Raw genomic sequence first — 144179 nt, 5'->3', positions numbered from 1 at the left:
TTGCCAAGGGTAACAAAATAGATGGTGCACTATACAAGCACCATCTCAGTACAATGTGTCAGGATCTGTAGCGTTGTCGTGTTTCCTGTTTTATTTTGAAGTCCTTGTCTCTCGTGTCCTCTGTTTCTCTTCACTTCCTGTCCCTGTGATTGTCTGCCCTGTCCCTGATTGTTTCCTCCTGTGTCCAATCACCTGAACCAGCCCTCTGTATTTAAGTCCTGTTTGTGTCATTCCCCTTTGTCGGTTTGTCTTGTCTAGATTGTGGAAGATCTTGTGTGTGAGACTGTTTTTGTATCCTGTTTTTGTATCCTGTTGAGCAATAAAGTTGCTTTTCCATCGTTGACGGTGTTTGGGTCCTGTGTCCTGTAGCTGTGCACATAACAGAACGAACCGACCAAAGATGGACCCAGCCTACAACCCCTTCGAAGGGACCCGCTTGGCTTATGGGGGCCCACGTAGCCTCCAGAAGGGGAACTACAACCCCCATAGGGTCTCGGCACCAAACCCCTTCGAAGGGACCCGCTTGGCCTATGGGGGCCCTCGTAGCCTCCAGAAGGGGAACTACAACCCCCATAGGGTCTCGGCACCAGACCCCTTCAACGGGACCTGTTTGGCTTATGGGGGGGGCCTCGTAGCCCCAGGGGCAGAGGTCACCCAGGCCCAGCCCCGGAGTGGGGGGCGCAAACCTCCGGACCGTGTCGGTGGAGGGTTCCGGCTGCCGCCTCTGTGCCGCAGACTACTCCGGTTCCCGCAGTCGCCTCCGTGCTGCAGCCCTCGCCCGTTCCTGTTGCCGCCTCTGTGTTCCGGCCAACCCCAACTTCCTGTGAGCAAGGGCCGGACTTCCTGCCGACGCTGCGCCGCAGTCCACGCCGCAGTTTCGTGTCCTGTTGGCGCCCCGGCCGACCCCAGCTCCTCGTGTCCCGTCGGCGCCCCGGCCAACCCCAGCTCCTCGTGTCCCGTCGGCGCCCCGGCCGACTCCAGCTCCCAGTGTCCTGTCGGCGCCCCGGCCGACTCCAGCTCCCAGTGTCCTGTCGGCGCCCCGGCCGACTCCAGCTCCCAGTGTCCTGTCGGCGCCCCGGACGACTCCAGCTCCCCGTGTCCCGTCGGCGCCTCGGCCGATCCCAGCTCCTCGTGTCCTGTCGGCGCCCCGGCCGACCCCAGCTCCTCGTGTCCTGTCGGCACCCCGGCCGACCCCAGCTCCTTGTTGCGCAATAAAGTTGCTTTTCCATTGTTGACGGCGTTTGGGTCCTGTAGCTGTGCACATAACGCAATGGAGGTGAACTGTGTTTTGTGCGGCTCACAGCAATGGACATGACCAAAGCATGACCCCTTTTTTGTGTTAGCCAGTTTATTGGATACAGCAGGGTTTCATAAAGGAACAGGCTGAACTTGATTGTCATTTAAAGCCACTTATATCTGATGAGCTTCTTGGATAGCTTCCAGTTTCTTCTGTGACTGTTACATTCTTTGGCAACTCCGCAGGCTTTTGACAGCTGTACATGTAAGTCAGAAACAGTCCTGTAATGGCCTCTCCCTCTCTCTGTGTCCCCTATTCCAGGCAGCCTTCAGGTTCCTGACTAACCCTTCTGACCTTTTTCGTCAGTTTCCAACGCATTTAGACAGACATATCCTGCACCGTGCTATAAGATGATGAACAGCGTGCAAGATGCCCAAACTGTCGGTGGACTCAGACAGATCAAGCACACTTAGGATTTATTGAGAATGTGTCGGGTTCCTGACAGGGCCATGACGCCCAAATTGAAGTAACACATTTTTCTATTTCATGCCTATACGTGCCCCTGTCTACTCTTTCCTCCCACTTGTGACCTGGAAACTCAGCGCTCCACCTTGTTTAATGCATGTCGAGGAGAGAGAAAGCTTGCCTGAGGAGTTAGGAGCGAGGATATCAAATCAAAGGGTGGGACCGGAATTCTTGTGTTCATTAGTTATTAAGATAATGAAACTTTCTTCCCTGTGTGTCGGGCCTCCCACGTTTCACATTGGTATCATTACTTACGTTTGTATCGTCGAGTGTGGGATACACCTAGTTCCAACTACTGTAATTGTGACATGATGCTTGCAAGTGCAAACAGCTGCTTGCTATTATTCTATCAACAAGAAAAATGCTCTTGCATTCACTGTTACTTTGCTGTCGGCTATCGGGATGTAGGGGCACAATCAGTTGTCAATTTCCTATTTTGTAATCCCCTAATGAGATTAAAAAAAGTATAGTCCTCTGGCAAAAGTTGCAATTGAAGCTGTACAATAAAGAGGGCTTAAAATGATCCCTTGTTAACAGGCAAAAAAAAGCTTGGGCATAATACTGCAATCCATTACTGTTGTCGCTCTCATCGCAACTTTAAGATGTTTTTCCATCATAAATAATGTTGACATGAGAGAACTTTTTGGATTTGGAAGATAAGATCTTAGAGCAGTTTTAACCAAACTTCTTTTTTTTTTGGGAGGGATCCACTCTTTTTAAGTGCTGGCCTCATCTATAAATCGTGCGTGAATTAAAGTTATTTCCACATCACCTTTTATTATTCCAGAACGGGTAAACTGTGTCTCAGTGGGTCGTCCTTCAACCCCAGGATCGGTGCGGTTCCGGTGGGAGAAATGATGGTCAGGTGGCCCCTTGCATGGTTGCCCCCTGTCTTCAGCATATGAACAGGTGTGAATGGGGGGATGTTAACATACAAGTACAGACCATTTATCATTCAGGGGCATGGTAGTTACGGTATGTATTTAGTTTCATGTTTTTCTTTCTATCTTCCTTTGGTCTCCCCGTTTTATTCTTTTGCGACTCTCCCTTCTATTTCTTCTATCCAAAATGCTGCAGGCTTTGGCGTGGTGTTGGTGGAAACGTTTATTCTATTTCTTGCTTTTTGACTGTTTTTAAAGTTTTAATGAATGTTCTTAATTGTTTTTGAATCTTGTTTTCTTTTCCATTATGTTTTGATGCTTTTAATGGTTTTATGTGAAGCACTTTGAATTGCCTTGTTGTTGAAATGTGCTATACAAATAAACTTGCCTTGTGTTAACACTAGTTTGAATCCTTTGTTGTGGTGGCTGGGACTAAGGAAACTTTCTTAAACTTGCAAATGTAATGGACCGAATACTCTCTGGTCGAGCTTTTAGCTAAAAAAAAAAATCAAAAACACTGAATCTCTCAACATGTTTTGGTCATTCACTACCGGGTGTCATCTGATGATCCATCATCACCCGTAAACGCTTATCCTGTTAACGGTTCCTGGACAGGTTGCCAGACTATCGCAGGGATACCCTTCATGCTCACATTTACACCTACGGGCAGTTTAGAATCATCTATTGACTTAAGCTGCATGTCTTTGGATTGAGGGAGGGAGCTGGAGAACCCAGAGAGAACCCACTCTGCCATGGGGGGGAACACTCCGCCATGGAGTTTGCATGGGCACCTACACACCTCCAAAGAAGAAAGGACTGTTGGCCAACTGCTGGGCGCACTGCTCAATCTCTGAAGCAGCAGGCGGTTAAACCACCTAATGGCGATAAGCATCGATCTTCCCGACTCCGTTGTGGACCAGTATGATAAACCGTATGGGCCAGCTGTCATAAGGCCCGTCTCCTCTCAGGTGGCAGACATCGCATCGAGGCCTCTGTGGAGTCACGGAGGAGGCTGTGGCCATGCAGGAAGTCTTGTTCCCCATCAAAGTAAAGAGAACAGGTGGACTTTCTAAATAAGTGCTGGTGGATTTAGAGCTTGCAGAAAGATGTTCGAAGTGTTCATGGGTTATACTCTCAAGCCAGCAAACTTTGCACACTAAAATGTGTTGGTGATAATCATCATCAGTTTTAATCAAATACTCATAATGTAGCACTGAGAAGGGCGTCTGTCCTGCAGTTACGCTGTCACTGCAGTCCGTGACATGCTGATGTGGAATGTGATCTGTACAGTTCAAATGTTATGATGACTGTCTTCAAAAGAGGCATTATTATGCGTGTGTTAATGTTCTAATAAATCCTGTCTCTCTCTCTCACTCACTCACTCTCTCTCTCTCTCTCTCTCTCCATCTCTCCATCTCCCCCTCTCTGTCTGTGGCTTCTCCTCCTCCTGGCTCCAAGCCACACACCTGCAAAACATCAATTTGTCATCCATGCAGTGCATCATCATATATATATCGGTGTCCCAAGTTCATATATCTAATCTTCTCTCAGTTGTTCTTGCACATTCTTGTATTTTTCCCCATAAAGAAGCCGATAACGAACAAAAACATTTTTCCAATGGCCTCAATGTTGTTCACCTCATACACTCGACTTCATGCATCACTGAGCATCACACATTTTTTAAACCTGTATGGTGTAGAAAGCAATTAAAAAACACTTGACATCATGCATATTGCAACAACTTTCATTATTTCTATATTTATTGACTAGCTGGCTGACTTGCTCGCTTACTGACTTACTTACCAGGGACAGTGCACAATACAATGAGAGTATGAAACCGCAGTGCCAGAGATGAGGTTTGGTTTACTTGAAGCCGTCTCTTTAGTTTTTAGTTTAAGGGTGAGGTAATTAGTGCTCTCTCCTAACTCAATAGGAACACTGTTCCATTAGTGGGTGGTTCTGACAGTTTCCCCAGACGTGCTACGTCTGTATTGTACCACACAGTCTCCTCTGGCGTTTGGCTGTGTCACCCTGCCGCTTCTCGAGTTCCGCATCATGGACTGATTCAGTGCAAGAGGTGCTAGGCCATGTAGAAACTTAAAGACGAGGCAAGCATCGGTAAAAATGTTTAAACAACTAACAAAAAGGAAAAGATTGTCATTTTAAACTATATGGCAATGGTGATTGGCAGACGATGAGCAGACGATGTGCAGACACTGTCCGAGCGTTCGGAAGCAGAACCGAAACGTAAGCTGGAAACAATGAAGCCGGTTACTTGTGAAATATCATGTGTTGCCCTCTTTTATGCTTTGCCAGAACTCACACTTGCTACAGGCGCTAAATCATATTTAGACATTATTGTGATGTTCTGGACCTTTGATGAGGAAATTCTCTCTAACTGGACCTCGTTGAACAAATGAATTGAATACCCCTGCATATTGGGTTAAGGGACTGTGTACATCCACTACCACAAGCACAATCATCATAGTAGATTACCTGACATTCTACTTTTGTGAGAAAGCGAAGACAAAGATTGCGTACTGTAATGGTGAGGAGCACAGTATGGAAATAAAAGCAGACCTCCATCAGCAGTAGTGGGGGGGGGGGAGCATATGATTAAATATCTCGCGATCACTCACTATGACAAAAACTCTGACAGAGTGAGTCAATGAGAAACGGGAGACATCCGGCAGATAGATTAATTAAGGGGCAGGTGGAAGATCAGAAGAAGCAATGTCTTCCACTGTCATTCCTTTGTGCAAAACCATTTTGAGAATTAAATTCCTCTGATGCTCTCAGGGGGATCCATGCCAGATGATAAATAAATCAGGGAAACAATCTCACGCCTGAAATTGCACACATGCATGAAACTGGGATGAGACGTAACCTCCTCCTCAGAACTGTGAGGAGGAGGAAAGAAACATCCAAGGTCACTCTCCATCTGAAGGGGCCAGAGATGGTTTTCCGGAGTAAACGAAATCGGCAAAATAGCCGAGCTCCCATTGCCATTGGTTCTCAGACATATCGGAGCCACAGAGAGAGCAGATACATTACTGACGGTCTTCGCAGACGTCAGAGACAAAAGCAGAGCTGGTTTGACTGACAGAAATGTGCGCGGGACCTGATCCAGGGATTGGAAGGGGGTTTTAATTAAACACACAAAATCTGGGCTAAATCCCACAAACGTGATTAAGAGCGTGATAGGCCTCTTAATCATGTTCTTAATCAAGTTGACAGCTCTTTAATGAATTTAGACAGTGACCATTCACTACAACCCTCATGACAGGATGACATAGCAAATGCATCATTTTGAACCGTGCTGAAAGCCAAATACCTGTCAACAAGGACACGCCCTGGGATCCAGGCTCTTTTCCACATACTAACGCTAAAAAACTGTCCATTTGGCTGCTCTGGAACACGGACAATAGTACGCACAACATCCTGAGAGAGGCACTCCTTATTCAGGGGGAAAACCCACAGATGATGACTTATGACCGGGTAATTCCTGATCACTATCAAGGGAGAGAGTGTCTCCGCGCCACAGGGGTTCAAATGGGCAGCCCGGAGACCTTGACGGGCCCAGGCATCTTGATGATATCAAGATTAACGGCGACAGATGCCCTTCCAGCACGACGGACGGTCGGGAAAGTGTAACCTGGGCTGCGGCCAATGCGCAAGCGTGTCCACTTCCACTGGAGGATTGTGCCACACACTTAGGGAGAACCAGAAAATGCAAACCTATCTAACTTTGCCTCGTTGAATCTTTACCAAACCTGCGTGAGCTGAAAAAAAAGGTGCGGTGCGAAACAATGAAGGACTTTCCCACAACAGTGAGCAGTCACAGCGGGCTGACGTGGAGAGACACTCCTGTGAACACTGAGATGCGTGGCGTAACCGGCCTGCCGACAACACAGACGGATGAACCATCTCTACAGCCATTTCATGTGAAGTGAGGCCCAGCGGAATCACCACCTGGCCCCGCTTACAGAATAAAAGTGACAACATTTTGTGGTGTGAATCGGGCTTCCGCTGTGAGGGTCGCACTCCGTGCCGTTTAGAAGGACAGGGCCCACAAGTATGACCTGGAGGCGTGTCTACACTAAAAAAGTATGTCCATGCATGCTGTAAAAATAGCATTGGTGGTTTGAGGCAGCCGGTCCACACGGTGTGAGGGATGTGCTGCGGCTGAGTCGTAGGATTCAGGGACAGGCTTTATTTATTTCAGGAGCCTTTAATTCGCTCTTTAGTGGAAATCTGTCAACAAGAACATTACTTTTCACACACAATCCTCATCAATGCTTTCTGCTTTGCTTGCTCGGCGAGTCCTGAGGAGGGTTGTACTAGGAGTCCATCTGGCGTTTTTACAACCTTTCATGAGGAACATTTAGCCTCAACAACTTGCCCTTAATATGTTAAGATAACCTTTAGCATTCCACACATTTTTCAATGGACCATGACGGGAGGATGAATGCACTGATCACTTGCACACCGTGCATTTACTTTTGTTTGCTGACCTCTTGCTCACCTTCCCATGTGGGAAAGCACTCTGCACATCTCAAATGTCAAGAATAATAACTACATTTACATCGAGAGAACAAAAAACACCCATTTAACATGTTGCCTGTGGCTTTGTAGTGCCAGAACAGTCATTTGTCCAAACATAGAGTCTCAGTAGTCTGGTCTGGTCTCATCAGCATCAAACCTAACTTCACAAATATAGCCTCAAGCTAGGTTCAAGCCCTTTTCACAACAGAAGGAAGCAGCTCAAATGCCAAAGTCAAAGCTGCAGGTTTTGGGCTTTACAAAGCTGAGAACGATCACTTCAGCTGGTGTCTCTTAAGGAGGAGTGAAACCCATCACACACTTGTTTCATCATCACAATTTATGCAGTCTTTCAGTAATTGATTTCTCAAAGTCAATCATGTTTCTTGGCATTTTGAAGTTTTAAAAGCTGAATTTAGACAAAAAAACGATTTGGCCGAATGGAGTCATATTTCTTGGGAATCACAACATTTCCAGCACATTTGACAGAGCTGGGCCTAGTTGACCCTTCCTAAACCCCGCTCTTCGCTGCTCCTCCAACCCGCCAGGTCTACCTGTCGAACTAACTCTGTCACAAACTGCACTCCCTGAAGACAGAAGGGATATCATATGTCTGAAGGACACATCTAGGATATCAAACTGAGTTAGTAGCGAAAATAGAGATAGAAGCTAAAGCTATGCATCACAGTGTTGAAGTGAACAAACCCCACACCTGGTAATCGAGACAGAAGACCATGAAATGAAGGAGCAACACTGTTCCTGTAAAGCCGGGCCGGTCTTTATGTTGCAATCATTAAAAAGCAAAAGCAGCATGTGTTTTCATTCAGCATACCGTCAGTAGTTAACGCAGCATACAAATGCTAACGCTATTAAATGATGTGCCAACGCACACTGCCGACGTTAGTGCCACAGGTTTTTACATAGCATCTCCTTCAAACCTCTCTGGGTAACAAGTACCACTATTACACAACATTTAACCAGGACAAGCTCCAAATCATCTAAACCAGCCTGACAGTGGAGAAAATCTGGCTCCCCTCACTTCACCAGCCAGAGGATTGTGTCGGTCTTTACAACAGCTGGGTCAGATTTCCGAGTCAAACTTAATTGAAAAGCTGTGTGAATAGTGCAAAGAGCCGCAGTCTTTTGTAAGGTCCTCACCTTACAGGTTGTGCATGGTTCAAAGCCACAAAAAAAAAAGAATAAGAAAAGGAATGTTTTACGAACTTTGGTTGTAATCTTTAGTGTATTCTAAATGGTATTAACTCATGCCAGCAGCAGGGAATTTTTCCACTTTCACAACACAGACATTCTCCACTCAACATAGCAGTCACTTCCCTGAGAGTAACCTCTGTGAGAATTTGCTTTGAAAATAATCCAGCAAAAAAAACCTGATAATAACCTGAACAAATTGGAGAGTGAAAGGGACAGCATTGAATTCACCTTCCCTGCACTGTTTTGGAAAGAGCAGCTGGTTATTTTCCCATGGACCACAATGATTCTTTTTGTGTCACAGGATATACCAAATGAAATTCGCTGACAACCATGTCAAATAATTGAGGCAATAAAAAAAACATTCCTGCAAATAAATATTTGAATAAAACAAACTTGGAAACCAAGGGGTCTCTGTAACTATCCTCTGAACAAGGTACTGTAGCAGTCCCAGTCTGCGCTTCTCATTGGTCTGATTAACCTCTAATTTAATTAGAAAGTGCTCAGTTACACATTAACTCCAACCAGTGATTCGTTGGCCACCGAGTTGCACTGCCATGTTTCTACTGTAAGCCCAGTGTGGACAACCCAAACACTAGCTCTAGAGAGAGCCGTTCATGTTTTAACATTACCCGAAGGTTACTTTAGTTCTCCTACATGCTTGGAAAGGGAGGAGTGAGCAGAGAGGTATTCTGTTGATTGCAATCTGCGACCTCACCCCCTGAAGCCACTAAATCCTACAAACTGGCTCTTTAAGGTTACTTTAAAGTCAACATTTTAGAGGTGGAAACATCATTTAGTTTAATTTGGTTTCAACGATTCAAAGTCACTGGCTTTGTAGTCTAACTCTTTGTTTTCTGAGCTTAGCGGTCATATCAGCATTCAAAGGCACCTCTGTAGATCCTGTCTTCAGTTCAATATTATGCTCAGTCTGTTTGTGGTTCAAGCTATAACAAATACTCGCACTGTTCACTGTTTCTGTTTGCATTTCGTTGTGGCCAGATGTCAGATAATTATCTTATTTGTGCAATAGTTATGAAAGTGATTTGCGGGCATGGTTGCTTAACGCTCATTTGAGGCGAGTTTGCGCAATATAGGGATTTGAATGCACCAGTAAGCCCAGTTCTTTATTTAGTTAACTTGTGGGTTTAACTGTTTTCATGCAGATTATGAACAGGTTTCTAGTTGCGCTGTCTTGTTATTTCATTTTTTAATTGCTGTGCTAGCTCCTCATTGGTGGAACGAGCTCCCCATTGACATCAGGACAGCAGAAAGTCTCTACATCTTACCGATAGCACTTTATTGTTTAGCACTTTAGTAGCACTTAAATGGCACGTACGGATAGTACTCTGTAGTTTAACGTTATTGAAGAAATTGTACTTGCTTGATTCATGTTGTTCTGAGTTTGGACTCATGGTTTAATGCACTTATTGTAAGTCGCTTTGGATAAAAGCATCAGCTAAATGACATGTAATGTAATGTAATGTAATATTAGGCCAGCAAAAGCTATTGTAAATCGCAACATGTGGCCAATTGGAGTTGTATATATTGGGAAGCTCCTAATAACCAGTTATTGGGCCAAGTTTCATGTTTCATGTTAGCTCGTTTAGAGCAGGTGGGAATTTGAGCCGCTGCAGCAGACAACAAATCAAAAAACGACACAAACTCAATGTTTCTAAAGCCGTGTCAACTTCAGAACTCAACACCTGTGGTATGACGCTTCATCATCAGGAGGTTTCAAGTGTTGGGGCAGGAATTCAGCCAACTCCTGGGATTGAGGGCAGGATTATAACACCTCCTTTCCCGTAGGGCAAAAGGTCAAATGCTGTAGCTGTCAAAGAGGTCAATTTGGACACAGTTGCAGTCGTGAGATTTCCTCATGTTGTGGTGTTACTTGCTCTAGAACCATAATCTAAACAATGTGGACAGCCTCCCAACAAAATAAACAGCACATTTTTTGACAGTACTAGGTAGCTTCCAGTTCATGGTTTGTGTTTAGTAAAACAAAATAAAAAACCTTGAGACCTTTACACACCGGGGGTTTTTGTGTGCTCTTAATTTGCACATCAACAGTTGCTTTTTTCATTAAAACTTTTTCACAAAATATTATTATTACTATATATTTATTTTCGCACCACAAATAAAAAGGCATCAACCAATCATGTTGTTTGGAACCTGTTGAGTTGCTCTTATATTCATAAAACAACAGAGTCTGAAACCAAGATACAAACTTAGTTAGACTCCTTTCAACTTTGACAAAAGCAGAGCGTACCAGGTCTTACCTTTCACAATAAAAGCTCTAGTCACATGAGAAAGAGAAGAATTTCCCCACTTTGCGATCAATAAAGTGTACATTATTACATTGTTTATTATTATTATTACCACAGAAGACTGTTGATTAGCATGATCAATTATATCATCCTATATACAACATCTTATTATACACCTTTATTGTACATATACATACTGTACGAAAATATAATTTAGAGCCTATATATATTGAAACACATTTCATATTCACAAGACTTAGATACAGCTTAATAAAAGTCCCCTTTCCTCCAATAAATGTCACGGAAAAAAAGGAGTAATTCACTGAAATGCTGAAATAACTAATGGAACAACCTAATAAAAAATTATATAATGGACGTTTCAGTGACTGCGACAAGTTGTGAATTTGTAAAGAATGTAATATTTTAACATCATGCATTGAGGTGGTGGACAATGATGGCAGCAGCTCTTGAAGTGGCCTCCACACACATGGATACGTGTGAGCTCTATTAAAGTCTTTTATGGTTGACACAAGCGTGCTATATGAACAATTCCTCAGCTGTGACAGAATAATGAAAAACATTGTCCACACCTGCCGAGCAGACACAGGCGGTAAGAGAGCTTTCTGTTTTTGTGCAAGCAGCTTATACATCCGTTTGTCTGATGAGCAGGCACTGAGTAAAAATGGGATGCCTCATGTAACAGACAAGTCATGTCCATTTTCTAGGTCTTGAGCATGTCACTTATATGTCCATTTCAGGTCCACTGCGTAGAGATGCTGTCCTCTTGTTTATTTTAGGCACTGCTCGGGCTGGTCTCTTCTGCCTGCTGGATAAAAAACACAGACACTTGAAGAGGTCCAATTAGGCATTGTTCAAAGACCAAGTTAAACCAAAGGCTTTTCCTCCAATACGTCTATTCACACATGTGGAGTTAGCCACTTCTGCCACATTTCAATTTGTAGCAAATTTTGAAAGTGCTTATAATTAGTTTAACTAATGGTTGGTGGTTTTGCGCATGCAAATGAAAGGATAGGCTCAGTTCTTTTCAGGTCCCTCTTTAATACTCCAGTGCCCATTATAGACTGAGAGAGTAATTGGCTGAGGACTGCTGCCCCCATCTAATTCATTGGAGTTGGATTAGTCGGAGAAATGGTTCCAGTGGCCGGCAACTAATAGACTTGGAAAAACTTGGAACCTATCCTATTAATGGAGGATTAACATTGTTTCTATGGTTACCAGAAGCTAAATATGTATCATTTACGCCCGGGCCCACATTGCCTGCGTGATAAAATAAATAAATATATAGTATCTAGCACACCGCGGCAGTTCAGTGAGGTAGCCATCGTACACTGCTCACACATACAGTGTGACACCTGCATGCCAATTCGATATGTGTTTTCAACACTGGTGTAGTGGCCATTTGTCCAATAAATCAAAAACAAACATAAATCAAATTGCCACTGACGCACCATGGGTTTGTGGTTTACGCAGCCAAAAGAAAGCATTGTCCATTCAGGAATCTGTTTTTCTGATCATTTTTTTAATTAAACAAAGCAAACAAACAAAAGAACAAAGGAACTCCTAACGCTGCCTCTCCTGCGCAGGTAAAAAAACATAGGCCTACCCAGGTGCATGCTGGTCCTGTACCTGCCTACTCCTACATATAACCACAGGTGCCCACAGTGTTACCCAATTAACGAACAAATGAACAACCAAAAGACTAAATATATCTAGACAACAACAATAAAGAATTAAACTAAACTAAAAACTATCACAAGAAAAAAACTATTCTAGTATATCAAAACATCTAACCTAAATAAGCAAACAACCTGAATGAATAAACAATACTACTTGTCAAATAAATACTATTATCAAATAAATAGCTCCAACAACTGGTATTAAACGTATTATGCGAATTGGTTGAGGACAAATGTTGTCCTTTGGTAGAGTTACCTGTCCATGCAGAAGCTGCTGCAGCGAGAGTCAGTCTGCCGCGTGCACACACAGCGCTGGGCCACCTCCCCACTCCTCCGGTGCTCAGTGGAGCGTCTCACACGCAGGGAACCCTGGTAACTGGACATGCCATACGGTACAGTGTGCCTGCAAAAGGACACAGACGCATGCGGTGAGCGGAGTGACCAGTCAGATAGGAAGCCCTGTACATTAGACTGACGACGGACAGAAGACTTATAATGTTTAACAATGCGTCAGTGAGAAATAAATGGAACTCTATCGCGATTTGAGAGGCTTAGGTGGCCAGCAGTATAATACTGGATTGCATTATACTGACAGGTGTTTCTAATATTTTGTCCTCCACTATTGGACACAGGATGGGGACACAATATAGTAAACACCTTTCAAAGTAATGCAGTCCAGAACACCAACAGACTGTAATGTCTAATATGTATCTTACTTAAACCACTCTGAAAATAGTAACTACAATTAAGTTTTGCAATTAGGATTTATCTCACGTCTGTTGGATTGTGTAGATTGTAACCTACTCAACTGAAGTCAGTGTGTTTTGAATTCAATAAGTATGTTTTAAAGTAATCACAAGGAAAAGGAAAATAACTTTAACTCCTAAATCATTCTGCCAGTAAAGTTATGTTTTTGTAAAGATTCTCTTTCAAGCCCCTTTCCTTCTTGACAATAAATAAACTATAACACCGACTAACCAGCTGATTTAAACAAAAAGTATTGTGTATGAGCACTCATGGGGTACAGTATATTAGAGTATTGCTTGGTATGTAAATTATGAAAGCCTAAGTAAATAGTACATACTGCTGTACTAAAGATCTCAGGAAATACTTCAGGTCATGTCCACCATTGTGACCAGTCAAATCTGAAGAAATTTACAGAAGCATGAAAAAGAAATGTCATTGCATATGGAGGGAGAGCTGTCAATATTATCACTTTTGCGCTATATTCAGTATCCCTCTTTCTCGTTATCTCATGCTTTCTCGATGCTTCTCACCATTTTTGTAGCGTATCAAATAAAAGTAACTAACATGCTGGCATACATCTGACTTAGTGGTATTCTGCTTATATAATTGTTATGTATGGTTCTGTTAGATTGTTGCCATACTGCCCTGTTAGTACAGATATGTGAAGGAGAGTAAATATGTTTTACTACAGTGAAAATGTAGTTTTTGAAAGGGTAAACACCACCAAATATGGATTAAAGCTGAATATGTTGTTAAATAATGATAAAATCATGTTGTGGATTTTGGAATCGATTATATCTATTGTTGGTTTTTCCAACAACTTTTGGGTAAAGGAGATAATTGCAGAGACGAGGACACTGAGTCGCGTCACTCGCTGTGTGGTTTGAGAGCGAGGTGAAGAGAAGATGGGCGGCGGTGAACTAATGCAACTGTTTGGCAATTGTTTAGTTTAAAATGTTATGAAAAAGGCGAGCCATACAATGTGAATAAAGGGATTTGTAAGAAGTGCAATATGAAAGTACGGACTAAAGATAGATGGACCCAAATCTTATCTCATCTTAAAACTCCAATGATCCAACAGAATACTAAAGTCTGCCACAAACCCCACCCACAGAGAGAAGCCAGACAAAAAATATTTTCAAGCACAAGAAAAGTGTTTGCATGCATAACGATGGCAGGAAAAGTAGGTCAAAGCTGGACCTGTGGGTCAGTCTGTAAACTATTATGAAAGCTTACAGTGGACAGTCTGGGTAATAGTGTTACCGTTCCCTTTGTTTTTCTCTTCCAAATCATTTGGAGTATCTTGACAACCAGCTATTGGATTGTCTGAACTGCTTTTCCTCTGTGTCTTTTCCCCCATTGGACTTGTGGAGTCTGCCACGTTTCCAAATCTCAGCACTTAGCTTGGTGAGCCCAGGAAGGAATGATGGACTGAAATGGGCTTTGATGCTCTCGCTGCATTCATGTGAGGAACTAATCCAACTGACACTGCCCTCAACTTGTTATTTTCTCTCCACGTGGCTGTAAATTATGATGAAGAACCAGCTAGCCAAAATGGAGAACGAAAATTACATAAAAATCAAACAACATCAAAGTAAAGTAAAACCACATGGCACCCACCGCCTGCTAACTTTGAAGGACAGCAGTGGTTCTCTTGAACAACTTGACCGTGATGGTGTTGGAGGAACTCCAGGCGAACCCAGAACACCACGTCAGTGGCGACGGCAGAAATCACAGTGAGGATGGGCGCAGAGAAAATCAGGTCAATGGACTTGTACTTTTGTAGCGCCTTCCTAGTCTTCTGCTTTGACGCAACATCATTCACCCATTCATACACTGATGGCAGGGGCTACCGTGCAAGGTGCCACCTGCACATCAGGGCTAACTAACACATTCACACACGGCTGGCTCAGCCCACCGAAGCAATTTGGGGTTTAGTGTCTTTCCTGGATCCGGGGATCGAAGCGGCAACCTTCTGATTCAAGGACCACCCGCTCTCTCTCTGAGCCAAAGTGGCCCAACTAGCTGGGTCTAGCTCATCCAAGACCAACGCATATGACAAACTTATATGTTGACCAAAAAATGGCACTACGACTATATATTATTGCACCACAACCTCACAACAAGTCTCACAACCTGTTGAAAAACGGCTTGGGTTTGCTATTAGTTTTTTGCACTGGTTGCTCACTCAGCAGAAGAGATGCAGAAGATTGTAGACGCGTTCGCCACTTCATCGATACAGTTTGGCCTAAAGATCAACATCAAAAAGACAGAAGTGCTGTTCCAGTCGAACTCTGAAACATCCAGGCAGGAAGATATTATGGTTGATGGCCCCACTCTGTACAAGAATTCACGTACCTCGGCAGCACAATAGTAGGAGATGGCCGAATAGAAACTGAGATACAAAAGAGGATGTCAAAGGCTAGCATGTCCTTTGGTCGGCTTCGCGAAAGACTCTGGAACAACCATCATGTGTCCGCAAGAGTAAAAGGGAAAATCTACAGAGCGATCATAATTTCCACCCTGCTGTACGGGGCTGAGACATGGACAGTGTACAGGAGCCAAGAGAAGAAGCTACACGCTTTTATGATGAGACATTTGAGGTCAATTTTGAAAATCAAATGGCAGGACAAGGTGACTAACACGGAGATTCTCAAGAGGACAGGACTCCCTTCTATGGAAGACCTCGTCATCAGAAAGAATCTCCGCTGGACAGGACACCTTCTGAGAATGCCAACCGATCGCATGCCGGAGCAGATTCTCTTCTCGCAGCTACCATCTGGCAAGAGACATCGTGGCCGCCGTCGGCTCCGCTATAAAGACACGATCAAGAGAAACCTTAAGAAAAGGGAAATTGATACCAACTCGTGGACATCTCTGGCGCTTCAGAGAGGTGCATGGTGAGTGGCTGTAAAGTAGTACATAAATTGAAAACAGTCTTTGTTGCTTCGCGACCGACAGTAAGGAGAGTCCCAAATCAAAAGCAGCTCGCGGAATGTGAGCTACTGGTCTTGTTTGTGAGGCACCAGGGTGTTTCCGTTAAACAAAGGGTTGTGCTATCTGGTGATTTTGGTTGGCTTCGACAATAAACACAGAGGAGTAAATGACAAACACGTTAGATGCCACAGGCTTACACATTATCACCAAAGTTATATACCTGGTTTCAACGTTTTAACACCTGCAGTCTTGTTGACATCAAACAACAGAAATGTAATAACCTTCTCTAACGCCTCACACTTGTTAAGAACACTGTCAACTTAATTGTAATACCCTAATATCTATAATTACTGTTATATTATAAATGCAATTAATGTGAAATGCTATTTGTACTATCTCTTTAAATGCTGGGATTGCCTTCACTTATTGCTCTGAAAAGGAATAAGCACATACAGAGAAAGGATGGATCATATTATACTGCCATGTGTGCCTACAGACCAAACGTCATTGAGCAAAACAATGCAATGTGCTCTTGTACTGTCTTTTGAACACGTTGCAAAAAGTGTTCCCCTTTCAGGTTATTAAATGCAATTTCCAAAAGGATCTGGCTTTGTTTAGCCAGTCCCTATTTAAGCGTGAAAGTGTATTTCAGTATACATTGTGCACACTTACATAAACATTTCTGACCTTGTATGTGGCTTACACATATCAAACTTCTTTATTTTTGTTTACCGACCCAAATTGTTAGAATTTAACTCCACACAGTCAGCACTACTCAGCCTGGTGGTCTGGAGGAGTTTTCTCAAGAGAAAATAATCCTGCTGATGATATCAAAGTGCTCCCTTGAGACAGACAGGACCATTGTTCAATGTCCATTGATCAGTTCATGGTAATCATATGGCAAAGTGAAAATAAACTAGGAAATGAGATGTGATAAGACATTTTCTGACAATCTGTCTTTTTGTCTAGAGAACAAACCCGACACCACCAAGCTGCACCAAGAGCTGCATCAATCACATTCAATGATTTGTGATCGCCAGCTGGTAAGCTCCACATCTGAAGTCATTTCTGCATCTGACTGATGCGTCTGATCTTTACTTTTCAACTTGAGGTGGAATTCAAAGACCCGGACACACCCAACCAACATCAAAGAACTGGCAAACAACAGCCAATAGGACGTTATTTCTGCAGCTATTAACCATACCAGGTGGCAAATAACCATACACGGTGTCGGTAGTCTGTTGTCGTCATTCAAACCGGTCTACTTGGAAACCGGAAGACCTATGCGGATACACAAGCCACTCTGAGGATACGTACATGAAACAATGTATTTATATTTATTTTTTACACCTCTCTCACTCACAACCTAGCTTCTTTCCAGATAGCCATGTTGTTGAGAAAACGTTTGAGAATCGGAAAGATCAGATGAGAGGAGCCTTCTCTGCGTGCCCTCTTGTCTTTACTTGCTTTCCTCACCTCTGTTTGTCTTTTCCGGTGCCCATTCAACATGCTGAATCGGCCAAAATAGCCTCCGACAAGTGCAAGTGTGTCAACGGTGCGAGACACACAACTCGGGCGACAGACTCTCGCCAAAAGACCGACATGGGCCACGTGTCACGGCCTTAGCACTATAACCCTTAACCTCACACTGGCCTCGAAAGTATGTGAAGATAATGAAACTATCTTCTGTGAGCTTGCATAAGGTTTATGATTTGCTGAAGGAATGAGTCTTGGAAGTTTTTGGGGGGTTATAATGTTTATGGTTAACACAGACTTAAGATAACGTATCCTTCTGTGATATAAAATGCTTCAGTAAATTCACTTCATGAATTTAGGTTTAGCTTTTAGGGGTTTAAAAAAATTAGATGACTAAACGTCATCATTAAAACTCTAGTACTACTTTAGCTTAATGGTGGAGACGATACATCATGTGACCATGGCGTAGTTGTTTTAGCCTAACGTTAGCGTTTTACTTAAACGATGGCACTCACAATTCGTGAAACATGTCTTTCTCAACTAAACGGGTAAGTATCATAAACATTTGTTTCTCACAGAGTGTATTTGCTGCAATAATCCAAAATCCAATGGAACAATCTCATTGGCTTTTTGTCGAGGGAACCAGTGATGCTAACTTCCTTGTTCGCCTACAGGGATACCTACAAATAAACCTCATTCCTGCAGCACTCTATTGTGCAGATTTACCTCTCGCACTACTGAAAATAGATATAAGAGACATTAGAAACTAAATCTACATCAGTGATTGTAATACACATGATGAGACCACATGGGATAAAAGAAACCTCTTCAATTCAAGTAAATATGTAAACTAGAAGTATAGCTCAGAGGAAAGCAGAGAACGCAAACACGGGAAGATGAAACTTTACAATGAACAAAACATGGACAATTTCTTCCAAATTCACAATATTAAATAATGTCCATAAAATCTCAGAAAACTTGGAACACAATAGATATTTGTCTCAATAAAAATTATGAACTGGGGAAGTTTCAAGCTGATATCTGTTGGTTAATATGTGTACTCTATTCCCTTGTAGCGTCTTCAAAATGTATGTACTTTTACAAAACACTTCTTTAAAGGTTGTTTTCTCGAAATGAGTCAGAAATCTCCACTTCAGCAGCTCTTACATCCAAACTTTCCGGTTTCGTTCCTCTCTATTCTGAAGGTTTATACTGAGGGGTTTGTTCATTTATTCCGAAAAACATGCACGTTTTTGGCTGTTGACAGTATTTTTCGGATTTCTGGAATGATACAGAGAGATATCTAAAATTCCCTCAGTAAAAACCTACAACTCTAATATGTAATCAAAATGAAACAAGAACATTGAACCTGGTTTTATACAATGTTGAGATTTCTGTTCTGGGAATAAGCACATATTTAAAAATATGGCTCATACCAAGCCAAAACAGGAGCTATCGATCTTCTCTGAGACATTATTGTTGTTCTGAGTTGTACTCATGGTTGAATGCTCTTATTGTAAGTCGCTTTAGATAAAAGCATCAGCTGATTGAAATGTAATGTAATGTAACATTAGCAAACGAACACAAAGTGACTTCAACTGGATTCATTCCATGGTATAACTCTTGAGCAACAAAGGAAGATAAATCAACAAGATTATACCCAGTTTGACGTGCTGCTGTGAAATAAAACACGTCCGTAACACTGTACGACACAATGTCTTTGATCTCATCCAGGTACGTTTCCGTTGGTCTGATGTTAGGAAGTGTACGGGATTGAATGTGCTTCATGCACCCTAAACATGTCTGAAATGGCTTCGCTTCCGTCTCTTAAATTGTCTTCCCATTGGGAGTTCTGCAAGTGTAGCAGCAGAAAGAACAATTGCTGCACTGCTCTCTGTCACGACTCGCTCAAACTTTCAGGCATCAAATTTGTGTGCTCACCTGCTTGGCACTGCATCATCTGGCATCCCCCAATGCAGGTGAGCTCAAATAAACTTGCAGATTGTGAAGCTGTTCTCCAATTAAATTAAATTAAAAACATGACAGGAATGCAAAAATGAATTCCGAATGTTTACATTGAATCTTTATAATATATATAAATCCTGATGTATGAGGAAACAAAAACCCGGTTTCCATATGTTTCCCTGTACTGACACCAAAACAAGTAACACAAAAAAGAAACAAAAACAAAAAGTGCGGCCAAAGTATCGGATACATGAGGCACTCTTACTCTGGCGTATTGATCCAGATGATGTCCAGGTGGCAGTAATACACACACTCTTTGTCCGTGTAAGTGTAACACGTGCACCTCTTGGAACGCCTCCTGGCGCCCGGTGGGTCGCAGGTGGAGCAGGGCTTCGCTCCGCCGGCCTGGGGCTCCGCTCCGCCGGGCAGGAGCAGCTCCACCGCGGCCGCCTTCAACTCCTTCCTCGAGCTCACATCTTTGCGAAATGAGGAACCTGCCGGATCACGACAATTTGAGAAGAAATGGTATTAACAACTATTTAATCAATTTATTTCTTTATTTTAAGTATAGATTAGGAATACAAACGCGACCTTAGTGATTGTATTATAAACACTGGCTGCAGTCCTTGCTACCAGCAAAGTGCTGATCCGATTGAAGGACAGATCAAGAGTATTGGTTATCTGATAACAGTTTCAATTATGGATTTTCTCAATAGGGCTGGGCGTTATGGGAAAAATCAAATTTCACTATATTTTGTAATATCAAATACCTCGATGACGATAAGTGCTCTCACAAAATATTTTAACAATTTAGATTGTTGGTTAACAATCATCAGTAATGTGAATAATATTAAGCGTGTAAAAGCAAATAAAAGAACAGCTCGAAAATACTAAACTACAAAAAAGTATGTAATTTTACTGCATTCAGCCTTTAAAACTAGGAACTATTATGTCACATAACGACATTAATGTATCCAAAATCTAAGACTCTCCTACGATATTGATATATTACCTATATGTTGTCCAGCCCTTAATGTAGGTAATTTAAACAAGATACCAAACGGGTCGCTGTGTAATCAAAAAATAATTAAAAAGGAGAGAAGACCGTGGGCTCCTGTTACTTAACACATGCATTTGTCATTATATGTGCATGCTCTAGACTCGAGTGGTTAATCAACTATTTAAAAATTGCAACAACGAATAGACTTCAATGTTACGGTTGTGCTGATTTTATGGTTGTTTGCAATATGCAAACGGGAGCTGTGATCATAAAGTGGTTTCATAGTCTATGTGAAAATAATTTGCGTTTAATAAAAATATCAGTAAAAAGACTACAGTCTCATACTACTACTCACCGTTTGCTAAAGATGCTGTCACCACGATGAGAAACAAAACTCCCACATAAACCAATGACACATTAGCCATCACACATGAAAATGTTTTTAAAAAGTCCAAAGCTCCTCAGGAAACATCCCGCATCGTCCGCTGACAGCTGGTAGAGCTGCACTGCCGCTCCGCGTGTCTGGTGCCCACCTCAGCGCACTCCGGGTTATCATGAGCCAACAAGTCACCTGTAGTAGTCACGCTAGCTTCCTGCTACGACTTTTCAAAACAAAAGCTTTGCAGTCAAACGACAAAGAGAAGGGTTGAGACTCCTTGAAATTAGCTGTCCAGTTTTGCTTTACCGTTGACCGCTCACTTCCGGCATCACCAATAAATGCAGTATTTTTTTTAAATATTAAAAAAACATGTTCCTATTTTAAATTAAAAATGAGCACAATTGCAACATAGCTAATATATTACAGCATATGCAAGCTGAAACACAGTTGACAACCGACACAACGTTAAGAACTGCAGAGTAGACAATGGGCCTCATGCAAGAACCACTGGTACAAACAGGTGTATTTAGAATTTTACAAGTGGTCCATGTTAAATTAGTCGGCTGTTATCCAAGTCAAGTTTTTCACTAATGGAATGTACATTTCTATACGTTGAAGCAATGTTGTTCGACATAAAATCGACATAAATTACACTTCATAATTATGTTGACTTTATCCCGTTCGACTTGAACTTTAATGTAATCAAAAATGTGGCTATTGATGATATTGTATAAAACTACAGCCTCGCTCAGCAGAATGAGGACAACGGGATTGCAGCGCCACGTCCGCAAATCACTTCTCCTGTCGTAAAACCTGACCCACAGTAAAATAACGCTCCACCCCGCCCCCTGCTGGATACAAGCCAGAATGTACACCACACCCAGAGTAAAGGCACGTCTGTCAGTTATCAAACTCTTTCTCGTGTGCACTGCAAATATGTTGGCTACACATGAAACCAAATCACATCAACAACCATGTGACCCCACATTTGTGGGCGTCACATAAAAATGAGTTCCTGGTCTCAAGCTCTAGTTTCAAGTCTTCTTCAATACAGCATGATGTTCATTTAGTAAATTATGTTCCATTTAGAGCCAAATAGACCATAAAGCAGAGTATGCAAATACAACATAAAGCTATTGAGTGAACATTAGATGATGGAGTACATACTTTCTCAGAAATCTAGTTTTAGCATTGATGCCCATGAGGGAGCTTCTTATCCCGGGCAACCTTATCTTTACAAAGCCAACGACATTCTGAAAAGTAACGCCTTCCTGAAAATCATAAGAAATAATTTCTTTACCATGATGAGAGCTACTATTGAGAGTGCAAATGGTAGATATAAATAAATAAAAATATAGTAAATAATAAATAGAATAGAATAATGATAATAAAAGCAGTAATGGTATTGGCAATATTAATTGCAATGCAACTAGATGCATGTACTCATGCACTTACATTTACACATAAGTACATAAAAACGTGACGTATTTTGTTTCACATATTACAGACATAACATAACCAAGACACTGTTGATGGTGGGAAAACACTAATTTGTACTTTCTCTGTTCAAAAAGATAATCGGACTGGTTGTCACAGCCGTGGCTGTGCTCCATTTTATTTCATTTACAGTCTCTTGTGTCTCTGTCCCTCCGGTGTTTCCATTTCTCCTTTTTACCTTCTCCAAGCCACACACGTCAGCCCCGTTCTCCATTCTTCCACCAATTTGTCACCAGATTTCATTCCCTGCCATCAGCCCCTTGTCCAGGTCCACTTCTACCATAAAACTCTTGTCTTAACATTGCCAACCTGTCTGTTTTCTGCGTTTCCGTCCCAGCACACTATTTTAATTTTTAAAAAAAGACAAATTCTCTGATCTTTGGTTATTCATATTACATTGGTTGTTTACTATTGAGATTTGTTTTACATGCATGCACATACATTTTTTAGGATAAACTCCTTGAGATGAACCATCTCATTTTCAAGGTGGTCCCGAAGCACCAATATAGGCTACAGAAAATACAGAACATGAAACAAAACCACATAAGTACACTCACACATACACACTGAAGCAGAAGCATAATGCCCACCCTCTGGTCCCATTTCTAAACGGCATCAAAATCCGGCAATGTTGTACAGTGAATTTTTGAGATGTCAGACGAGGAAGAATAAATCACTATCATCGTGTTGAATATGACAATCATAAATGACAAGCAGAAAAGATTTGTAGGATATCATTAATAAAAATGGAGAACAACAATGGTCCAAGAGATGAACCTTGAGGCATGCATGGTTATATAATCTGATAGGAGACACATTGACATCTTAGTTCTCAATTGAACTACCGTCAACAGAAACAAACTGAGAGACCACAAGCACAACGTTTGTCAAGGAGAAGATAATAATCAACCATGTCAAAAGCCTTAGCAAGATCTATAAATATAGCTGCTGAAAGCATATTGTTGTCCACAAAAATGGTTATATTTTAATAGAACAGTTGTAGAGAGGTTTGCTCTTACACCAGATTGGTTAGGATATGAAACATCAAAGGTGAATCGAGTATATTGTTTTATTTATAACTAGCATATAACGTCCCCAGTTGATTACTTAAATTAAGACAATTAAAAAAATATTATTTTGTTTTCTGAAAACATATGTATAAATATGCAAATGAGGCATAACTTATTCACCAAGAACTCAGTGTTCTCTTCCAATTTGTGTGCAGGGTGTCGTCCGCACGCTCTCTCCAGCCCGTTCTCACCCGCTACTGGAGTATATATCTAGGAGATACACAAAACCACACATCCGTTGACGCTGGGTTAATTACAACACCTACCGGCACCGTTCCCAGAAGCACTCCATTACTCCACCCCCTCTGCAGCTGAGCCTAACCACACCCACCACAGGCACATTTCTAAGTAAAATGGAATTTCAAATGGAGAAATATATAAATTAAATAAATCAGACAGAGTTTGTGCCGGAACATAAGTGGCAGCTTATGGTTCTGAAAACAGAAAGCAATGCAAAAGTGCCATAAACTTGCATTCTTTGTATAATTAATGTATTCCTGCAGCTCGTGTACTCACACAAATTAAGTAAAGAGATCACATTACTCCTGTATTAGCTGCTCTGCACTGGCTCCCTGTAAAATCAAGAATCACATTTAAAATTCTTCTCCTCAAGTACAAAGCCTTGATTGGTAATGCACCATCATATCTTAAGAAGCTTGTCGTACCATATTGCCCCACTAGAGAGCTGCACTCACTAAATGCCGGGCTACTTGTTGTTCCTGGAGTCTTCACAAGTAGGATTGGAGCCAGAGCCTTCAGTTATCAAGCTCCTCTTTTATGGAACCAGCTTCCACTTTCAGTCCGGGAGGCAGACCCATGTGTCACAACATTTAAGAGTAGACTTAAGACTTTCCTCTTTAATAGTGCTAATAGTTAGGGCTGAATCAGGTTTGCCCTGGTCCAGCCCCTAAATATTCTGCTATGGGCTTATAGGCTGCTGGGGGATGTTTGAGGATACACTGAGCTCCTCTCTTCTCTTCTGTCTCTCCTTATGGACACATTTACAGCTCTTCATTGCACCTTACTAACTCTACTTCTTCCCCAGAGTTGTTGTGCCTTCTTGCCTCCATTGGACCTGGCTGTGTCTGGAGCCGGTCCTGGCTCATTGCCCCTGCTTCCTGCATCCTGCCCCTGCCCCTGGCCTCCTTCCTCATTGGTCCTGCCTCCTTCTTTGTGCCTCCTGCCCCAAGGGCCTGGCCTCATGGCTCATTGGCCCTGCCTCTTTCGCAATGCCTCCTGCCTCCGTGGCTCTGCCTCCTGCCATGGCCCTGCTGATGCCCCTCCTCTCTACCTCCTTCTGTTTACATAGGTTGTGGAAATCTGAATTGTGGTCCATGCCTACTACTCATTATTCATAATTTCTGTAATATATACTGTTACACATGACATATATTGCTTCTTCTGTCCATCTGGGGACAGGGATCCTCCTCTGTTGCTCTCCTCAAGGTTTCTTCCCTTTTTTCTCTTGAAAGGGTTTTTTCTGATCCGATGTGAGGTCCTGGGACAGGGATTTCGTTGTGATTTTGGGCTATACAAAATAAACTGAATTGAATTGAATTGAATTCCCTCAGTAAACATTATAAACATTAGTTTATGGTCTCAATATCTAGTTTCAAGTCTTCTTCAATACGGCATTATGTTCATTTAGTAAATTATGGTCCATTTTAGAGTCAAATAGACCATACAGAGGAGTATGCTCGGGGCTTGTGATTTAAAGGCTTTGTTCGGTCTGGAAGTTGTCCTTGTTTTTCGTCTTTGAACATTTACCCTTTCACAAGGGTGTTTCACTGTAACATTTTTGGCTGCCTAAAAAGGCCTCAAATTCATTCTTGGGTCCACCCTCTCTTGTCAGTTCTAGTTGCAATAAAAAGACTCAAGGCTTTAAAACAGTTGTCCACAAACCAATGGCTGAGGTCACGGTGACTACATCGTTTCAAGTCTTCTTCGATAAAGCATGATGATGTTCATTTAATAATTATGGTCAATTTTTGGCTGCCTAAAAAGGCCTAAAATTCATTCTTGGCTTCACCTTCTGTGATTGCAATAAAAAGACTCAAGGCTTTAAAACAGTTGTCCACAAGGTCACGGTGACTACATCCAGTTCTTATAGTCTCTATGAGAGGCATGCAACATGCAACATGCATCATGCAACATGCAACATGCAACGTGTTAGAGAGCAATGACTATTTTGAGTAAGTAATAATTAGACCTGCAGAGGAGATGGCATGCAGGTTGCCACAGGGAGCATGTTTAACGCTTAATATCAGACTTTTTATCGTAGCTAGTTTTAAATGTCTGAAAAGATAAACTCAAATAATATAAAGTTGATTTTTTGCTGTCATTGTTCATATTTTGTGTTCAAAACAAATAATATTAGAAAGTTTGATATTGAGCTGGAATACCAGATGGTTTGTGGCTCGAGAAGCTGGCAAGGGTCCCCAAGAAAGCGTCTTCTAAGACAGGTTTTCAGCGAATGACCTTTGTGAGTTTAGAGGAGCCTGCAGGACAGGAAGCCTATTATATTTTTGGATTTTGAAGTGTCATCTGCCGTCATGTCCCTGCCTTGGCCATGTATGGACACTGGGTGGTGGTGGAGGAATGGAACTGTACTCTTCCTGTACGTTGAAGATACAGTCTGCAGAGTTTGCCTGTTTCACCCATGGATTCATTCCAACACCGAGCTTCTGAATTTTGCCCCTCTCTGCAGATCTCCTTGCATTTCACTTTTCCTTTTGGTCATGTATTGCTGGTGGTCTGAGGGTTCTAGTCTCTGGTGTTAGCTGGAATAGTAAGTCAATAGTAAATTGTGGGGATGTCCGGAACAAGAGGTGGAAGGCTCTTCTCGTACCGTTGTGTATAGATGAGCTTGTTTAATATCTCCTTCTAGTTGTTTCCAGCATTTGCAGGAGCGTCCTGTTAAATCTCTCCACTTGACTATTACCCTCTGGGTGGTACGTTGTTGTCCTCAAGCCTGCGATGCAACAGTTCTTAGCCAACTGAGCAAACAGCTGATTTTCAAATGTGCACCCTTGGTCTATGTATGATTTGTTTATATTCTCTTCAGTTACATTTATTGTCTATCTTACCCTGGAGCCCGGACATATTTTGACAGAAAACTCACTGCCGTAATGAATCTAAGGTGCTGCGGAGGCTGGATATTAGAGGAATGTCTTTCACAGGTCACCTAGAAAAGCATGTGGATGCATGGTCTTTCATTTAGAGCCCCCGTTCCACATAGATCCACTGAGAAAATAATCTTGCTCAGGCTACATCCCCACTAAAAGATTTTTGTTTTAAGAGAAAACAATCTCCGGACACCTAGGCATTTTAACACCATTTTAGAAATGAACTTTGTCCATAATACATACGTTCTGCTATCAGGTTACTGTAGCCTGTGCCTTGCTCTGTTTCTCTCTCACACACACAAAAATGTGTTCAAAAAATAAACAGTTACAATGTTTTACACAAGTTTAAGGCATTTCCATATTCGCTTCACTTTTCACAACCTGAGGTTGCCGTCCGATTTTCTTACATTCTTTGTAAAACAATATCACACATCTAACTAGTTTTCCCTTGTTGTTGTCCTTTCTCAAACCCGTAGCATTTATTTTGGTTTGGTTTGGTTACTTTATTAGTACCCGTAGGTAGACGTGGTTTGCAGTAGAAAACAGTAGAAAACGAGGCATCCATCTCGACATACATTACAACAAACACATACAACCAGACAAACATAATAAAAGTACTCAAAGCTACAGATGTATAATTATAATAATAATAATGTGTTCACCTGCGTGATGGCTGCTGGAACAAAGCTGGTTTTATACCGCTTTGTTCTGCACCGTGGTACAAATGTGCTTTGTACATTTACAATTCCTTAATGAACTTCACAATAGTTGTGCAAAACAAAACAAGCAAGATAAAAAAGAAAGGTGCTCTGTTTTAAGTCTATCCCCATTCTTAGACAGCAAACCATGCCTTCAAATGTCCGCTCCGTAGGGCTGTCTACGCTTGTGAATATGCCGCTCGCAAATCGTTCCAATCACAGGAACCTCCTGCACATATAAGCATTATATAATGAAGAATGCAACTCCACAGCAGCTACTTGCATAGACAATGCATTTAATGTTGAATGCTGGTAGTCTAATCTGATGCTGTTTGTTTTCTTCCTGAAAAGTGTCACATGATCGTAGTGTGAGGAGTCAGGGAAGGTCACGTCGTGACTGATAAGACCCATTCAGGAAGTGATTTGTATTCATAAACAATCTGGAGTCAAACAAAGGCTCACACAGACACTCTGTGTAAAGGTATTTATCACATTGGTCTTGCTGAGGCATGAAAAACATACAAACACAATCTTCTGCAATGTTTTCATCTGGAATGTTTACAGCTGAGATACAGCTTTTCAAAATGGCTCATATTAATCATCTGGGAAATGAACACTTACATTCTTCAATGGAGAGAAAATCTGTCACCTCAAGAATACTGGCTCTATGGAAAATAGCTGTTCTTAAAGCTGCACTGATGACTATGGATTACTCTAAATGACTGTTTAATGTGTTTACAATAAGTCAGACAGGATGTTTTCATCAAGTAATCTGTAACTCCTAACTAATGATACAGAAAAACAATATTAATGCACAGGCATTCAGTACCTCTACTTGCAGTGTTACAGTGTTTATTGCATCACAATCTTTAAAAATAGCTCTTAACAATAACTTCGAATAATGGCACATTTGAACTTGTACATAAGAAGCACTACTGATGCAGGCCTAAAGGGAACTGTGTTTCAACATAGGGAATTTCATCATCTCCCCGGTGAGATGGCCATGAAACAACTGCATACCTCCGTCTCTTCCCGAACATCGTTCATGTTAAGGCAAAGGTTGTCTAGGAATGCACTGCACGCACTGATGTTAGAGTGTGGCTAGCCAGCGTGTTTTCATCGTTCAACAACAGAACGAGCCCTGAAGTCATGAATGATATCTGTTCTTGCAGGAAGTATTGTACAATGTTAGGATGCCAAATTGGCAGTTCCATGGAAGGATAGGAAGGCGCCATCCCCAAGGAGGTAATAGCCAGCCGGAGGGTACAAGGCCTGACAGAACCGAGCCTGGATAGCCCATAAACACATCTAGAAATATGCCTCTTAAATCCTGTGGCCTGCATTTGTTTGGATGGGAAAAGCTTGTATTTCACATAGTCTGCCTAACGCTGGATTTGTATATTGCATCCATCCATCCATGGCACCAGCAGCATGGACAAAAGCAGGACTCAACTCAAGAAAGTTGACTGAAGCCGTGGCAATCTCTCATGTGGCAATGGCCGTGAAAGTATAGTGGAGAGTACTTCCCCTGTGAACTCTATGTATCATCTTGTATACGGCGCTTCTTGGAATTCCAATGGAGGAACTCACCACAGAGAATGAAAAGCACATGGGCCAAGTGACACCAAGAAAAGGAACCTCCATCTCCTGGCCCCAACTGTGGTCTCTTTGGTGGAGAAATGAACTGCAGCAAGCATGCCAGAATAGTTCTTCTTCCACTAAAATCCTTCTGGAGGTAGACCTCTGGAACAACAACATGATTGGGGTTGCAGCATTTACTGCATGTACAGCCCTCTTCCTTCCTTGGAGAAAAAAAGAATAACACACAAAATGTTATTTTAATATTTTAAAGACATTCATTGTCCTTGGACATTTCATCCACTTGATTTGTAGGCCAGTCAATTTACAAGGCCACATCTACGCAATTGACTTGGCCACATCTACACAATCTAATGATTAGTATACACAAAACTAATCATTAATATAACTTACTAAAGAAGAATGGGAACCTAGACAAATATTTGAATTAATGAAAATGAAATGAATATGCAACTGTCAGGAACTGTAGTGGATCTGTAGTGTTGTGTCGTGTTTCCTGTTTTATTTTGAAGTCCTTGTCTCTCGTGTCCTCTGTTTCTCTGTACTTCCTGTCCCTGTGATTGTCTGCCCTGTCCCTGATTGTTTCCTCCTGTGTCCAATCACCTGCACCAGCCCTCTGTATTTAAGTCCTGTTCGTGTCATTCCCCTTTGTCGGTTTGTGTTGTCTCTTCGTGTTGTCTCTGTGTCGAGACCCGAACGTCAGGCGATGACGGATTACATCGAGGCATCTCTGAAGACGGGGCTCATCCGTCCGTCATCGTCATCTGCTGGAGCAGGGTTCTTTTTTGTCAAGAAGAAGGATAGGTCATTGAGGCCCTGTATAGACTATAGTCCACTCAACGACATTACAATAAAGAATCACTACCCACTTCCCTTAATGACCTCTGTTTTTGATCAGCTCCAGCAGGCCACAGTTTTTACTAAACTGGACTTGCGCAACGCATACATCTGGTCCGAATCAGAGAGGGGGACGAGTGGAAAACTGGTTTTAATACACCCGGCGGCCATTATGAGTATTTAATCATGCCTTTTGGACTCACAAACGCTCCTGCTGTATTTCAGGTCATGATTAATGATGTTCTCAGAGACTTTCTTGATCACTTTGTTTATGTTTACCTTGACGACATTTTAATTTATTCACCATATCTTGACACACACAAACACCATGTGAGCCAAGTCCTCAAACGTCTTCTCGACCATCACCTGTATGTTAAAGTCAAAGAGTGAGTTTCATGCCGACACCGTCTCCTTCATGGCCTTTATCGTAGCCCCTGGAAGAGTCCAGTTGGATCTGGCTAAAGTAAGAGCTGTGGCCGAGTGGCCTACGCCTGATAGCCGCAAAAAGGTTCAGCAATTCCTGGGGTTTGCGAACTTTTACAGGCGGTTTATCAGAGGTTTCAGCGCAATAGCTGGTCCCCTTCATGCTCTGACATCCCCCAGGTTCGGTTCAACTGGTTTCCGGAGGCAGCGTAGGCATTTCAGAACCTCAAGCGCCACTTCACCTCTGTACCCATCCTCACTCTGCCAGAACCACAGCGTCAATTCGTGGTGGAAGTTGATGCGTCAAATGAGGGTATCGGGGCCGTCTTGTCACAACGGTCTGAGGAGGATGGCAAGATGCACCCCTGTGCCTTCCTGTCCCGGCGACTAAGTTCTGCGGAGAGAAACTACGACGTTGGCAACCGGGAGTTGCTGGTGGTCAAAGTCGCCTTGGAGGAGTGGAGACACTGGCTGGAGGGGGCACAACATCCGTTCATTGTGTGGACAGACCACAAGAACCTCGAATACATCAAACAAGCTAAGACTAAATTCACGCCAGGCCAGGTGGGCATTGTTTTTTAATCGTTTCTGCTTCACTTTGTCTTACAGGCCGGGGTCCCAGAACGTCAAGCCAGATGCCTTGTCGCGCATCTACGACCCCGAGCCTGTTGCCAAGGAACCAGAACCCATCATCCCACTGAACTGTGTGGTTGGAGCGGTTTCCTGGCAGATAGAACAAAAGGTGAAGCAAGCGAATGATGGGGCGCCTCCACCTCGTGGGTGTCCAGAGAATCGTTTGTTTGTCCCGGTTGAATTGTGCCCACAGGTGATTCATTGGGCCCACACCTTGCTGCTCACCTGTCATCCGGGAGTCCGAAGAACCATGTTTGCCATCTCTCAGCGGTTCTGGTGGCCGTCCATGGAGTCGGGGGTCCGGGAGTACATCGAGGCATGTTCGGTCTATGCTCGGAACAAGACGTCCTCCGGGTCACGCATGGGATTGTTGCAACCACTGCCCATTCCCTCCAGACCGTGGTCGGACATTTCAATGGACTTCGTCACGGGGCTTCCGGTCTCAAGAGGTAACACCACGGTCTTAACCGTGGTGGATCGTTTTTCTAAAATGACACATTTCATTGCCTTGCCTAAGCTACCTTCGGCTAAAGAGACTGCACAAGTCATGATGCAAGACGTCTTCAGAATTCATGGATTTCCCAAGGACATCGTGTCGGACCGGGGGCCCCAGTTCATCTCCCGGTTCTGGAGGGAGTTCTGTCGGCTCATCGGTGCCACAGCCAGCCTGACCTCACGTTACCACCCGGAGGCCAACGGCCAGACCGAACGCCTCAATCAGCAGCTGGAGACCATTCTCCGATGCCTGGTGTCACAGAACCCGACATCGTGGAGCACCCACCTGGTCTGGGTGGAATATGCCCACAACTCACTGCCCACCTCTGCCACAGGTCTTTCACCCTTCAAGTGTGTTTATGGTTACCAGCCCCCTGTTTTGTTGTGACTGAGCAGGAAGTTTCAGTTCCCTCTGCCCATGCCATGGTTCGGCGCTGTCACCGCATCTGGGCTGCCGCCCGTCAAGTACTCCTCAGACAGGGGGACAGAGTATAAACCTGGACAAAGAGTGTGGTTATCTGCCAAGAATCTTCACCTCAAGGTTCCCTCCAAGAAGCTGGCCCCACAGTTTCTAGTGGACTGGGAGGGTTATGGCCCAGAGGAAAGACAGTGGGTCCCACGGGGCTATATAGATGACCCTTCATTGATTAAGGACTTTTATAGAGACCATCCTGAGTTGCCTGGACCGTCAGGTGTCGGTCCTTGAAGGGAGGGTTCTGTCGCACCGCTGTGAAGTTGTTGGGTTTGTTTTATTTTGTTGGGTCTTGTCTAGTCATTTCCTGTTTTATTTTGAAATAGTAACTCTTCTCTTGTTTCAGGTCACTTACCCTTGCTCATGTATGTGTGTATATATATATATATATATATATATATATATATATATATATATATATATATACATACATGAGGAGCCGTATCCTTTCCATATACCTCAAGCAAAAACTTTTTGTTAAATTCTTGTACCTCATTATAAACTCCAAATTCATACACACACACACATATATATATATATAGGTATATGGAAAGGATACGGCTCCTATATTTAAAGTTTCCGGACAACGAGTATAGTTTAATGGCATCAGGCTTTGAGGACACTTGTTAGTGTTATAAATTCACTGTCTGGCTGTATTATAAAAACACAGCCAGACTTATTCTTTAATGCAGTATAATCTCAAATTCCGCAGATCTTTTGAATTCTGGTTTCAGACTCTTTTTGGGGCAAACCCCAGCAGGAAGAAGCAGGAAATGGCCGTGACATTACGAAAATAACACAGTAATGAATAGCTCTGTCTGAGCAGCTCATATTTGCTCGACACAACATAGGCGTTGGTGTGTCCACAAGCATGCTTTCGCTTCGATTAATCCTAAAAGGCTTTAATGACATTCAGCTGACACAACTTTTTGTTCAGTGAATTATTGACCATTTCATGAGATCTGAGATGATAGCAGCGGAGAGAAAAAAAGCTGGCAACATGTATTGACATCTGTCTTCAATTAGCCTAATGCTCTCCACAGTCCTCATAATTCTCTGGACCCGTATCTGTTTTGTAAGGCAGGGTGAAGACCTGAACAATGTAAACAAATTTGAAAACTCATGGCGCTATTGATCATATCTCTGCCTTGTGTCTGAATACTGTGTACATATCATGCATTGCAGTGTGTTTTTAAATGGAGCCAACTGATGTTTCAACTAAATGTGGGAGGTAGATGGTGAATAAAAATGTGTATTAGTCTGAGACAGATAAATAAAGCTAACAAATCTTGTGTAAATAACAGGTTTATCCAACCCTGATCTTCTTCAGGGTTACAGCAGCCCCCTTAAACAAAGTCAGAGGTTTAACTGAAAATAACACACAATCAGACCAGGATTAAAAATGATGCTGAGTATGGTTTTATTTACCTCTAAATGAAGAACTTTTAACTGGTTATGAAACAGTCTCAGTGTAATCCTGATGCCTCTGTATGACCTACATAAGTAAACTAGACCATCAAAGAGAAGATTGTCTTTTTATATTTAGTTATTCGTAATGCTTCTGGCGAAATCAGATGAAATCCTGCAGGTTCAAGAGAAACACCTCGAGCTCAGACTCCAATGGGGTAATGCGGCAGAGACCAGTCCACAGCGGACAGACCCAGATTTGACCTGCAGTCAGAGGTCTGGCGAGAGGACAAGAGTTCAGCGTCCGGCAGCAATGTCTCCTCTCTGCTCCGATAGCATGCTGCTAGAGACCCACGACGTATAGCTGGGCCAGCTAGAGGGAAGGGAGGCACGGGAGAACTAAGACCAGGACTGCGTGTAGCAGACTGTCACACATCTGCTGCAGGTTTTGTAAACTCTGGTGCTTCCTTTGTTCACAGGGGGCCACCAGAATCAACACAAAAATGAAAGTTCCTCATAGTAACTTTTATAGTGCTTGAAAATTTGAGACAACATTGTTTTGTTGGTTATGATTATGTACGCAATCTTGTCCAATAATTTAAAATGAACAAGGAACCAAAAATTCATAGTTGTAACACAATGATGAATCAACTTGCATTCCCGCAGGCATTCACCTGTGAAGTCCAACACGTTTCATTACCATTAATTATTCACATATACCCATTCCCTGTTGCCGTGACTGCCCGTGCCCAATCATAGCTGCTGACTCATTCCAAAGGCCAGACAGGGGAAAAGGGTTGTGCCCCTCCAGCCAATGCCCTCTTCACCTGCATGATTTGATTGGCAGCAGAGATCTACTTAATGGGTATTTGGCCTCATGTGCACATGAGTCACACAGGTGCTGTCTGGACGAGATTACGAGGTGATACAGAGCGCAATTAATGAGTGAGTGTGTGCAGGACGACATGATTCAATGAAAGGTATGTGTGTGTAAGCATGAACGAGCGGAAAGGAAGTAGTGCAACATTTGGCAGCATTTTATATGAGGCCCATGTTGACAAGGCATTATATACATACTTATAATCACTGGCATTTGTTTTTATTTTGCATGGATGATAATGTATTATAAATCTCATAGTTGTTTACTATTGCTTATAATATGATTATAAATGGTCAGTTTGCTTTAAGTGAACTAAAGATACATGTGTTTACAATTTTGTTCACATTTTTTGGGGGGGAGTTTTTCCTGATCCGATGTGAGGTCCTGGGACAGGGATGTCGTATGTGTACAGATTGTAAAGCCCTCTGAGGCAAATTTGTAATTTGTGATATTGGGCTGTACAAAATAAACTGAATTGAATTGAATTGAATTGAATTTTTTTTAAGCAAACAATGGCCACTTAAAGTAACTTATAATCACATTGTACGATGTATTATAACAGTGATTATAATGCATTATGAAAAGATTATAATGTAGAAGACGATAATGTATTACAACTATGGGAATTATAATACACTATGATAATTGCAAAAATGTTTTGATACTTTACCATATAAGCCATTTTAATTGTTTTATCATGTGTAATGATTGTTGTAATAAAGCATTTGTAATACTTTTGAATGCATATAACTATAATTATACATGGCTATATGCAAATTATAATACGTTATAAGTATGTTTATAATGTGAAACAAGCACGCACTCACTGTTAACAGAAACAATAGCCGTGCTGTTGATTGCTAAATGGTGCCTGTTGATGTCAGGTATTTATTTGATCACTAGCTAACGGACAATGAGTACATGGCAAAACATTTGTGACATGGACGCTTATAGCTGATCAACCAAGGTAGCTTAGAACGCTTGGAGGTTGGAAGTTTTAAAATTCAACTGGGAAAATTCGGAACTGCAGTGTTTTTTTTAAGAACAGCTTCGGGAGCAGTTTTGGGGGTTAAGTGTATTGACCAAGGACACATCGGCATGGGTTAGCGGAGCTGGGGATCGAACCACCAGTCTTCTGATTGAAGGACAACCCTGTTCACCACTGAGCCAGAGTCGCCACTGTGATGTTTGTTGCCAGAGTAAGCTAATCAATGGGGTTAATAATAATGTGAACAGTAGCACTAGCTGAGTCAATCTTAGCTGTGCTAAGTTTGGAAATACCTGAAAGAGTTAGTCTAGATTTTTAAAGTGGGGTTTCACATGGACAAAGTTAAAGATACAATTAGTGATTGTGTCAATGGAGTCTCGGGTCTAGTTCCCCATCAGATAAAAGACAGCCACATGCGTACTTCGACCAAAATGGTCATGTTTGGAATGTAATACATTAGGAGAACCACTGGGGACCTTCAATGGATTTTTAAAGAAGCAAATAATAATGGACCCGACTTTTACTTATCATGATCCTCCACACTCGTCTTAATTTTGTATTGTATTTATATTTAGTTGTAACTGCAACTTGGTGGTACGATAGGACGCAGCACTGGCTTGCATTCTACCTACACTGTTCATGCAAAGTTGCCCATTTACCCTTTTAATGCCCCATTCAAAATGAAAACTAAAATAGTCATTGACAGTACACTTTTTTATTCATATTTTGACATGTTTTGCGTGTACACATGTGTTTCTCAGCTTTGCTCAACCGTTGATGTTTTAAATGTGCAGCAGCTATAAAACTCCAAATAGCAGTGTGTGTTTGTTCAGCTAAAGCTCGATGATGAGCTTCCCTTCATCGTCGCTGCTGGTGTCTTCTGTGTGGTCCTGGCAGCTTTGCACGGGCCTCACTCCACTAGTCAGACACTCGGCCGGCTGGAAGCCATTGAGCTGGCCGGACAAGAAAAAAGACTGGTACTTGTTGTCTTCATTTGGTGCTCCGTCCTTGGTGTCGTTATAATCATAAGGTTCTCGGAATGTAAAAGGCTCTGATGGAGGCGCAGCATTATTATCCAGCACATTCTTGTTCAATCCAGTCGATCCAGCAGCAGCTCTACTGACTTGAACAGAATGAGAATCAGGCGAGACACTTGGGCTTCTGTGACTGCCTATTGTCAACTTAGCATCTGTATGTCTTTGCTGAACAGGAGTGATGCTGCTCTGCGTTCTGTCCCGGTGTGGAAATGCTTGATTTTTCAGAAGGCCGGACTTACTTTGTGAGAAAGCATTTTGCGTGTCCGCTAATTGGGCCCGAGCGTTGATACGCTGAATCAAACTAGATTCACATGAGACCTGTTGGTTATGGATGCTGCTGCTTTCCCAGTGTTGTTCCGAGAAACAGAAGTTGTTCATATCCAACGGGAGCTGTGGAGAATGGAAAAGGTCAGTCTGACCGCCGCTGGCAAGTGAATTAAGATTGCTCGGAGTTCGTGGAGGGTATTCAGACATTCCTGAGTGCGTCTGAGAAAGATGCTGAAGATGATGCTTAGATAGCCAAGAATGTTTGAAGAGATCCACCTTGACCGCTGTGTCTTCTTCCTGTTAATAAGACAAGAATTTTACCATCATACCACGATAATAATACACTCAAGACGGGTCCAGAGGGTTGGCGCCTGAAGAATTGAGGACAGTACGCCCTGGTTGATAGTCCCACCAGGAACAGTGGGCACAGTCCCTTCCTGCTGGGAGAGAGGACACAGCGGCCACTAATGCTGTGTTCACATTTGGAGCGAAGCCCCGCAACATGAATCTACAAACTGACGGAAGTTGAGCTGGTCTCAAACTTAAAAAAAAAAATCCATTAGCTGGTTCTATTTAATAAAATAACTTGACACGTTAACTGTGCCGTAAATCCAGGGCCGCAACCTCCGGTCCTGAAAAGTGATGCGGATGCTAAAGTGTCCATCAGGGGGCGACTCCTGTGTTTGCAAAAAGTCAGATTGTATAGAAGTCTATGAGAGAATGACTTATCACTTGATTTATTCCCTCAGTAAACATTGTAAACATGAGTTTATGGTTTCAAACATTGGTTTCAAGTCTTCTTCAATACAGCATGATGTTCATTTAGTAAATTATGGTCCATTTAGAGTCAAATAGAACTTAAAGCAGTGTATGCTTAAGGGCAGGACTACCTTGTGATTGACATGTCACCACTACCAGAGCTCCAACACTATCCCTGAACAACTGAGTTCAAACTGTAGGGGCCTACCTAGACTGTGGTTACTAGTCAGGATTAGGACTGAATAAAGGTCCAACACGTTAAACGCCATAGGCTTAGACCTGGCTCATTCACAGGAAAGAAGAACTACTGATTTAAGGACCTAATGGTTTAAACAAGGGATATTTATGTGTTCAGGCAGAAGATTTCCACTGATTTACAGTCATCTCTTTCCAAAATGTAAGTCTATGGGGAAATGTCTTTTTGGGCTCAATGGCAGCACGTCACGGCGCTCTTCATCTCTTCATCACAACTTCACCTCTTCTATCCAGTGCTAGGGATGTAATGAACATGGCAGGGGGCCGCTAGTAAGGATTTAAACCGTCGGTCTGGCTAACAAAATGCCGTGAGTGTGTGTCTGACTATTTACATACAGCATGTACTTGAGTGTTTGCTCTTCCGTGAGTCTGTTTCTCCATGTGTGTGTTTATCTCTCCACTATTCTAGCGGCTGCCTATGTAACTGCTGTCTACAGCTGTCCACATCTTTTTTTGTTATAATGGCTTGCCAATGTTTTTTTAACTTTGGCAAAAAAAGCTCAAAGCCTCATGATTTATATCTCATTTGCCACTGCCTGTGGTTATATTTCGGTTCAGCATATTTGTTCTGTTGTGTAAGTCTTTTCTCTTTCTCAAACTGCATTCTTCTCTGTTTGAAGTCTTGAGGACCGTATATTCATTGTGCTGTAACTATATGTCTAAGAAAATGTCTTGGCTGTCTCTCTTCTCTTGAGTAAAACAACACACAAAAAAACTATTTAGTAACAAACCCATTAGGCCTTAAACCTCCTAGTCCTAATATATATGTCTGTGAGGGGATTTGTGGAAAGTCTTAGAGGAGTTAAAACAATTATTAAAACAATAAAATAGAATAAAATAGAGAGGATTGGAAAGAATCCACATGTTAAGACGTTCCTGTGCCATTTAATTTGTTTTGCATGTGTGTAGTTAGATGTGTGTATATACACATGTGAGAGGGTTGGTGTGTGTGTTACCAGTAGTTAGGATCTGAGTTGACATGTTTGTTTATGGGCTGTACATTCGTTTTTTGTGGCATTGAATGTATTCATTCGATCTCACCTCTGGCATCTCTGGTAAACATGTGTATGTGCAGGTGGACTCGGCCTGGTCCCGCCATCCTGACACCCAGTTGGCCTCAACTCCTCCGTTCTCATCCTTCCCCTCCACGTGTTGCGGGTTTGCCCTCCCGGCCTCTTGGCTCTGCTTTGGCCTCCCGTCTGTGACGTCTGGCCGCCCTGGGGTCCCTCTACATCCCAGTGTCTGGGGCTCCTTCTGGGCAACACATCCCTCCGTAATTCCTTGGGAAAGAAAAACAACAGTTGTTTTCTTTAGGGCTGCGAGTCCACCGTTTTTGTCATTTTCATTTTCATATGCATATGCCCGGCCCATCAACCACACTAAAAGAAGCAGTGCATATTTATGTGGTCATATACAATATGCCTTGGAGGGATTTTTGTCTTTATGAAAAACAAATGTGCTCTTTTTTTTTCTCAGACTCTGAGCCAGAAATCTCCACTTCAGTAGCACTTACATCCCCCAAACGTTCCAGTTGGCCATCTATATTATAGGTTTTTACAGAGAGATTTGTTCATATATCATTTATAGCCTGATTTATACAACATTATGTTCCTAAAACATGTCAATAAAATGAAACAAGAATTTAAAAAACTGGATCAGATTTATGTTTTGGACATTTATGGAAATTGGGACATATTTTATCAGAGAATGTCTCATTGTGAGGTAAGTGGCAGCTTCTGTGTTTTCTGTGCACCCACAACGACCTTTTAACTTCGTTATTCTCTATAATCTTCTTTAATGTAAAGAGGGTCCTGCAGATTGACACCGTCAAATTCGGCAGGACAACCCAGTTCTCTGAGAAAGCCTGCAGGGGGCAGTAAGGAGCAGTAATGAGCCAAATTAAAGCCACGTGCACTGACAGTTGTCCCCAGGATTTCCATCTGCAAACGGAGAGATTTTTAAGCAAGCTGTCCTTTGATATTTTTACTACAATTTAAATTCCTAATGGTGCATTTCATTCCCGGGATTTGGCACACAAAACCGGGTTAAGATGAGGCCTCCACTCTGCAAAACCACTGATCACATGCTGCCACCTTGTGGGTAAAACTGGTTCCTGGTTTGACATGTGCTCAGATTAAAGGTTATGCAAATCGAGTGCAGTCTGCACAAAAGTATTAGATCAGACCCATTATTGTTGTTTTGTCGCAGTACTGCAGAACAGTTGACTGGAACCAAAACAAGGAGGCCTCAAAAAGAGGCCTTTAAGCTGATGAGGCTGTTCACATCCACACCAGATGAACAGTATTTGTGATTCATATACATCTGAATGTGTTGAACAAAGTATTATGAAACATTTTTTTCTTTTTTTGCTAATCTTTAGAGGATTTACAATTACTTGAGGCCATGGGGAAAAAATAAGCTATGGTCCCTGGTGAGAGCCCCACCACAACCTTTTCTCTGTAAATTGTATCCTCGCACTCTCAAATAAAGAAGTACTGTAGGAATATGCACCATGTCAACACATATAAACATTCTATTCCATTCTCTGAACTGCTTATCCTAGTCAGGGTCGCGGGGCGCTGGAGCCTATCCCAGCTGACATTGGGCCAAGAGGGTTCACCCTGGACAAGTTGGCAGTCTATCGCAGTAAAAATATATAGAGACACCGGAGAACCCCGCTGACACGGGGAGAACATGCAAACTCCAGACAGAAGGCTGTCCAGACCGGGGAACCGAACCCCAGTCCCCTCTTGCTGGGAGGTGACAGTGCAGTCCTCAATATAAACATAATGAAGATATTAAAACTTGTCATAAAATATTTCTTAATTACAGTCACCGACTTAATGAAACCGTCGGTTTCTATGTCCATACTCTTGAGTATGGACACAGTCCCGAAATCTAGTGCTATATACAAAAGAGTCCTGACGTTTTCACCTAATTTGGATGTGAACATTATCAAACAACCTTTAAAGTCAGCTATTTACCTTCATAACTGAGTGTCTTATTTAATGAACAAGCACAAAGGTGCTAAAATTTGACATTCAGAGCATTTATATAGCAGGAATATTGATATCCTCAGAGTTTTGTATAGAGCAGCTTCAAATTCAATGTTCTGGCCAAATGCACGTACTGCACTATATATCATTCACATTATACACAATATGAATACGTAATACAATTAAAATAGTCACATATACCTGCAGTTGGGCTCTGAATATGTGTAGGCACAGCTGGGGTGTCTTTGGGTCTTTCTACCTGGATGTTAGAAGACACTGACATAAACTGAGCCAGTTGTTTTTCTGAAGGGGTTGAGCTGATTACATCCTGACTCCCTTCCCGTGTAGGGGCAGAATCATGTGAAGGTCTCGCCCTGTCACATCCCATGTTTACATCTTTAGATGAATCTGGAGTCTCTGATAATGCTTCCAACCGATTACTGCAGCAGATGAATGCGTTCATCTGTCTGGAAGAATTGCATTTATTTATGGGAAATGAAGACACTGACCCAGGAGGTGCATCGGCATACGCAGCACCGGAGGCCTGATCAAGCCCAACCTGCAGGGGGGGGTTGGTTTCCCCACCTTCTGACCTGCTGCTGCTGCATGCAGAGGCTTCGTCCATGGCGCTCATTGTGCCTACACTACATGGAGCTGCTTGATTTTTAAGTTTGCTTTCTTTGCTCAGTCTTTCGCTAGTATTCTGATTTACTGTGCTGGAAGAGAGAGGGGTCTCGCTGAGTTTGTGTTGGCCAGAGAGAGTTTGTGAGATCACTCCGCCTTGGTTGACCCTTGGCGAACGTTGCTCCTCCACACAATGGTTCAGAGAAAGGGTCTGCTCCTGCTCAGAAGTTTGGCTCCTTCCGGACTCTACACCTTCGATCAAAGCAGCAGTAGACTTCACATCGCCCATACAGCTCTGAGTCACAGTGACCGTGTTTACATGACTGTGTTTGTGTGGGTGTAGCAGCGAGCCTAGCGCTTCAGAGCCAGTAGATTCAACTGATACTGTAACCTGAGTGGAATCCCTGAGTTCAGTCAGGTGGAGATTTTGCTCTGCCGTCCGAAATTGTGCAGACAGCGGAGGTTTTATTCTCATTGTGTCAAGTGTGACTGAAGACTCCCTTTGGTCCAACCCCTGTTGATGTCCTGGTTGTTGATGGCTCCTTCCATCATGACTACTTTCCATTGCGACAGAGTTTTGAGCTGTGTTCCGGATCACTTCCACGTCACGCCTCTGCGAGACGACGCTACCTGCTTGCCTCTCGATCTGGGGTTCAATGAGAGCCAGCTGCTCATCAGATATGATCTGAAAGCAGATCTGGAGGTCCGCCGTGTGAACGTGGAACACGTTCTGGGCATCTGGCTGCATCTGATCAAACGGTACAATGTGACAAGGTACAACTGGGGTGGCATATGCGCTGTTTAAAGGGTCTGATGCTGGCGAGAGTTGTGTGAGTGACAGAGGGTTAGGTTGACCTTGTGCAAACGTTGTAGTGACAGCAGCAGCTGACATACTGTTTGCTGTGGTTATGGTAGGTGTAGCAGGGGCAGGGAAGTACGAAACCGTGGGTCTGGGTAACTGCAGAGGCGCTGAGCCAGCTGCAAATGGGGTGGCGTGTATTGAATTGCTCCATAATCCTGCTTGATCATTTTGCAGGCAGGTTGTGGTTATTGTGGTTGCTGAAAATTGCCTCTGCATGATTGCACAACAAGAAGTTGCGTTTGGATTCAGTTTTGCCGTTTCAGCCCGACAAAGGGTCGTGACTGTGCAAGGCGTGGGGAGCTGGTCTTGTCTGGAACTGAAAGCATTTGCTGGGGTGACAGGACCATCGCATTTCTTTTCGGAAGTTTTGACTACAAGTGAGGTTATCTCTGTGCGAGAAGATGACAGAGCAGAGGTGATAGTGTGGCCACCAGTTTCTGCCGGTTTATCCACAACATGCGGCGAAGTACTTGAATCAGGTTCAGCGGAATTCGGTAACTTGAGCTGGTACTTGGGCAGGAAGCTGGCCTTGGCAGGGGAGGGTGTGGATGTGGCTGGTGAGCAGCTGATGGATGCTGTATTTGCATTGATTATGCACGTTGGGAAGAGAGTTGCTGTGAGCTGAGTATGTTTCAGATTTTTCTGTAGGTTGATATAACCGAGATTTGTATCCTGCTGAGGCACACTGCCAGTGACAGAGGGTCGGGGATGAGTCGGTGTGTTTGGGTCGGTTTCCATCCCGAGAGTGAAAATTATTTTGTCATCAGTTTTCTGTTTTTTCCTGTCTGAGGTAACATGAGCTTCAAACAGCTGCAACGTGGAGTCAATATACTTTTCTCCATCAAGCGTTCTCCCTGCTTCTGCTCTGCTCATGCTGCCTATTTGGTTTCTCCGAAGTGGAGTCTTGAGAGAGCTGCATGATGTATGAATATGGCCAGTTTTGACATTCAAATCCACGGTAGAGACAAGGGATAGTCTGGCAGGAGTGCAGCCTGCTTGGCACGCTGTTGCACTGCTGCTTGTGAAGTTCATTGTTGTTGCTGCTGACGACCTTTTCGACAGGCCCTGAACAACCTCGTGCTCTGGGTTTGCTGGACATTTTCTGCCTTTGCTGACACCGTCATCGCCGCCCTTCTCAGCGTTGTACAGCTTCTTAAATGTCCCTCCCCCGTACATGTACCACTTGTTGAAGGCAAACTTTTGTGCTTTCTTCCTTCGGAACTTTCTGTTGCTTGGCTCTCGACAAATGTCACTACCATCCCCATCGCAGCTGAGGCTGCTGGCGCACGCCTCCTCCACAGATGTATTTGCAAAGAGACCGTCTGTTGCGTGGTTGCCGTCTACGGCTGTTTGTCGGACCAATGGCCGGTGGGCGGATGAATGCTTCATTGCAAAACCTGTTGGATTGATCTGGCCAGAGCTTCCTCTCCGGCCAAGTGTTACATAATCGCTCTGAAAGGAAGAGGTTGGGCTGCTCCTCTCTTGCTGCAGGAGGGTAACGCTGAAAGGAAGGGAGTTGCTGCGGGTTAGGGGGGCGTGCTCCATGGTGTTGGATTGCTGAGTGGGCACAGAACTGTAGAAGTTGAGGTTCCTGCTTCTTTGTAACCCAACATTTGGAGCCTTACTGATCCTCATATCAAAGTGAAAGGAGTCCTTGTACGTGTACGGCAGGGGGAGGTCAATGCTACCCTGCTTTGACAGAACTGTCTTCCGCGGCCTGACGTGCTCTAGCTGTTTGTCCTCCACAACAGCTGTATTCTCCGAAATCAGCTTAGTTATGCGTTCCTCCAGATTCTTCTGCTCCTGCTCCCTCGCAGTGCCTCTAGGTTCCTGTCCACCTTGGCCTGGTCCAGAAGTCGTTTGTGCACTGCCGGTTTCTTCAAGATGCTCCATGGTAGATTCGTTGAGGGAATCCGTACTGTGGTCAGGTAAAAGGCTGCCGCGGCTCAGGTAGTGATCACTGCTCTCACTGAAGCCCGAGTCTGTGCTCTCATGGCTCTGCGATTTCCCTCCAGATACAGAGCTCTCCCACTGCTTGGAGAGCAGAGTGGCTTCTTGCCGCTGAAGAGGAATATGTCGACTGGCAGTTGCTGTTGGTTTTTCATTTTCCATCCTCTGTTTTACTACTTCCTTCACCTTTGCTTCCATCTTCTGACCTGCAAGGGTCAACGCATTCTGCTCACTCACAAAACCTTGTGTCTTTACAGAAAAGACCTTTGCAGTGCTGGCTGGACAGGTGATCTCATTTGGAGGTGGTGTGGCTTCCTTGTCCAGGCTGCTCGAATCCTCACTGCGCTCATCCAGAGACAAACTGGAGGTACAGGTCTCTCTGGAGCCGGACATGCTGTCCAGGCTGCTCAGCTCTGATTCAGACGAGAGGCGGGCATGAGCCTGTGTACGCTTATGTTTGTAGAGGTTGCTCTGAGTCTTGAAAGAAACTCCACAAGTGATGCAGGGATAAGGCCGCTCCCCGGTGTGGCAGCGGAGATGCTTCTCCAGCACGCTGGGCTTCATGCAGTCCCGTCCGCAGTGAGGACACACGTGCTTTCCTGCAGACTTGGGTCTGACTGCAGGAATGGCAGCTGCCAGACTCAGTCCTGGCTGAGACTGCAATCCACTAGCAATATGGAATGTCAAGAAGGGGAGAGTTTCCTTGGAGTAAAGCGCCGGCATGGCCAGATGGAGTGTGGCTGGCTCCCGGACGGCCACTGGAGTCTGGAGAGGGTAAGGCTGTGCTGGTAGAGCTGGCACCGTGTGGATGTAAACAGCCGTCAGTGGGGCCTGGTAGTCCATCCTTTTCTCTGTCTGCGCTGCTACGGAGCTGATGTGCACTGAATCATTCGCCAATCCCGGCTTGCCAGTCTCCATGGTAACCCTGCTGCTGTCGTGATGTACCAATGCCAGGTCTCTAATTACCTGTAAAATAAGAACAGTTTGCATTATACCTCTGCTTTGCCTCAGATCAAACAGCGCTTAACCCAGTGGAAGAGAAAAAAAGGAGCATGAATCCAGTCTGGATGTTTTGAATGTTGATTGATAAAAGCCAGGGAGATATGACGCTAGAGCACCAAAATAAAATATATATCTGAAAAGCCTCTTCAGAGAGAAGCAATGAATCTCTAAGTGGTGTAGGAATACACAACTGAAGATATATTGCAGGCAGTGAAAATACACACACGGTTGGAACGATGTAGGAGAGAGTGAGAGCAGATGTATTCGTATCAGAGGCTTTTATCCCCCCGAATGAAATGTGTCTGCTAACATTATCGGTTGCCTCTGTCACCAAGCTGCACCAATTAAATGGCACACCCTTGATGTTCACAGTGGCATTTGGCGCTTTTGTCTCCCGTCAGGATGTCACATTTGTGCAGTAATGCAATTGGAGCGTAAAGAAGCCACCTTTGTGAAAAGAGGAAACAGCCTGTATTAGTTCAAGCTAATTTCATTTCCTGTTGCTGTGATGCTGCTCCTCCATGTATGTTCTACGTGATTTTGCAGAATTCACCCACAGAGGAGAAGTTGGCATGGAGCACATGCTTTGCTAGTTGTACAGCAGGAGCACAATATACTTTTGTGTTGCTGTGAACTGAGGAAAAGTTTGTCTCTGTTCATGTTTGAGTAAAAAACAAGGAGCTATGTGAGTTTATTTCTCTATAATTATTAACTAAGAAACTACTCTCTTACTATAATGGGCTTTCACTTCCTTTCAGATGTGTTGTCTGACTTTTTTAGTCCTGATGAGCTTTGGGTATCGGCCGATACCGAGGACCAATCAGATTCATGTGTTTAATTTAGAAGCTGTATCGCTTTACTAAAATAAAATGTAACAAATAAGTATTTATATTTAAAGTTACTCATTGTTTTTTATTATTAAAATGATAAACCGACTTGGTAAAGAAACCTTTAAAATTAACAGGAAAAACAAACCTTTTTATTGCAGCACCCAATTGGTCAAAACTTAAAGAGCAACTCAAATTCCTGTATATAATGATAATAAAAATGGGTGGCATTAAAATATAAACATGGGGAAGACAAGAGGATTTTTGAGAAGATGAAATTGGTATTATAGAACAACAGAACGTGGAACCAGAACATTCCCAGTCAAGTCAGCAGCAACAGAAAACTGTCTAAAACATGCAACAAAAGTCACTTACCTTTCCTACTATGCATTTCACTCAGCAATAATCGTCCAGCGGAGAAAACCTCCTCCACTTAACGGCCCCGTCCTCGGTGCACGTTTCAATCTGTTCTGTCATCCGGGCAAGTGTCTTCCTCCCAAATCTCTTACAGCTCTTCCACGTGAACTGTTTCTTGTTGAGGAAGCAGAACAAATGCAAATGACAGAGAAGATGCACTATGAAAATAGAGGGAGGGAGAAGAGCTGGCTGGCTGGCTGGCTGGCTGGGTGGGTGGGTGTGTAGCTGTCAAACAAAGACTTCCGGAGGACAAGTTGAAAACATAGATTACACAGAGTGATCAGGCCCCCAGCTCAGATGGAAGGATTTAAGGCAAATACAGAGTGATAGTGCAGAAGTGAAAGCAACTGCATGGAAGAGGAAGTGCAGTGACGGAGGCGAGCTTACCTTCAGCACTCACGCACTCACTGACTGACTTTACCATCAACAGTTGGAGGCTGACTTATAAAGGCCTACTTGCTCCCCCACCTACTTCCTCCCACACACTGTATTGCATACACCCACAAGGACCAGGGTGCAGCACAGCTAATGTTGATGCACTGCTCTCACTCTCTCTGAGGCAGAGAACAAATGGATGAGTTGTGAGTGGCTCGAGTGAATTTCCCACCTCCAACCACAGCCCCCCAGTACAGCATGTATATATATTCTGCAGAGGGTACACCAGTTCATACTGCACATGCTTATACAGCAGTGCGTTTCTTTTTGAAATCACAACCTTTTACTGAGCATTCTGCGCATATAAGAAATAGAAAACATATTGTATTGCTTGCTTTTCAAACTCAGGAATCTGACCAATCCTGAGGAAATGATCATGGTTATTTTTGGCAGCAGTTTTCTTCAACCTGCCAAAGATTACACTCTTTAACACAATGCATGTCAACAGACCGATCGTTGCTGGGTTTTTTTGAACAGCTCATAAAAAGACATATTTCTTTACATACACCCACTTTTTGTCCACATAGTCATGCCACCTAATGGCCAATGCAACTGCCAGTGACACATCAGTATGTGCCTCTCTGGACAACTTGAGTGGTACATTATACATTGTATGTGGCCCGTTAGATAGAATTATAATTTTGGCATAACTCCACCGTGACTGAATTGGATAATATATAAACTGCTGGTTCTCAATCTTTTCTTTTTTTTGGTGAAAGTATTAATGCTGCCCTAGTGGCCAGGACTTCCTCGATAAAGAGATTTTTAATCTCATTGGGAAATAAAAAATAAAGGTCTAATAAAATTAGTAAGTAAATTAGAATTAATTTGAAATATTGTATAGCCACCTGACAAATGTATGACTCAATATTCCCACTTTGAACTCTATTTTGGTATCCACCACCTCCTCAGAAAAATATATGACTCTTTAGCAAGATGTTAGTCGCTAACTTAAAGCTGCTCAATAACACATTCATATCTATTGCCTCCATACAGCTCTCAATATGGCAACGGCCGAGCCTGTGGCTAGCAGCTAACAGTGGTTTCCTGAGGGTGGGTACTGTTAGGTGTTGGATTTGGTAATGTAGGCTTCAGTGGATTTATCTCAGTTCATTGGTTGTATTGGATTTCTTCAGCTGCCTGCTACTGTGGCTGGAAATGATGCCAGGCTGTAAAACTATAACAATGAGCTAAAAACAAGCAAGAACCAGGAGGAATCTATTGCTGTGTCAATTGCTGCTCGTCACATAGACAGCGAGCTAGCTAGCTAGCTACTTTTCTATTTCCCATGAATGTCTGAAAGAAATAGAAATAAAGAAAGAAATGTACACTTTTATTGATCCCCGTGGAGAAATTCTTCTCTGCATTGGACCCATCCTTAGTTATTAAGGATGAAGCACCCGGGGAGCAACTGGGGGTTCAGTGTCTTGCTCAAGGACACTTCGACAGGCAACTATGGGGAAAGCGGGGATCGAACAGGGTACCTTGTGACGACCACACTCCTACATGAGCTCCCCCTTGAGCTACAGCCAATCCCATTCCACCATGCTTTCATCCTACACCGGTCACAGGAGAAAAAAAGTGCAAAGTTGTCACTAATCTGGCAATACCAATGTGCTTGATAAGAATGTGAGGTTTGAGCTTTGCAGGGAAAGTTTGCAGCGCAGGCAATACATGCGGATGAACGTGCCTGGTCTCCCCCAGAAAAAATGTTACGTCATCGAGGGAGACCAGGACGCATTAAACTGCCGGAGTCGCAGTAAAACACATTGAGCAGCTGGCTAGCTAGCTGGGAGGGGAGCGCATAGCTTCGCAGACGGTCAAGCTAACTATCAGACGGGCAGTGACTGGCTCTGATTGGTTGTTTTCAATCAAGTGTGTGGATTCTGCAGACCCTTTAATACAACATGATTGACTATAGCTGCTTTAAGTTTATTCCCTTTCCTTTGAAATGGGAATCCATGAACATATTTAAAGATACTCTGACTCTCATTAGCTCTAATGTTAGTGATGTTTTCAAAACCGGGATCTTTCATCAACGGTATGTCATCGTGTGGGATCCATTGTGCAATTATCAGATGGCATCTGCTGAAAGAAAACAAATACTTTCTTATATCATTCAGCTGCTTCGACTCTAGCTGGTCTCCAAGGCAACTGCAGGCCCGATCCAGAGCATGCTTTGTGTTGACATGGTAACAAGACACCTCCTACCACGCATGTTTTCTACCACAGCTCACAGTTCTGCAGGTTGGAAGCATAGTTTCAGGCGTGATTGTGGAGACTGAGTCAGATTAAATGTTTTTTCAATCACAGTATGTGTATAGTCTATATGGATTTGCACAGATGTCCTCTCCAAAACAGTCAGCAGGCGTTTAATGTTGTTGCTATTTTGGCCTTGTTACTCCGGTTACTAGGATACGGGGGTTGAGTCAAGTTTTACAGCTGATGGTCTGCAGTGACCAAAGAGCAAGTAAATGTGTTCTGCTACTCCCCCAGTTTCGTAAGTTGCTGAGCCTCTGAACTTTTAGTTGCAGTTATTTAGACAAGTGGATAAATTGCTTGGTGTATTTATAGTTGTTTTTGCCATGGAGTAAAATTGTCAGACATGTTGAGCTTTGCCCCCGATGATGACCCCTGTAGTCACAAACAGGAGTACATCTCATACAATGCTCAAAAAGCATCATGCAAGAACAACTAAAGAACATCTTCAGTCAACAGTTCCTTGCCCTCAACTCTCAAAATATGACTTCATTTTGTGAGGACTGTGAAGCTGCCTGCCTCAAAATACTTACACATTAAATGACAGATATATAATTTGAAAAAGCCCACCTTTCTAACAGGCCAAGCCGCCATAATCTATCTACATGTTTTACACTCCCTTTTGTTCTTCTTTTGCCAGCAAATGAAGTGATGAGCCACAGGAAGTGGCAACTGAGTGTGGGTGGGTGCTGCATTGCTGGAGGGCTATATCCACTCATATGTTCACTTGTGTCTTTGTAGCGGATGAAGAATATCAGTCTTGTGCCCCACTTTTGTCTTCAGAACCACTTCTAATAGTACCACTACTACGAACTGCCAAATACAGTGCATGTGCCTGTCAGTGTTAAACTGTAATCCATAATAACTGTCTCTGTTTTACCCTGTGACACAATCTTAGCTGATGTGTTCAGCACGTAGCTCAACAGAAGGCATCTTCAAGTAAACAACCGTCAAGCAAAGACTGCAATTATGGCAACAAAGCTGCACTCAAGCCTTAGCAGAAGCTCACAACTTCTCTTTCTTTGTCTTTGAGATGCTGTACTTGCGCCCCCTCTGCTGGGCCAAATATAAATTATGTATGTGTTAGAAATTAGGAAAAGGGAAGGAAAGCATATCGTTCTATGTCTTCCTTTTATCTGTTGTTGTTGTTGTTGTTGTTGTTGTTGTTGTTGTTGTTGTTGTTATTAGACTATAACATGTCAGAAACAGGAGGGAAATTCAAGGCACAGCTTCCAAGATGAAGAAGGTGATCTATCTACATTCTAAAACATTTCTATTTTATTGTAAACAAAGAGAACCAGACAATTAGCTGTAAACACATGATCTGTGGCTTGTTGGAAAACAAATATCGTCCTTCTTAAACTATGAATCAGTTATAAAAATAGTTTAATATAGTTTTATGTCAATCATCTAACTGTTTCAGCACTAGGCCTAGATCTAGTCTAAGTTAATTATGGCTATTGTTATTTATACCTTCTAAATGCGCCATACGATAGCCTGAACGATAGCTTAATGAAAAACATAAGGCAGTTAAATCAACATCAATCAACACATTTTATTGTTTTATCTTCATTTCCAAATAGTCATCACGTGGCCACCGTTTTCTCTCCCTAAACGATAATTGTACAGTTTAAGGCGTTACCAGTTTCACCAAAGATAAAAACAAGGAGTTTTTTATCCTTGTCCCTTTCAGTATAAAAGCATTACACCGATATGTAGCGATTCACCGTGCACTTTTAATCTGAAAATCCACTGGGGGACTCGTCCAGTACTGTGACGTAGGACGCAAATGCGTACGGCACAACGCACGTTCGGGTCCAGGAGCGCCATTGGAAGTTTGAAGAGGGTCAGATATTTTTGTGTTTCAAAACGTACTATTCAGCTCATGTGCTTAAATTGTGCCCACCTCCGCTGTTGCGCAATATGAACCTCCAGCGGGTAGGGGGATCAAATCCGCGCGCGTGCTTCTGCCGTTTCTGCTCGGTCTCGACTGTAGCATCCAAGCTAACAATATTAGCAGCACTGCTAAGCACAACTTCCATTCATTTGTTGTAGCTGTCCGAGCTAACGGTGTGTTTTGCAGACGCGTGTGGTAGATATGGTAGCTATGATGGCTACAACAAGGCATTCGATATATATCATTGAGGGGATAACGTAACAGCGGCTAACGTAATCATGAGATTAATGGTTGACATTGTGTCTTTATTGTGTCCCCATTGAAGGGGCCCCTTCCAGTCACACCATGTATCGTTCCAAGCCGACCCTGAAGGACCGACAGCACCTGTACAAGCTTATCATAAGCCAGCTGCTCCACGACGGATACACCAACATCGCCAACAGTCTCATCACTGAAGTAAAACCACAGAATGTTGTGTCGCCCTCTGAGCAGCTCATGCAGCTTGCAAAGACAGGTAGAACTTGTCTTCCACCCCTCACGTCTTACACGTCAGAGGGATACAATGGTTCTGGAGGTTCCCCGACTGCAGTTTCCAACAGTTTTTTTATTTTCTCTCTTCAGGGATGGAGAACGATGACGCGGCAGTCCAGTACGCCATCGGGCGCTCGGACACAGTGGCGCCTGGCGTGGGCATCGATATGGAGTTTGATGCCGATGTCCAGACCATGTCCCCGGAGGCGTCGGAGTACGAGACCTGCTACGTAACATCCCACAAGGGCCCGTGCCGCGTCGCCTCATACAGCCGCGATGGCCAGCTGATTGCCACTGGCTCTGCAGACGCTTCCATCAAGATCCTGGACACGGAGCGCATGCTGGCCAAGAGTGCTATGCCTATTGAGGCGAGGCAGATTTAAGATCGGTGTACACTGCACCCATTTTTTATTTTTTTGATCCAGCAGGTTTGTGTTTACTTTTTGCTTTTGTCTGTGTGTTTCCATTTCAGGTGATGATGAACGAGACGGCGCAGCAAAACATGGAGAATCACCCCGTGATTCGGACCCTGTATGACCACGTAGACGAGGTCACCTGCCTCGCCTTCCATCCCACTGAACAGATTCTAGCCTCCGGCTCAAGAGATTACACCCTCAAGCTGTTTGACTACTCAAAGCCCTCTGCAAAAAGAGCATTTAAATATATACAGGTTAGAAATGACCAAAGCTGACGTAAAGAAGGCTGGGAACGATTTCATTTCTTAATTCTATCCTGACTGCTATAATTTTTTGTAATCCAATGCTCTCACCCGTTTCCCAAAAAGGAAGCTGAAATGCTGCGCTCGATCTCCTTCCACCCGTCAGGCGACTTCCTGCTGGTGGGAACGCAGCACCCCACCCTCCGTCTCTATGACGTCAACACCTTCCAGTGCTTTGTGTCCTGCAACCCGCTGGACCAGCACACGGACACCATCAGCGGTGTTGGCTACAACCCCAGCGCCAACACCTATGTCAGCTGCAGCAAGGACGGCAGTATCAAGCTGTGGGACGGCGTCTCCAACCGCTGCGTGACCACCTTCGACAAGGCCCACGACGGAGCGGAGGTGTGCTCCGCCGTCTTCTCCAAGAATTCCAAGTACATCCTGTCCAGTGGCAAAGACTCAGTGGTCAAACTGTGGGAGATCTCCACGGGCCGGACACTGGTCAAGTACACGGGTAAGGAGGAAACGTTTTGCTACAGCCACAGGGAGACGGGTCACATGTTAGAATGCTTTATATATTTGAAGGGAAATCTCTGCACTTTTTTTTTTTTTATTCTTTATGGACGTCCAGTCGGTGTTGATGTTAAAGGTTGTTAATTAAAGCAATACATTCCTCACTTTGTCCTATATTGACTGGGAAAGCTGAGTTCACATGCTTGCGTAGGTGTGCTGGCTGTACCTACATGTATCAGGAGGCATTGCGCGCAAGCCCCTGACATCCAGCTGAAACATAGTGAAGCCGAGTTGCACCCTCGGTAATGGAACAGAAAAACACAGAGGTCCGTACCAGCGTGAAACAAGCCGGCAACAACTATTCATTATTTTTCACGTTACAACTGCAGCACATGTCGGCTTCACTCCTTTCAGCATAAAAGCACACCTCAAATAGTGCGGTGACGGTTTATCTCTTGGATCCTGCAAAAGGTCTCCGGTACGCCTGTGTCCAAGTGAGGAGTAAAACCGTTCCTGCATTGTGATGCACACATTGCAAGAACACGAGATATCCCAACAGGAGATCTCGGCTCACGGGGGAAATGTAGCACGCACTGAGCAATGTGTGCTTCAATCCACTGCACTGAACGGCCATCGAGAAAACATGGAGAATTTCTCCTTTTAACATGCTTGGGATTTGTAGAAGTCGACCTTGAGTTTATTGTGACTTAAAGTGTCATCTATTCCTTTTCATCCGATACCATTAGTATCTTATTTTTGTGATCCAATAGTTTTTTTTTTTACTCTTATACACCGTGATTTGCTAGTTTGATGTGATTCAATTTGGCTTTGTTCATGTTCCGCTCGATACTTTTTTCCAAGTATTCAAGTCTACTGCCACACCAACAAACAACACATTGTGACTGAATTTGGTGTTTTCAACAAATTGGCTCATTGTTCTCAAAAAACAAAAAGTTGTTTACAGCTTCCGTTCAGATAATGTCGAGCTGTAATCATCCTGAAGGAACATTGTTATCCCAAATGTATACGAAATACAAATCAAACCTACACTGGACCTACACGCCTGCGGTTAACACTTCATATAGCTTAGGACAACAACCGCGTGCAGTGTCTTAGTCCAACCTTGTTTACCGGCCAAGTGCTGCACATGAACGAAACACGTTACTGAAGCCAAACAAAACATGTCTGCGTGTGAGACAGAAAATCGGGAGGAGGAGAGCTTGTTAACTTTAACGAAGGTTGCATTGAATTTCATTATGATGCGTTCACACTCTATTCAATGAAAATATATATATATGAAGGTAAATTCTAACGTGATCAAGATGTGTTGAGATGATATCCTGTAAAGAGGCTTGAACAAGTACAGTCTGAAGGATTTTTTCACAGCCATATTAAATGTATATTCGTGAGGTATTTATGACCTGTTTAACACTAGCGCTAAGCAGCTTATAATACGTCTTTAAAACTACTAATGCCAAGATACAAAAGTGAAAATACAATAATTTATTTCCTATTAATTAGAATTGTGTGTTTTTATGCAATTGACCACTGTTTATGAAAATAAGAAATTTAAAAGATAACATTTGGAATTTTTGTCGTTAAATCCATTTTTCGGGAAGTTAGTGAAAAGGGTAGTTTTGTTCCATGAAAACAATATCTTGAACACATAGGACCCTATAGCAACTAGCATCGGCCCTTTTTTATTTCCCATTTAGGCCACTGTCTATTGGTTTGACTGAGTGCAACCGTTGTGTTCCCACCAACCTTAGCAGACGAACACGTTACCACATTATCAGGAACATGCTGAGTGTTGCAGCTTCAGCCGTTATTCATCTAATACACGTGAAAAGCCTGCCAATCTTCAGTGGCCGATGCCGTCATCTTCTCAAGAATCAGCAGTTATTTATTGCGGTAGCAGAGTGACGTGAATGAACACATTTCGTGTAAGAATTCAACTTGTGTTGAAATCTTGTCCGCTTTCTCAATTTCCCCCTTAATTTAATATAAGTTTGAAGAACTGTTCAAGAGTTCCTCTTCTATATGAGGCTTTTGGTGCATCACTATGGAATCCGTTCACCACAGACACACAGGAAACACTAGGGACCTTGCATGGTGGTGCTCTAAATACTGCTCTAGTGATTGATATACAAATGGTCATTTAGTTGGTTAAATATATTCATCTTGAGAGCCTTTATCAAACAAATTAACACACACTGCTTGTTTATTGTCTTTTTAAAATGTATACCTGTTACCATTATTATAGTGGCATCATGCAAAGGTGATGGGAAAACAATGCTCAGGTTTCCTCCAGAAGCCGCAGATATTTTCCCACGGTATTGTTTAGACATGGCATCTTCCTCATTGTCAATGACCTCTCTTAAAGCTGCCAGATGAGGCCACTCCGCCATTGGGTCTGTTTCAGCTCATCGCATTCTGTCCTTCTCTGCACATCTACAGTGTGTTTTAGGAAATACTCACACCCCGTCACTTTTTATGTTGCAGCCTCAGGTTGAAATCTTTTTTTATTTGTTTCTCTCTCGGCAATTTACACTTAATACCCTGAATCGCCCAGTTTACAAACAGTTTCTTAAAAAGCGGCACACTAAATGCGAATGATTTAAAAACACTATTTACATGTCTGGAGATCATACAAAATAGACCAATTATTTTTTAGATGTTTTAGAAACGGGTGTTCTCAAAAATCTACATTTGAGTAAATATTTTGCAGCCAAATCAAATGCAGGATATTCAACCTTTTGGTTTCTTTATGATACATGTAGTACTTGCCCGCTGGTGTTTCGGAGAATAATGCAGCGTATAGAGTATAAACGTCTTCTTTCAAGCGCAAGTATGAAAAAAGAAAATGTCTATTGTTCGACACTAAATCTTTACGTTATCATGCTGCGTTTCAAATATAATCTTGTAATGTGCGAAGGGTCAAATATTCTGAAATGTATTGAACTTTATTTCCATGACGTGGGCTCCGTGGTGACGTGTCCCTGTCCGTTTCAGGGGCGGGGCTGAGCGGCCGTCAGATGCATCGCACACAGGGCGTGTTCAACCACACGGAGGACTACGTGCTGCTGCCAGACGAGCGCACCATCAGCCTGTGCTGCTGGGATTCGCGCACGGCCGAGAGGAAAAACCTGCTGTCGCTTGGACACAACAACATCGTCCGCTGCATCGTGCACTCGCCCACCAACCCCGGCTTCATGACCTGCAGCGATGACTTCCGGGCCCGCTTCTGGTACCGACGCACCACCACAGACTGAGGCGCGTCCTGCCCTGGCACTGCTCCGCCTCCTCTCCCCTCTCACATTGTCTCCACTTGTCCGAGGACCAAACGGAATGACTGGACTCTTCCGTCTCCATGACCTCGGCGAACTCGCCACTTTCTGATCTGTGGTGACTCTCGTTTTTATTTAATTTGCAGTGGGACGACACTTAAAGGGTAACTTCTATATTTTTCAATTTCAAAATTTAATGTCCCTGTTGGTCACGTAGGCCGTGGTTTCACTTGTCTTATAGGCGCGACTTCTGCGTTTGGATGGGTCAGATCAGATCTCAGTTTGTCTCCACATGACCTGACTGATCGGATGTGTGTCGTGGTCAAAGGAGCGGCTGTAAAACATTGGATGAACACTTTTCGTTTCCCCCGTAATTTTGTTTAATTTTAAAAGCTTTTATTTTGAAACGGCATCATCGGGAACTGTTTTTTTAGGGCTTAGACCGCAGGTCTCAGCTTTACTACAGCCCCGGTTTTTAGACGTTTGATCAATTGCCCACATGCTGTTCACACCTCCCTGAGATCTGAAGTCAACGTGAGCGCGGTCTGGCTGATGGGAACCCAAAAGCTGCACTGAAAAGACGACCGTCACCACGGCCTTGGATACAAAAACACGGCAAAATAGGTTGCAGGTTGAAAAATACTGAAGTTACCCTTAAAGATAAGGAGTTGCGTCATCTTCAGAGCAAAGCAGCATTTCTTTCGGAGTTTTCTCTTTTTGATGATGACACTTTGAGGACGACTCCCTGGACCTGTCTCGAAAAAAGCCTGACCGTTTTTAAAACTCCGCTCTCTGCTCGGACACTCTTTTCAGGTTTCTCAGCTATATTTCTTCCTTGACAACAGAGTTGTTTGTTTTATTTCTCCCCTCCCACTTTTCTATTTTGTCTGCGGCCTTTTGTTGTAATTCAGTCATTTTTATTAAACAACTAAAAGGAACAAGCCTCTTCTGTGAAAAGTATCTTTCAGAGCTCCTAAATCACAGCTATGGTGCTATTGTGTGTGTATTTTAAGACCACAGTTGTTGCTGCATAAAGCGAGCAACCTGCAGCGAGCACGAATGAGCATGATACGTCTCTCACAGACACACACACAGTCATTGTAGATGCACATGTACTTATGGTGGTATTGGTTTCTGTAAGGGTTGATTCTTAAACCTAGAAGAAGTCCGAACTTGAAATGTTGGATCAGTTTTTTTGCTGCCTACACATTATTCATCTGAAAAACACTTTGTTGTGTTTAGTAACAAAAGGAGATGAAGTAACCCCTCTAAGCTCCAGCCTGCGCCCACAGATTTAAAAGGTCACCCTGCCCCATCATTCCTCTGCATTCCCCAACCTGGACTCTCCCAGACTGCTGTTGTCTGGACAACAAGTAAAGCCATGAAGAATTTCTGCTTCAAACAATCTCCTCACCCCACAAACACCAAAAACAATTAAGCCAGTCATATAAATAAGTCCTGCATATGGAGGTAGGTCTGAATTATTAGAAAAGAGGAAGCAAAAAGAAAACCACAGAAATTTCCTCAGTTACTGAAAAAAGTAAACTAGCGGCAGTGATGCAGTTCTGCTTTTTTAGGAAGCTGGGGGCATGAAAAAAAAAAAAACCTAAACAGTGGTTGGGGTGGGGCAGTTGTAGAGAAGGGGGGGGGGGAGGAGGAGGGGTCTCCGGCCAATGGGGCTGCAGGCACCGCAGCTCCGTCGATGACACGGACCTCGGTGACCCCGCCCATGGGTGTAAAACACCGTGGCTCTTCACTTGACAGCTTAGACAATATGCTTGAGAGGAACCGACGAGGAGCTTTCACGCACGCACGCGCGCACACACTCATGGAGTGAGACGGTCCACTGAATAAATTCACCTCTTCTCCGTGCGGGGGCCGCTGAACGCAAACCGCCTCACAAACATGGTGAGTGCTGCATCCGACAACGTCCTGGTGTTATTGTGACAACTGGTGTATTTATTTTAATAGTCACACTTTTGACTGTACACCGCGATGTTTTGTTTGTTGTGTGTGTGTGTGTGTGTTTGTGCACGCGCCTGATGTCGCTTGCCCCCAAAAGACCACCTGCTTGGATTGCAATTTAATTTGCGGTGTCAGCTACCACCTATTTCCACACACGGCCCCTCTGACCCGCTCCACGCTTTTGGGGGGGGGGGGGGGGGGGGGGGGGGGGGCTTTATGAGCCTCATTAGCACACAGGCCTTGAGAAGTGACATTATCAGCCCCAGCTGCTCAGGAGAAACTCCCTCACATAATTGGGACCTGAGCAGATGTTTCATCTCTTCACTGTTGCTCTTCACGCTCCTCAATATGTTCTTCTTCATGATCTCATGATGATTTCTGAATCATAAAATGTGTCTCAGCTCTCGGCATTCATCTTTGAAAAAGTTCCTGCACATGTTGTTGATTGTTCAAGAGAACTGGAGACTGTCTGTCTTAGTCTCCACACATTTTACAAGACTACCTTTGATTGATGGATTTAATTATTTGATGGTTAAAGTCTTTATCTATTTATAACAATGATAATTATTATTATTGTATATGTGTAGCTATTGTCATGCTGTGGGCACAAAGACAGGATAAAAAAAATAATCACACATATTTGAAGAGGGAGAGAGAGAGCACACACACACTTGAAATACCATATAAAAGACAGACATTTAAATAAATTATCCAAAGGGTAGAACAAGTGAACCAATTGGAATCTCATTATTGGGTTTGGGGTTCAAATGGGCAGAATTTCTTTTTTAAAAGCTTGGACATGATTAATGTAGTAGCAACACATAATCTCCCTAGGTCTTATCTGAGGCTCACAGTGGAGGGAAAGGATATACATCATCCTGACATGTTCTTATGCAAAGCAAATATGCAACTGAGCTCATCTTAATCATTGCTTCTTTGAAGAAAAAACAACAACAACCGACTGGTTTGGTTGATGACTAACGGTCAGTTTAAGCAAACTCATTTCCGTTCTATAGGTTGATTTCGTATTGGAATTTATTTCTGTTTTTAGTTCATTGAGAGCTATTTTGGGACGCCTCGTGCGCTGTGTCTGTCTGTTTTTATCGTCTGAGAGCAGGAGTCAGTAGACAGTCATGAGGGCTTTTGCACGCAGCAGGAGGCTGACATGGAGAAGCGGCAGCATCCTCTTCATGTCCCACTCAGGGAAGTTTAATTCTCCATCTGTCCTGTATGTTATCCAGCAACTGTCCATGTGTTTAACTGCTGAGGATTATTAATCGCAAAAGTGAGGGGCCCCCTTCGTTCATCCTGTCAAGATGTATGCCAACTCGGCTATAAGCTCAAAAGTATTAAAACAAACACAGACTTTCACCTAGGAGTCCGCTGTCTGTGTCCTGTGTGGCAACAAGTCAGCGTTAACTTACTTTACCTTACTTTTCTTAAGTAACTAACGTACCTAACCAAAGTTGTTTACGTAAATGTTACAACAAGCGAATCCAATTACCCTATTAGCCTAAACCTGAAACTACATTGTTATAGTTGTTGTTGCTTTTCGCACTATAATTAACCCTAGGCCAAGTGATGTGTTAGTGTGGGTCTAATGCCTTGTCCCCACTACTATGTTTCCATTTTAAAACGCATATTTTGTTACGTTTACAGAGTGTCCGCAGTACGCCAGAGTTTTAGAGCACCTAAAGCTAAGGAGTTTGAAAACTCCGGGGTTACGTCCTGGTCTGGACGGGCTTAAATTGAGATTTTTGTGAAACAATGACGTAGACGCCTGTGTTCCCTACTTGATTGGGTTTTAGCAGTCACGACGTGTCCTTCCCTGATTCGTCACGCCCCCATCACATGACTCCGAGCAACAGGTCTAAGCAAAGACATCTCTGGTCCCTCTTTTCACCATTGACGTTCTTCCTCTGAAGTATTTTCACACTGACAGTGTACTTGAATGGTCATGTGATGTGTGGATAGAGATCATTTTGAAAACGATGCTGAAACGCCCGTGTGGACGGAGATGGTATTAGTATTAGTGTGGATGTAGCATAAGGGAGCTGTTATCCCACGGTCAACCCCAGGGCTAAGGATACGCAGTTTGAAAAGTCTAATGTGCATTTTTTTTTTTAACATTCTGAAACATGCATTTTTATTTATTTTTTACATCCATGTCTTCTCCTTCTTTTGACCTTGGAGAAACTATAATTTGAAGAAGAACAAAAATAATCTCATTTTAAGGTCAAGGTCCACTTCCTTGCTTTTCTTGTACTTCTCATGGTCTTCATCAGCGAATGGAGTTTGCTCAGTTGTCCTCACTGTCTTTGCTGTCACTTTGCCACCATTTTCAGGTATAAAACGTTGGTCACAAATTCCACATGTTACCTTTTAAAGTGATCCTTTAGATTTTCTGCAAATCTGACCGTGTCACACACAAAGTTAAAAGCAGTGCATAGGCTCAAAAGTAGTCTTCATCAAATGTTTAATGTAGCACCGTTAAATTCACAACAGGTAAGGATACTGTCAGTGTGTCTGCAGGGAGAACAACCTGCAACACACCACAGTTTAGTCTGACCATGAGTCCAAAATCTCAACCACCCAACATGCTCCTGTTCCCTGTAAATGTGTCAATGCAACAGCTACAAATAAAGCTTCAAAGTGACCTCACAGTGAATATATCCGCTGTGACACGAAGCAGAGGACGAGACTGAGGAAGTGCGAGTATAAATAAAACCAGAGTGTGAGCAGCGAGATAAGTTCCTGCTGTGGAGCAGCGAGCCTGCTGTAATCGGCGGCTCCTCACATTGCCAAGTCCGTCAATCCACTGTTCCACCTAACTGCTCACTACAGTATTTATTTTAAGTCTGTTCGTTGTACGATTCAGTTTAACAAGAAAGGGGCTCTTGTTTCAACTCAAACATGTTGTCTGGCAGCCAGAATCCAACATTGAATTACTAAAAACTTTCAAATGGCTGCACCAGCATTCTAATCTCCTCTACTGTTAGTTGAAAGTGATTACATTTGTGTTCACAATCCCTTCTAGTGAACTCTGGGGCCTTAATTGTGATTCGGTAGTGTAATACAGTCAATGTTATACAAAATGTAATTCATTAAATTACTTGTACTAGCACAACTGGTATCTGTTCGTACGTAAAAAGATTGAAGGTCCACTTACTAGCTTTTAGACTAGCTTTCAACTACGGCTCACAGTCTTTATTTGTTCATTCGTTAAAGCGAGTGTTAAATACTTCACATTTTTTTTGCCACTAAATTGTTGAAATGGTTATCTTTCGCACATTAAATGTAGATTAACTATAGCATTAGTAGCAAAGAGGCATTAATTAATTTAACGGACTATTGCGCAGCTCACATTTCAGTTTGCGAGCGTTAGCTAACGTAGCCACTGTTAGCTATCGCTGACAAGCGAATTCCCGAGGAATGGATTGTGGCTGCTGATAGTGCCGATAGTCATTTGGGCAGAGGAATTTAGCGTTTAAGATTTAATATCTACCCGTGTGCTTCAGTTAACACCAACTCTCTGAAGGCGCTAATCATTTCGCTGTAACTGTGTGCGGCTGTCAGCTGATCTTTGTGAATGGATTGTTTTTGTCTAGTTACTGTTGTGGTGACTCTCATATTTGTAATAAGAAGATTAGCTGTCTATGTGGAATGTCCACTCAAGGCTCCTTGAAAATGTGTGGTTTATGATATTTTGACATAGTTCTCACCAGTTCCCATACAGGAAATGCCAGGGCAGCTGTAGGGAGTCAAAGTCACTGCCACGAAGCCTGAATCAGTCTCCTCTTGGGTCTGTTTGGGTTGGAGAGAGGGTTGGCCAAGGTGATTTTCCATGGAGCACATCTGAGGATCATTTAAGATGATAAAATTCATCGACCTTTGAACGAATTCCCAGCATGTCAGGAAATAATTTACGGAGATACCAAATCTCTCTCCCAGTGTTTTTTTCCTCTGTTTGTCTGTCTGTCCCAGTCCCTCCCCCCTGCCCCTGTCTCTGTATCTAAGATACTGTGGGAAAGTTTAATATCCCATATATACAGGATGACTTCCTGTCCAAAATTCATGAAAAGGGATTATCTCAACGATGTCCTCTGCCTCATCCTGAACACCCTGCACCCGTCGCTCTTAAATTTTAGGGGACCTGAAGTCGTGTGTGACAGATTTGTTCACCCCTGCCGTTGGTGTTGCACTGGGCCAGGCGTGTGTCTGAATGTATAATGGATGAGTTGCTGACCTGACGGTGCTGACCTGACCCCCGGGGTCAGGTCAGCACCTCCTTTGTGCAGTTACAAAATACCCGATTTAATACACGTCAATAGCTGCAGAATAGTTACCTAATTACAGTATATGAATGATACCGTTTGAGGACAGACAGCCTTTTAGTGAGTCACTTAAAAGCAATTTCAATAATGGCTTTAAGCTTGAGTATGAAAGTAGAAACGACAGTCATTCTTTCACAAAAAAAAAGGTGAATTCATAAGCAAAAAACCGTCATCCTGCTCACTACGCTGTGGTAATTTGACCCAAAAAAATTATGTGATGACGTTACCTTGGGTGTCTGTAAAGTTGTGATGGATATGTTTTACTGCTTTCTGTTTTTATATTTGGGACTAAACAATGAATTAATCAGTTGGAACAACAATCAGCAGATTAAACAATAATAATCCGCAGCAACGATCATATAACTAGAAAAAATTAATCATCGTGAAAACAACAATCAACTCCCACATCCAGCCTTGTATTGAAGTAACTTAATTTGGGCTGAGGTAAATTAGTGCCCGGACAGAAACTTTTAAAAGCATTTCTTGTGTTGCGTCCGATGGGCCGACGTTAATTTGTGAACAGGATGAAGCGAAGAGACACGGGAGAAGCAGAGACAGCTGTGCAGTTTAAAGTGCTGAGGGCCAGCTGTCAGAGGGCTGATCCGCACAAGCAGGCGTGTGCAGGAATCCAAAAGAGTCACAGCTGAATCTGACTTTGTTACTGTACTCGGTGATCAACATGCAGAACTCACAAACAGGGGGCACGAGTAAACACACCACTAGGACCGGGGACCAAGTGAACTGGATTCAATGGGTATACATCAGATTTGGACGAGTAACCCAAAAGCAAGTGTGACTGATAATCAGGTCACACGATAGGCTGTGGTTTAAATGCCCCACTGCAACAACAGGGGACTGAAAGTTGTAGTTGATGTCATGACGATCACGAAACCAATCCGTTGCTGCCTTCGTTTTCAGATAGTGCACACTGATGATTCCAAGGCGAAAGTGCGTGAAACTTGGCAGTGCGTCCGCCGACTGTCATTTGACCCCATGTATTTATGTATTTCACTTGCATGTCTGTGGCATGACCCAAAGGATTAGGCAGGCTGTGTGTGTGTGTGTGTGTGTGTGTGTGTGTGTGTGTGTGTGTGTGTGTGTGTGTGTGTGTGTGTGTGTGTGTGTGTGTGTGTGTGTGTGGTGTGTGTGTGTGTGTGTGTGTGTGTGTGTGTGTGTGTGTGTGTGTGTGTGTGTGGTGTGTGTGTGTGTGTGTGTGTGTTGACCATGGGGGGGTTAGTCGGCTGCGGTCAGTGTGCTCCACAGGCCTGCATCCCAACAGGTGCTGAGCGTGTTGGTCTCTGATGGTGAATGGGCTCTTTGTTGCCGATGACAGCAGACACACACACACACGCGCACACACACGCACACGCACACGCACACACACTCATCAGCTGAGGGGTGTGTTTGTTTTGCAGAGGGTTTGTCTGCACCCTTTTTCCTATAGTGTCTTGAATCTTTCTTTATGTCATTGATGTAATAACCTCTACTGTGGAACTTTGTTTTTGTTTTGAAACTTTTGTTTTATTAATTTGTGTTACATTTGTGTTAAACATACAAAAACACACATATAACATATGGCCTACCCCCTCCACATCAGAATGAATAAAAAAAAATAGATAGAATAAATTAAATAGAATAAATGCAGCAAACTCAAATAAAACAACTTTACATGCCTATTACATGGTGACAACTTCAGTGTGATCAATGCCACTGAAATATAATAGCATTGGAGTTCACAGTGTAAAAGAAAGAGAGAGAGAAAGAACAAAGAGAGAGTTAACATGAGACAATACATTCAGGAGAGACCTGATTTTACTCTAAAACATAAGTACAATTCAATCCATTTAATGTTTCTATGCTTGTACTTCACTATATTTAAAGGGCCAGTGTGAGGCCATTCTGGGGATCAATTAGCAGAAATCAAATTTAATATGACATTATATGTTTTCACCTAAAACTAAGAATCGTTGTGTTAGCCTCGAATAAGCCCTTTGTATCCACAACCAATTCCACGGCAGTTTAGGAAAGGGTGGAGTGTTTTTATTCAGTTGGTTGAAATCTGCAACTACACCACTAGATCTCACCAAATTTGACACACTGGCCCTTTAAGAGGGAAATATATTATTATTATTATATAATTTTTACTTTACTACATGTATGTTATTGTTAGTGGTTTCTTCAACAATTTCCCCCCTACTAAACTACCAAACTGTATATAAAGTAGTTCAAATGGGCTCCTCTACATCTACAACTTTAAAGATATGTTAAGCCATCAGTAGTAAGGAAATAATAACATGCATAACCAGAGGCCTTTGAGCAACATGTGTCATTTTATTTTTGATAAATGTCGTTAGTTTTGCAGAAGTTTAGTCTCCTGCAAAGTATTACAGTTCATCCTGTGGGAAACACAGATGTCTGTATAGTCGTTAGGTAGGATGTACCATCCAGTAGTCCAGAAAGCCCAGTGCAGACAAGGTATTTTATGATGTAGAAATATGACGATATGAATCATTGAACTAAAAAACGGATGACAAAGACCACTGATGCCTCCCAATGAGTAGTCACTGTTTTAGCGTGCACACATTACATTCCAGAGACCACAAGAGACAACTATCATTGTAAACTGTTGTTGGTTCAACTCATTTTGTCATGTCAGTATTTTGTGTATAGACTGTTCTTTGTAGATATCATGAGATTAATTAAACAAATGAAATTACATAAGAACATTCTGTGTTTGACAATGTTCAGCATAATACTAGATTAGCAGTGGACAGACAGAGATGCACACATTCATACACACAATTGAAAACTCCTGACAGCCTTCAAACTCCTGGCAGAGATTGAAGGCAGCCTGTACGTGCTTTTGAGACAGCATCAAAAATAAAGTTGAATGTGGTTGAAGCAGGAACTGCAGTAAATCTATCCGCTTTGGTCTATGAATAAATGTGAGTCCATTCGTACTGTATCTGTTGTCCACAGCAGCGTTATACTGTATAAAAAGCTTCTCCTTCCGCCCATTAAATTCCTTATTTGAGATGTCTTTTGTCAAAGTGCGGTATACATTTATCTTAATTCATGTGTAAGTGAAAGCAGGCTGCTACAGAATAAACACACAAAGCAAAGCGTCTATCTATTTATTGAGCTGTGGTTTCAGAGTAATTTGCTTAGCAGCAATGAGACCAGTGCTGTGACTGACAGAGTTTATTTATGAATCACTACATCTTCTCACTGACAGTCATCATTTCAATTGCATTACAAATATATCTTTATTGCAGATTGAATCCTACATCAGGCTGTCAGAAAACTGTTAGATTGCTTATAGAGATAAGTCACCTTTTTGGCATCTAACTGAAATTCAAATGTGAAAAAGTGCGACATCCTGCAACAGCACATTAATCTCAACATACAAGTTTCTCGAGGTAATTGAAAAGATGCATCGATAAGATAAGTGTGAACATCCAACATTTCTGGGTGGTTACACAGTCAGTCAAACCACAAGCATCTCAAAGCTTAATTTCATCATTAACAGCTTGTTTCTCATACTTTCAGCTTGCACAAAAGGAAACACAAAAAAAGATAACATTGACACGTTGAAACAAATAAATTAAACTGCACGAGCGTTAATATTGATAGTGAAGACAGTGTGGTTGCACTGGAGCTCTTGAAACTGGGTGGTCTGGAAAGAGAATTGTCTTTTCAAGTGGTTTCGATTGATAGGCTCCGTCACAACAGCGTGCACTAGGGTGCTTCATAAAAGTGTGCACTAGGGTCCGTCACAACAGTCTGCACTAGGCTCCGTCACAACAGCGTGCACTAGGGTGCTTCATAAAAGTGTGCACTAGGCTCCGTCACAACAGCGTGCACTAGGCTCCGTCACAACAGCGTGCACTAGGCTCCGTCACAACAGCGTGCACTAGGCTCCGTCACAACAGCGTGCACTAGGGTGCTTCATAAAAGCGTGCACTAGGCTCCGTCACAACAGTGTGCACTAGGGTCCGTTACAACAGTGTGTACTAGGCTCCGTCACAACAGTGTGCACTAGGCTCCGTCACAACAGCGTGCACTAGGCTCCGTCACAACAGCGTGCACTAGGCTCCATCACAACAGCGTGCACTAGGCTCCATCACAACAGCGTGCACTAGGCTCCGTCACAACAGCATGCACTAGGCTCCGTCACAACAGCATGCACTAGGGTGCTTCATAAAAGTGTGCACTAGGCTCCGTCACAACAGTGTGCACTAGGGTCCGTTACAACAGTGTGTACTAGGCTCCGTCACAACAGTGTGCACTAGGGTCCGTTACAACAGTGTGCACTAGGCTCTGTCACAACAGCGTGCATTAGGGTCCGTTACAACAGTGTGCACTAGGGTCCGTTACAACAGTGTGCACTAGGGTCCGTTACAACAGTGTGTACTAGGCTCTGTCACAACAGCGTGCATTAGGGTCCGTTACAACAGTGTGCACTAGGGTCCGTTACAACAGTGTGTACTAGGCTCCGTTACAACAGCATGCACTAGGCTCTGTCACAACAGCGTGCACTAGGCTCTGTTACAACAGCATGCACTAGGCTCCGTCACAACAGCATGCACTAGGCTCTGTCACAACAGCGTGCACTAGGCTCTGTTACAACAGCATGCACTAGGCTCCGTCACAACAGCATGCACTAGGCTCTGTCACAACAGCGTGCACTAGGCTCTGTTACAACAGCATGCACTAGGCTCTGTCACAACAGCGTGCACTAGGCTCTGTCACAACAGCATGCACTAGGGTGCTTTATAAAAGTGTGCACTAGGGTCCGTCACAACAGTGTGCACAAGGGTCCTTCATACAGTAAGAGCATAACTTAGGGTCCTTTACAATATTGTGCACTAGGGTCCTTCACAATATTCACTGTATTTGTATAGTGTTGAGATAGAATGCTTGCAAGCCTGCGAGAGGAAAAAGGAACTGGTATGTCATTTACCTCAATGCAGAAAGCACAAATAGGAAGTGAAAATGCAAGGAAGATGTCACATTGAAAACAAAAGCTTGGGTCTACTTAGGTGTTATTGTTTAACAATCCCTTTTAACAATAAGGGTAAGACTCACAATTAGTTGTGTTAATTATGAATTTTAAAAAAAAGAAAGAAAGAAAAATACCTTTTGCAATTGTTTTTCTTGTGAATCGGATGCATGCAAGTTGTAGCAACATTTTGCAAGAGGAAATGTTGTCATAGGCCTACAGCAGATAAATAAATGCACTACATTCAGTTTTAAGTAACAACTTTTCAATGTGTATTAATACCATGCAAACTAAAATATAGAAACTGACCAGTGAACTATGGCCCCTGGTTGTGTCTTTGTGTCAAGAATCTTACTTTTGTCATTTAAAATGTGCTACACACTATCTGCCATTTTAACTTTTTTATTAATTTTATTCTTTTTGTTCTTGATTTTAGAACAAACTTGCGAAGGCTCTGTATGACAACACCGCGGAGTGTGTGGATGAGCTGGCTTTCAGAAAAGGGGACATCGTCACGGTGATGGATCAAAGCGTGGCCGGCACCAGCGGATGGTGGATGTGTTCTCTTTATGGGCGCCATGGTCTGGCCCCTGCAAACAGACTGCAGCTTTTACCACAAACTGGAACCACTGCGGGCTCATTGCGCCATGATGTAGAAAAACCCAAATTAACTGATGCTGCAACTGATGACAACACACAAAATATCTACCAGATCCCAAGTGTACCCCGACCCTGCAGCAGCCCAGCTTATGAACACATGGATGTGATCTACAAGGTCCCGTGCACTCCTTTAACATCTTCAAAAGTGCCCGACCCTGCAGCACATAGGCACAGCACAGATGGACATGAGGGTTACAAGGTAAAAATTGGTTTTCTACAAGTACAAGTTATGTTGAACACTGGGGGCGTTTATTTTTGGTTTGAATAATTCACAAATAAATATATTTCTGCCAACTGTTAGTATATATATGAGGATTACAAATCAACATCTCAAAGGCCCCATTGTCCAAACCACGACTGCAAACTTAATTACTCATTTAAATCTTGTCAAAGGCAGCTCAGACCAAATCCACAACTGGTAAGGCCTGTATACATTATATACTGTGTATATAGTAATAAAGTAATAAAGTGTACCTTCTTTGTTGAATACAGAGCTTCAGTGTTAAAGTATTCATGACAAAAACAACAGCTTGAAAAAAATATATTGATGTGATTGTTAATCACAGAAAAAAAACACCCCCGATGTGTGAAGGCCTTAAGTCTGTCTTGTTTTCTGGGGTCAAAGTTTGTGCCTTTTTCCTTGGGAAGTTTTCACCCTCATGATTAGAGAGGTAGACTGTTGCAGAAATGCAATGCTGTGAAACCCCTGCTGGCAAAAGAGCTTACAGATGGGGACTAGGGGCCTCTCTATGGGACAGGCATGCAGCACAGGAGTCTTTATGGGCCCATAAAAGACCAACAGACACAGACTTCAGACACTTTTAAATGCAAACAGCAGCTCATGCCGCCAGGAACCCCAGAAAGACAGAAGTGTCTGTACGGGTGAATGTGCAGCAGAAGGGTGGGGAGAAATAAACCCACATGTTCACGATTTCCTTTCCTGCTCCAGGGGAGTCCTGTTCCCTTCTGCAGTAGCCACCTAATATTCAATTAGCAGCATGGTTTCTATTATAGGGGCTTCGTTAATTGGCAAAGTGCATGCATCATGGGGTTCTCTACGGCACTCCCAACAGGCTTCAGAGCGAACACTGTCCCCATAAATGTGGCGATGTAGAGGTCAATGAGGTAGATGCAGCTTTGATCAAAGCAATGCAAGTGTTACTAGTCGACCCCAATGTTACAGCCCCTCTGTCTCGCCTGCAGCCTTCCTTCTTCAGCATGGTGTCCCGTTCATCTGGGGAGGTTTATGATGTCCCGAGCCAGGCGAGACGAGCCTCCCTTTTCACTGTGAGCTCTTGGAAATACACACCAACAAAATGCATCAAACCTGTCGTGGCAGTTTAAAGATAAGCTGACGCTTTACTGCTATTATGATGTTCTATTTGCAGGTGTCAACAACTCAAAAACATGTGCCACAGTGCAGCAGTCCAGGGGACTCTTACGTAAGTTTAAAACCTTTTAGAGGGATTAACGAAGCAAGGAACCTATGATGTGCTCAATTTTAAATCGTGCAGTCTAAAGTCTTTCTGACAACTTTGTTCTTGTGCGCAGGTGTATGCAGTTCCACCGTCTTTGCCTCAAGACCCAAACTATGACATCCCTGTTCCCTCGGCCACAGAAGCCCAACAGAATATGACGGGTGGATACAACACCCTTCCCAGCCCCTGCAAGCCTGAGTGGATCTATGATGTGCCAGTGGGTCCTGAAAAGCAAAGTCCATCCCAAGGCTCCTATGACCCCTCCAAAGCCATTTGCAGTCAACTCTATGACACTTTTCCAGCACGTGCTTGGCCCATTCAAAGAGGCAGTCCAACTACATCGCTCTATGATATACCAAAACCCAACTCGCCTGACATCTCGAGTCCACCCAAAGTGCTGCCAAGGGTCCCCATTTACGACAAGCCCCCAACTCAGAGGCTTACAGAGGAGTTAGTATATGCGGTTCCACCCCAGGAGGAGCCCCTCACTCAGGTTGTCAGTGATCCCCCCAGTGATCATATACCCCTAGAGTGCAGGGGTGACTCAAGCAATCCACATGAACTTGCAAGGGTGCGTCTGCAGCGAATGAGGAACTTCCTGACCTGCGCGACACTCCGTGAACTTCCTGGAAACGGGGAGTCGCTCGTGCAGGAGGACAACGAGCGAGGTAGAACCCTGCGTCTCTCTGCAGCTGACAGTCAAAGAATCAGCACGGCCTCAAGCTCCTCCACGAGCTCCTGTGACTCTCTGGCCCTGAGCTCTTCCTCTCCCGAGCCTCTGCGAGAGGTGACACTCAGCCAGGACGAGGCCTGCCGCAGACTTCTGGAACTGCGGGACTCTGTTTGCAAGGCCGTCCCCCGTCTCATGGAGTTTGTCAGCAGTCACTGGAGGAGCAGAGGACATCTGGAGAAACACCTGAGCGAGATCAAAGAAGCAGCGGAGGGGATTGCTTGTTGTCTGACGTGCTTTCTGAGCTTCGCACTGGACGTCAAGGGCAACGCCCGTCATTTGAGCGATGCCAACCTTCAGTCGAGGCTCTTTAAACAGCTGTCCATCGTAGAAGACTCAGGTGTGATCCTACAACAAACAGTGAGTGCTCTGAACATGGCTAGGTGGCCCCTCAACACACTCTGCCAGGACTCTGGGCAGGTCCAGACCCCTGACCAACTGGACCGCTTCGTCATGGTGGCGCGAACCGTTCCAGAGGACGTCAAGCGCCTAGTGTCCATCATCAATGCCAATGGCAAGCTTCTGTTCAGAGCCCCTCAGAAAGCCCCGGAGCCTCTCAACACCATAGGTCAGCCAGAGACGAAGAAAAGTCCAGATGGAAGTGAACAAGGAGGGAACTTAGTGGAGGATGATAACGACTACGTAGAACTACAGGTATGAGCTCCTAATCTTCTGAGGCCCTGGTCGGACACAGATGTTTTTGCAATTGTTTTCAATGAGATTAAAGTGTCTTGCATGCTGCTATTGTGTTTCTGAGCGCCTCACATCTTTTCCGCTCTTGTGCGCCTCGCTTTTTTGTAGGAGTGCCCTCGAATTTGGAAAAAAATCTATTTCAAGTTTTATTTTTGGTGTTGTGACTTTTGCTGGATACGCAAAGCTGTATGACTTTACCAACCGTGGCTATGATGCCTTGTAAGCCTTGTAAGTCATTTAAACTATACAGTTCATGAATTGCGTTAAGCTAACTTTAGCACTAATTTCGATGGTTTCCTGGCAACAATAACAATTAAAAAAAGACTGAGCAAACTGCAAAACAAATCAGGTAACAAAACGGCAGTGCGGTGCACTTTGAGTTGTCCACGTGTAAAATGCTCTCTGTCTAATCAGGCCCTGAGTCATCACATATAATATAAGTTACTATGGTAACTTAATGATTCAACCATGGAAAACCCAAAGCATATTTGGTAATGTAACTTTCATGCTAATTAATTCGATTTTGACTTTGCTCAGACTAAGAATGACTTTGAAAAACAGCAGAAGGAAGTGCAGAAGGAATTAAAAGAAAACGTCACACCAGTCTCTAACAAGGCACGGGTGAGTATCTCCTATTAACAAAAGGGATATGTTCCTACCTCATGAGCATGATGTTAAAATTTCATTTAAATTGTATTCTTTTATATCGTTCTGCAATGATGCTACCCAACATGTAAGACTTTCCTCGTAGCCTGAAAAAGACAGACAACACTGTGGTCCGGAAGACATAACGTGAGGCTCTTTGTTCTATGTCTCCGCTGCTTAGGCTGATAACAAGTGTCACTCCTCCGAGTCCGGCAGCGGCACAGAGGAGCAGCGACCAGCCTCCACGTCAGAGCACTGCCGGCTTTACTTTGGCGCTCTCCAGAAGGCCATCAATGGATTTGTGGGCGGCCTACGGGACGGCCAGCCGCCAGAGAAGTTCATCTCGCAAAGTAAGCTGGTGATCATGGTGGGCCAGAGACTGGTGGACACCCTGTACAGGGAGGCCCAACGGGGAGGGTCCTCCCAGAACCTCCTGTGCAAGAGCAACCACCTGTGTGCTCTCCTGAAGCAGCTGGCCGTGGCCACCAAGAAGGCGGCGCTGCACTACCCGGACAAGCAATCTCTGCACGAGGCTCAAGAGTTTGCAAAGGAACTGGCCCAAAGAGCACAGCACTTTCGGATATCGCTTGACCTGTGAGCACGCACATTTCAAGCACGTTGATTTGTTTGTACAGCAAAAGACATCGGTTTATGCATCATTATGCCATATTCAACTATGTTCAAGCTTCACTAGCCAAAACATGCTTTATGCTGACTGTTGTTTTCATAATGAATTGAGGTACTGGTTAAAATATTTATATTGTTAGAAAGTGTTGCTGGAATGAGCAGAACAATTGAAATATGGAGTTGTATTTTGTACCAGAATTAAAGACTTCACCACAGTGAAGGTCCAAAATTAATTGCACATTTAGGATACTGTACACAAGCCAATTTTTAAATGCAATTAAAATATGTAAAGTATAACATCATTTGTTTATGATTTACACATTTTTTGTATTCTCTGAATATTATTTGATTTATGTATTATATTACTTCATTGTGTAAGAGGTATACTCTCCAGGGTAGTAGTTTGATACTACTTTTTATGAATATCTATGTACATATTCTTTTAAAGAAAAGAATGTGTTTGCATTCCCAAACAACACATGATGGATTTGTATTGATATTAAACTTAAAACTGAAAACTCCTCATATTATTTCTTGAATGTCTATCCGAACCAGACGGAAATTAACCATGAGTGCCCTCTGTAGAAATGGTATTTAGGTTTACTACTCACAGTGAGTACTGTTGAGGTCATCTGATTATGTCATCACAGTTGGTCACCAGGAAGTGAAGGTTTTTTGGAGATGCTGGTAGTTGCATTGTGGGAAATGCAGGATCTAGTATTTTTGTCTCTTTACCCATGGACTAAAGGTCAGGATATCTTCTTTGTCTCCACTGCTTTAATTTTGTCTGTTTTACAAAAGTCTGTCTCTTGGGAGTCCCTCAACTTTATGAAAGTGCATGAAAGTTCAATTTTTTATGCTCTGACCTCAAGTTTCTATGCTGACCTCAGGGTTCTCTGATCTCATGGTTCTATGCTCTGACCTCAGGATGCTTAAAGGAATGTTCATGTTGTGTTTATTTTGTGGTCCCTGTGGACAAAGAAGTATTGATACAGAGCACCAGAGTCCATTAAGGAAAACCTCTCATTTTACTGTAGCAGGGTCTGACAGTCTGCCCCTATCAGTCCTGGTTCTGGTTCTTCCGTGCCTCCCTTCCCTCCAGCAGGTTCAGCAGTACGCCCTGGGTCTCCATCAGCGTGGCGTGGGAGTTGGCTCCCAGCGGGGTCCAGGCGGAGCAGAGAGAAGCTCTGGGTGTGCTCTGCTGAAGGCCCCTGCTGAAGGAGTTGCTGGTGAACCTTCATGATGTCCTCTGATTTTGCCACCGGCCTAATCATAACGATGACAAGCATTAAGAATAATTATATAGAATTAGCCAATCTTCTTGCAGATGGTCTCATTTACTGATAAAGGTCATTTAGAGGATTATGATTACAGTGAGACTGGTTCACAACCAGTTAAAAGTTCTCATAGTAACTTTAAACATTTCTTTCTTGTTTTACCAGTGATCCTTGTAACCCTGATTATATTATGGTTGTCTTTGGGCCACGATGCGAAAATCTTATGTCTGCATGTTAGGTTCTACCGAAATCCTGAGCTCCCCGTGCTTGAAAAGATGTCCTGGGATCAGTAATTTATTTTACTCTGACCCACCATCATCTGCTCTACGGATATATGAGCAACAGGGTCAAAGTTCAAGATGCACTGTCATGAGGAAGTATTTGGTCCCAGTTGGATGCATGCTGCATGCAACTGTGTTTACTTTGTAATGGCTGCTGCACTATCTACTAAAAGTAAAAAGAAATGCAGCTTCAGTTTGCAAAAATAAAAAATAAGTCAACCCCTGACTGACAGCTCCACAAACAAGCAGTGCCTTACTATATGCTGCCCTCTAGCAGTACTGCGTGGATAGGATTTGATATGGGCATCCATTTTTTTCTGGGCTCAAGGCTATTCTGATTATATACACAGGACATTTGTACGTTACTTCATGACCGATCACATGGACATATTTTTACACCATAATCACTATATTCAGGTGTCTGCTTCTCATAACTTAAACATTTATAAAGCTATCTGTAAACAATATGAAACCAAAAAATGTCTGGACTGATACATGATAAGGTGAAATTCCAGGAAAAGATTTGGGTCAAAACAAGTGGTCCATGAAGGCTTTTAAAAAAGCGTAACACCTGTTACCTGCATAACTTACCTGCTATGAAAACAGCAGACACATGGAGTCCCTCCAACACACGCTATGTCATAGTGTGTGTAGCATTATATTTAAAATTCAAAGCTATTCTGATATTTTAATCAGAAATTAAAATGATTGCAGAATAATTTATATGTTACTTTATGTCGTCCATTTGTTTTAGCCGTGTACTTGTCCGTGTACTATGTCTGTGCTCCTTGCTACGGTGTACATTCACCAAAAACAACGTGTAATGTTTAAAAATTAAAATAAATAAACGAAAAGTTAGCTAAAGTTGTCTGCGTTGTGTTGTTGTTCGAATAACAAAAAAAACTAACAATTTTCTCTTCGTCAAAGTCATATCCATTGACAATTATTATTTTTACTAGAAAATTATTATTGTCTCTCAACTGACAAAGCAGTGCTGCGTGAATAGAGCAGGAAGCAAGCTGAAGGAAGCAGCAGTGAACTCTCTCGTTGTCCTCGTGTGCCTCTGTACGTGCCCGTACGTCATGTCGTCATGTGTTCCACTCTTTCTCCGGACAGACACCTCTGCCATGGCTACGTGAACCAACACATGGCAGCAATCAGCCATGAACAAACAACAACAACAAACCACCACAAAAATGACGGCGCTTAAATAGCATCTTTACTTAGTTTCTTTCGAAATTGTTTCAACTCCTGCAATATTCGCAGCTACAAGCCGGCTGTCAGTCACTGTCGGGGGCGGGGGGGAGAGAGCGGCACACTGACTGCAACCCCTTTCGGTTTAATTTCCTCCGATATTTCGCGTTGACGGTTTGCTCTACGGGACGCTCAGCATGGGGGTCCAGGGTCTGCAAGAGTACATTGAAAAGCACTGCCCCAGCGCTGTGGTACCGGTGGAGCTCCAGAAGCTCGCCCGCGGGAGTATTGTTGGAGGCGGCCAGCAGAGACCACCTCAGAGTCCGTTGAGGCTGCTGGTGGACGCCGAGAACTGCCTCCACCGGCTCTACGGGGGCTTCTACACCGACTGGGTGAGCGGGGGCCAGTGGAACCACATGCTGGGCTACCTGGCCGCCCTCTCCAAGGCCTGCTTCCACGGCAACATTGAGCTCCTGGTGTGCTTCAATGGCGCCCTGGAGAAAGGCCGCCTTCACGAGTGGGTCAAGCGGCAGGTGAACGAGAGGCAGACCGCCCAGCAGATCATCAGCCACGTCCAGAACAAGGGCACCCCGCCGCCCAAAGTCTGGTTCCTTCCTCCCGTGTGCATGGCCCACTGCATCCGACTGGCGCTCCTCAGGTTCCGCGTCGGCGTAAGTGATAACTCGGCCTGGCGACGCCTATTGAGCGGAGCCACTCCGGACCGCCGCTGGTGGATGTTAGCCGGCTTTCTGGTTAGCCTGCTAGCTGCATCACTGCCAACTTGACCCACGATAGAAGGGCTATGTGACTCAGTGTAAAGCGTTAGCAGTGGAAGTGAGTGGCCCGCTTTGCAACACATGGAGTGACTTTATCTCTGTGAATGCATGTGACGATGTAACGGGGTTCGAGCAACAATCAAAGGCCAGGAAACCATTGAACTGTCTCAGAGCTTCAGCTGGAGTAAGAAAAGCAAGTCTACCTGATCATCTAAGTACCTCTCCCCCTTTTGGGCTAGTTGGACAAAACAAGTTATTTTGGAAAGTCTCATTTTAGCTGTGAGAATATTGTGATGGTCATCTTTCTACTAGTAGAATGAAATGAGTAATGCGATATAAAAAATGTCAGATTAATTGAGATATATATACATACACAGACCATAAATGTTAGCTATGCAGGAACAAAAAATTCAGGAATTCATATTTTGAGTTGATTACTTCTGTAAAACAGAGCTGTTCTCACATATTTAGGCAACGACGTGTTCACATCTTTACACAGTTTGTATGTAAAGAGATCAGGGATGCTCCCGTTTGACCGTATTGGTACAGGGTCGATACTGACCTTTTTATTAAAGGTGTACTTCACCCACAGTGAGGCGGTTTGTACAACAACTACTCGTCCCTGGATTCTTGAAGGAAACTTTAAGGAATCAGAAAAGGGACAAATGCATTGATGGAATGAATTAAACGGGGCATGGGGGGGGGGGGGGGGGGTCTCACGGCTGACCAAACGCATGCATTTCCCATGAAAAACAAAAGTAGCACACCTACACAAGCCTGAGACTGTTACTGCGGAAGTGTTTTTACGTGTCATGTGTTACGTTCTATTTATGCTGTCAGTATTCATATTATGCTGTTTTAAGCTCAAGTTCGTCACATACTCTCTGTGACCTTTTACATATACAGCTTATTATTCGTCTCTCTTTCTTTTGGGTATCCAATCAACTGTGTCAGACTTATTCACTGAGAGCAGCTCAAAGCAAACTGCAACCGCTTTGTGATCCGGTTCCTGTTGCCTTCTCTCAAGTGGCTAATACACCATGTCTGTGTTAGGTTTTATTTTAAGGCTTAATAATCTTAACACTTAATTCTTGTCCTGTCCGCTCCTCAGGTTGTCCAGAGCGTGGAGGACCACCACTTAGAAGTGATAGCCATGTGCAGAGAGGGCGGCTTCCACGGCCTGGTGGCCTACGACTCGGACTACGCCCTGTGCAACATCCCATGCTACTTCAGCGCCCACGCACTCAAGCTGAGCCGCAACGGCAAGAGCCTCACCACCAGCCAGTACCTAATGCACGAGGTGGCCCGGCAGCTCGATCTCAACCCAAATCGCTTTGTCGTTTTTGCATCGCTTTTAGGTTGGTTGTGACACTGCAGGGCAGAATACAAATGGAAGTGCTAGTTTAAAATGAGACTGACTAACACCACTATTCTGTCACATGTGTTTCTAGGAAATCACATACTGTCTGATGAAGACTTGGCTGCCTTTCACTGGAGCTTACTCGGTACAGAGCATCCATTGGCATCTTTGAAGGTAAAGCTTTAAAGGGGAGTTCCTCTCCTCATCATCACGGGACTGGTTATCTGGTGTGTTACTGTAAGCTTTGTAAGTGACTGACAGTAACAGCGGGACAGTGTTTCAGTATGGCGGCAACCTCCCGGTTCTGAAAAGTGAAGCCAATGCAGAAGTGCCTTTACCTGCATTCTCTCTACTGGCTATCAGGGGGCAGCTCCTCTGATTGTTTAGACGTCTATGAGAAAATTACTCTTGATTTATTCCCTCAGTAAATATTGTAAACATGAGTTTATGGTCTCAATCTCTAGTTTCAAGTCTTCTTCAATACAGCAACATTTTCATTTAGTAAATGATGGTCCATTTAGAGTGACATAGACCAAAAAGCAGAGTATGCTTTAGGGCGGGCTTACCGTGATTGATAAGTTTGTTTGTTGTTGTTAAACACAGTGTGTTTTCACTTCATGAAAGTCGATTGTAACCTTTCTTTGGTTGTTTATTAATATCTTCCGTGGTACTTAGCTCCACCCTCTCGTGTCACTTCTGTTGCAGAAAAACTGAGTTGGCGTTTTCCAACAAGCAAGATTGCCACGGTGAAAACGCCAAACTCTCATACTCTTCCCTTAAGATGCCCTCTGACTGCATTATATAAAGGTTTATATAGATATTCAGACAATTAATATAGCATCACACAACAATTGTCTTTGTAAAGATATAGTAATGTCTACCTGAGCAGAGAATGATGTCACGCTCCCTCTGTGTGTGTGTGTGTGTGTGTGTGTGTGTGTGTGTGTGTTGTCATCTGAGCTTCTCTCTGCTTTGTTTACATCGTTGCGCCTGTTAGTGCACGTGAGTGTGCCCCACTGGCTAAAGCTAACGTCCGCCGCTCTGATCTGCATCCAAATGACAGCTGATGAAGCTGTCCCGACCCATGGCGTTGTTGCGCAGGCACCCTCCGGTTCCCCCATCAGTGTCAGCACGGTTGCCGTTGTTGGCATTGTTAATGCTCTAAGCACCCTCAGCTGCTAGCTGTGTGGAGGCAATAGATGGGCTCTACATTTCAAATTGAGCACCCTTAATAAAGTATAGGTTATAGGCGTTTTCTACGGTGGCCCATGAGAGCTCAACACACTACACGTTAGAAAAAACACATGCAAATGCAGAAGTTATTTTCACCAATTTCACAACACATAGCTGCAAATACTGAAAACCCAATCAAATACAGAATTGTGCTGCAAGAGGCTCACAAGACAATGGGAAGACTGCAAACTCAAATCTGTCAAAATATACACCAGCATGAAGAACTCATGTTATTATTACTGAGCAACCGGGTGGGAATTTATTTACCAAAGATAAATTTATTCATGTACAACAAATATGCCATTGTCAATATAAACAAATTTCAGTGTGCAAAAACGTGTGGGTCCAAAATTCCAGACAAAGACACAAAAGGGCTTGTTTAGTTCTAGAAACTAAAACAGTCGTGACTTAGGACTTTCCTGTCTTGATTTGGGACTTGTCTGTCTCGACATGGGACTTGACTCTGAACTTGTCTGTTTTGGGACTTGGTCTGTCTCGACTTGGGACTTGACTCTGAACTTGTCTGTTTTGGGAATTGATTTGTGACTTGTCTATCTCTATTTGGGACTTGACTCTGAACTTGTCTGTTTTGGGACTTGATTGGACTTGTCTGTCTCGACTTGGGACTTGACTCTGAACTTGTATGTTTTGGGACTTGATTGGGACTTGTCTGTCTCGACTTGGGACTTTTCGGTCTTGGGACTTCATTTGGGACTTAAGTGCAAAGACTTGAGACATACTTTGTGGCTTGCAAAACAATGATTTGTTCCCACCTCTGCTAGTTGGAAAACAAATCAATCTGAAAGTGTGAAGGATCTTTCTGGAATAGGTGACTGAATTTGAGCTGCGCTGTAAATAAGGACAACGCTGTGGGCTTAACCACCAGCTGCCAGCAGGACGGAGTGGTTTGGCTTAATGTTCATGCATGGCCGATGCAAGACAGAAATAGGATGGTCATGGGTTGGTGAATGGTTGAGTTAAACAGTTGCATGACAGCAGTGCCAGACATTTTTAGGGAGCAGTATGTAAATGCTCCAGCTGTTAGCTTTGAAATAGCTGGCTGTGTTAAACAGAAAGCCATCTGATTCACATGTGCAGCCTGACTGAGGCTGAACTACCCACCGTACTGACCCGGTACGTTCCACTGCTGCATGACGCTCGACAGGGCTGATGGACGACTCGCGTGTCTCAACGGATTTCTACTCTTTTCTTGGCTCCCATCAGTGGCACTCGGTCAATCTTTCAAAAAGTAATAGATTCTTCTTTTTTTTTCTAAATGGAGCATGCAGTTCCCCCCCCAAATACCGAGTACCGTCGTATTAACTTGAAAATAGCATTGGACTAAACAAAAAAAGAACCATTATATGTATAAATATATTTGAAAAGATAGCCAAATAAATGCATATTTATACTTATAATAAATCTCTCAAGGCGTACAAAGTGTTTAATTCTGCAGTTGCCGTCGCCTGGACAGTTGTGCACCCATTCGTCTCCTTCAGTGTGTAAGGGCAATTCATTCTTCAAAGTTAAATAATGACGACATTTTACAGGATCATTTACTTAATGAACATCATGCTGTATGGAAGGAGACTTGAAACTAGAGATTGATTATGTTTTCGGGGTCGTCCGTCCGTCCCAATCTCATGAATATGATATCTCCCCGAACGCCTGGAGGGAATTTCTTCAAATTTGGCGCAAAAGTCAACCTACACTGAAAGATGAACTCATTCAAATGTGGTCAACGGTCACTGACCCAACAAAATATGTTTGGGGCGATAACTCAAGAATTCATATGCAAATTCTGACCATTTCACTCAAATATCTTCATAGGATAAAGTGACGTGGACGTTCTTCCTGTAAGACGTGAGTGGTTGACCTGTAGTCGTTCCTCAGGTGCGCGCCCACCAGCTCGTGCTCCCACCCTGCGATGTTGTCATCAAGGCTGTGGTCGACTACGTCCGCAACATCCCGGACGTCACCGACCTGGAGGCCATTGCGAAGGACATCTTTAAGCATTCCCAGGTATGAAACGTGAGCGATGCGTCACGGTGACGGGGCGCTCGCCGTTTGGCTGAATGGATATGATCACACACTTGTTCAAGCGGGTTGTTTTGAGCAGGATCCTCTGAAACGTTCTGAACATAAGATTTAAAGTGTTACAGCGTGCAGAATATTGTAACATAATGGGAAAGAAATTAAGAAGACACAAGGCTGGATTCAAATATTTTTTTATATTTATATATATATATATATATATATATATATATATATATATACTATATATATATATATGAAAAAAGTAATCTTTGAACTTGTACGTCAAAGCTCATGGGACTCAAGTGTGAGTCCTGAGCCATGCCTCAGTTGTATGGCCTACATAATATATACTGTTTGGGATGAAATATAAATTTCAACAATCTACCAATAGAAGGTTTTCCTTCTTCCCTTTTTTTCTTCTATTTCCTTTTTTAGTAGCATCATTTTTGCTCCCGCTGTCATTTCAGTGAATTGTGGAAGTGAGAAATGTGCTGCTCTGAAAAGAGGACAAAACGATCCCACTGTTCAGGATATAGTCATGCATTATACCACAGTCACCATTTCCTGTTCTCATTTTTCTGTTCTTTAACCACTAAAATATTGTTAGATTTGTTTGCTCTTTCGTCGCGTGTCGTCCTAAAAACAGTTTTGACAACACGTCCCGTAAATGTAATCGGTGTTGCACCTGAATCGAAACAGAACATAGCAATTCTGTCCATTTGTTAAATGTGGATGTTGTTGCCAGAATTTTTTACATTACAATTACATGTCATTTAGCTGACGCTTTTATCCAAAGCGACTTACAATAAGTGCATTAAACTCGGTGAGTCCAAACTCAGAACAACAAGAATCAAGCAAGTACAATTTCTTCAATAAAGTTAAACTACAAAGTACTATCCGTAAGTGCCATTTAAGTGCTACTAAAGTGCTATCGGTAAGGGACATTTAAGTGCTACTACGGCATTTAAGTGCTACCTATTCAAGGTATAGTCGAAAAGATGTGTTTTTAGTTTGCGCCGGAAGATGTAGAGACTTTCTGCTGTCCTGATGTCAATGGGAAGCTCGTTCCACCAATGAGGAGCCAGCACAGCAAACAGTCGTGATTTAGCTCGAAGTGAAGGAGCTACAAGCAGATTGGCAGAAGCCGAAGTGAACGGGCTGGGGTGTACGGTTTGACCATGTCCTGGATGTAGACTGGACCCGATCTGTTCGCAGCACGGTACGCAAGTACCAATGTTTTGAAGCGGATGCGGGCGTCCACCGGTAACCAGTGAAGGTCGCGGAGGAGCGGAGTAGTGTGGGTAAATTTCGGTCGGTTGAAGACCAGTCGAGCAGCTGCATTCTGGATGAGCTGTAGAGGTTGAATGGCATTAGCAGGTAGACCTGCCAGGAGGGAGTTGCAATAGTCCAGCCGTGAGATGACCAGAGCCTGGACCAGAACCTGTGCCACCTTCTGAGTGAGAAGAGGTCGTATTCTCCTGATGTTGTACAGCATGTACCTACAGGAGCGTGTTATTGCGGCAATGTTGGCAGTCAGGGAGAGTTGACTGTCGAGTGTCACTCCGAGGTTCCTGGCAGTCGGAGTCGGAACCAGCACTGAGTTGTTGATGTTAATAGTCAGGTCGTGGGTGGGAGAGCCTTTTCCTGGAAGGAGGAGAAGTTCAGTCTTGTCCGGGTTAATTTTCAGGTGGTGTGCGGACATCCACTGAGAGATGTCGGTCAGACAGGCAGAGATTCGTGCTGCTACCCGTGTTTCAGATTGGGGAAACGAGAGGATCAGTTGGATGTCGTCAGCATAGCTGTGGTAGGAGAAGCCATGCGAGCGAATGACAATTTCTGTTGAAGACATTCAAAAAGTGTGCAAACGTCCCCCGAATGTGAAGAGATTACAGTGTTAACTTTAATAACACCTGCTGAGCCGAGCAGCGAATACCACTCGTACCTGCAGCGGCCAGTCTGTCCTCAGTCCGGCACGCGAGCACGGGGACGTAGCGCTGTCTCGAGGGATTGTGGAGCACTCAGCTGTGTAACGGACGGCAGACACAGAAAGTTTGCTGTATTTACAGTAGTCCATATCGCTCTATGGCAAAGTAGACAATATGAGTTATTGTATTATTTTTTTACTTTAGATTGAATCCATTAAACATATTTTATGTATGAATATAACCGGAGCATACAGCCTCCGGTTATTGTCAAAGTAAAGTAGTTGGCTTTTTAAATTGTATTTATTTTTTTATAACTGATGACTGTGAATGTGGACTGCATCTACAGTCGTTGAGGGGCAACGCTGCCCCCTACTTGTTTGGATTAGGAGGTCACATATTACACCTTTTTTAAGTAATCGTTAACTGAGATGTGTTTCTTCTTCTGTGGTGCTGCTCCATGTGTGTTTGTCTTATCGACTGTCATTTTCTTTTAGGCATGCACCGATGACAAAGTCCTCCGCTTCAAGAAGGCAGTGGGGTACTACTCTGTGGCCAGCAGCCCCCCCCACCTCCCTCCACAGTTAGGTGGGTCTGCCTCATGTTGCCTCACGGCCTTGACTCCTGTGGCTGATGTTTTTTATTTCGTATATATACAGAGGAGCCGTCAGGTTTGGTCTTTGTTGACGTGGCTAGTACACGAGTTAGATGAATGAGAGATCCGAAGCAGAAACATCTGCAGGTCATGGCCAAACGCAAAGACCACATCGAGCTGTAGTGAAGTGCAGATTTCATCTAATCACGTGTGTACACACATTCGACTGTTTTTTACAGTTCAGCAGCTAAATACAGATTCATGTTGTTCATCTCATTTCATCACAAAGATATTATGTCATATGTTGACTGATTCCAGTGTTGTGTTGGTCAAACTATAAAATTAGTTATTGCTTGTGTTTAGTGAATAATTATACCGAAGATAAGGAAATCCTCACACTTAAATATTGCTCAAAACAATCGCCGTGAGATCGTTTTGTCATGTCGCTTAGTCCTTAAATAGTTTATAGCTTTCTTACTCCAACTCAGATCTTTATTTATTTAACTGTTGCTGCAGACAGTTGAAGTGCTTTCCATTTTTAAAAGCTTGAGATTGTATTTCTCGGGTTACTGTTAGTAATACTCCTGTTTTTTATTATTATATTAAAATTAAAATGTACATATGTTTTAAATGTAACCAACTGTGGATTCTAGAGCATCAGCAGTCATGTTTACAGCAGCAAAGTCGCTCAATTAAGTCATTAATATCTCACTCAAACAAATGTAAAAAATGTCAAAAAAATTATATTTCTGAGTGAAGTTTCTAAAAACAGAGAAAAGAGAGCACAGGACCATGCTTGCTACATGATAATTAAACACAAAAGTAAACGAAAGATAAGGTTGGAGCTTATCAGTACTCATTTCATCATTTAGAGCCGGTGGCCGTTTATTACCAGGTTTCAGTACTCATCCCTGTCAAGATCGTTTTACTACATTTTATGTTAAAATAACATATTAATGGGCAATATATCATTATCAGATATTCTAAACAGTTTTGATTGGGCTATTTAAAATATATTGTGTGTAAAATGTATGTATTTAAAATAAAATGTTCCTTTTGAATTAGCCCCCACATTTTGAACATCCCAAACTCCCAGAAACAAACATGCTGACACTTTTTCTGTGTGTCCGTTTCACAGTCAGACCAAAACCAATGGGAGCGCCTGCTGCAGGGCCGTTTCCAAAAGTGCTCGACATTCCACACGAGCCGTTGCCCGTTAAACCAACCGGGGTAAGTCTGTGTGAAACGCACTGTTGAGCTCAACGATTAAACTTCTTCAGGTGGTTGTGGCTTCACGACAATGCGTGGCGTGTTCCAGGCGCAGCACTCGTACCCGGCTCCGGACCCCGCGGGTAAAGGCCCGCCGCAGCGGAACAGCATTGGCGGCGTTCCTCGCGAAGGGAAGCACGCGTTGCTGTACGAGCGGGCGTCGCCCATCGATCCCCACGACCACAAGGAGGCCGCCCTCTTCAACGCCTCCTCCTCAGAGAACGCGGAGAGCTCGGGCACAACCGCCAAGTGAGTCAGACGCAACACTTTCCTGTCTGTTACTGACACTCTTCACACGTAACAAATGCGTGATTTATTCCCACGTCAATTAGACTTTTCTATTGTGAGTACTTTAGCACAGAACAGCAATATAACATGGCGAAAAGTCATTTTAAACAAGGCGACTAAAGGCATCAACCGGTATCACGTTGTGTGGAATGGACAACAAAATATCCAAACCAAGATGGCAGACTCTATTACTCCTTCCATTCTCGCCAAAAGCAGACAGATCTACTCTTGCCGTTCTTACCTTTTCACAATAAAAGTGTTTACCAGCGGGAACTCAAATACACTTAAGGGCATTTCAATAAAAGGGAACTTAATCAAATAAAAAATCTTGAATGTTTACTGTAGCACCCCGTTGCCACAGAGACCCGGTTCAAACACCGTAAAGACAGTATGAATATTTTGTTTAACCCGTGACAGCTGGTTAGGCGGGCAGGAGGAGTTCACAGACGTTGGGCCATGATAGGCACCGCAATCAACTTAAAGAAAAATAAGAACAAACAAAAGACCAAGGCAGCGTCCCACCAACTAGAAAAGAAATAAAACGAAAACAGAATTAATCACAAATAACTGCCAACAAAGAAAAGACAAACCCCAAAAGAAGCTACTTCAACCAACCAGTGATCCAGCAACCCAGCGAGACTCCTTTGACAAAACAGGGATTTCACCTCACAGAACACGGCAGCTTAGGTTGGTTGTTGTGTGACTTTTGTATCCAAACTAACGTGGAGTCCACAGCGGTACTCATTAGCTTCGGTGCCGCGACTCCTGTCTGCTTCTCCGAACTGGGAGCGTGCAGATGTATTGACCGACAATGCAAGGATGTATCGAGGATGTATCATGTGCAGCAGCGTCATCATGCAGGAACCTACGTCGGTTCATGTGGGAAATCGTTTTTTTTAGAAGGTATCAGGAAAAGTCCAATTTTGATTTTTGACCATAATGTGAATCTTGGGATTTTAATAAATAATAAACAGCACTGGGAAGATACATGATGATATAAAAACTCCAAAAACTAGAAATAGCAATGGACCTGTCTGGTTCAGACCAAACGCGTTGTGGAAATTCACCCAGTGTCACAAATATTCTTTTTCACAGCCAATGGGAGTACTCTTACCCCACAAATACCACATGCCTTAAGTACATTTATTTTGTAAGCCTGTATCATGCAATCATTTGTGTTGGTTTTGAACACACCTTTGTGCAAGTAGCAGCTAATGTCGCCTGTAGCAGAGATGAGCAGAGGTCTGGTAAACTCACTTCTTTCTAACTCCACATCTCCAGGTTTTGTTTTTACTTTTCAAACGTGTCGTCTTCTAAATGCTCCTTTCTTTTTATTTATTTTTGCGGTTTCTTCAGTCATGTCAGTGACCATAAGGGAGGATGGGAGAACAACGGATGTGCTCCACATTCTGAAAACAGGCCAATGGGCGACCCAGGGAAACGGACAAAAGTGAGTGAAACGTCAGGAACACTGATTAGAAATCTGACCAAGCAACTGAGGTGAAAGCGCTGTGTCCCGTCTGTCCTCAGGCCGACCTCTGTGTGACCCAGGCTGGGATCCCGGGGTCACAAGCCCAGGATCTCAGTGACTTTAGAGCTCAGATCCCCTCGCTGCTCTCCATGCCCACCAGGAACCACATGGATGTCACCATCCCGGCCCTCCCCGCCGTGGCCCCCGAGGTCCTGCGGGTGGCCCAGCACAGACACCAGAAGGGCCTCATGTACCCCTACATCTACCACACTCTCACTAAGGTCAGGGGTTGGACTCCTGTATTCTCATTCTGATTCGGGTTTTGGGTTTGAAGCTGCTCGTAGCTTTTTATTTGTAACGATGGTCTTTATCATATTCAACTTACTAAAAGAACATACAACCAGAGAAAGCATTGACATCTGTTGGTGGCATTGTGCAGCAATTAGGTAACAGTGTTTCCCTGCAGGGAGAAATCAAGCTGTCCGTCACCATCGAAGATGAAACCAACAAAGACCTGCCTTCAGCAGTGCAGCTGTTTCGGCCTATCCGCCAGTGTGTTTACGGAGTGCTTTTCAGCCTGGCTGAGGCCAGGAAGAAGGCCGAGAGGCTCGCCATGAGGAAGAACTGCCTCCCCGAATGTGAGTACCGCGGTTAGAAAGCTTTAAAAAAAATATGTTTATCTATATGTATACATTTGTTTTTATATATTCATAAATATATATATATATATATATATATATATATATATATATATATATTTATTTATTTATTATATTTATTCGCTTTTTTGTATTGAATTATATTTAAAGGTTGAGAAAGAATTGTTAAAAAATAGATTTTCTTGAATAAATAATGAAGTTTAATAAATTATGCACTCTGTTTCAAAAGTAAGAGAGTTTAATGATTTTTATTTTTATATTGTCTGAAATAACAGTGCTAATTATTTTTGCCATAATGAAGCACCCGTGCCTGATCACCCCCCCAGATACACATGTCATTGTCAAAGAGTGGGCCGCCTACAAAGGCAAGTCTCCCCACACTCCAGAGCTGGTGGAGGCTCTGTCCTTCAGGGAGTGGACCTGTCCCAACCTGAAGAAGCTGTGGCTGGGGAAGGCTGTGGAGGACAAGAACCGCAGGATGAGAGCGTTCTTGGCCTGCATGCGCTCCGACACCCCGGCAATGCTGAACCCCGCCTGCGTCCCCACGCCCCTCTTGGTGCTCTGCTGTGTGCTGCGGTGAGTAGACCGACAAAGTACGTAGATTTCACTCTTACGGTGTGGAGTCCAGTGTGAAGTAAAATGAAAGGGAGCAAGGCTTTCTGACAGTTCTTTGGTATTTGTAACGCTGTTAACCTTCTGTGTTTTGCTTCAGGTTTATGTTACATTGGCCAGGAGTAAGAATTTTGCGTCGTAACGAACTTGATGCTTTCCTAGCCCAAGCACTTTCTCCTAAACTTTATGAGCCTGACCAGCTGCAGGAACTGAAGGTGATTGTGTAGCGTTCATTGTATGGGGAGTGTCTGAGAAACGCAAGCAGCGGCATGATGAAAGTGCTTAATAGTCCATAATAAGCCGGCTTCCAATTGGTCTACATGTATTTAACAGCTCTAAACGTCAGTTGGGCCACGGATACTCTTGTCTTTTGTCATCCGATCGTACCAGGAAGCGTTAACTGTCGAGTCTGAATGATCCCATCAGCCAGACCACGTGCCGAGCTGGCCTGGCTGCTCTCAGTTCTGATCTCAGTGGGGTGTGGACAGCATGTGGGAACAATCCAGACAATTCATCAAACGTGGGTCTTTATCTCCCCCCCCTCCCACCCACCACCCACCACAAATGGGAGTTCCTCTCAAAGGGATGAGAGGAGGAAACCCAAGGCTGGAGTGCAGCTGAGAAAGCTGTCCGAGTCCCGTTAAGTGACTGCTGATGAAAACGCAACATTTCCAGATTAGTGTTTCTTCAAAATAAAAGCTTTTGAATGACAAAATAATGGACTTTTCGTGTGAAGCATCAGTAGGAAAATCTGTTCATCACTAAATTTGCAGAACTGTGTTAGAGGCGATACTGACAGGAGGAATATAAATACCTACAAAATATAATAGAGGCTTGTATTGTGGAGAAGGTATCAGAAAGGAAGTGTGTTTATCCACTGTTTTGCAGCAGATCCTTTGAGCCTCCGATCAGACTCCTGTTGGAGCTCATGCTGTTCTGTTTCTCTGGACACTCCTCATATTCTGCAGACCATAAACAGCCTCCTCTGCAAAACACCGTTTTGTACGAGCATGTTGTTCCCGAAGTTGTTGCTTTTGCGCTAAAGAGATGCTCTGCGTGACTCGGAGGGGTTCTTGTGTCACGTGTGGATGGTTTTATCAACTCCATGTCCCAGACCTCATTTACTATTTGGCCCTCTTGTTAATGTAAACCATCCACATGAGCTGTGCGCTTTGGTCCCTGTGGTCTGTCTGCGTGCATCTCTGTCGGCCTGGCTGCTCCACGCTGTGCCAGAGCGTCGAGGTTGTGCACTGCTGTATTCTGGCAGCCGGGAGTGAATGGGCTACTTTCGCTTGCTCTGTGCTTTGCTTTGCACTTTGTCCATGTGAATGCTCGGTTGGGCTGTTCGAGAAACATACTGCCCCCCCCACACCCCCCTCTTGTCATCTGGAAAGTTAACATGTGTGGATGTTTCTCCTCTACAGATCGACAACCTGGACCCTCGAGGAATCCAGCTGGCCGCTCTTTTCATGAGCGGAGTGGACATGGCCCTGTTTGCAAACGACGCGTGCGGACAGCCCATTCCCTGGGAGCATTGCTGTCCTTGGATGTACTTTGACGGCAAGCTGCTGCAGAGTAAACTCATCAGGGCCACCCGGGACAAGGGCCAGCTCATTGACCTCTGTGATGGTCAGGTAACATCATGGTCATCCACACCAAACCACGGCAAAGGCCTCGGTGTGATCGCACCGTGTCTACAGAGCCACAGTAAATGTCGGTCGTTGTTGTACTCTATTCATCACAGCACTGAGATCAGGGTTTGTCGTCCAAATTGGGATTCTAGCGGTTGTTTCTTTCATTGGATATTAGCCAAGCTGCGAAGGTTAAACTTGTTGCTACTGCTAGCTTTTTTGCTAGCAGCCAGAAAACTAATCAAGCTCTACATCAAAGTCAGGATCAATTGATGATCATGCTAACGCTCGCACTATCCATCAGAAACAGACATCTTTGTATGGGGTCAGAAATAAATTAGACTCACAAATGCACGCAGAACGATTCACAAATACATTACAATGCACACATAAATAAATTACGATTTTATATAAATGTAAAAGAAAAATCACAAATACGTGGCTGGATTCGCAAATGCGTTTTTTTGTGTGCAACTGTAACGCTAGCAGCCTTGTGGTGAGTGTAGGGGAGGGGGCAGATGCGCGCATGTGATTGGTTGAAAATGAGGGCGACATCTGATTGGCTACAGATAGGTCTATGTTGAAAAAAAACGCATTTACGAATCCAGCCACGACAGCGGAGTCTCATAAATCCCACACACACACACGTGGAGCAATCCACAAACAAATGCATACAAATCCACAAACAAATAGAAGAATCCACATAGAAATGCAGAAATATATTTGTGATTTTTCTTTTACATTTATATAAATCGTAATTTATTTATGTGTGCATTGTAATGTATTTGTGAATCTGTGGTGGTGTCAAGCAGCAGGTGCCACCAACACAAGGAGTTACATTCACACTTTTTAAAGACAAAACCGAGTCTGTGCTCTATACTGTTGGAGAACGTTTGTTCCAATTATTTTATTTCCTATTTGAAATGTGTAAAAGCCACATACTCCAAACAAATAGAGGCTTTCACTTCTACACAACCTACATTTTCAGTCATCAGTTCTACTAACACTGACAACTGGGCAAGAATTTGACCAAACTGCTGAAACTCTGCAAGCCTGTCAAAATATCAGTTATCTTATAATCTGCATGTCTTTTGTCTTCAGCCCTCGGCAGATACTTTTTGATACTTCGTTTGTTGGATTAAATCCAAAGTGGCAGAAACAAGAAAACAACTCGTATTTTTGCTTCATCTTCCCGAAGAGTCAAAATGTGAAAAAAGAAAATACGAGTGGTTTTCTTTTAGTTTGGAAATGTGATGGCAGCAAGGCTGAAGTCTGCCAGCCGATGGTGCTGAATAATGCAGGGCCCTATTCAAACAGCCAGTGTGACAAACGTTTTATGCATTCAACGCATTTGTTATCCCTCATTGACACACACGCTGTGAGCTTTGGTGAGAAGCACCGGATGGACAATATTTTTCATAAACTCTTTGTGCTGCCCTCCAGTCATCGGCGAGCTCATGATTCATCTTTACACCTGAATCACAGGATAAATAATGGCTTACTTCCATAATGATTTGATCAAACAACTATTATTGTTCTGTAACATCAGGCCTCTCTGGCAGTGAAACACCCAGCAGCCTGTTAACCCTCAGAGCATCGCCGATGATCCCGGTCTTTTAGAGGCTGTAGCGAACTGGAGGTATAATTATCGTATGAAACTAGACAACCTGATGAATCCATCGGTACCCACCATGTCCTGCTATGTCGGAATGAGGCAACAAAGTTAGGCTACATTTTGGGGAGGGACAACTGGCGTGGCGATTTCTGACGGAATCCCTTGACATCTCACTTCAACATCTGCGAATGAAAATGGGTTTTATAGTACAGACAACTCTCCCCTCTACAGACACGCCCACTTTATGGTAATCGAGAGACATTAGAGGCAAAAACAAGCAATTTTCTTGTAAGCAGTATAAATGTTATTTCTGCCTTTTCCAAAAATTGTGTATTTAAATATTTCTCCATATTGGGGTCCCTAAACGGACTGGAACGCTGAGACTCCAATGAGCTCAGTTGTATTCAGGTGTGATGACATCAGTCCTCAAAGTAGCCATTTCTTTGTAGTGAGAAAATGAACGTCCTGTACATAGGACCTGTTGTGACCTCTCAGAGAATCACTTATGAAACTTTACAACAAGTATTTTACCAACACTACTCCGCTCCTCCACGACCTTCACTGGTTACCGGTGGCCACCCGCATCTGCTTCAAAACATTGGTACTTGCGAACAGATCGGGTCCGGTCTACATCCAGGACATGGTCAAACCGTTCACTTCGCTCGGCTTCTGCCAATCGGCTTGTAGCTCCTTCACTTCGAGCTAAACACTCAACAAAGTCACGACTGTTTGCTGTGCTGGCTCCTCATTGGTGGAACGAGCTCCCCATTGACATCAGGACAGCAGAAAGTCTCTACATCTTCCGTCGCAAACTAAAAAACACATCTTTTTCGACTATACCTTGAATAGGGAAGGTAGAGCCGTAGTAGCACTCTAGTAGCACTTAAATGTCCCTTACCGATAGCACTTTGTAGTTTAACGTTATTGAAGAAATTGTACTTGCTTGATTCTTGTTGTTCTGAGTTTGAACTCATGGTTTAATGCACTTATTGTAAGTCGCTTTGGATAAAAGCGTCAGCTAAATGACATGCAATGTAATGTAACAACAAACTAGACCATTCAGGGAATGTATGGCTTTCATATGTATATTGACAATAACAGGGTTCTGAGCAGTTTCCAGAACAGAAATCTCTGCATATTAAGGTTTTAGACAAAAATCTCAGTGTGGATTTTTCTCTGGCATTCCTCGAGGTCTGTCTGTCTTAATGTGGGATTCAAGGGATTTTGGACAATTTCTATCAATTCTCAATTGGCTCCAAATATGTGTAACAAATGGTATCAACCACAAATTTGCTGCAACACCATGAGACATAAGTGAGCATAGGGATTGCATCATATACTCCAATCAAAATAATGTAAGCCCTTTTACACGTTACCCATTTAATTAAATGATTTATGTTGTTTATGTTATAACTAAAATAACTTGACACACAGTTTTGAGCTGCATCTCAAATTAGAGTTCCCAGCTTTCAGATGTTTTTACACCACTTCAGAATGGCATCTACTGTTGACCGGCTATCTCGCCCTCAAGATCCTCTGTCTCAAGTTAAGTGATGTTAGTGTGGTTCTCTAAGGGTTAAAGTTCCAGCAGACTTGAGTTAGGAGTGCAATCCTTCCACATCCATATGTAGGAATACAAAAAACATCCAACAATGATGAATATTTGTCACAGACATCCGGACTCCAAGTAAGTACGAACGTTTCAATAAGGCGGCAACAACAAAGCCTTGTTGATGTAGGTTGCCATGGCAATACGCAGCCGTAAACTGTGTATTAGACCGGGATGAGTCCCCAACATGCAGCTTCAATCCCAAAATCATTACTAAACGTGCTCTGCATTACACACGGCGAGAGAGAGGCATTATTATAAATAAGGAAGATACTTAAAGGGACACCCCAAAATCAAAAATAAATGTTCTCCTATTACGTATAGTGCTATTAATTAGTGTCTATTGTTTTGGTCTAAATTTGTCAGACTTGTTTTTTGGCTAGTAGGTTTTATTTTGGGTAAGCATGGAAACTAGAAGAGAAGATTTAATTATTGTCCTGGTCGTAATTTCTGGGGATCGAAAGTCATCCGAATGTTGATAGTAGAGATGGTTACCAAGAGTTGGTCTGTTTCCCGTCAGGCGGAGCTGGCTGCCAAGGTGGAGAAGATGCGTCAGAGCATCCTGGAAGGTCTCAACTTCAGTCGGCCTCCTCCGTTCCCTCCATCTCCCACCTCACTGGATGCCTTTCTACCCCTCGCGGGCTCCTTCTACCCCCCGCCCCCTATGATGCCCCCTCAAGGGAGAGGCATGGTGGTGCCTAGTGAGTACAGTGCCGTGAGCTAGGGCGGTGAGAACTGAAACGCATGCTCAGATTAATTAGTTCTTCCTCTCTCTTACAAGGACTCGACGGCATCTCATCACAGGGTGGGAAGCTGGAGATAGCCGGCACTGTGGTGGGCCAGTGGGCATGGAACTCGACGCCCCCGAGAAGAGGAGGCTTCCCCGTGCAGGTGGTGTCTGTCGGTGGACCAAACAGAGGGTAAGCGCAGAAAGAAAGAAAGAAAGAAAGAAAGAAGGCAAGACGTACTTCATGTATATCTTTTGTTAACCTGGTGGACCCGTTTCTGTCTTCTGCAAGTCGTCCCAGAGGGGTGATCTCCACGCCCGTCATCCGGACAGTCAGGGGAGGGCAGGTACCACACGCGAGTGTTCAGGAGTCAGCTAGTTTACCTGGTGAGTGAGGGATGAGTCGCACAGATTGGGAGTGTCCGTTTTTCCCTTTTTTGGATGCCTTGGCTTCATTTTGGAGTAGATTTTTGTTCACTAAGCAAAGAGATGGCTCCATGGTTAAAAAAAAAAAAAAAAGTTTTTCTTGTTTCATGTCATTCATTGATCCAAAGACAGATTGAGCTTCATGCAGGTCTACTGAATTAAGCCCCTTTCTTCCTCGCAAACAAAGAAGAGTTTATTCTCACTTAAGACGGCAGCGAAGACTACACAGATTTATTAATCTCGCATTGTACACTTTAGTGGATCATCATTCAGAGATATGTGAAATGTAAATTCCTTAAAAACTGGGGAAATTGCCTCTCGTACCCTTTTCTTTTTTTTTTGGGACTGTGAGATAATTATAGCGGTTGTGGTTATGCCTCAACATGGACTGAATTAACAAAGATTTTTTTTAAAACAGCTGTTGCCCTTTTCACTGTTTAATCACAGGGCATCGACAGAATCCATAACCATTGTTAACGAGCATTCAGCATTGGACGCGTGGGAACTAAACAGCCCCTCACCGGCCTTTGTTCTGTTTCACACCCTTTCATTTCACTCATCACTAACTTCTTGTTTTTCACCAGGACTTTCAGCACACATCTCGATTTTGTGCACATGATTTAAAGAAGAACCCTCGCAGTCGCCGTTGCAGCGACCGTCTTTGGCATCAGTTAAAAAAACTTTTCTTCTTTTTTTCTTCTTCTTTGTCGCACAGAGTAAGCCTGCTCATAAGCCGCCTCATAAGCCGCTTCTGACGACCAACCACGATGCTGCGAAGGAGACGAAAATGCCCGGGCCAGAGGAGAGGAAATCCTCCCCGGCACCGTGCTGCGGCTTGACCACAGAGAACGGCGTGGAGGACAACGAAGAGCCAGACCAGCTAAACGGACAGGAAGAGGAACGCGGGGCTCTCATCCAACCTGAAAGTGCCTTTAGCAATGACTACAAGACGAGCCATTCTACTCCTCACTTAAATGCACTAAACAAAGGTGGCGGCGGCGGCGGCCTCCGCGGAGAGGAAGGTCTAGAGGCCGCCGTCTTAAATACAGAAGAGTAAGCCTATTTTTCTAGAGAAGGTGAAGGATGAGAGGTGGAACAGGGTTAGGATATCTGGAAATTTCGAATTCCTACAATCAAAGTACCTTTTTCCTTTCAGATAATAAGATGTTATTGTCAGTAAAACAAGAGATACACGACGCACTGCTAGTTTAAGGAGTAATTCACTCCATCACTGATATTTTTACATGTTTGTGAGAATGATACTTTTCCTTATCACTAGAATATCACTGATGCTAAACCACGTAACCGTAGTATCAGTTATGTGTTGTGTTCGGGTCCAATCGAAATGATTCGGTGCAGTAGCTCGGATGAGCTCCGACCCCAAAAAATCAGACGCAAAAAATAAACTCTGACCGTCAACTTGGTTCCTTTGAGTATCACAAAGTACTGCATGGTCCACAGTGCCAGAGATGTGTAGTTATTATGCATGTTGTCCCTTTTTCCTAAGTCTTCACATGGCACTGTGTCGCCAGTCGCAAATTAACGGGTGGCTGACATCGGCGATGTAAACGGTAAAAAAAAAAAACACGCACAAAAAAATTTCTTTATTTGTTCTGACCTTGAAGTTATCTACCCACTTGGAAGTAGCACGTTCACACAATGTTGTTCTCTGTTCCTGTTTTCTGCATTAGTCAAATATAAAAAAAAGAATCGCATTAAAAATCTTTTGATCACCTCTTTTTGTAGTTGGAAGCATCTCGCTCGAGCTTCTGATTAAGAACCTAGCCATCAAACCAGTAATCGATAGAGATTGACTTCAGTGCTGTTGTCACACTTGTACTCCTTCTGCACCAAAATCATTGTTTAGAATTTTGACTCTTGATTCACGCGTTGCATCTTTCATTAGTGATCAGAGAAATGCCCCCCGTCAGATTTTAAATAGGTTACCTTCTATGTGATTCGATCAGTTTCTTCCTAACTCATGGACCGTGAATAGAATAAACTGCGGTCGGGGTCCGACTGAATACTGATGGATGGATTGTGGCTCGGTGTATTTGGAGGCTACAACGCTTAATAAAACTCTATTTCTTTTAGTACAAGTTGTTTGCTCTTTTGTTTATTTATCCCTCATCACACTGTAACAGCATGGAGGCATTAATATTTCAACCCCTCCCCCCTGCTCGCTGACTTCACTCTCTGCATATTCAAGTCGATGCATTCATTTTTTAAGAGTTAGTAAATCTGCTCCAAATGCAAAACAGGCCAAATGACAAAATGATGGCTTGTAAGGGTTTTATTTGTTTTCCTTGTGGAAAGCTGATCCTCTGATCTGAACCATTTCAGACAGACGAAGATAGAATACATACTAAGAAAACTTATGAAACGATCCCAACTATCTTTTTCCAGAGCTTTCAACCACATTAGAAGAGTCTTGTCAAAACTCTAAAATGACGTGTGTGGGTGACCTTTGATCTACAGCAATACATATCTGAGAACAGTCCTGCCACATACGGACACAGATGCATCTAGATGTGGTGAAGACGACTTGGTGAAGTTCAAAACCAAACATCAGAATGGGGAAGAAAGGGATTTAACTGACTTTGAACGTGGCATGATTGTTGGGGCCAGAAGGGCCGGTCTGAGTAGTTCCAAAACGGCTGATCTACTGGGATTTTCACGCACAACCATCTCTAGGTTTTCCAGAGAATGGTAAAAAAAAAAAAAGGTATCCAGTGAGCAGCAGTTGTGTGGACGAAAATGCCTTGTTGATGTCACACTTTGGGCTCCTTAGTATCAATTGAGCATGGTTTAAACGCCGCGGCCCACCTCAATATTGTTGCTGACCATGTCCCTATACGGCCACAGTGTACCCATCTTCTGGTGGCTACTTCTTGCAGGATAATGCACCATGTCACAAAGCTCAACTCATCTCAAACTGGTTTCTTGAACATGAAAATGAATTCACTGTTTTCAATGGCTTCCACAGTCACCAAATCTCAATCCAATAGAGCACCCTTGTGCAAACGGGATGTGGTGAAACAGGAGAATCGCATCATGGATGTGCAGCCAACAAATTTGCAGCAACTGCGTGATGCTATCATGTCAATATGGAGCAAAATCTCTGAGGAATGTTTCCAATACCTTGTTGAATCTATGCTACGAAGAATTAAGACAATTCTGAAGGCAATAGGGGGTCCTGTCTGGTACTAGGAAGATGTACCTAATAAAGTGGCCGGTGAGTGTATGTACACAGAGTGTATATGTTTATCTTTTTAAGATATCATAAATTAGAATTCATGGTTGAGAATCGAAGCGGTATCACAAAACATAATATTGCAATACTCTAGTGTATTGACTATAAAGGGCTGCTTGCTGCCAGGAGCCCACCAACCAAAGATATGTGAGACTAGCAGAGTACTTAAAACCACATTGAACATTTAATTTATTCATTTGGATATATAAAACATACATACAAAACATGTATAATGTGTGTGTAATGGATAACCCTTACATGTCCAAACAATACTGATCAATGACCTGTTTCATCATTGCTAACTAAGAACCCGTCCCCCAAAAAGTCACACAAGAAATTACTTCTATTTTGTCATATTTGACAAAAATTGTGAAAAAATTAAAAAGCTTCTGTAATTACATAATGCCTTTATTTGTTTCGTGATCTAAAACATTATATAGACTAAATAAAATAAGCCTCAAGTGTCACAGGCGCGCAAAGATGGAATAAGTACATTTAAATAGAAAAGTAAACATTAAAATAAGAATGAATAACACATCTTTTACACACACATATATTATTATATACTGTATATGTATAATCATATATAATATATATGTATACTTCTATATTATATAAGTATTATTATTTATATACTATAATAATATATCATTAGTATCATTATTATTGCACTGGTATTTAATTGGATTATATATTTATCGCTTAACCTCAATTACGTAATAGTAAAATAATCTCCAATTAGCAGACGGCCGAATGTAATATTTTTTAAATCTATTCATTTTAATAAAAGGCTTTTTATTTTCCCTGCGTTTGTTTGAAGAAGGCTGCTGAGCGGAAATAAAACCCTCCGAAAAACCAAACAATCCGCAGTGTCGATTGATCCGAACATTCATTCATCTGATTTGATCATTTAAACCTGCTCCCTGACGTAACTTTCACATTTCTGTTTTATTATTTATTTATCTCGCCCCGACATCGAGGCTACAGCTTCTCCTGGCTCCTTAATGTGACCGCCTCGGTGCCGAGCAGTCACCAGGGGGCATGCACATAGTAATAATAATAATAATGCATTTCAGGAAAGCCTGCTAATACGACGAGCCTCCATCGTTCCCACCACACGGCCGTGGTGTGATGGAGATGTGCGCTTAGCCTTCATGTGTCCGGCGGGTCTGCCCCTGGCTTTTTTTTTTCTTGGGGAAGATCATATTGGATCATATTGTTTGCAGGACGCTGTTCCTCCTGCAGCCCCCCCAGTCCATCCCGACGTAGTTGTGAATTGAACATGGCGACTGTACCAGTATATTGCATCTGCAGATTACCTTACGACGTGACCCAGTTTATGATCGAGTGCGACGCCTGCAAGGACTGGTTCCACGGCAGGTAAGATAGGATCGCTCGCCGCGGCGGCGGCGGCGGATTTTTTTTTGTGTGTGTGGCGGTTTGCATTTGTTTTAAACAAACAAAAATGGCGAGGTCTCGGCGCGTTTGACAGCTTTGTGGCTCTCGGTCGCCCGTCTACATCTGAAGAGAGGCCGCTCGGAGAAGAAGAAGAAGGCGGAGTTAAAACATAGCCGAGCGGGGTTGTGACATTTTTTCGAGAATAACACGAAACGTATTCCTCTTTTTAAAAAGTTCCGCTAGTTTATTGAGGGATGTCGGTGCGGGCATCTTCTATTAATTGCGGGTATTTAACGTCCCCGCATAGCCGCGAACTAATCCTCTCCCGCTGCAGCGGGCAGCAGGGGGAAGCCTCGGCGGACTCGCCGCTCGTTTTGTCTCCCGTTTTATTCCCTCCATAGTCGCTTTCAGGACCGACATTATCTCCATTATTGTCTGTAAAATGTCACGTTACAAACATTCTCCGTGCTTTCGCCGAGTGTTTTTATTTAATTTAACGACCCGAGTCTTAGCTCAGCCCCCCCGTCCCAGCCTTCGTTCCAGGCGGCAGCTATGGCTGACAATCGCCCGTACTGGATGCCCTTTAAGCTTCGGCAGGCGTTGGGGGGGGGAAGAAGGACAACACAAATATTCACATTCTCTGATGCTTTTGTCTGCACTTTGAGCTTCGGCGTGTTGCTATTTTTGTTTCACTGCGATTTAAACAGGGGGGGGGACGCGTCGTCACTTTCCCCGCCGCACATAAGCTGCAATGATCTCGGCCGACTCGGTGTTCTGCTCCCGTTTCCCTCCCGCCGTCGCGGTTGTGTTGCTGCACATGTCTGTCCCTGCTCTCGGTCTTTGTGTTTGTCATGTTTCACGCTGTTCGGCTGCACTCTGCTTGTCTTTTTGTGTGTGTGTGTGTGTATGTGTGTGGTGGTGGTGGTGGGGGGGGGGGTCGTTTTGTTAATCGTGTTTTTTTTAAATTTATTTCTCTTCTCGTTCGGTGAACGAGCCCTTCAGAGAGACGAACAGTATTTACGCGCCTGAACGTTAACCCTTTCATGCTCCGAGCCGCACAGGTCTCTTTATCACATTACATCCTGTAATGTGATAAAGAGACGAATTAAATGCTGGGGGGGGGGGGGGTGGGGTGGGGGCATGCCCTCCAGTCACGCGTCAGCATAAACCAAACATACCAGTATCATTTGGAAAATTCCCTTCTTCAAATTGAGACCATAACATCCGCTTAATGCTGCTTACTGTATCATCTATATTATACAGTAGGTCATGCTATCAGTTCAAGTAGAAGGTTTATGTCCCCTGATATGTCGCCAAAACCTGTGTTTTGTTCACAAACGTGTGTTAAGATGCATCTCTCACATCCCTGCTTCTTCTACAGTCCAGTAATTCAGGATCTTGAGCTTGACCTCTATTAAGGGTTAAATGAGTAGTCCTGTTGGGCTGCAGGGTGGTGTGGTGGTCAGCACCGTGGACGAACAGCAAGAAGGGGCCCCCAGGGGGTTGATTTCTTCCGGGCAGGATGGACCCGCCATGCGGAGTTTGTATGTTCTCCTCGAGTCAGCATGGGGTCCCCTCTGGGTTCTCTGGTTTCCTCCCGCTGTCCAAAGACATGCAGCTTAGGTTAATTGATGAATTAATTCATATTTAATTTAGTTCATTGTTCGATTATTTGCCCGTCGGTGTGAATATGAGCGTGAATGATTGTCGGTGTGATAGTCTGGCGATAAGCGGTTAAAAATAACGGATGGACTAAGTCATATAACTCAAATCATAGTTTACAAAAACAAACTATAATAGCTGTGTATATTTCGAGTGCCCCCCCCCCCCCCCCCCCCCCCCCCCCCTCCCCCCCCAAATATTCTATGTACCTCCATGATGAGATTAGAGGATGTAATGGTGATACTATATCTGGTACGGAGGGAGGGTGGCACTTCATTGTAGACCGTAATCTGACATGTGCACGTGGCAAGATGAGGTTATAACTGTTAATAACATTGTCAAGTTCTCGAAAATTTCAAGCGGGTAGTTTGTGTGGTGTGGAAATATGACAAGATATAATATATAAGGTATTTGGTTGTGAGCATGCGGTACTTATGTAGCCAGAAGGAGGCAAAAGTCACATTTTGGGGAACAAGCTTATTTGCTGTCATAGATAAGAAAACTGGTATCAGTTTCTTTTTACTCGACCGAGGCGTGTTAAGCTCCACAAAGACACGCAGCGGGCGGGATTGACTGCTACACCAGCTCCATCAACACTGGATAACAAAAAAGACACTTTTCCACAACTCCTAAACTGTTATTTAGGAGTAATCTTGGTTTCGATCACGTTTGAGTCACAACCGTGTTCAGGAGAGACTCTTTTTTTTTTGCCCATCTGTTGTTTATCAGGAAATAGTTCCAACTCTTAACGGCTCCAGAAACCACAAAGACTTGTTATTACTGCACATTTCTGCTTTGAGTGAACCCTCCACTAGGCCGGGCATGCGCTCGTCTTCTGTGTCTGTGGGTGTGTCCTGTTGACACTTCAAGGCGACCTGCCTGATCTGATGGTGATCGTGGTCAAAGGAGCGGCTGTAGAAATGGTGGACAAACACTTTTAATTTCCTTACAATAAAGGTCTGTTATTTTTGCTGCTTGTTCTTCCTTCCTGTGGTGTTAGTAGATGTGTTTTATTAAAGAATAGCTGCAAACAAAGTGCTGCTAATCCAGTGATGAACACATTGTCCTATTGGTCCTTCACAACAAAGTGATTTAGACATTTAAAAGCATTTATTCTGAAGGAACAAAATCAGGAAATGCTGAGTTTTCTTAAGCCGTAACTTAACAGGACTCAGACAGCAGGTACAGCCGCTAGCAAAGCTCTGCTAATTAAGTAATGAACACATTTTCTGATTCGAACTTCACTATAAAAGTCTCCCCGGTGACCGGGGGTCTCAGCTGTGCTCGAGGCACGGTTTGCCTACCCTATTCTCTTTGCTCTCTAGAGAGGAAAACCTATGAGAGCGGGGGGAAGGTGATGGAGACCTACGTTTGATATATTGTTTGCATTGTGCCCACATGCTGTCCACACCCCACTGAGATCAGAACTCAATGAGAGCCAGGTCACCTTTAGTATGTGGTCTAGCTCCCAGTGGGATCCCAATGCGAGCGAAATCCGATCCTGGACTGTACAGACTTGACAATCAATGCGTCCTGGCCTGATAGGATGACAAAAGACATATGTTTTTTTTTCTCCAGTAACATGACTTTCAATATTCATATTTCTTCTATCTGCGTTTTGGTCTCCAGGAGCTCCATTGGCATGTCATCTTAGCTACTGTGTGGGACGCAGCGGCAGTAAAAAACAAATAATGAGCTAAAACTGCTTATTCTCTGTGGTTTTATTACGATGAGCGACCTTTTTAACACACACACAGTGTTATTATAGAATGGTGCTTATTGCAACCGGTTGCAGTAAGTGCAACAGGAGGGGTGCACAGGAGACAGACGTAGTATCTTAAGTTGAGAAACAATTGTCAAAGAGTAGTGAGCTGTCAGGCATAAAATAAGTCAACGCTTCCCGCAACTGCTTCAAAATAAAAGCCTCCTGGTAGTTCACTGGAAAAAGGGAACCACAGCAAGTGCTGAGTGACAATGGCAGGACATTAAGACGTCACCGTATCTCTGAAAGCACAGAACAGAACTGCTGATCAAGAAACGGTGAGTGAAGGGAGAAACTGTAAAGTAAGAGGGAAAATTCCAACCAACATTAACCGCTACGTTGCATATAGGAGCTACAAAACCACTGCAAAAATGGGTTCTCTGTGCTTTGTTTACGTAGCCCGGTCTGGCCGAGCGTGCATGATAGTGTACGTGATTCCCAGTGAGCGCTGCAGTTCTGCACTGCGGTAATACGGCGGCGCAGAACCCACAGCGTTAACACTGTTAGCTCTGTCAGCACCGTGCTGTAGTTTGCACTCTTAGCACTGTTAGCTGCTAATGGCTGTCACCATGTTGAGAGCCGCACAGAGGCATGCTCTTCATTTAGAATTTAGCACCTTTAAAATCATCTTCCGGATTGACATGTTGTGAAAACGTTTCAAACTCAGTTTCTTCCAGATTGATCTATGATAACACATACAGTAGCTCGAATATGTGAAGGTTTTTTGTCCCCCAAAAGCTACATTTTTAAAGCTTGATAAACATGTTTTAAAAAATCTCTGTTTGGCCTTTAAACAAAAGGAATACACCAATAGACATCAAAAGGACCCTTATTGCATCAGCATCAGTTATAATGGAAACACAGTAGCCTTCACCCATCACTACAGCACTGTGACTCACCTGTGTGGACTATCTTGGAGATTGATAGATAGATACTGGAAACACACAATGAAAATACACACAGTCCATATAAGGCAACTACTATACTGTATGTTCCTTTCATATCTGTTCCTGTTTATCAAAAGCACTGATGAATCTGTCTTGTCTTGACTTAGAAGTCCACAATGCCTGACTGTCAGTGGATTAGCTCTGCGCTTTCACCACACTGACATCGCAGTGTTTGGGTTCTGGCTGTTATTCAGCTACTGTATGGATAGTGTGTAGTGTTAATGGTTACAGCTTAGTGGTGTCAGGCTACTCAGTTTTATTTACATTTGCAGGGTTTTTTAGATTTATCCTGCTACACCAATACAATAGAGGTAAATAAATATCATTGGTTGCGCTGAGGGCATTTATGTATAATAAGTCTTTCAAGAACAACTCAGTGTTGGCTCCGACTCCGACTGCCAGGAACCTCGGTGTGACACTCGACAGTCAACTCTCCCTGACTGCCAACATTACCGCAACAACACGCTCCTGTAGGTACATGCTGTACAACATCAGGAGAATACGACATCTTCTCACTCAGAAGGTGGCACAGGCTCTGGTCATCTCACGGCTAGACTATTGCAACTCCCTCCTGGCAGGTCTACCTGCTAATGCCATTCGACCTCTACAGCTCATCCAGAATGCAGCTGCTCGACTGGTCTTCAACCTCCCGAAATTTACCCACACTACTCCGCTCCTCCGCTACCTTCACTGGTTACCGGTGGCCGCCCGCATCCGCTTCAAAACATTGGTACTTGCGTACCGTGCTGCAAACAGATCGGGTCCGGTCTACATCCAGGACATGGTCAAACCATACACCCCAGCTCGTTCACTTCTCTTGGCTTCTGCCAATCGGCTTGTAGCTCCTTCACTTCGAGCTAAACACTCAACAAACTCACGACTGTTTGCTGTGCTGGCTCCTCATTGGTGGAACGAGCTCCCCATTGACATCAGGACAGCAGAAAGTCTCTACATCTTCCGTCGCAAACTAAAAACACATCTTTTTCGACTATACCTTGAATAAGGAAGGTAGAGCCGTAGTAGCACTTTAGTAGCACTTAAATGTCTCTTACTGATAGCACTTTGTAGTTTAACGTTATTGAATAAATTGTACTTGCTTGTTCTGAGTTTGGACTGATGGTTTAATGCACTTATTGTAAGTCGCTTTGGATAAAAGCGTCAGCTAAATGACATGTAATGTAATGTAAGAAAAAAGTGGAAAAGCTGTTAGCAGATTTCCATTGGAGCTACTGACTATCTCTCCTCATCCTTAAAACAGTCATTCCTTCATCTTTAAGTAACAAGCTTTAATAGAAATGATTCGGGTGATGTGACGTGCTCCCCAAGCCATATGGGACATCACAGGTCAGCTCTGTATTGTACATATCGGCTGTCCTGATAATATTGATCCTTTTCTTGCGCAGACATGTCTAGAGCCGCTCTCACACCGGACTAAAAACCAACTAACACCCACTAACATCTGGCTTCTTTCTGCAGTGGGAAGGGTTACAATAGGGATTCATTCCCGATGCCAATGACTCAGGATTTACAGTACTTAATCCATAATATACAAGCTAATTTTGGTGGAAAGGGGGTATACTGTATTTCTTGTTTTGACAACTCAGTGACAACTCATTTACCTGACGATATAGCTTGGTTCATGTTAATTGCCGTGTGTGTGTGCATAATAGCTGACATTACCCGGTGTGCCTCAAATGACAGCATTTTACTGACATTTGCAAGCTAACGAATGAACTAGCTAGCGACTAGCTAGCGTTCCTATCGGGCTTCTCTCTAAAGAGGCTAAAGAGACGACTCATTTTTAAACAGCATCTCCTTCATGAGATCATTCACTTTTGACATGGATTCAACTGCACTGTTACCTTGTAGGTCATTGTTGAGTGTGGGTTCACAAATGAGAACATTCTGTTTTTGTTGAACTGCACTAAAGAGATTACTACATGTAGCCTTCAAACTCGATGTCAGTGTTTGCACAAGTCGCATTTTCAGGAGAGCTAGCGACCGATCTTTATTGAGCTTCAGTTTGTTTTCACTCCAAATTAGTTTTGCATTACATTTCTTTGGTAATGATTACATAACCTGCGAAAGGTTATTTTTGGGGAGTTTTTCCTGATCCGATGTGAGGTCCTGGGACAGGGATGTCGTATGTGTACAGATTGTAAAGCCCTCTGAGGCAAATTTGTAATTTGTGATATTGGGCTATACAAAATAAACTGAATTGAATTGAATTTGAATACCAGAAACAGTATTTGAGTCGATGGTGTTTTTTCCATTCAGGTATTTGTATGTGCATATTGAAGTACCTACCGCCTGAGAAAAGCTGTATGGAATCTTTAAAATACAATTACATTTGTCGCTCAAAATTAGCTTGACGATTGAATGGAAACACGGCAAATACAAAAACTATATAGAGATAGAAGTCAAGAAACGCCTCAGGTTGTTGGACAAACATGAGCTGGTAACCGGACAGTTGTGTTGTTTGTTTCTCTACTAATTTAAGAGCTAGCACGGCTAATAAAAACTAGCCAACCGATGCCTTTGGTTGCCTATGTTGGTCACCTTGTATCTCGTAGTCATATACCCAAGCAAATGTAATGACATACTATTGACCTGTATGGTGTTCAATTATACTCAGACATATGCCAATCAAATAGCAAGCACAAGTATTAGATGTCTCTGGGGATATCACACTGCTGTCCAGTGTTTTGCTTTTGCATCAGCTTCCATTGAATTATAACTTTTATAACTTATAATTATAACTTTCCTGAAGGGTGCAAGTGGGACACTAACGGACGGTATCATGGTATTGATGGATTGTAGTTGGTATTACATGGACTTGTCATTTGTTCGACAATGTTTTTTCTTTTTATAGCATTTATTATTCATCAGTATGAATTCTTAACTTCTGCTTAGTCTGACCAAAAGGCATACACCTAACACTGAATCTAATTGAGCATTATTTCCTCAATGCTTTAATGAAGAATTTAAATGTCAAGCAACAATGAAGTGAAAGTATTTGATAAATTGGATAGTTAATGGTAGAGAAGCAGCAATGATTTGACAGAGAAACAGGAATGTAACAGTGGTAATAAAGGCCCCATAGTTATCATTATTATGTATTACTGTTTAGGGTGTATCTCAGTTTGATGAAGGCCTTTGATTTCACCTCCTACAGCACATTACGATCAGACCTGTAGTATGCGATGTAGCCTGACCTTTAGTACTTACTGAGCAGCAGATATGGCAGTAAATCTGTTAACGGGCTGCTCATGTATCTTAGTATTACACTTGGAGAGAGAGAGACAGGGAGAGAGACCAAGCTCCAAAACAACTGAAACCTACACTTCCCATAATGCATCTCATTTGGGTATTTTTTTGTTTCATGCCTAAACACTCAAATCTTTCGAATTTTGTTTGTTACACAATCGAATGTACACAACCCATACTGAGATAACCACAATGACATCATCATGACATCTTCATCAGTGTACATTCTCCTACTTTAGAAAGCTTGACAGAAGATATTATACAATAGTAGTATTGGCATAGTAGTGTGCCCCATTTAAATAGCATTGTTGAACTGTATTCACTGCAGTGTATGTGGACTGTCTTTACTACTACAGCACAGCGCCTCAGAGTGTATGATAATCCCCACACGTGTAGAACTTTAATAGCATTAGTGGCATAACAGATTGTAAAGCCCTCTGAGGCAAATTTGTAATTTGTGATATTGGGCTATACAAAATAAACTGAATTGAATTGAATTGAATAACAGTGATAAACATACGTTGTGTATTATCACATAAAAAGAGTGCAGAAACGTATCATATGACATTTAATCAGTCTCTGCAGAGGAGAAGTCATTTATCTCGCACCCCACATAGGAAGGTAAAAGGTCGAAGTCCGTTTCTGAAGTGTTCAAGGACGACGCGGCGGAGCTCACGAAGTGATGAAAGAACTCCGATGGGGTTCAGACCTGGCCCCGGTTTAAAATTACCTACTACACTTATGAAATCAATTCTGAAACCAACTCAGCAGCAGCAATGTGGAGAAGTTGATGTGCCTTTCGTCTCAAACCAGAAACTTGTCAGCACAATTAGTCTGGAGATGTGCCATGTTTTACTGTCATCAAGGCGAGATGTTTATATAGTTCTCAGTGTTACTGAAACTCAACCTTAGTCCTTAGTTGGAGAAAAAAAAGAACAGCCCCAACCAAGTATCATGCACTTTGTCCTGCTACTTAGCAGAAACATTGACGTGACCACACATCTCTAAACCTCAATGGACTCTTTGGTACAACAAAACGCTGTCAGTGAAAGAGTCTCAACAGCTGGTTTTTATGTACGTTTCATATTTAGTGAGAATTGTAGAAGTTGTCCTCCGGGCCACCACGTCAAGGATCAGAAACAGGCACACTCGGGATTTACCACTCCTGTATTTGCACACGGTGAAAGCGAGTAGGCGGTTGTAGAAAAGCCGTGAAGGAGAGGAGGGGGTACGCGAAGGAAGCATTCTGGGGGAAACTCCCAACTCATTTCAGGTTGAGAGCAGCGGCTCCAAATGGGAGGAATTTGCTTGTGCAAAAAAAGGCCGCGACAGCTGCTGTTTGGAATAGAGCGGTGCATTCACCGTCATCATTTCAAACTAATCGACTGTCCTGTTTGCCTCAGTATTTATCTCTCGTGCAGGTTTCTATATCTTTCGTTTTTTTTAGTTTTTTTTTTAAAGGAGCTTTTATGAAGAAAAAAAATCAAACTCAAATGTAGAGAGGATTATTACATCAAAGGTACCAACGGAGGCAATCTGCCTCGCGCCAATTCAACCGAAACTTCCTCTCGCAGCAGCCGTTAACCACAGTGTTCAAATGGGGGGCGTTTGAAGTCTACTGGGCGGCGTTGGTATTGTGCTGTCCTCCACTGTGCTGGCTTTTTGTCATACGAGGACCCGATGCCTCCCTGCTGTGGACCATGACTCATTTTAAAGGACTATACCCGTGGGGTTTCGTAGTCCATGTTCCATTTTAGTAAAGGGAGATTTCCATGTCCTTTTTTGGATTGTTTTTTTATTTATTGTAAAGCAGATATAAGAGCCATAAATAATGCGGAAGTATGAACATGTTTAGTCCACACAGCCCGTATTCAGAAACCTTTAAATGAGCCGCCGGGACTTCCGTGAGGTTGTGATGTCACAACTATTCAGTCGCCGGTAGAAGTGCCACTATACTCTGTTCAGTTGACACACATAATGGAGCTTAGTAAACTAAGCTTGAGTCTCTGGCTGATGCAGAGGAGCGGAAAATGCCGACCAATAAGAGCAAACTGGGCTTCTTTTTTCACTAGGGGGGGTCATATATATATATATATATATATATATATATATATATATATATATATATATATATATGTATGTATGTATATGTATACTCACAGGTATATTTAAACAGACAGTATGAGAACTATTGTGTTTTGTTGAACATTAATGTATGAAAGTGTGTGCTTGTGTCCTTTAAAGTTGCTCAAGGCCAATGTGTGTTTTCTCTCCCTGACCACCACTTATTTCTGATCATGTCGCTTCACTGCAAGTATCAGTTCTATACAGATACTTTGTTGTAGTTTTTTTTTTTTTAGAAAGAGCTGAAACTCTTACCTTTTGTAACGTTTTGGTGGTATAAGCTGAAACAATTAGTCGTTTCACAAAATGAATGGTGAGTTTGCAGTGATGCAGTGATCATTCTGTAACTTTGTGTAAAAAAATAAAAGCATACTTGATGTCACTGATGAAACTCAACTAATTTATATTTATCTTTAAAGCAAACTTTTGTTGTATTCCTTCTCCCGTTATTGAGAGAGTCCGTTTGTCTGTTACTTGCTTCCGTCCGGCCGCTCTAACGAAAGCCATATATAAGGAACAGGTCATTTCTTTAAACCTCCACCTGTACTGATTTCTTAGGTCAAAGGTCACTGCGACTTCAATCGGGTGGCAGTTCTTGCGACATCTCAACTAGCCTTGAGTGAACCATATTCACATTTGGCACAGACATTCACTTGCATTCAAGGATGAACTGATTGGAATTTGAACGATCAAGATTACATGTCGACTTTGGCCATAACTCAAAAATTCATATGCCCAATTATGACAATTGGCCATATGAATTTAGCATTTTTTCCGAAAAGGATCAAATGCTAAAGTGATGCCGTTTTGGAGAGGCGGAACTGGGGAGGCGGTACTTCTCGTTTATACTGCAGGGGAGTGGAGAGAGTTAGAACAAATGTCCACATGTTTTGGAAAAAACAGGGTCCTTTAAGGTCACATTCCTCGACAATAAAAAAGGTTTCTCGTGTTGTTTCAGCTGTGTTGAGGTGGATGAAGATGACGCTCCAAATATCGACATATATCACTGCCCAAACTGCGAGAAGTCCCAAGGCAAATCCACACGTAAGTAGCGAATGAAATGTTGCGAATGAAACGGTGACAGATGTGAAACACCTGCCGTGGCGAAGTGAGCACTTCACTACTTCCTCAACTTACTGTCACGTGATATAAAACTCTAAGCACACATCAAACCGTTTTAAGTATAACATGATTTTTCTTTTGTCTGAGTTTGAAACACAATTATTTGTCTTTTTTTTCTATCTGTGTCGTGTTGCATTCTAAGTGTTTTTTTGTTAAAATGTCTGCTCCTCAGTGAAAAAGAAAAAGAACTGGAGTAAACATGACACGGGGCAAAGCACAGACATCAAGGCTGTTCAGAATGGCAGTCAGGTGTTCATAAAGGAGCTGCGCAGCAGGACCTTTCCAAGGTAAAGACACTGCAGACACATGAAGACACCCCCACTGTTTTTTGTTGTACTCCTCCTCGGTGAACTGTCCAACTTTTAACACATGCTGAAATCTTGTGAGATCAGGTGGTAAGCCCTCTATTACAATTGACCTAACTACCCGGGATCACCTTTTTAATGCATCCAAATATAACCACATTCAATGATTCGTTATGATGGTTTGGCCTCTTGTCAATATTATTCCTCACATTAGTAATAACGCCACTAGGGGGCACTGTCTAATAACGTTTTAAAGTTCTGCCTTCAGTTGCTGGCTCTGTAATCAGCCCATTGCATTTGTTCCACTGGTGAAAACCCTTAACACACTCCCTCTGCGTGGGTTCCAGTGCTGACGATGTGGTGGTGAAGCTGAGCGGCGGTCAGCTGACCATGGACTACCTGGAGGAGGGCGGCTTCAACGAGCCAATCCTGGTGCAGAAGAAGGACGGCCTGGGCATGTCCCTGCCTGCTCCCACCTTCTACATCAGCGATGTGGAGAACTATGTTGGTAAGGACCGCGGTGACCACGGTTACCACAACTACTGCTGCTATTACTCTTCTTTGTACTGCGTAACTATCTAACTACTACTACTACTACAACTGTTACTGCTACGAGGCGTTGACATCACTGCTGCTGATACTGCTACTACTGCAGTACTACCACTACTGCACTATAACTACTACTAGTGCTCATACTATTACTACTACTGCTGCTGGTGCACTACTGCTTCTACTGCCTCTGTTACTGCAATAATCAGCTCTTTTAAAAACACAATAACACAGTTATATTAGCAGAAATCACAAAAAAAGAAAAAGACAATTGAAAAAATAAAACCTGTACTTACAAACTCTCTTGTCCGTGTAAACGGCCTGCAGTTTGGTCTCGTTACTGTTGGGCTCAGCTGTAAAAGTTTTTCAGAGGATGTGGTACTTGCAAACTTCTTTTTTTTTGGCAACATTTTTAACGAGATACTACAATATTACGATTTTAAGCTTATATTTGGTTGCTTTTCCGAAATGAAGAGTTTTGTCACAAAATTATACATTCATGGACCATTGGGAATTTGAAAATTCGACGATAGATTCTGTGTTTCTGGCTCTGATACATTTTTGGTGTTTAAAAAAACTAAACAACAACATGCTTTTCGAACCTGCCAGCTGGTTGTGGGGATCACAGGGTTAACTAATACTATCACTGCAACTACTGCTACTATTACCACAGCAACTGTTACTATTATTATTACAGGAATAAGTGATATGAGTAAAATCATTACTACTACTACTACTTATACTAACAACACTACTGATACTGTGATAACTACTAATATGGTTTCTTATTCTACGACTACTACTGCTGCCACTTCTAATTAATAGTCATTACTTGTACAGCAAAACTGGAGCTAGTACTACTGTGGCCACTACTAGTGCTGTACACTACTATTGCACTACCACTACAACTACTGTTGCTACAACCGTTGTACTGCTAGCACTGTACTAGTACATCTACTACAATTACTGCTGTACTCACAGTATTAGGTGCTGTATTATTATATTAACAACTTTTACTACTTTACTTTACTACTACTCCAGTATAACTAATACTGCCATAAATACACAACTAATGATGCTATACTACTATTATTATGAATATCTTCATTTACAAAGCAGGTCAAAGTTATTTTGGGCAGTGCTTTCAAAATAAGAGAATGAGCAATAGAAGAGGGAACATCATCTTTTAATTAAGTAATTTCTTTATTATACGTTTTTAGTTTTTTAGTTTTTCTGTTACTATAAAAGTATTCTATATATTTGAAAGAGGGGAAACAAACACTGTGCTATACTACTTTCTTATCAGTAGGGGGCGCATGTATCCTATATTTTCTTTGTGCACTGTTGCTCAGTGATGAGATCACTTGTTACACATCAATAGCACACTGCTGCTGCAGACATATTTTGTTCACCAGTTTCCTGTTTACTTGTAGGCGGTTAGTGTTTCTCCAGCTTGTTTTACCGAGTCCCTCCGTCCGTGTCCCCAGGTCCCGATGTCGGCGTGGACGTCGTTGACGTCACCAAACAATCAGACAGCAAGATGAAGCTCAAGGAGTTTGTCGACTATTACTACAGTACAAACAGAAAGAAAGTGTTAAACGTCATCAACCTGGAGTTCTCTGACGCAAGGTAAGGCTCTCTGATGGTGATGTTTGAAACGGAGTCCGATTTGAGTGTGTGAAGACGGCAGTCTGGAAATCCCCCGGTACTGATTGACTTGTTGTGTTTTTCTGGGACAGGATGAACTCAATAGTGGAGAGTCCGCAGATCGTGCGGCGGTTGTCTTGGGTGGGAAACTACTGGCCCGACGACGCTCTGCTCGGGAAGCCAAAAGTCACCAAATACTGTCTCATCTGTGTCAAAGACAGCTACACAGACTTCCACATTGAGTGCGGCGGCGCCTCCGCCTGGTACCACGTCCTGAAGGTCTGTGACACTTATGGTCGGATGTGATCAGAAATATTAGTTTATAGTAGGGCTGTGTATTGGCAAGGATCTGGCGATACAACGCTTATTGTGATACCGGGGTTTATGATCCTATATATCGTGATATTGCATAAATTGCAATTTCAAAAAATGTAATTTAGGAGAACTGTCAAAGTAAAAGGAGCACACCACCATATGCATGAAATCTGAGTTACAAAATGTCTTATTTTTTTATGCATTTATCACTGTCCCTGTAGCATCCAACATCAAAGCATGCACTTTCTGTGCAATCTGAACAAAGGAATGAACAATTGTCCATCAGTAAAAGAAAATAGAATAAGAGTGCTTTAGGTACACAAATAAAGTAAAAACATTTTTTTTAACAAACTGTTTAATTATTCAAGAAAAATCAACGTGTTTGATAATCGCTACATTATCACGCAACAACATATCAGTATTTCCCTAGTTTATACAACTGGTTTAATTTCAAGACGTAATGTGGAATTCATTCAACTCCATCTCATACAATGATGATGCTGATTGTGCCAGATAACGTGACGGTGTCTGTGTTTGCAGGGGGAAAAGATCTTCTTCCTCATCAAGCCCACCTCCGCCAACCTATCTCTGTACGAGCGCTGGAGGTCATCGTCCAATCACAGCGAGATGTTCTTCGCCGACCAGGTGGACAAGTGTTACAAATGCAGTCTGAAGCAAGGCCAGACGCTGTTCATCCCATCAGGTCAGAGGCGCACCGCGACTGGGAGAACACCCAGTAATGTAGAATAGATGATACTGCCACTGCAACCCTGCGTCCGTTATAACAGACCAATCGGAACGGTTTGCAATTGTAATGGAGATCCCAAAAAGTCCAAACATAGTGTGGTATGTGTGTACAAAATGGCAGAGAAAACATTTACAATATGTCCATTGGATTTGAGAGAATGTTTAGCTCTTAACAAAATAACTGATTTCTCAGAATTGAATCATCATTCAAGTCGTTTTTTCAAGCAAAAGAAATGCTAAACATACTTCCAGCTTTCTTTTCAGTTTTTGTAAACCACTGTAAATGGATATCTTTCGGTTTTAGACTGTTGCTCATGCACAGTTATTATTCTAAAGACTCCACTTTGGAAATGTATTCACTATATTTTGTATTCACTACACTTTTAGACACAAAGTAATTCATTAAAAACAGTACGGAGAGATAAAAGTGAGTATTTTTTACTTCAAATACTTTACTTCTCTGGTCTAATTTGTAGATGGTGTATTTTCACAATTATTCATTCATAATTCATACTGAACAAAATGGAAACGACATGCATTTTTTTGGGGGGGGGATTTATGAAAATATTAAGGTGTGGGATATATGGATACAATTATTCATCACATTACATGATATGTTATGTCAAAGTAGTAATATACTGTACGTTGTAAAAATCAGGTGAGATTTTCTTTATGGATAAAATAGACAATAGCAACAAATATCGCAAACAAATGGCAATTGACACATCTGACTAATCAAAGTACGACATGTACAAGAAGTGCTGCTCGTGGATTCACAGCTTCATCCTCATTAGTCCAACACAGCCAGGGATATTAAAGGGAGAGCTCTCCCAGTGTAAAGGCTGTGGAATCTCTGACGATCGCCGTCCCATCCTGTACATCACCATGTGTTCCCATGTGGGACACGTAATAAATCAATGAATCCATCAAAAACTATAATGTTGGTTGTCCCTCTTTTGGCCACTGGTTGAAACATGGTTTAGCCCATCTGGGAAATGTTTTTGAGAATTAATTCAAAGGAAGAGAAATGTATTCTGCACTCTGGATTCTTAATCTTTTCAGTTTTTTAAAAATTTAATTTATTTACTTAATTTTTAACTTAACAGTACTTTTAAACTTTTTGTTTAGATTTTTATTAATTTCCAATTGATAATTTTTTTTATTATTATTGTCATTATTCATAATAATATTATTAACACTGCCATATGTTCAATTTAGGGGAAGTTCTGTGTTAAAAATGTGTTAAAAGTATAAAATCAATGATAAGAATATGTACTAGTGTAAAAGTATGTTTACTGGTATAGAACTATGTAGTGGGTAAGGGAAATATTGCATTAATGAATATATCTCTATTATTTACAGTCACTGGGTTTAATTTAATTTTGGTTGTTGAAATGTGATCGGCTCCTCAGGTTGGATCAATGCAATACTGACTCCGGTCGACTGCCTGGCGTTCTCGGGACACTTCATCCACAATCTGAGTGTGGAGATGCAGATGAGGTTTGGACACCTGTCTTAACACACATCTTTTATGCTGTGTTTCTTTTTTCTCTCTTTTTATTTCATTCTATGAACCCGATTCTCCGTTCAGGACTTTGTTTTTAGCTCCAGATTCCATCCATCTGTTTATGAATCCTCCACGTTTGGAAAATACCTTGTGAATTGCATAGTTTGTTGCAGTAAACCTGTTGGTACCTCGTGACAATGTTTAGCTGAAACATCTCGGTTTATTCCTCCTCAGAGCGTATGAAATCGAAAAGCGGCTAAAGGTCAGAACTCTCAACCCCTTCCCCAACTACGAAACGGCGTGCTGGTATGTGGGACGACATCTCCTCGAACGATTCAAAGGTAAACTCTTAAATCAGTCACATGTATTTGTGGATTCTTTTTTTAATGATTTTTTTAATTTGTGGTATTTCAATGTAAACGTAAATCCTCTTTTAACTCGCGCTGCCACAGAAGAATGCGTGAAAGCAGAGAAAGCACAAACAATGTCAGAACTATGCCTGCATGTCTGCTGCACAGATGAGGAGACGGATGCTCTTAATATTATTTCAGTCATTAAATCGGGGAAATCGCAGAGTTCACAGATGATTAGCTTCAAACGGTTTGGCCCAGCTAGAATCACTTGCTCCATTACAAGCCTGTGTTTAAACTCCCCTCAGCTGGCTCGGGCCAATCTGTTTATGTTTCCACTGTTCTCTGTGCATGTGCATGCGTGTTAGAGCCAGATTGCTGTTGTGTGCGATGCACACTCACCCACAATAGAACGTTATTTCATCTTCACTTCGAGGTCAGCTCATTCAGCGCAGGGGGTTATGTTGTTATGAATAATTTCCTGTTTTTTTCGTAAATTTACTTCAGTTGATGGAGCTACTATGTTTGGTGCTTTTAAACTGTAAATAAAGAGGAAATACACATCTGCATGAAAGCTGAATTTGCATAATTTCACATACATTTTTTGACGATTAAATAGTCAATTTAAAGGTATTATTTGTAACATGTTACTAGTGTTTTATACAGCTTTCAAAACAAATGTCTTTTGGTGGATTTTGGGAGACAAAACATACTTTTATGTCTACGGTGTGGTGGGGAAAGGTGCGATCTATGGGTGTGCTAAACGCTGAAATAATTGTCAACCATTTTGTCAAAAATAGTGTATCAGTAAGTGCATACATGTGTGCGTTAATGAACATGCAACACACTTAAGGCTCTGGGTTTGGGGTCACCCTGAGCTAGCTTAATTTGAAAGGGGCATACGTAATTCACATTAACTGAGATATTAATTTGGAGTACATTACAAACAGGCATGTTTTAATTACAAACACGCATGTTTGTAATGTACTTTCCACAAAAAATGAATGGCAAACTCCTGAGAGTGTCTTTACGTGCAACATGTGAAGCTAACAAGCCAGGTATGGTGAGCACAGACACCGATACTTGCTAATTAGTACTAATATATATAAAATAAAATAATACAAGAATTTTACTTTTTAATTTTAAAAATTTTAATTTTTACAACAAAAAAACCTGGAGCACAGGCTTGGACGCCCTGTTAGCCAAGCTAACAGCTAGCATGTGACTGCACCCACCTGTCGCTCAGAGCTGCCAGGCCCTAAATTATGAACAACTTTAAGCCTTGATAAAGCTTAAACAGGTGAACTATTTAAAGATTTTTTTTTGTACCCGGCTGAAAACATGTTTATTTCTGCTGTAAAGTTGGCCATTTTAACATGGACGTCTATGGGAATTGACTCTTTTGGAGCCAAACTCAACTGGCTGTATGAGGAACTGCATTTTGGCAAAACCACATGCATAGTGTACACTTTCTAATAGAAGTATATTGCATAGTATACTGTGTATTTCTTTAAATAAGCTTTATTTCACACAGGAAAACATACTTATTGTAGTCTCATATGACATTTTAGTAATGGAGCTGATCCAGATTGAGTGAGTGAGCAGGGAGATCTTGATTGTCTAGCTCAAGCACTTACATGTCACTGTGTATGTTTGGGTGCTCTAGCAGGACAATTTGTCCAGTCACCCGGTTGACAGAACAACTTCACTTGGCGTCTCTCCGTCAGCTCGTTCAGTTACATCTTGTAAATCTCTTGAGTGCTGTGAGCATGTATATAACTTAATGGGCTTGACTTTTTCAAAGTTCAAAAGTCCGGATTCATTTAGTGTTAACGTTTGCATTCTTCCTGCAGGTTTACACAAAGCAAATAAGCAGCCAGCCCCATACCTGATACATGGTGCCAAAATCATCAATGGAGCTTTCAGGGCTTGGACTAAAAAACAGGTTTGGACACGTTGTGTTGCGTTTGTGTTGTGTGTCAGCCCTCCATCGAAGCGGCTATAAAAATCAATGACAGGTTTGTTTGTTTTCCTCGGAACAGGCGCTCTTGGAACATGAAGACGAGCTTCCAGAGAACATGAAACCATCACAGCTCATCAAGGATCTTGCCAAAGAGATCAGACTGTCGGAGGTAATATGATTTTATTTTTGTCAACATAATCAACAGCTTTCTCAAAGTTACAGGTAGTTTTTTACACTTCGGTGGGAAGAGAGGGCCTTTTGAATTCTTAGATCAAGATGTTGGCCAACATGCAACATGAGAGTCCCTCAATCACTACTGTTAAGAATGCAACAACTGCATCCATCCATCTGGGGATATTCATGGTCCCCAATGATTCTGATGCCTTTTATTGTAGCACCAAAGTCAAGTAAAAAACATTTATTGATATGGGTCCATGCAGGGGTTAAAGTGGGATTTGTCACTAACATCACATAATCCATGTAGTTTTTAAGAACATTCGCATCACTGAGACTGAAATGGTTCCTGACTGTTATCTCAACACTACTTAAAGTCAAGGAAGTTGTTCTGTTGTGAGGTCTGTTGTTGGACACTAATTTAACACCATAACTGAAATTGGGAAAATAAGACAAACAGAGGTGTCTTAAATTAAGTATTGATTAATCAAATAAAATAAATAATGTCTTTATTAATTAATTAATAACATTTGTATGTATTTTATTTTTTTTAACTAATTGGCCAATTAACTAGTTCAGTGGTAGTGCAGTGGGGCTTCAATTGTCTCAGTTGGGGTTTGATTGCCGATGACAAAACTATAGCTCACTTCACAATTCCGTGCTTTTATTTCTAGAATGCAACAAAAGCCATTAAGAGTGAGCCCAGCATTAAGGTACCGGTGGAGGAGTCCCCGTCCACCCACTCTGAGCCTGAAGAGCCCGTTTCCCCGGCCCACGTCCCCTCACCCAGCAGAGAGAAGGCCAGAAAGAAAGCTACCAAACCCCCCAAGCCTCCCAAGCCTCCCAAACCCCCGAAGATGCCCAAGGCCCCCAAGCCTCCAAAGGTTCCCAAGGTCAAGGAAGGAGGGAAGAAGAAAGCGAAGAAAGTAAAAGAGTCGTCGCCGCCTCCTAAACCCTCCAGCTTCGCTGCACTTGAGTCCCATGCAAAAGACATCTTGAGCAAAATGGACCAGCCGAAAAAGACAAAGGTGAGCGCACAGCAACATTAACGGAAAAATGAAATCGTCCTTGTTTTGTGGAACGATTATTTGTATCCATAGGTTTCATTTAACGTGAGCCATTTTGCAAGTTCAAGCATTTGAACTTGCAAAATGAAGCCACCCATAGCCGCTTTCTGCCTGTTAATCACTGCGTCTTTCTTCAGGCTGTAAAGAACGTCCTGAGTATATCGGAGAAGGAAATGTCAAAGCAGAACAACATGGAGAAGTTTGACATCAGAGAGCAGAATAAAAACAAGACTGAAGCGAAATGGAAGTATAAGGTAAGAGCGTTTCAGCCGAGTCAATGTTAATGGCAATGGCAGCTTGTTACAGGCCAAAGTAAATAATATCACAATCCTTCACATGTTCAAATAAACCTTTGGTAAAGACGACTCAAACACTTGTTAAGGTGACGAGCCTCGCGGCTGAGCAGAAGAAAAGGAACAATATAAAGTCGGATCATCCAGAAGTGATTTGCATACTTCACTTCAAAGCAATCAGCAACAATAATGATGTCGCCCCGGAGTAGCACATTTGAGGCCTGCAGCTCATCAAGAGCTGCTCCAGAAAAATCCACAATCCCAGAGTTTATCTAATGGAATTAGGCCACGTCCATATCCTCTGCCTTCCATCTAAGTATTTACATATGCCTTCATCTTTGTTGTATTGCTGAACAACAAGGGGAGGCTTTTTGGGAGCGTCATTTTTGTGTCGTTGTTGTAAAACGGAAGACCTCGCAGGGCTTTTGGTTTCGTGGGAAAATTCAATGCCGGACTGCTGTGGTATGCTCCATCCAACTGCTCCTTCACATCAGGCCAAGCACTCGCAAATGGAGCTGGAGAACCCTGTGAGATGTTTACCAAAATCACCAGGGGGCCACATCGTCGCTCGTGATCGCCGTCCAATCACGTAAAAGTGTTCACAGCTTCCCTGCAGCGTGTGCAGGGCAGTTAAGGCCGATGTCGCCGTCGGTTACAAAGACCGCACAAGACAAACGTTAACTGTCGGCTTCAGGTTACGCGGTGGCGTCGCATGCCTTTTAGTTTGGAAAGGAATATTGGTAAAATGCATATTCTTGGGTTTCAGTTAATTACACAGTCGGCTCGGTGGTGATTTTCTTTCATGGCACCGGCGTTGCATTCCTTTTTTTCGTAAATTTGGTTTACTTTAAATTGGGTCAGAAAATGTCACAAGAGAATATCAACTGTGGGGATTTACATCATGATGATTTCAGTCTTTTTTTAAATTATTAATAGAAATGGTTTTATTTTATTGTTTGTTTATAGAAAGTTACTGATGATACATTTTGTATCATTGAATTTTTTTGTCCAATAACAGACGTTAAAATGACATCACTTGAGGTGTAAAGTAAACAACTAAAATATATCACCATTACATTAAGAACATATTATATGTCTTCTGAAAATGTTATGTTTAGATATTGAAATGAGGCATTATCTTATCAAATATGTGGCAATTTGCATACATTTCTAGAACAGAAATCTGAACATTGGATAAAGTCAGAGGTGCTGAAGGGGAGATTTCTGGCTCAGAGTCTGAGAACAAACTTATTTAGAGAAAACGGCCTTTAAAGGTATATTTTGTTAAATTGAAGAGGGTTAAAAAAAAAAGATCACCATGAAACCTCCCCAGTTGATTACTGACATTAAGACAATACGTTTTTTGTTAATGTTCTTTTTAAATATGCAAATGAGGCATTATCTCATGGTAACTTTTGGTGAATTTAAGAGAAATCGACAGACGAAAGCCGACAAAGCAGTAAAAGTGCATGAAAAACCATGTTTTTGTCTGAAGTGTCGCGCCTTAAGTGAATCTTTAAACGTGGATCTTTTGATTCTCGTCACTATAAATGCTGTGATGCGTGTGCTCCTCTGACATTGTTCCTTCTTTGACTATACAGAATAGTAAACCAGATTCCTTGCTGAAAATGGAGGAGGAGTGCAAGTTTGACAGGACACCGCTGTCGGGCAATAAAGACAGATTCAGCTTCACCATGTCGCACAAGAAGACACTCGGGTAAGTATGATAGGCTGTGATTTGCCGTAGGAACGTTTGGCAGACTAGTTCTCCGGAGAGAAGGGCGCGTTAACTGTCTCATGTGGTGCGTTATGGTGATTATAAAGCTATGTGCTATGTGATCAGCACCAGAGCCATTAGAGCCAAGTCAAGGACTTCTCACGGCGAGTGCCCGACTGAGCCTCGCTTCAACTCACTCATTGTCCTGTGGTTTTCCCTTTCAGCTCCAAGACACTGAAACCTCAGACCAACTCAAGTGTTTTTGGATCATTACAAAACCTAAAAGAGGACAAATCCAAGCCGGTGAGAGACGAGTACGAGTACGTCTCCGACGAGGGGGAGCTGAAGATTGACGAATTCCCCATCAGGCGGAAAAAGAACACCATCAAGAGAGATCTGTCCTGTGAGTATTACGTGTCGTGTTTCAGTTTATTTAAACTATCGTCTCGGGCTGGGTATAAACCTCAACACAAATAGTATAGACTTGTTTGTTCTTTGATCTGATATTTCCTGATTAAAATGAGGGAATTCATTTTTCTTCTTTTCTTTTACTGAAGCATTAAGCATGGATGTATAAAAAAGTGTTAAACATCCGTTCACTGAATGGGATTGCTGTTGTGCTCATTGGTTGTTTATTTTCACTGTTGGAGAAATAAATTGACCAATCAAAGCTTTGTAGGCAGAATGATGAGTTCCTACACAGCTAGCTAGCTACGGAGCTACACCCACGACAAATGGGAAATTGTCGCAGCCGTACAGGTTGTTACGGAAATAGCAACTCCTAAATCGACATGATTCCGTGATCAGCGTGAAAAGCAGCTCCTAGCATTGTCTACCGTAGCTTCACACAGCACACGTATATTTGTGAACATTTGTGATTTGCAAAATCGGGCAATCAAAATTGACTTTAACAAATCAGAATGAATAAACTGAATTTAAATAGAATGTCAGTCTAATTATTGGACTACATTTAAACGTATTTAATTCTACCAAAAATATATATAGCTGGTTTTTTTTTGTTTTTTTAAAGGTCCAATGTGGGATTTGGGGGAATCTACTGTACAAGCAGAAATTTAAAATGATAACTATGTTTTCATTATTTCACAATTGTAACATTGTCGTCGCCTTCGCCTTAGTCAGCGTTCGGTTGGACTTCTTTCCACCCTCTCTTTGTCACTTCTGGTTGCAAATAAACAAGATGGCGACAGCTATAAACCAAGATGTCCGCAACCAAAATGCCAAAATCATAGTCCACAAAACTATGGGTGATGTCACGGTGACTACCGTTTTTACCTGAAGGCCGCCGTAGTTCTCAACCGCACTCGTGAAACCGCGGTAACATAAGGCGCAAAGTGCAAAACCGTGGTAACGGCAACCGCTGCAAATTTCGTTGCTTCCTAAGTAGTGTTTTTACGGAAAGGATGGTCCCTTAGCGAGGCGAAGGTCCACAACCACAACACCTCCCCGGCGTTGCACTCTGCGGTAGATGTTAGGGAGGAGTGAGCAGGGGGGTTTCACTTAGTTCAGCCTGCTCCCACGCTCCTCCACTAAATCCTACACGCTGGTCCTTTATGTATTGCTTTGTCATGAGTACCGAAGATCGGGTATAGTATTAGCACTGATGCCTAGCAAGGCTATTAATAATGAAAACATAGAATTTTAAATCAATAACTTTTGTTTTAGCTATTGCTTATTGGTGAATGTATTTTCTTCCAGTTTTGTCAGACATCAAAGAACCCATTCAGCCAGCCAAGAAACCAAAGTTCCAACCCTCGGTGACCAAGGTACGTACCACATGACACTTAGACTACCCTTTCTACATGAAGAGACTGTTCAGTGATGAAACGGAGGACAGCTCCGCCCACTCATGAGCTCTAACACTTTACATCTGAACTTATGTCATAAACAATCGTGTTTTAGAAGATGTTATGCACAAGAACATACTGCAAAACACCTTTAAAAAAAAAAACAACAACCAAAAAAACTATTGTAAAAAGTGAATTCTAGGTGAATCAGAAGAAGAAGCTCCCTCAGCTGTGGACCGCCACATACTGAAGAAGGAATTACCTGTGGCATGTCTGGGGGAAGAAGAAGAAACAGACTCTTATCAGATGCTATTGGGTTAACTAGTGAGAGGTTACTGAAAATCAGAACACGGTCTTATAGTTTACTTCAGATCCTCTGGGGTCTCACAAGCCTCAGATTTATTGTGAATTTATAATTTGTGGTCGATCTAATGACACAAGGCCCTGTAGCAGCTGTATTGTTACCCGTTTTGTCTACATTTGTCAAAATTGACATGGTGCAAATTTCTAAATACATTTGTGTGAAACTAAATAACCAAAAAATAAGTGTCGGTCGGGGTCTACAGCTAACTTTTGCCCCTAAGGCCTGGGTAATTTTGGTCACGGTCACATAACAAACAATAAAACTGCAGGAAAATCAGGCGACAACCTTGTGTTCTGTCACGTGAAGCCACTGTAGATGTGATTTAAACTTGCATCCTCTCTAATGTCTATCAGGGGGCGACTCGTCTGTTTGAAGAGAAGTCTATGAGAAAATGACTCTACTTCTCAATTTTTATTCCCTCAGTAAACACTGCAAACATGAGTTTATGGTCTCAATCTCTAGTTTCAAGTCTTCTTCAATACAGCATGTTCATTTAGTATATTATGGTCCATTTAGATTCAAATAGACCATAAAGCAATCCTTTAGGGCTACCGGTTATCGTTCCGGTGACTACTTCCACTTCATGTGTACGGTCTATGAAAGAAAACATTAGATGTTGATACACAGGGACCCCAAACAGAAAAATCCCATTCAAAACAGGAACGTTGTCTGCAAATGCCTTTGTCTCTCATGTGTTCTCTCGCATTGTTCTTCTCTTCTACCACTTTGTCCCAAAAGCAGACTGTGGACTCCTCAGACGAAGAGACTCTGCACATAGACACGGAGGCCAAGTCTGAGGCCAAGTCTGAGGCCAAGCCTGAGGCGAAGAGTCGCAACTCTAAGGTCAAGAAAAAGGGCGGCAGCGCTGCAGGGATTCTCGACCTCCTGCAGGCGAGCAAGCAAGTGGGAGGGATTGACTACAGCGCCAACAGGTAGACTGCCCCCCCCATGATGTCACTCGGTTCCTTCAGCACCAATCTAAACACACTTTGGGTTGCGGCACATGCACAGCGTTGCTCTCTGAATGGCCCCCGCGGGGCCCTTTTTTTCTTTTCCCCTCTCAGCAAATTAATTTTAGAGTCCAAAATGGACCGACTGACAAACGGCACGCTCAAAGGCGATGTAATCGGATGAAAAAGCTGAATTTTATAACTTTGATCCGAGCTGAAAGATCGACGTTTGGTTCATTACGCCGTAATCTATCAAAGGCTGCCTTGCTCCAGGCTCTTCCCTTTGCCTCCTGCTTATTTGATGTCGGGTTCGGCTCTTGATGGTCTATTTCCACCACATTGAAAGCTACAAATGAGCAGTGATAGAAAGAGAGAAACATTGGCTGAAATGATGTTCATTTCTCAAATTGTTTGGCGGGGCTTTGAAGAGGGAGCGTGGTGAGTGCGGGAAGTGAAGCTGCTTCGCTTCGTTGTCGCAGCTCAGCAGCGAACAACTTAATAGGTGTGGGAAGATATTTCCGCACCTGCTTCTTAAACTAATCACACGTCCTTGGAGTTTTGCGCTACAATTTCCAAATGCTAACGACGCTCTATAGCACAACTGCTGACTTCAAAGCCTTTCTTTTCACTCTACACCTCTTGTCAGCATGCCGACTGCTGTGTAATGGCTGTGTTGTTGTGTATTTTTTATTGACGTACTTACAGTCAGCCACCTGCATCTCCCAGCACACAGGAGGCCATTCAGGGCATGCTGTCCATGGCCAACCTGTCGTCTTCAGACAGCTTGCAGCAGCCGTGGAGCAACAGCCAGTCCAAGAACAACAGCCAGTCCAAGAGCAACTCGCACGGCGCGCAGGCCGGCAAGAAGGCCGGCGGCAACAGCAAGCGGCCCACCAAGCGGCTCCCGAAGAAACCCAGGAAGAGCAGCAGCATCGAGAGTCTGGACTACGACGACGACCAGGACCACATGGACGCGTGCTTCAAGGACTCCGACTACGGTGAGCACCAGAAGCCAACTCATTCCTCATTTTTCTGTTTGAGTAGCATTTGTATTTATTATTAAGGACCGGAGCTCGCCGTGGACAGGCCAGTGTCACGGGGTTACTTCTTCAAGCGATCTAATGAGAAAATAATTATCTGCCACGCCCGATTGTCACCGCTGCCAGCAGGTGCTGTTAAAAACAGATTGACCCTTGATGGATCAACATGTGGGCCTTTAGTTCTAAATTTGGCCTTGAACTTTTCATCAGGAGAAGATGATAGGGTTTGTGTTTATTTTTCATGCCTCCTTTACCAAATCTGCCCTTTAGTGTTGTTCCAGTTTGTGAAAAGTTCGAAACGTTTTCTTCGTGAGCCCCATCCAAACACAGCTCAATGGTTCCTCCCAGCTTGTTAATAAGCCATTAAAGAGTTGCGAATTGTTATTTTACATGCTTTTTGAACTTCTAATTAGCGTCTAATTAGTTGCTCGTAGCACGAACATTCCCTAGCTGTTAATCTTGATTATCCAATTATCCGATATTAAATGTCTTGGATGGAATTTTGGCTGTGAGCAGGCAGAGGGAAGGGGCGAGTCAACAGCTGTCTCACAGCTGTACCGCATGCTGTCAATGGAAACTTTTAGATGCACGGAAAGCAGAAATAAGTGCACTTGAGTCATAGTCTATGCTTTACATATGTGACAATTGTAATCGGTTGCATCTTTACGATTTTAGTTTACCCCTCATTGGAGTCCGAAGAGGACAATCCCGTTTTCAAATCCAGATCGAAAAAACGGAAAAGCAGTGACGACACTCCGTACAGCCCGACAGGTAAATACACCTGCCTTTGTAATGTGAGTGTTACACTTTACAGACTTAGGGAGTAAATGTTTTCTAAACCTTTACGTGGATGTCGTCACAGCCCGCGTGGGACCCTCGGTTCCTCGTCAGGAGCGGCCGGCGAGAGACGGAGCCCGAGTGGCTGCCATTGAAACGGGTCTGGCTGCAGCCGCAGCAAAGCTTTCTCATCAGGTATGTCATGACACTGTTTCCACATCGTGATAGTGAGTGTACCTGTCGCTGTGCCCAACAAAAGAAAGTATCTGTCCTCAGGAGGAGCAGCAGAAAACTAAGAAGAAGAAGAAAAGCACCAAAAAGAAGGCAATAGTAGTCGAAGAGCCCCCGAAAATCTCTCAGGACAGTAGCTCGCCGGAGCACAATCTGGACTCCCAAGATGGCAGCCTGACGGACCACGAGTTCAACACTGGAACAGTCAAGTCGCCGGGGGGGGCGCAGCCCATGGCGCCGGGGGTTTTTCTTAGCCAGAGGCGACCGTCGATGTCTTCTCCCAACAACAGCACCAACACAACTAGCACCAACAGCAGCAGCGCGGCGAAGGGGGATCGCGCCGTGTCAGCAGACGCCAAAGGTGAGTCGTAAAGAAAGCTGGTTAGACTGCTTCCACTTGGGGCGGATGGGAATCCAAACCTTTTATTATTTATTGAATCATCTGTGCTGTTGTCAACTCCTGGAATACATGATTGGTTGCTCTATTATTAATGAAGAAGCATTACATCACTTTTTTCAACATGTAATATATTTTTTTGCCAAAGTATAATGAAGTATTACTTGGGATCAAATGGAGCGGCTCTTTTAAGGAAAAATATTTATTCCCCTTATTTTCCCTATAAAATGACATTCTTCTTCGGAAATCACAGGCTCGTAAAATGAAGCACTACTTGAATGGAATGGGTAATAAACTGTATGGTTTAGCAGCTGCTGCCTTTTACGCATGCAAAGCATATTCATCCTGCTAGACAGTTATATGAACTGCAGATGTGTAAATGATTGGATGCAGAAAACACAACCCGTCGGATAAATGCACCTTTCAAGGTTTCCAAGGTACCCTGAGAACGCCTCTGATCCTGAACTAAATGTGCATGGACTGACTAAAGCATTTAATGAATGCATTTCAACATTACGTATTTGTATTCATAATCAAACATGAAATGAGCTAAAATAACAACATTTCTCTTAATTAAAAGGAATATTAACTCATCTGTGATAATGATCGACCTCAACATAGAGGGATTAGGGGTTAAAGGTACCATGGTAACAATGTTATTAAGAGGTGCATACGCGCAATTCTACCAATTTTGACGTTATTCCACTGAGCGACAGTTGGTTGCACTATTGAGCTAATTAACAAACCAATGCTCCAGTATGAAGGCAATGAAGAAGAATCCAAACTAGCAAGCTCCTAAAAATGACATTCCCATCAAACAAAACGCTGTCAGTTACATCTCGATGGAACATATTTTCTCCCGGATTACATTTGTTTTTGTCATATCGCATATATATTTTTGATCATGAGAGTGGATGGGTCGGTCAAAACAAGGACATTCACCCACGAGGACGCTGTTTGCGTCCCGTATAAGGTCAACGCTGACTTATTTTCATTTACGCCCGTGAATTCAATACATAACAAATAGAGGTGTAGAAAATATCAATGCACTTATATCGCAACACTATGCCGTGTGATGTCGCTCTCAAAAAACACATTTATTTTTCAATTTAAAGATTTGTGGCAATGTGGTTAATATTCCGATTGCATAAAAAAGTAAACTTATTTTACTCTGCCTTTTTTGCAGATGACGATGTATTCTTAATGAAAAAAATTAACCTTGCATATAGTATCGCAATATATTGACTCGTAACCCCTGTATTATGATACTTATCGTACCGTCAGATTCTTGCCAATACAAACGTACATTATCTACCTTTTAAGCCAAACAATGATGTTTTTCTAAACATAACCAAGTAGATTAGTTGCGTTTTTGTTTAGTTTTAATTTCAACGCCACGCATCTGTTTATTTGCCTGGAAACCAACTGCAGATGGAGAAAATATGTTTCCCTCAAAAATGTAATTGACAATGCAGGTAAGTTTTATGGGAACGTCATTTTGTGGGAGATGGGGTTTGTAGACGCATGTAGGGCGCATGTAGACAAGGCAAGTTTAAATTATTTTGCATCATATAGAAGCAATGATTTAATAATTAAAAAAACATTTGTAAGTTAGGACTGCAGCAGGAACACTAACACTCTTTTCTTGTTCTCTTCGCAGCTAAGCGGCTAAAGAAAGGCATGGCGACCGCCAAACAGAGACTTGGAAAGATTTTAAAGATCCATCGAAATGGAAAGCTCCTCTTGTAGCATGCAGCAGACTGCTGTCGGACTGGGAATTCATGAGCGGGGTCCCATCCCAACCTCACCGTTCACTGATTTAAAGCCAATAATGGAGAAAAAAACAGCATAACAAAACATCAAGAAAATCATGCATTTTTCAATTTCTAAGAAGAACATCACTCAAATAGGTTTTTGCCTCTACTTTTACTTTATAACTTTCAGATATTAAAGTGTACAGAACCTACTATAAATATTTTTTAAGAGAACATGTCTCATTTTACTACAGCTGTCAGTTTATCAGGGGTCGCTAAACATGAAGTAGAAGTACATTGCAGTCATTCCAAGATTTTTGAAAGTATCCCTTGCATGTATTCAGTTGCATGCTCCGCTTGGGTCAGGGTTGGGGGATTTTACACAATAATTCCTACTATATGGATGCAGCTTATCATTGCCACGTTGGATGATCGACTGGTTGACACGGGAATAAAAAAATTAAAATAAAAACACCTTCCCTCCCAGCCAAGATTGTCTGTGTGCATCGCTGAGCGCGCTTTTTGTTGTTTACTGAAGTCAACTTGAGCATTTGTCTCTTTGCGTTAACACTTGGCTTTGCAGAGCACTATCAGCGCCGATATTTATTTATTCATGTTGAGTTCATAGATAGGAAGTGAGACTTGGAGGAACAACTGTAAAGCACAAAGTGAATCGCCAGGCTAACATAGGACTGAATGTGTTTGGGACATGACCGGTATCGGACGCGTGACACTACGTGGGACATGTGGCCAATGATAAGCCTCATCCATGTCAGGTCTGCAGTTACATGGGGATACTTTCTCTCTTCCTTTGCTTTCACAGGCAGCACCGACCACCTCGACTCACCTCTGCGTTTCTACGTCTTCACACAGTACAGTATATAGAATGTAGCTTGTATATAGCCTTTTAAATTACTACTTTTTGTATCCTTTTCCCTTAAGGCTTAATTCTACATTTTTACCGTTTTATGAATATATATATATATATATATATATATATACTGTAATATATATATATATATATATATATATATATACTGTACTATATATATAGTCTATATATATATAGTATAGTCCTGATTTTTCAACTTTTGTTATAGTCTTTTTTTTTTAAACAGCAGAGATTCATTCTTTTTATTTTTTTTCGTTCAATTTAAAAGGTGTTGCCTGGAAACCAACTGAAGAAATAATACATTTTATTGTCATATGGCCTTACATACACAAAGCTAATTGTATTGTGATTCTGTTTGAACAAGAGACGGAGCTTTGAGGGGAAAAAATTATATTAAAAAAACAAGAAGAAAAAAAAAACACTTAAAGTTTCTCTGACCAGCCTCTTGTTCGAGTTCTAGTATCCTGAAGGGTTTTCGGAATTATTTTACTAGCACCTTGTGAAGTGTTTCTGTGTCAGTGATGTAATTTATTAATGTTTGTAGCTTTTTTATACTTGTACAATTCTTAAAGAGTTTTTTGTTCTGTTTTTAAAAATTCCATCAACTACTTTTTTTTTGGGGGGGGGGGGGGGGGGGGGGGGATGATATGTGTGTGTTTGGCACATTTTACACACTAGAATCTACATTAGCAATTCTTTTTTTTTAAATTCAATCTTCACTCAATGTCAATGTTGTCATGGGAAACATTTCCAATGTGTTATTATTATTATTATAATTATTGTTAATATTATAGTTCTAAGCAGTTGCGTTCACGCCTCCATCACACCGTTTTTTTTTGGTCAGGACATATGGAGCAGCAGTGTTCATAGACTCCACTTCTCCCGAGGGAAATGCGCTCCGATCAAACTGTCAGTGGGACATTTTCAGGTTTTTATTTTGTACAATATCCGTGTGTTGCTTTGTTGTGGTTTATTTTTCTATGTCCGACCTATTAAAATGCGTCCACTGTGCCAGGGCAGTGAATGCGACCTGTCGTAACCGTCTTCCCTCACTGTTATTCGCAGTACTAGTAAGTATCTACAACCCTTTTTGACCTGAATCTATATTTTTCTGTATTTAGACTGATTCTGTTCGAGGTCACGGCTCATCTTTTCTTTCTTTTTTTCTTTTAAAGACATCAAAGAAAATGGTAAAATTCCGAGGAACAAGCATATTGTTGTTGGATGATATGACTGTCCGCCTTGTTTACTTTTGCAATACAGTTAATGTGGAAAAAACAACAGCCCTACTTTGTAATGTGTTCCTCTCCCACGTTGCAATGTGACGGCTTCTGTGGTGACGACTAAACGTGTTTGTTTTTTTCTCCCCTGCTTCACATTTTGTCGTGCTTTCAGCATCGCACTTATTACAAACGATTTTTTTCCCTTCTTTTTATTATTTGCCAAAAAAAGAGAGGCCGAGCTTTCGGCTTTTAGACTCACTTTGAAGATTCTCGAGCAGCGGCTCCTGCCAAGTCATTAATTAAAACCAAGCCAAAGTCAACACCATTAAAAATGTATTAACGGTAAAAGTGCTCTCAAGTAGTCGGACTCTTTTTACTCGAGGACACCCGGTTTGCCAAACAGGGTTCAGGAAGTCAGGGGAACAATATATAATACGTATATATGTGTGTGTGTGTATATATATATACACGCATATATATTTACACATTAATGAGTACATTTTGATATATACAGTATATACTGAAACAACGGCAAGTCTTTGCCACTAGATGGAGTCCAGAAATATATTAATATAGCAATTTATCTATTTATTTATGTATTATATATATTTGTATTTATGTATATCATATATATTTATATATTTTATTTATATATATAATATAAAGAATATATATATATTGTATTAATTTATAAATATATCATTTATATAAATCTTATTTATATATATTGTATTTTTTATTTATTCATATAGTCTATGTATGTATATATGCAACGGCAAGTCTATGCCACTAGATGGAGTCCAGAAATATAGGAATATGGCAACGGATGCATGTTTTCAAATAATCTTTACGTTGTGTTTTAGTTTGATTGTATACATATATATATATATTTACAATTACATAAGGGGGCTAATGTTCTTAACATAAATGAGTTGATCAGACAATGAGATTTTAAATTGGAGTCCCCGACAAAAATAAGGCAATTAAGTGTAATTAAAGAGCGATGGGGTAGTTCTGTGCTGGTTTTAGCCTAGTGACACATCTGGACACACACACACACACACACACACACAAAGCGTGCACCGATCATCATGGGACTCTGCACGTTCACGTCTCATCTCACCTCTCGGTCGCATCCACGGCTGTGTGAACGAGATGTGGGCGTGCGGTGAAGGCGCGCGGCTGTTAAAGAGGTCGCGACCCCGCTTCCACCCTGGTTAGCATCAAAGTGAGTTGTTATTGTTGGCTAATTGTTAACACAAGAACGCGAAGTGCTCCGACTTCAGCGGAATGAAACAATCACATAATTTGTCCTCTCAGGATCATTTTCACACGCCGACTCTCACTGATGGATTCACTATGAGGCTGTTTTTAGTGGAACGAAAATAAAAGATCTTGAACTGGCAGGAAGATAAACGAATAGCTGTTGGGACCATTGTAGGTAGTGACACAAAATATTCAGGTAATATTCCAGAATTTCCAAGATTGTAAATAAAAACATGATAGTCTCTGAGATTAAAGTGGTAAATGTAAAAGGAAAAAAATCACAAATTTACAAGAAAACCAAACTTAAATCAGTGTATGGTTTCCTATAATGTTCGTGCAGCCATAAAACCTGGGTATATCTAACCCTGATAAGTAAAGTTTTATGGTTCCTTAATCCACATTTGTTTGGGGAAATCTTGCTAATTCATGACTTCATAATCTCAAAATAATAATTTTGTTCTTGTAAATTTGTGATTTTCTTTAACATCAATTTAACTCTTTAATTTTTGTGTTTGAGTTTTTTCTCAGAAAATTACCCTTCCCCGGCTTGACCTACAATGGCCCTTTGAAGTATTATACCAGCAGTTACTAAGATCATTTTGTGTGGCATACAAAGTAAATAGCAATAGAAAATAGAAAATAGCAGCGCAGGAATTCTCAATACAAATTCATTCGCAGCAAAGTTGCTGCAACAAGTTAATTTGAATTGAAATGAATTAGAAAATAATAATAATAACATCCTTACTGGAAAAACAATCGCACATCTAAAAACAACAAAAAAACAATCGCCCTCCATATCTTCTTTACTTATCAAATATCTGGTCCCTGAACGCCCCGTCCTGGTTTCTTGGTCAGTTGTGCTGTTGGTCCACCTCGAAAGGGCAAGTGGGATCACAATTTAAACGTCAGTGTATTAAAAACAATGCCTGCGGAGTGTTACAGTCTAACTGCATTCATGGCCACGCTGCACCGGCTTAGCGATGGCAGATGTGAATGGGCCGCCCTCAGTTGCTTTGAAACCCCCTCCGGTCCCGTATGAGAGTCCCCAGTGGTCAAGAGAAACGTGCCATGTGAGAGATGTCTTAATTACACAGGAATGTCAGGTTAAGCTTTGCCTTTGTGTGGCCGTGCAACGATGCGCCCCCCCCCCCCACCACCACCCTCTGCTCTGCCTTCTATCCATCCCATTCTCCCGAGTTCAGGCCTGTCATTAGCATTAATGGCACGGTGAATCCTCCGCCAACAGATCCGTAAAGCTTCAGAGATTCGCAAACTGTGTACGGGCCCCCGGGAGCCTCACAAAGAGGCCGCCTGTTTTGTGTGGCGGTTGTTAAGAAGTGGCTAGACCCCGGGAGCTGGTGTTGCTCGGCAGTCGTTGGGAGCAGCTCCCCTCAGCGTGGATCAACCGTCAGGAAGCCCTCTGCTGGTGTTGCACTGGGAACGCGGAAGTGCAGAGAGACGTTTGGCTTCTGCCGAGACACACACACACAAACACACACACACACACACACACACATTGGTTTGATTTGCTTCCCAAACAGATAATACATGAAATCCATCTTAAAAGGACTGATAATATCATTTGGCAGGTTATTATCACGATGCACGTTGACATTTGGGACAGCGGGTAGAGTTTTAAATGTTGCCTTTTAAAACGTTCAAGTAGCTTTTTTTGAGCCCTCCAAGACACACTGCTGCTAAAGGGTTAATTTTTCCATTCGAGGGCTTAAAGATCCTTCAGTAATGGAAGCGGGAGGGGAAGCTCAAGCTCAAAAAGCGTTGTCAAACAAAACGCAGCGTTGCCTCGCCGTAAAAATGAATGTCCGACAGCTTGAAATGAACACAGGGGCTGTGTTTTTTATGGCGGCGTGTTTTCTTAACCTTTGGCAGGCCCGAGAGTTTGGACCTGGAAAACAACACTGCACCATTAATTTTTTGACGCCCATCAAGGAAACGAGTGTCACGAGTGAAGTGAGAGCCCACCCAACTGAGAGTATTATTAATGTGAGCGTGATCGAGGCCTCGTGCAAAGGTTGTTTCACTCACTGGCTGCAGCAGTCACACTACAGCAGTACGGGATGTTTGGAGTACTTTATATACCAATAGCACGCCCACGTTTTGTTTATCAAACGTGTAGATGTTCACATGTTGTCTTTTGTGTAGTAAAAAATACAACGTATTTACACATTCATGTTCAAATACATGATCATGACCAAGTACATTTGGAATTTGTTCTCACCAGACAAGTGCATAATTTCCTTGAAGATCAACATGTCAAATTTGCAGATACAGATGCATGCCACGATGAACGGGAAGACTTCAAGTTAGCATTTCTTTAATTCCCGCATTATCAAAATAGTGTGGTTTTACTGGTACTTAGCATCTTAGAAATAAATATTGTTGATTAATGTGTCTCATAAAACACCCTTGGTGTCGTTACTCATTATTATTCAATAGTTTTGAAAACCTTAAAGCCATGGCTATTTACCACTTGTACTGTTGTCGTGCTTTGTCCTTGAAGTTGGCTTCAAGACCATGAACGATGTGTTAAAATAATCAGATTTAACATTGAGTGGATCTTTGGAGCGGGGGGAGGGGGGGTGCGTAACTACTAGTTTGTCAGAGAAGACGCTTTTTTGAGTGTGTTATTCAAAATCAAAAGAAGAACAAGAACAAGAGACCTTTAGCGCTCAAGCATCCCTCTGAGAGGATGACACAACATGGGAGCAGCAGGACACCGCTACCTGTTTCGCTAAGCTAACTGGGTTACATTTGACCTGACTTCTAAAGTCAGACTTATTTTCATGGGCATATTCGTACAGTCTCATCCTCATCGTTGTCATTGCCCCCGGTGACAAGCTCTGCACAACAGCACTCTTATTTTAGTGTCCGATTTTTATATTTGTATAGTCCTGTTAGCTTCAGTCAAATTCTATTCATTCGGTACAAACTAATTCTTAAATCATTAAGTCCTTATTTTTGATTTCTCTGAAACAAGTGGGGCAAACTAAGCTAAATAACTGCTTGATGTTACATTAACCTAAGTATTCTAATGAGTCATAATCCGACATCCATTGACGCTAATGATGTAATGATGGTGGGAGCGAAACGTTTAGTGGAACTTTGAACGGTGTAAAAATAACTATAGCACAAATTTAAAAAAAGAGCTTCTTCGGATACTGGAGACAAAATCTCTGGCATGACTGCCCTTTAGTGCCAATGTGGCTCTGCAGAACAAGAAAAAAACAACATCTGCTTTGGTGATGTTTTATTCTTACAAAAGTGTCCATATAGCTCTTTTTTTTGTCTATCATTTTTGTCTGAGAAGTGTCTCTCATTCTGCTCTATTCTTGTGAGACTGTATATTTATAAAGGCCTAATGATAATAGTTGTATTCACAAATTGCATAATTTGTGTTGGTTAGTAACAGTATGAAGTTAATATAGTAAATGATGGTCCATTCAAATAGACCATAAAGCAGGGTATGCTTTAGGGCGGGGCTACTGTGATTGACAGGTCTCTACCACAGCCATATACAGTGTCTCTACGTCACTCCTCCGCATTACAAATATGGGGACCTCTGTTCTTTGGCTGCAAAAGAAACAACATGGCGACGGACGTAATCCAAGATGGCGACGACAAAATCTCTGAACTCAAGGCTTCTAAACATCAGTACATAAACTAATGGGTGACGTCCCCATGACTACGTCCACTACTTATGTTCAGTAATGTAATATAATTAGCAGCTAAATCCAATCTTGAAAACCAAACACCCGGTCAGCTAGTCCTGCTAGTTTAGCTAGGTGACAGGAACCGCAATCTCATCGTTTGACTCGATTTAAACTACATATTCAAACACATTACCATGAAGATTTTTTTATCATATATATTAAAGTATATTGTCCGTATTAGAAAAGGGAGATGGACAGATGGATACAGCAAAACCAAGATACGTTGAATCAACATTGCGTTTTCGTTAAACAAACTAGTACAAAAGGCCCATTCGCAGCGTTCTTTGAAGATCGTCCAGTTTTCTTCTCAGCATGTTTTTTGAAAAGCATGTTTTTATAGCTGCGGCACATTAACATCTTTCCACAGAACCTCGACTGCAAATGACTCTTTCATTTCCCTTTCTTATTAGCAAACCTCAACTTCCTGCATATTTTTTTATTTCACATTATTTTGTGTTTTGCTATCCAACTCCAGCCCCTGGCTCAAGCTCAGGACACATGTGGCTGCACGGCGTGAATAAACGTGTTCAGAGCTTTTGTTTTCGAGTGTTTTTACACCGTAGGCCTCGTGCCACAAACATCTATGATCTGCACTTTGTGCTCGAGCTGCAAACAGAGGAGACAACCAACAGATGCAACACAGCAACGCAAACATCTGTTACATTTGAGCAGTTATTTTTAGAAGATCTTTGTTTATGAGAGCCAGCTCAAGCACAATACAGTAGATTGGTAAGAGCAAATCTGTTAGTACTAACATTAGTGGTCGTTTGATTTACTTTACATTAGTCAGTGGCTGTTACTAGCCAAACTACTTTAACTGTTTAAAAAAAAGTTTATTATACTTCACAAAAGTTTGGTTAGGATATTGTCATATTTTTATCATCTATAGTTTGTTAATGAGCCTGTAGTTAATGTACTGTTATTTTACGGCCAGTGTATATTACAGTTGAAACATGAATATGAATCAAATGTAAAAAATGTTCAATACAAATAAATCACTGTAAATATGCCTCAACATTCAGTATCAGTCAGGCTGTAATAATAGCGGGATTATTTTATGAGAAATGTTACTTGTATTGTCTGTCATAACAGTTATCACAGTGGCTCTGATTGTGGATGACGTGGAAATAAATTACACTCAGCTGGCACTGGGAGTCTCCCAAGTACAATTACTCTGTTTACATGCAGTAGTAGGGGAGGGAAATTGCTTTTGAAAGCGCTCTTTAAGGTCATGCTTTTGTTGCTGTGCGTAAGCCCAATGTTTACACAAGTATTTTAAGGCAACTGAGAACCACGCCACGCATCAACAAGTGTCTTAAACGACTGCACTAAAGGACCCGTTTTCAGACGGACTGAGGCAAAAAAAAAACGCTCGCCTAATCCTCTGCAAGAGGCTCCCGTGGCGGGTCCCGCCGCCAAGAACCCCGCGAGGCCCCTTTAACAAGGTGCCAAAGTCTTTTAAGCGCCGGGCAAACAGACAAACAATCATTCGCTGCATTTCCTGGACTCGGTTCCCTAAAGAACTGCACGTAAGACCCATCTGCCCGGAGGCACGTCCAAAGCTGCCGCGCGGTCATCTGTGTGTGATTATTCCTTCTGCACCGGAATTCCAATGACGTGCTGCGCTGGCTAGGCAGCGCTAACTCTCTCTGAAACAAGCTGGGGTTTATTTTCGAGCCTCTGCCTTTTCTCCATGGCCAGATTGCCCGGAGAGATTGGCTTTCTCCGGGCTGTGTAACAGATACCACCTAAATCATTAGGGCTCATTCATTGCCATGTGCCACTCTGCGGCTCAGGTTCCTGCGACCCCAAGGTCAAGCGGCTGAGAGCTCCCTGACCTCCAGCACTTCCTCCGAATATTAACAGGGTAGTTATGTAGTCAAAAGCCCTGATATAGAACATTGGTTCATTTAGATAATAGCCAATCAGGCGGAGCGGCGAGGAGTGCAGTGATCTCCACAGGATGGCTGGGCCTTCATGTGGCTTACTGAGGGCATAATGACAGCAAACAGAGGAAGCGTAGGCCTCTCTGGCTGAAATTATGCGGTCACATGTCTGCTGGCTGTAATGCTTTCCTTTAACCCAGCTAAGTCCGGCTCCTGATGGGGGGACAAATCCAGCCAAGCTCTATTATGAAGATGAATGTTGTGCAGTGAGCTTGCACACACGGTGGAGTTTAAAGGGCCACCGTGGTGAAAAAGGCATTTACCGTGCAACCTCTGCACACAGCGCTATTACGAAAATATCGCCGATATAATATTCAAGTGAATTTTTTTAAAGGATGTTTGCGTGAGACTGGAACTGGAAATGATTTGATGCCTATGTGTGTTTTATCAGCACGGCCTCGTGTCACTCACGGCAAATTACAACTCGCTGGTGTCGAAGCCTCTCGGACCTTGCTAAAAGGAAATGGTTTCCTTTTGAAATCGCAATGAAATGCAAATCTGCGTAGCTTCTTTTAATAGTTCAATTGTGGCAATTCAGTTGGAAGTTATCTCAAGCAATCCTGTCCTGTTTGACTGCCAGCTGTTCACGCACAGCCACGTTATCAGTCCTTTAATCAGGGGAACATCGCTGTGTGTTTGTGGAGCTGAAATGGAGCGTGGCGGCCGCTGGAGGCTTTCAGGAGACGGACAGCAGCCACATTGTCACCCCCTTTTGTGCTCAATCGTCCGTGTGCCGCAGAGATGTGAACGGAGGGTGAGAAGTTGTCGGACAGCCAACGAAAAGATAAGAAGTTATTTTCTTTTAACTCACAAGCCAGTTAGAGAGAAACTGTGGGTTGATCACAACGAGTGACAAACATCACCTCACACATACACTACCGGTCAAAAGTCCAGTGAATAACCTGAAATGGTACAAAGGTAAGCGGCAAACTGTCAGAGGTTAAACAAAAAGGTTTAGGTTACCAAAAAACGAAAAATAATGTACATTTTAAAAAGGCTTTTTTTCCCTCTTAAGCATTATTTGGACAGTATTGTACTGCAGGAAGTAGTATATTGCTCTTATAATGGCAAGAAAAAGGCAATTTACAAAGGAAGACAGACAGACCATTATAACCCTTAAAAGTGTAGGTCTTTCCTTTAGAGAAATTGAGGTGTTCTAAAACCTTTGACCGGTAGTGTAGTCATTTGACCCATTGTTAATATAGGAATATTGGTTAGTGCAGATTTTAATGCAACGTGTGACAATTGGTCACAAGTCTACTGTAGAACAGGCAGCAACCTCCGGTTCTGAAAAGTGAAGCCAACACTGAAGTGCCTTAAACTTGCATTCTCTCTGCTCTCCATCAGGGGGCGACTCTTGATGGACTCTCTGAGAAAATGACTACTTCTCACTTGATTTATTACCCCAGCAAACATTGTAAACATAGGTTTATGGTCTCAAGCTCTATTTTCAAGTGTTCTTCAATACAGCACGATCTTCATTTAATAAATGATGGTCCATAGAGTCAAATAGACCATAAAGCAAGGTATGCTTTAGGGCGGGGCTACCTTGTATTTTTCCTACTACCACAACGTCATTCCTCTGCAGTCCAAAAATGGTCAACTCTTTTCACTGGTTGCAAAGAAAACAAGATGGCGATGCCAAATCAGGGCTTCGAAAGGCCAGTCAGGAAACCAAGGAGTGATGTCACAATGACCTTGTCCACTTCTTACACCCAGTCTATGCGGTAGGCCTGTCTTTGTATTAAGGTCTTACTAGGAAAAGAAATGATGGAAACCAACGGACTCAACGAGATGTGAAGATATTTATACAGTGAAGGACAACAGGTTCCAAAAGCGTTACTAGTCTCTTTCTGTCTTGATGCCGTTGGTCACTGCCGAGAGGTTAACACCTACTCTGTGTGTGAAAGGTTCTACTGGTTTGGTTTCATGCACGACAGTCACATTAGGCATTCCAACAGAAGCAGAAATCAAAGGGAAGCAGTCATTCTGCAAAGAACGTGAGATAACAAGCCTTCCTTGTCGCCATCAGACGCTCCCACACAGAGCCCCAGGGATCGCCATCCTAAGCCCGAACGCACGACAATTACAGCCACATTCTCCCCTGACCTCAGTGAGTAAATAAACACCCCGAAACTAGTGGATAATCATCACGGCCACTTTTGTCTCATTGCGGAATCGAGAGGACGCACAGAGGCGGCCCTCCACTATAAATAGTCAGCGGCAATCAAAGAAAATAAATGAACTGTCAGAACACAAGTATTCACAAGCACGACAAAATGTTAAGTAATTATAAGTAAATTTGTTGCATTTCTGAGTAAGTGGTAGCAGATAGGCCACTGACAGGGAGGCAGTGGTGTGTGACGGGCTGATTTAGAAAGCTAAGGCTGCCCGGCTCTGTGTAAACCCTCAACCCCAGCAACGTCAACAGCAAAGAAAGAAAAATAAAAGCCCACTCCACATCCCACACCGACCACATCTCAACGGGGAGGAACGCTAAAGACATCTGCATGGCCATTACACACACTTAGCCGCACATCAAGGAGCGCTCGGCAGCTGTGCCACTCCTGCTACCCGCCCCCACCCCCCCACCCACACACACACACACACACACACACAAATGGCTATTTGTTTGTCTGTTAGCGACCGTGGGGCGTTTTTTTTTAGACATCTTCCACTTTGCTTTTCTGCGCCCACGTCTCCGCGCTGACTTTCTTTAAAGTTGTTTACGGAAACAAATCCTGACTGACTGCGCAGAAAAAAAAAGAAATGCGTAATGGAAAATTGACAAGCATAACATTATCCCTCGCTCATTTGAGAGGTCTGCAGAAAATGTAGTGTTCGGGTGACTCGAGACGCTCCCCACGTTACCATATTTGTGCACCATATGACATGATTTATAGACAATCATGTGATTATTTACATCTTGTTGTTGGCCCCATTCATGTGGCTTACTGAGCAGGATTTGCAGAGCCCGCCTCGCTGATTACAGAGAGAGTTGCACTGCTAAAACAATGCACTGCAGTCGGCGTGATCACTGAGAAACTCAATAATCAAGGGCTATTTTTAGGCATTTTGAATCTGAGAGTAATTGTGGCATTTGTTCAAAGTCGTTGTTAAAAATCTTAAACAAGACAGATACACAGTGAGTGAGTGGAGCAGAGATCACATCATGCATGCAATCCATGATTGGTGGATGTGTTTAACCAGCCCAGTTGCCAGAATAAAAACAGTCACATTATACATTTCTCCACAGATTTTACTGTGGAGCAAGTTATGTAGTCTAATGGAGGCCATTATTGAGAGTTGCGTGGTAAAGTGACGAGTATAAAGAGCGAGAAAGTCCACAATGGGCGGATGGGAGGGACTTTCACCCAGGGGAATGTAAACCAAATAACAACGTTAACTTTACGCTTGTTACGTAACAAAGTCCGCTGAGGTTGATTGGTATTTATTCACAGTATTTACATTACAATGCATTATTTTGAGTTGTTACTTTACATTACATGTCATTTAGCTGACGCTTTTATCCAAAGAGACTTACAATAAGTGCATTTGCATGTTACTACTTTTTTAGATAGCTACCTTGGTACGTTACCTTGTAAGGCAAACTTTTTAGATTATCTTGTTAGGCTACTTTGTTATGCTACCTTTTTAGGCTACCTTGTTGGGCTACTTTGTTATACTACTTTTTTATGCTACATTGTTGGGCCACCTTGTTAGGCTACCTTGTTGAACTACGTTGTTGGGCTACGTTGTTATTCTCCCTTTTTAGGCTACCTTATTAGGCTACCTAGTTGGGCTGTTACGCTACCTTGTTAGGCTACTTTGTTAGGCTACTTTGTTAGGCTACTTTGTTACGCTACCTTGTTACGCTACCTTGTTACGCTACCTTGTTACGCTACCTTGTTACGCTACCTTGTTACGCTACCTTGTTACGCTACCTTGTTACGCTACCTTGTTACGCTACCTTGTTACGCTACCTTGTTTCGCTACCTTGTTTCGCTACCTTGTTTCGCTACCTCGTTTCGCTACCTCGTTACGCTACCTCGTTACGCTACCTTGTTAGGCTACCTCATTAGGCTACCTCGTTACGCTACCTCGTTACGCTACCTCGTTACGCTACCTTGTTAGGCTACCTCGTTAGGCTACCTTGTTACGCTACCTTACCTTGTTTCGCTACCTCGTTACGCTACCTCGTTACGCTACCTCGTTACGCTACCTCGTTACGCTACCTCGTTAGGCTACCTCGTTACGCTACCTCGTTACGCTACCTCGTTAGGCTACCTCGTTAGGCTACCTCGTTACGCTACCTCGTTACGCTACCTCGTTACGCTACCTCGTTAGGCTACCTCGTTAGGCTACCTCGTTAGGCTACCTCGTTACGCTACCTCGTTACGCTACCTCGTTACGCTACCTCGTTAGGCTACCTCGTTAGGCTACCTCGTTACGCTACCTCGTTACGCTACCTTGTTACGCTACCTTGTTACGCTACCTTGTTATCCTATGCGGTGGTGATGCGTGGTTAGGCTCTCAGCTTCCGAGAGGAGGGGGGGGGGGGGGGGGGGGGGGGGAGAACAGGTGAAGAGAGCGTAGCATGAATCGCAGCCTACGACACCCGCAGGAAGCACGGCAGGCAGCAGTTGGTGGACGGACATGGCTGGTGCACTCGGAGGCGCGGCAAGAGAGCGCACACACAAACCCAAAAGAGCACACTGCACAATAAACTCATTAAGAACTCTCAAACCTGATCTGTTGGCATCATTGTGCTTTGGCATACCCAAGTTGGTAACAGAGAATAATATAATTATGTTTTATCAAACCTCAACCAACTAATTTTGTTTCCTTAACCTAACCAGTGGTTTCACAATGTCAACCACATGCTGTTGTGCATATCTGCAAATATGTGTCTCGGGGCTGCTGTGAAACGTATTAACGAAATATATTCTTTCCTCAGAGACATCCCCATTCTTCATGGTTTTCAGAAATAAACCCTGCCATCATTCTTTTTGGACTGGTTTGGTTCACGTAAAGAGTGTATAGGTGGGACTTTCCAGAGCCATGTGGCAGCAACCTCCTCCTCCCCAGGACCCCTTTTTGGAGCTACTTAATGCGACAATAAGCAAATGACAGATAAGGAATGATTTGCTAAAAGCAAAACCTCAAAAATAAACAAACCATTAAGCTGTGCCATGGGAGAGCTGGGTTAGCGCTTCTAATTCAGGTGAATTGCAGACAAATTTCCCCCGGCTGGCACGCTTAAAGCTGTAATAATACAGAGCGGGCTGCAGAGTGTCCGGGGCCACAGGCCGGCCTGCACAGTGTCCACACATGGCCAGAGTCTGGCAGCAACACCTCCCATGGCAGACCTGACTACAGAGAGGGAATGGTGCATATATTATTAACATATGTTATGTTCAAATGTAATTAAGGTATTTTTTTACACTACAGGTAAAAACATTTTTTTAACAAATGTCAATTATGTTGACAGTAAAAACACATGTACACTTACCTGAACTGTATATATGCGTGTGTGAGTGTTGTGCTTCCGCAGGGCGAAGCGTATGCCGAACCCAGATCAGAAAGACACAACGGGGTTAATTCGTCCCGCGTGTTGTCTTTACCAGGAGCGCCGTGTTTATTTTCTGTTTCTTCGGTTTCAAAGCGTGGGCACCAAACTGCAAAGGAAACACGACCGGTTAAAAGCAAAGCGCTTTGATTAAACGCTGTGTTTCAGCCTGTGGCACAAACATTTGCAATCTTTTGTCCCTTTTTAGGCATTTTAATGACCTGTTGGGATCAATCGGCCTTAAATGATGTGTTACAGGAATTACATTACAGAGACATGTATGCCTCACCGTTGTCCCTAGTCACATTATGTAAAGCACATTGAACGGTTTGGATGTTTACAACTGTTAGTATTTGAAGCTTTGAACGCTTAAAAAAAGAAGAAAAAGCAGCTCTCACTTATGATTAAGCTGAATGTGAACAGCGAAGTGGGAGTTCTGCAAAGAGGCCAGATCATCCAGGACATGTTCACTTTGAATCCCCCCCATCAGCGGGGCCACACACTCTCATGTATATTTTTCACCCGCGGACACAGTTCGGAGTCCGAGGAGACCTCGCTCATCAGCTCTGTGTGCGCAGGCAGAGCAATGACACGGTCCCAAGCGCCCTGATTGCAGGCATCTTGAAAAGATCTGGCTGGCTCGGGCTCACCACAGGTCCCCTTTTCAGTGGGCTGTCATTACCGCCGAGGTGAGCTCTCACACGCCGACCCACACACGCACACACACACATACACACACACACACACGCACACACACACACTTACGCACACGTGAGAATGAGCGCACTGAGGCCTGGGCCTGATCAAGCGAGCGGCGGCCCGGGAATTGGTGTAAGGAAATCCTCTGGTGGGACTCTCGGAGCGCATTAGAGCGAGCGGGCTGCAGGGGGAGCACACTGGGGGAGTATTTCAGCCGCCGCTAAACGCCCCGCCGCTTTATTCCCAATATAAATATGTTAGCCAAATTGTTAGAGAGAGAAAAATGTACCCATTTCACAAATATTGTATCGCCCAAAATCACAATTTCAAAATCTGTACACACACGACATCTTCTGTCCTGCAGACGTTCATCATGAAATAGCAAATGTGGGGCGGAAGCAAACAAGGACCCACCACCTTCATCCAGGGGGTAGATGGAGCGGATAAAGCTTCCCTTTCATTCAGTGTCACGCTATGTCATTCACTCTGTAGAGTTATTAACGTCTGCGTACTTTCAGGTCTGCTTGTGTGTGTGTGTGTGTGTGTCTGTGTCTGACAGGTGTGCTGCACCTCTCCCTCATAGACTTAACACATGCAATCAGAGACTGTTTGTAAACAGTCTGTCCTTTCTCAAAAGGGCCTCGGAGATTTGCTCAAGGAAGTGAAATTGCTGCAAAACGACCTCATTTGGCACCGGGCTTCAACTTGTATGCATGAGTGAGCGTAATTGCTGGTGCTGGTGGTGGGGTGGGGGTCCAGCTTTAGGTTTGCTATCTCTGGGCATTCCTTCCCCTAATAACAACTGCGAGTGAAATCCAAACCCGCTCGGTGTTTTCCTCCGAGAGAGGTGATTAGTCCGGGGGAAGAGAGGATTTCAGATGCCCCTCATCGAGCCGCTCTATTTACGTGCATAGAGTTTTGCGATTTCACTCTAAATGGATTAGGCCCGCGCATTCTGTTTCGGAGCAATTGCGCTCAAGTGTAGCGTGCACACAGCTCTCGGAAACTTGGTTTAATTATTGGACATTATCTTTTGCCGTTTGCGCAACAAGCATGCGCGAGTGGAACCTGCCTCCTCTGGTGGTCGGCGGAGAAAACGAGTATGTTACCGTTGGCCGTCAAGCACGGTGCAAGCTGCCGCAGCTCAAACCGACTTCTCTGTGGAGACCGAGGGCTGAGCTTTAGTGTTGGTACTAGTGGTGGAGTGGTTTTGTGTGTGTGTGTGTGTGTGTTAGTAGACGTGACCTGGGGCCAGACGCTTCATGTCGGGGGTGTCAGGCCGAAACCAGCCGTAGCTGTCAACGGCGATGCTTTATGGGAGCATTTTCTCCGCTGCCCTGACATGTGCTGTCACCTCGGTGTGGAAGACACTTCCATCTGCCCGCTAACAGCCACTGCTGTCAGTAAACACACACACGCTCAGGAGAACACCCACTATCAGGTATCCCCCAACACACACACACACACCTGTTGTCTGCCAAGAAAACAATCAGGATTATACGGGATTAGGAATATTTAGCCGTTGACAGCTTTTCACTGGAATAATTTAACGACTTGGCTCAGAAGTCAGAGACATTTTTCATCACATATCATTTTCAAGTGTGTGTTGTCTTTGCTACTATGCAGAGTGTATTCGGCCTTCACTGATATGGGTACATGAGGGCCAATATGGACGTCATTAGTGAAAGCATGGACGTTATTAGTGAAAGCACACAGTATCAGCAACTGGCACTGATATTTACCCAACACTGGGTTTAATTATGTGCTGCAGAACCCTCCTCTCCTGGGCCACGCACAAACCACAGCAGGTTGTAATGTCTCCAGTCAGGAGGCACTTTCTATTGCAAATGCAGTGTAGCTTTAGGTGTGGCAATGTCTGTCCATTGGCTTGGCATTTCTCAGACTTTGTTCCAAAAGAAGAAAAAAATTGATTGAAATTCCAATCAGCTTCAGATTTGGCATTAATACCAATATAGCCACATGATAAACTATAGAAAATGCAGTTAAAATAAAATTAGAGGAAGGTTTCTTCTGGATCATAGTATCAAAATGTAAGACAAAACATAAAACCTAGCAAATATAGTAAATATCTGCATGTAAACATTAACATTTAGTATTTTACGCTAACATAAATCATAGCATACTAACGGTACATAAGTACACAATGGGATAAACACTCATTAATACATACATACAATATCTTTAATTCAAGTGGATAAAACAAAGTTTACAGCCCCACAAGGGATTAAAACTCAAAATAAAAAATCCATAAATTGTATTTACTTTATGCCATACAGTATATCAGCAAAGTGATTAATCCGTCTAACGGTGTTCTGATTGTGTCGAGTAGCAGTAATCAACAAAGACCAGGATATCAGTCTTTTCGACTTCCTGTTACAAGGGTCACCTCCATCTTTGGAAAGATCACGGCACAGCCGAACAAAGGGAGCAAACGGTCCATGCCGTGAGCGACGGGGGCCGGGCCTCGGACCTCGGGTGGACCACCAGACCACCAGGGGCAGAACACGCTGTTTGTAAAGGCGTGATGAATTGGCTGCATGCTTGAACCCAAAGGTTGGCAAATTAACAGTTAATTAGCGTTTGATAAATGACAGATCGACACAAGCCCTCCACCCCTCATCTCTCCCGCTATCTCGCCGAGGCAAGTGTTTATGTGCTGGT

The 144179-nt window shown here is 42.8% G+C and overlaps 6 protein-coding genes and 1 long non-coding RNA gene across 14 annotated transcripts; 4 read left to right on the top strand and 3 right to left on the bottom strand.

Moving 5' to 3' along the window:
• Nucleotides 1-10782: 10782 nt before the first annotated feature.
• Nucleotides 10783-20917, bottom strand: LOC117731181 (endothelin-3). Its single transcript, XM_034533358.1, has 4 exons — nucleotides 20842-20917; nucleotides 19752-19980; nucleotides 12618-12764; nucleotides 10783-11490 (listed from the first exon to the last, which is right to left on the bottom strand). Exons 1-4 carry the CDS (start codon nucleotides 20909-20911, stop codon nucleotides 11406-11408), a joined length of 531 nt encoding a protein of 176 aa, XP_034389249.1. The 5' UTR covers nucleotides 20912-20917; the 3' UTR covers nucleotides 10783-11405.
• A 14771-nt stretch (nucleotides 20918-35688) lies between these two features.
• Nucleotides 35689-46413, bottom strand: znf831 (zinc finger protein 831). Of its 5 annotated transcripts, none has more exons than XM_034532749.1 (5): nucleotides 46373-46413; nucleotides 45944-46099; nucleotides 40505-44705; nucleotides 38349-38587; nucleotides 35689-36590 (listed from the first exon to the last, which is right to left on the bottom strand). In XM_034532749.1, exons 3-5 carry the CDS (start codon nucleotides 44655-44657, stop codon nucleotides 35823-35825), a joined length of 5160 nt encoding a protein of 1719 aa, XP_034388640.1. In that variant the 5' UTR covers nucleotides 44658-44705; nucleotides 45944-46099; nucleotides 46373-46413; the 3' UTR covers nucleotides 35689-35822. The 5 variants fall into 5 exon arrangements, with proteins under 5 accessions (XP_034388640.1, XP_034388641.1, XP_034388642.1 ...); XM_034532750.1 differs by having other exon boundaries at nucleotides 45944-46093; nucleotides 46373-46395; XM_034532751.1 differs by lacking the exon at nucleotides 46373-46413 and having other exon boundaries at nucleotides 35689-36112; nucleotides 36266-36590; nucleotides 45944-46366.
• Nucleotides 46414-50413: 4000 nt separating this feature from the next.
• cstf1 (cleavage stimulation factor, 3' pre-RNA, subunit 1) lies at nucleotides 50414-56318 on the top strand. Its single transcript, XM_034533519.1, has 6 exons — nucleotides 50414-50525; nucleotides 50902-51090; nucleotides 51198-51475; nucleotides 51580-51777; nucleotides 51892-52282; nucleotides 55294-56318. Exons 2-6 carry the CDS (start codon nucleotides 50922-50924, stop codon nucleotides 55551-55553), a joined length of 1296 nt encoding a protein of 431 aa, XP_034389410.1. The 5' UTR covers nucleotides 50414-50525; nucleotides 50902-50921; the 3' UTR covers nucleotides 55554-56318.
• Nucleotides 56319-57296: 978 nt separating this feature from the next.
• On the top strand, nucleotides 57297-72227 carry cass4 (Cas scaffold protein family member 4). The gene is made up of 7 exons (XM_034533903.1): nucleotides 57297-57476; nucleotides 67306-67728; nucleotides 68733-68816; nucleotides 68918-68971; nucleotides 69081-70391; nucleotides 70968-71051; nucleotides 71257-72227. The coding sequence occupies exons 1-7, from the start codon at nucleotides 57474-57476 to the stop codon at nucleotides 71671-71673; spliced, it is 2376 nt and encodes a 791-aa protein (XP_034389794.1). The 5' UTR covers nucleotides 57297-57473; the 3' UTR covers nucleotides 71674-72227.
• A 413-nt stretch (nucleotides 72228-72640) lies between these two features.
• LOC117731503 lies at nucleotides 72641-74369 on the bottom strand. Its single transcript, XR_004609536.1, has 2 exons — nucleotides 73852-74369; nucleotides 72641-72968 (listed from the first exon to the last, which is right to left on the bottom strand). It is a non-coding gene; the product is annotated as an uncharacterized LOC117731503 (long non-coding RNA).
• LOC117731501 (constitutive coactivator of PPAR-gamma-like protein 1 homolog) lies at nucleotides 74311-94783 on the top strand. Its single transcript, XM_034533902.1, is given in 18 exon segments — nucleotides 74311-75125; nucleotides 76342-76588; nucleotides 76682-76764; nucleotides 79717-79845; nucleotides 82280-82370; nucleotides 83516-83607; nucleotides 83696-83895; nucleotides 85291-85384; nucleotides 85465-85686; nucleotides 85872-86043; nucleotides 86391-86640; nucleotides 86777-86891; nucleotides 88101-88310; nucleotides 92052-92232; nucleotides 92313-92451; nucleotides 92551-92599; nucleotides 92601-92645; nucleotides 93400-94783. Coding segments are annotated over 18 exon segments (3135 nt in total). The 5' UTR covers nucleotides 74311-74651; the 3' UTR covers nucleotides 93742-94783.
• A 2160-nt stretch (nucleotides 94784-96943) lies between these two features.
• phf2 (PHD finger protein 2) lies at nucleotides 96944-126657 on the top strand. 4 transcript variants are annotated; one of them, XM_034532389.1, is made up of 22 exons: nucleotides 96944-97317; nucleotides 108056-108141; nucleotides 108392-108506; nucleotides 108872-109032; nucleotides 110561-110702; nucleotides 110813-110999; nucleotides 111576-111738; nucleotides 113195-113282; nucleotides 113524-113630; nucleotides 115493-115584; nucleotides 115682-115771; nucleotides 116451-116804; nucleotides 116981-117097; nucleotides 118738-118853; nucleotides 119078-119256; nucleotides 120570-120637; nucleotides 121764-121954; nucleotides 122699-122970; nucleotides 123688-123783; nucleotides 123875-123984; nucleotides 124066-124381; nucleotides 126078-126657. In XM_034532389.1, the coding sequence occupies exons 1-22, from the start codon at nucleotides 97220-97222 to the stop codon at nucleotides 126164-126166; spliced, it is 3237 nt and encodes a 1078-aa protein (XP_034388280.1). In that variant the 5' UTR covers nucleotides 96944-97219; the 3' UTR covers nucleotides 126167-126657. The 4 variants fall into 4 exon arrangements, with proteins under 4 accessions (XP_034388280.1, XP_034388278.1, XP_034388279.1 ...); XM_034532387.1 differs by having other exon boundaries at nucleotides 122678-122970; XM_034532388.1 differs by having other exon boundaries at nucleotides 121761-121954.
• The last annotated feature ends 17522 nt before the right edge of the window (nucleotides 126658-144179 follow it).

The sequence above is a fragment of the Cyclopterus lumpus genome, chromosome 5 (assembly GCF_009769545.1).
Source record: "Cyclopterus lumpus isolate fCycLum1 chromosome 5, fCycLum1.pri, whole genome shotgun sequence".
NCBI classification, from domain to species: Eukaryota; Metazoa; Chordata; class Actinopteri; order Perciformes; family Cyclopteridae; genus Cyclopterus; species Cyclopterus lumpus.
The sequence above is the reverse complement of the archived record's forward strand: the minus strand, read 5'-3'. Positions and strand labels throughout refer to the sequence as shown.

Coding starts and splice junctions, on each gene's coding strand:
- LOC117731181 (XM_034533358.1), bottom strand. CDS start 20,911: ATGGCTAATGTGTCATTGGTTTATGTGGGAGTTTTGTTTCTCATCGTG. Junction 19,981..20,841: donor GACAGCATCTTTAGCAAACG/GTGAGTAGTAGT, acceptor GTGATCCGGCAG/GTTCCTCATTTCGCAAAGAT. Junction 11,491..12,617: donor AGCAGCTTCTGCATGGACAG/GTAACTCTACCA, acceptor TTTTTTATCCAG/CAGGCAGAAGAGACCAGCCC.
- znf831 (XM_034532749.1), bottom strand. CDS start 44,657: ATGGAGACTGGCAAGCCGGGATTGGCGAATGATTCAGTGCACATCAGC. Junction 38,588..40,504: donor TATTCAGAGCCCAACTGCAG/GTATATGTGACT, acceptor TTCTTTCCCAAG/GAATTACGGAGGGATGTGTT. Junction 36,591..38,348: donor GTTTACCAGAGATGCCAGAG/GTGAGATCGAAT, acceptor TCTTATTAACAG/GAAGAAGACACAGCGGTCAA.
- cstf1 (XM_034533519.1), top strand. CDS start 50,922: ATGTATCGTTCCAAGCCGACCCTGAAGGACCGACAGCACCTGTACAAG. Junction 51,476..51,579: donor AGAGTGCTATGCCTATTGAG/GCGAGGCAGATT, acceptor TTTCCATTTCAG/GTGATGATGAACGAGACGGC. Junction 52,283..55,293: donor GACACTGGTCAAGTACACGG/GTAAGGAGGAAA, acceptor TGTCCGTTTCAG/GGGCGGGGCTGAGCGGCCGT.
- cass4 (XM_034533903.1), top strand. Junction 70,392..70,967: donor ACGACTACGTAGAACTACAG/GTATGAGCTCCT, acceptor GACTTTGCTCAG/ACTAAGAATGACTTTGAAAA. Junction 71,052..71,256: donor CAGTCTCTAACAAGGCACGG/GTGAGTATCTCC, acceptor TCCGCTGCTTAG/GCTGATAACAAGTGTCACTC.
- phf2 (XM_034532386.1), top strand. CDS start 97,220: ATGGCGACTGTACCAGTATATTGCATCTGCAGATTACCTTACGACGTG. Junction 109,033..110,560: donor CGATGTGGAGAACTATGTTG/GTAAGGACCGCG, acceptor CCGTGTCCCCAG/GTCCCGATGTCGGCGTGGAC. Junction 113,283..113,523: donor AGTGTGGAGATGCAGATGAG/GTTTGGACACCT, acceptor ATTCCTCCTCAG/AGCGTATGAAATCGAAAAGC.